This window comes from Loxodonta africana, chromosome 18 (genome assembly GCF_030014295.1).
Source record: "Loxodonta africana isolate mLoxAfr1 chromosome 18, mLoxAfr1.hap2, whole genome shotgun sequence".
NCBI classification, from domain to species: domain Eukaryota; kingdom Metazoa; phylum Chordata; class Mammalia; order Proboscidea; family Elephantidae; genus Loxodonta; species Loxodonta africana.
In genome coordinates this window covers 63,381,120-63,503,015 of record NC_087359.1, presented here as the reverse complement: position 1 = coordinate 63,503,015, position 121,896 = coordinate 63,381,120, and the positions used below count along the sequence as shown (strand labels likewise).

Sequence of the window (121,896 nt, the reverse complement as noted above, 5' to 3'; positions counted from 1 at the left end):
CCTTATCATTCTGGGTTGGTTGTACCTTGCTGCTGGTTTCCCTTGGATGGTCATGGATCTAGAGGGGAGGGACATCTGGTCTTAGGCCCATGCTTCCTGGGTGGCCTTTACCTGCTTGCCACCCTCCACTCTCTGGCCTTTTTGCCATAGTTCTTGCTTCACTTTCCTCAAAGTCTTCTCAGTTCTTCCCTCTCCTCTCCTTGTCCTTCCTCCCTCCCTGCCTCCTGAGTCATCCCCCTCACCTCCTTCCCTGTCTAGGTGACCCCTTTCATCTCCCTGGTCCCCTCAGTTTCCTCACTTCAGTTCTGTGTCATACCGTTCTCACTCTAAAACTTCCTTCTCTAGTACCCATGGCAGGAACCTAACAAAGCTTTCTTCTCTCAGTCCTTCCTTCCTAGGCCCCTGTGCTCTGAGAAACTTCCATACTTGTGCAGCCCAGCCTGAGGGTAGGGTGGGCCAGTGCCAGGGAGGAGCATTGCCTAGCCTGAAGTTTTCACCTCTTCTCTTGTCTTAGCCCTCAGCTTTCCTGAAGGACTGACACAGGGCCCTTTGGCCTTTGAGTTTTTAGCTGGCACCCATGTTCAGAGTCTCACTGGGGAGGCTTTCCACTGCTAATGAGTTCTTCCAATCCAGGCCAGGGATAAAGGGGTTTTAAGGAGGAGCCAGGAGGAAGCCTTGATGGAGCCAGTTGGGGAATCCCCCAGAGCCTGGGAGCAAGGTGTGCCCTCCTGGAGGCCCAAGATTATGCCAGAAGGAGCAGGACTGTTCAGGAAGGCCAAAGCCAACAGTTTGGGGGTACAAGTCCCCCAGGGCCTCAGAAGACTGGGCTCTTTGGGGTACCTGCCTCTCCTTTGAGATCTTCTCCCCTGGATGAAGGCCGATGATGGGGTGGGTGGGAGACCCATTTCTCTTTTCTGTCCTGTTTGCAGCACTGGTTTTGTTTCCTTAATAAATTTTTAGTTATGAAACATACCTGACCTCTTGCTGATCTGTCTCTGGGACTGGGGAGTGGAGGAAGGGCCAAGACTCTGCACCTGTGTGAGGGCAGCCCTTTCCAGGCCCCTCCACCCACCCTGGTGCCACCCAACCAGGGCCTTGTGCACAGGCAGAAGAGAGCTGCAGGGTCGGTGCTCCTTGGTTACTGCTTTATTGCTGTTTGGTTCGAGTATAGAAAATGGAAGCGGCTCTAGGAGAGCCTGTGTACAAGGTAGAAAATATACAAACCCGAGGGAGGGAGAGAAGGGAGCTAAAGAGACCGCGTTCCAGCCCAGCCCAGCCTGGACTCGGGATGGGGGGCCGCCCGGGGTGCATGCAATAAATATGGTCCGGGGCCCCAGGGAAAGAGGGTACCGCGGGAGTGGGAGCCCGGGCACACCAGGGCTGTCTCAGCCCTTCGACTCCGGAACTCCCTGTCTTTGGTGGTCGGGGAGGGAAGGTTTGGCCCTGGGGCTAGTGCCACTTGTGCAAAATGAGGAACTTCACATTATCAGTCCCGGGGCAGGTGGGGGCGGGGGCGGGGGGCCCTCCGGCCGGCTCAGTCCCCTCCCCCGCTCCCCAACTCTGCCTGACGCTCCGACCCCGGCGGGGAGATTCACAGTGAGAATGGGTGTGGTCGCAAGGGCCGGAGGTAGGGCTGGGAGCGGCCCAACGGTGACACCCCTCCCCCAAGAGCAGCACGGAGCCGGGAAGGGGGCCAACGAGCCACAGGAAGAGGCGATGAGGGGCCGGGGGTCTCCTTTGGTCAAAGCTGATATCAAAAATATAAATCTCCCTCCCCCCCAATCCCACTCCCGTCCCGGGGTCTTTCCCCCACCCCCACCCCCGGGCTAAGGCACAAAGCAGTGAGGCCAGGTGAGGCCGCAGAGAGGTGGGGCCGCCGCCTCTGCGGGCGACGCTGCCGCTGCTACTACAGCTGTTTGGGGCGCGGTGTGCCTGCTCGCTGCCGCCGCCGCCTCCGCCGCAGCTCCCTGGGGGCGCGAACCGGGCCCAGCGGCGGAGGAACAAAGGCGGTTCGGCGCAGGGCGCCCTAGGTGGGAGAGAAACGGTCGATGGTCCGGCCGTCGGGTCCGGCGGCCAGGTGCGCGCCCTGGCTCAGCACCTCCGCCGCCTTGTCCGGGCTGAGGCCCAGCTCGGCAGTGAACTTGGCCAGCGGGTACAGGCTCTCGAGCGCCACCTTGGGGTCGTGCAGGAAGTGCGTAGTCTGCGCCAGCAGCTCGGCCGCGGCCGCCTTGTCCTGCTGCTTCAGGCTCAGCTGTTCAGCGGTGAGGCGAGCCACAGCAAAGACGCCCTCAGGAAAATCCAGCTTGCCCTTGCCATCGGGGCCTGGGACTCCGGGCAGCCCCCCCAGGCCTGCCAGCGCCCCCGCTGCTCCCGCCGCGCCACCTACGGCGTGCATCTTCATGTGGCTGATGAGGTTGCGTTGCTGTGCGAACTTGCCGCCGCACACCTGGCACTCGTAGGGCTTCTCGCCCGAATGAATGCGCATGTGCTCGGTGAGGCGGTACTGGCGCGTGAAGCGCATGCCGCACGCGTCGCACGCGAAAGGCTTGAGGCCCAGATGGCTGCGCATGTGGCGCGTCATGGTCCCGCGCTGCGTGAACTTCTTCCCGCAGATAGTGCACGGATATGGCCGGGTCAGCCAGTGCGTCTTCTCGTGCTGCCGCAGCGTAGCCGGATCCTTATAACTCTTGTCGCACGACGCGCAGCGGTACGGCCGCAGCAGCTCGCCCAGACCGCCCGGAGTCCCAGCGACTTTGTCCCCGCTGCCTCCAAAAGGGGGCCCGAGGCCGGCGGCCCCGGCAGCCACCTCAGCCGCCTCGGCCCGGCCATACAGCGCCTCCTCCTCCTCCACGTGCGCCTCCACGTGCGCATTAAGCTGCTCCGAGCTGGGGAAGCCCTTGCCGCATGGGATGCACACGTACAGGTTGTCACCGAAGCTCTCCGGCTCGCCATACGCCAAGTGCGGGCATGGGTAGCCCTCGAGGTGGCCGCCGGGAGGGCTGGGGTCCTCACTGCTGCCCGTCTCTTCGCTGCTGCTCTTGTAATCGTCGCCGTCGCCGCCTGCGCCTGGCCCGTCCAGGCTTCCCGGATAGCGCGGCGGCGGCGCTAGGCCGAGCGGGGGCCCCCCGGGCGAGACGGCAGCATCCCCACCGCGGTCCTCACAGCGCTCTCCCGGCGAGCCCCGTCCCCGGACCAGCTCGTCGCCGTAACTGCCCAGGCCCGGCTCGTGCTTCATCCAGCGATAGAGGAGGCTGGGCCCGTCGGGGCGGCCGGGGGGAGGCTCGGGTCCCGGGCTGCCGCTGCTGCTACGGAACGGGTCCGGAGGGGGTGCAGCCTCCTCCAGCTTCTGGAAGGGCAGCGGTGGCAGCGGCGGCAGGGCAAGAGGTGGCTCCTTGTAGGCGGCGGGGCCGGCACCAGGAGGGCTGTCTGGGCGCGGGGGCAGCTCGCGCTCGCCCGACGGCCTCTCGGGGATCGCGGAGCCCGGCGGACTCTTCTTGGACAGGTCCAGGCCGCAGAGCGGGGAGCAACGACGCTCGGGGGCGCAGAGCGCGGCGGCCGGGCCGGGGCCTGAAGCGTACAACTCTGCGCAGTGCGTGTTCACCGCAGCCTCAGGGCCTGACGGCGGCTCGGCGGCGGGGGGCGGCGGAGGCCCGGCTGGGGACGAGTAGCAGGCCTGGATGACTGGCGTGGCGGCGCGCAGGCCCCGGCCCGGCCGTCCGTAAGGCGCGTAGCCGCCGCCGCCGCCGCCGCCGCCCCGCAGGTGGCAGTACTTGCCGTGACGCTTGAGGCGCTTCTTGCACAGCGCCACGAGGTCGGGGATCTGCAGGTAGCTGGCTGCAGCCAGCACGGCACCCAGGCTCGGCTCAGTCCCTGGGGCCACGGCCGCGGCCGCCGCTGCCTCAGCGCCATCCGTCAGGCGGCCGGTGTAGATGAAGTCCAGCACCAGGCGGAACACGGCTGGGCTCACCATGTCGTGGTCCAGGTTGAGCAGGTTGTCATGCACCACCAGGGACTTGAGGTAGGCGCTGCTGGCCGCCAGCACGTTCTTGTGCGCGCGGAAGAGGGCGTTCTGCACCACGATGATCACGTCGCACAAGAAGCCCTTGGTGCGCTGGTTGTTGAGCTGCAGTAGCAGCTGCCTCGAGTGGCCCGGCGCCTCCATCGTGTCCAGCATCGTCTGCCCAGCACAATCTCCTGCAGGGACACACACCAGCCGGGTCAGAGCCGTGCTGCGCCCTGGCCGCCTCTACCCAGACCTGCGATACTCCCCTCCACTTCCCCTTCCCCTCAGTTGGGCTGGGGCATCGAGCACCGCAGCCTGGGCACTGGCGGAGGATCAGCGGCCTCTGGGAGTGGGAGCCTGGGCCGACAGGCCGAGCCAAAAGACGGAGCTGCCACAGGTTGAGAAAGGCCAGGCTGGCCAGCGCGCCCCAGGCCCAGACGCCACAGGGCACGAGCTGGGTGCTGGGTGCTTCCGAGGAGAAGACTGTTGGGAACGAAGTGACCCTTTCAGAGACAGTTACCCGATTTGAGGAAAATGTCCGCTTCAGGAAAAGTCATTCAGGGCCGAGAAGTTTGCCCAAGTGGGGAGAAAGGGAGCTGAGTAGGAAGCGCCTCCCGCCTCGGGAGAAGTTGCCCCATTTGGGGGAAGTGATCCAGAGCAGGGGAGTGCGGTGCCCGCCGTGGCGCCACCCTGACCCGGGGCTGTCAGGCCTTGGATGGGCCCGGGCAGCGGCCGGGCGCGGGGAGCGGAGGCAGCGGCTGCCGTGGCGGGCAGAGCGCGAAGGCCGGGCCCCGGCGCGGGGAGGGCGTTATATCGGGGCAGGAGGCTGAGGCAGGAAGCAGGTGGGGGGGAGGGGGGAGCCACGCAGCTCCCAAGGGAGGGAGGGGGCAGCGCCCCGGGCGGGCACGGCGCGCAGCCGGCTGCGGCCCTGACCCCGGCCTGCGCCCCACCCGCATCACGGCCCTGGCCTCGTCCTCTGCTCTGCATTCGCGGGCCCGGCGCCTCCCTCCCCAACTCCCCTCGGCCCCTTCTCCCCGGGAACTCCACCGCCCCAAACTTGGGGAAAAGTTTCCCAACTTCAAACACGGCGGGAGTAGCCCGCCAGCCCCAGTCCCTCGGCTCCCGGCTTTTCTTTTCGGCCCCCAATTCCGGCGGCCGCCCTAGCCGCGCGGCTCGACCGAGCCCTGAGCTCCCCTACCCGTTCGCCCGCCGGCCCACCCCTGTTCCCCGCCTGCCCCGCAGGGCCTGGCGGCCCGTTACCTGCGCCCGCAGCCTGGCCGGGCTTCCCTCCCCGCGGTGGTGGCAGCTCCTCGCTGGCGCCCCACCCGCCCCACTGCCAGGCGCCGAGCTGTGCCAGGGCAGCGCCCCTGCCAGCCCCGCCCGCCAGCTCCCCTTCCCTTCCCCTAGCCTCTCCAGCCCATGTGCGGGCAGAGCCGGCCCCGGGCCGCTGACCCCGCCGTGAACCCGGAGCGGAGGAGCGACTGGTGGTCCTGAGTCCTCTAGGGGCGACATCCGGAGCCCAGAACGCCAGCCGCGATGGGGCTCCTGCGGAGGATGCGCCCCGAGGCGGCCAGCGCGTGGGGACCGGGCTGTCCCCGGTTCCCCGTCCCGCCCGGACCCCAGCCCAGGGACCCACCTGGGGGGCATGTCTGAAGCCCCGGGCCCGGCTGCCGGCGGATCCAGGGGGGACGTGGCTGCGCTGCGCTGCGCTCCGCCCGCCGGGCCCCCGGTCGGTTTGTCCTGCTGGTCCGTCCTCCCCGCGTCCTGGTCGCGTCTCAGCCCCGCTGCGCTTTCCGCACACTCTTATCTGGAGCGGCCCGGGCCGGTAGGCGCTGCTGCGGCCATGGCGCCACCTGGCGGCCTCTTGAGGATCTGCCGAGCACAACCTCTACCTCCCTGCGGCTCACCTGGGCTGTAGGCTCTCGGATACCGAGCTGGGCGGGGGAGGGACAGAGGCTTAGCGAAGCGGGGTTAGAGGGATGTATTTGCCCCCGGGCGCAAGTCCTAGGGGGCGCCAGACGAGGCCTGCCGGCGAATCACCCCCGACCCCGGAGGAGGAAGCCGGCGCGGGGTGGGGGTGGGGGGCGCAAGCTTAGAGACTGCTCCTGGCTACTGGTTACCCTCGCTACGCCTCTGGGGAGGGGGGGCCTACCTGCAAGTCCACGCTCCCAGCCCACCTAGGGACACAGACCCGACCCTAGGAGGCCCACAGATCCCGGGGTTTTGAACTCAGAAGGACTAGGGTACATCGCTCCCGTGTACATAGTTCTGTATTACCATACGGCACCAATTTGGAAAACTCCCGCCCGCAAGGAGGGGACTCTGATGACATTGGGTGGTGGGAGAGGAGTTACGGAAATCCTAAGGGGGTCTGATCCTAAGGACGCTCCTTAGACATTGCTGGATGAGACTGTCCACTTGGACACCCCAAAACGCCCACACTCAGCCACAGTATAAACCCTTTCGCACCCAGAACCTCTTCAGACATTGACACCCGCGGGCCGTTTATCTATGCACAGACACACCCGCCCCCTCCCAGAGTCTGGATTCCTGCTTGAGATACTCCAGGGGTTGCTGCATAGGGCCTTCCGTGAATCTGGGCAGAGGTGTTACCCAAACAGCCCGCGGGTCTCCAGGGGAGCCCCAGGATACTCAGCTGGGACTGGCGGGACAGCGTCTCTTGGGGTCCTTCAGGAGTGGCCCCCGCCCCCAGATTCTCGCGTGAGCCATTCTGAGGGACCCTGCTTGGACGACCTCTTTTCCAACCCACGGAGCCGGGAGAAAAGTGACAGGAGGGCCTGAGGTCCTGCACTACGCATGGAGGTCCCGTTCGTGCAAGTGACGCCCCTTCTGGGACGGAGGGGACACCGCAGTGGCCTGCGGGCGCTAGCTCGACTACTCCGGAAGTGTCCCCGAGCGGCCCGGCAGCTGCACCCGGCTTATTGCGAGCGCCGAATCTCCCCGGCCCACGCTCCGCCCCCTCCCTGCACCTCCTGACCCCCGCCCACACGCGGGGGGAGGGGGGGTCCCCGAGAACGCCCGCCGCTTTTGATTGGCTGCGCCTCCCCCAGCGGCCGAGCTTGAGAGGCTGGGGCGCAGCGTTACCATAGTAACCGATGAGATTCGCCCAGATCGCGTCTCTCCGAGGCCTCGAAGAGCTTAGCAACAGCGCTCGGCCGCTAGGCTGGCGGGGTCCGCATTTGCCGCCCCCCGCATAGTCCTCGGCTGCGGCCCCCAGGCCCCCGCCACAAGTAGTGGCTGAGTCACCTAGCTAGGGGCCACTGGCGCTGCCACTCGAAATTCCAAACAGACACCAAGGTCTCGGGCGCCCCCCAGAGTCTCCATTCCTTCCACAGGCGGCTTCACGGCTTTAGTGCCTGCCAATCGGGCAGCTCTTGGTCCTCGCAGGTCCACCTGACGCCCGCCGAGTCCTGAGGCCACCCTTCACCCTGTTTCCGACCAGCTGGACTCATCCCTGTCCTCTCCTCCATCTCCTCACAATGTCCTCACTTGGGAAATAGACCCCAAGGATGAAAACAGTAGGTTCCAGAGCTCCCAGCCTCTGCGGGAGATGAACCCAGATACCTCATCCAGGGAACGTGCTGTGGACTGAGATGGAACTGTTTGGAGTGTTGGAGGGAGGCGGGAAGGCTCTTCAGAATAAGTGCTCTTAGAGCTAGGCTTTGAAGGATGAATAGGAGTTCTCCCAGCAGGTGGAAAGGCGTTCCTGGAGAAGAGAGCTGCTGGGACAAAAGCTAGCGGCAACAAATGGGGACTCTAGGAGGCCAGATCCCAAGGCTATGCAGGGACTCTCCGACCCCCTCTCTGTTTTAATCTTTTCTTGGCAAGGAGCCCTTCATCCTCCTATGTCTTTTTGTGCAGTGGAGTCCACTGGGACCTACCCCAGGGTCCGCTGTCCCTACATCTTTGTCTTTCAGCACTTTCTTGGTTGAACGTGCTTCGGTTCACCCCAAGTAAATTCACTACCTCAAGCTGTCATTGCATCTGTATGGGAGGGTCTCACAGCCCTGCCCCCAGGGCAGCTGCAGCGTCAGGGCCCCCTCTGGGTCCTGTGGACTTTGCTCTTCCTGTGCTTAGGCCATTCCTTCCCGTCCCAGATCCACCTGCTCTGGCCTGACCAGTATCTGCTGCCTCTCCCCACCCTAGTCCAGTTCCTCTCTCTCTGAACACACTCCTCTTCCTTCTTTTAGAGCCTTCCTTTAGCGATGGAGCTAGGCTGGACCAGGACCATTCACCACCACCATCCCTCCAGAGGAACTCTGCCCCACATGGCATGGGCCCTTCTCCCAATAATGACCTCCAAGAACCCTAACTCCTACAGGAAGAGGTCACTGCCTCTCCACCCCCTGAGACCCCTCTGAACCAAAGCTCCTCAACTTCTCTGCTTTCTTTAGGTCGCCAGCTCCTAAGTGGTACCTAGAACCCCGTTGGGCATCCCCTCCCAGGCCCAGCCTTCTCCACCAAAGCTCTTCAAGACTACTGGGTTCCCCTATTCTTCTACCCCCTGCCACTCCCCACGCACAGCCCCAACTGCGCCCTGGGCCCCTCCCCGGGTCCAGCTCCCAAGGATGCGAGGGTGACAGCACCGCAGTGGTCTCGCGGGGTGTGACGCCACCGTGGGCCATCATGTGACGTCACAGAGCCGTCGGGTCCAGGAATGGAGGAGTGGGGGTGGGGACTACCGGTGAGGACCCCGGAAGGCCAGGCAGCGTCGGTGGGCTGCGCCCCAGAGCTCCAGGAGCAGAGAGTGAATAAACAAGTAGCGTACCCGCGTGCCCTCCTGGCCCTGTCCTCCCCCAGACCCCCAGTCCGCAGTTCCGGAAAGTTAACCCCTTGCAGGCCCGGGCAGGGGGCGTGAGCTTCCCTTCCCTGTTCCTGCTTCCACGCGCCCTCCTCCCCTCCCAGCTCTCGGTCGCCTCGGTCCCCACCCCACCCCCCCGCCTCGCCACTATAAATAGCCCCTCTTCCAGTTTCCTAAATTCCCTGCTGACGTCGGCAGCGCGTCAGTGTGTAGGAGCCGCGGCCGCATGAATGAGCCGCCGCACGAGTACTACGCGCTCCTATAAAAGCTGCCGCGTCGGCCGGGCTGCGGGAGGCAAGCGGGCGCCGGCGCCGCGCGGCCGCCAGGTAAGCAGGACTGACGGACCGACGGACGACAGATGGACTGACGCGCAGACACGGATGGGTGGGCAAGGAGGAAACCGGCGGGCTGCGGGTTGGAGGGCCCCCTCCGGGGTGGGGACGGGATGGGGGAGTAGGGTCCGCTTGCAGCCGGTGGAGCGGGGGCCGGATGCGGCCTGACAGGAGGACCCCCTCCACATGGGGCCGGAGGCGGACACTGGACCCTGTCAGCACCTGCCCGCGCCAGGAGGGAAACTCAGCCACTTCGGAGGAGCATTGAGCAGAAGACGGACCCCAGAGTCCCCGCAGCTTTTCCTGGGCTCCTGCGCCATTCTCCCAAGAAAGTGGGGCGAGGGTGCTGGAGCCCCAGGAGACGCGCCCCCCTCCCGGCAGCGCGGTGACTCAGCCTCACCGTTCCCCAGGAGGCTGAGGGGGGGGTGTCAGCGAAACGCCACCGCCCACCTGCCCTCCGCCCCGGCCGCGGCTCTCTCGGGACCCCCACCCACATTCAGCTAGGGCACCCCCTCCCCAGCCGGTGCCGTCGGGCTCGTCCCGCTGCGCCCCCGACTTCCCGCCTCCGCGCGCGGAGCTGTCCTCTCAGGACCAGGCGGGGCCTCTGCCGGACCGCCCCGCCCCGCCCCGCCCCCACTCTCACCACCCTCCCCCCGCCGCCGGAAGTGACCCCCTGCAGGGACGGCTTTGACGTCACAGGACTCTGACGTCAGGGGCCATGTGCCTGTCCACGAGCTCTGGGACCGGGAGGGGCGAGAGAAGCGGGGGAGGAGGAGCAGCAGCGCCCCCAGCCGCGGGTGACGGGAGAGCCCCGGCCCGGGCAGTGCGCCGGCACCTTGGCTCTAGACTGCTTACTGCCCGGGCCGCCCTCAGTAACAGTCTCCAGTCACGGCCACCGACGCCTGGCCCCGCCCCAGGACCACAGACTCGGCCGTCCGCCGCGCCTCGGGCCCCTCTGTCCCCAGAGATCCCGCAACCCTGAACTCGCTGCAGGCGCCGCCGCTGTCCTTGGTGCTGATCCAGAGCGGCGGCGCCACGCGCCAGGAAGCGCCCCCGCTCCCCACCCGCTGCGAGGGGCGGCGGGACCACACGCACACTCGCACGGCCCCCGCGGCCCCTCCGCGCGCCTCCCCCGCCCGCGCCCCCTCCCGCCCACGCCCGCGGCCGTGACGTCAGCCTGTCCGGAGCCGCCACGGTGTCGTCAGCGGCGCGCGCCCCGCCCCCGCGTCTCCAGGGCAACCGTGGCTTTCGATTGTTACTGTGGGAACCGGAGGTAACAGTCTACAGCCATGGTCGCCCCGCAGCACGCGCCGCGCCACGCTGCGCCCCGCCAGCCGAGAGTGGCAAGACCGCGAACAGGAGAAGGCGGGGGTGGAAGTCAAGATCGAACGAGTCTGCGGGGGTGGTGGGAGGTGCGGGACAGGGAGGTGGGCCCTCTGGGGTCTGACTGCTATGCATCCACCAAGGCAGAGAAGCGTGGTGTGACTGTCCTGTTCTCCCAGCCGAAGTATCACAGCCGGGGGATGGCGAGAGAAGGGGTAGTTCTGGGACTTTGGCTCTTTTCATCTTCTCTGTGGGAGGCAGGCTGCTGGGGCCAAGAGGCATCAGAGAATGTTCTGAAGGCGGTAAACGGGAGGCAAGTTTTCCTAAATACGCCACAGCACCACTCTTCCAAGAACCCCTAGCTGAGTAAACTGAGGGCAAAGAGTAAACCTTAAGTTCATTTCCGGATGGAATCACAGCCTTCCACAGCTCCCCCCACTCCCAATTTCTCTTTCGGAAGCACAGAAGATGATAAGTAGGGTCCCCAGACCTGTCCCCAACCCTCAGGAGGCCAATGAGCTTTTAAAGTTAACCGGGTTCCTAAAGCTCTGTTAGAACAAATCAGCATCTTTAGTCTGTCCCTAGGCGCTGTGTCCCAATTTGAGACAGTTTCTCAAATTAGCCCTAAATAAGGGAAGTGAATATTGGAGGGGCTGAAGTCCTATCCTCCCAGTGAAGTGTGGACCATGACCTCTTTAAAAACATTGTGTGTGTCACCTGCCACAGCCAACATCACCCACTGCAGGGGATAGCTGTTGAATATTGGGTTTTCAACCTCCTTATGGATAGTGGTGAGAATGTTTCATGCAACTCAGCCCTCTCTCGCATTGGTTTAACTTTACCCCTCCATGCCCTCTCCTTTTCTAAACTACCCCGAAGACCGCTGGTGCTGATTTCGTGGTTAACCAATGCCCACATCACCTCTCCCAGGTACCGTGAGGTCTTCACTAGAGTAAGATGCACTTAATTCTGGCCTCCAGTGGACGTCTGTGGATGTAGTGTGTGCAGGTGGGAGTAGTGCACCTGGGAAGCAGGAGGTCCAACCTGGCTCTATCATCAACTGTCATTTAAAGGGTCATATTCTGTTTTGGAGCTTTCCGTAGAACAGGAGGGTGTGTTGTGAAGATCAAATAAGATCGTGTAAGTAAAAACCTTTGTAAACTGAAAAATGCTATTCCCATCTTAAGTAGTCTATCAGCCTGCTATGTTTGTTAGGGGGTGGTGGTGTTGGGTGGAGACCCCAGCTCTAGGCACTTATGCAGAACAAACAGGGTAAGGGAAGCACACCTCCCTGAGCAGACACTCTGGGATCCTTTCCCAAGGAAGAGTCAATGGGTGGTGCCTGGCTGCTAACCAAAAGGTTGGTAGTTTGAGTACACCCAGGAGCACCTTGGAAGAAAGGCCTGGTGATCTACTTCTGAAAAATCAACCACTGAAAACCCTATGGAGCACAGTTCTACTCTGACACACAGTGGGGGTCACTGGTTTGGTTTTTACCAAGGGACCCACTCTCCCAAGAGCTTGAGGAATCCAAGATAGAGTGCATGGTGGAAATGAGAAATGGTAAGGATGTTTTGAAAAGAAGAGGCCAAATCTTTTGCAGTTTGAACCCATCTGGAGGTGGCACCCAGAGAGGAAAGTATCAGAGGACTATACAATGTTAGAGTTGTTTAGTATCTCGGAAATCATTTAGTATGCTCCTCTAACCCATTTTATGAATTAGGAGGGTGAGGACCAGACAGAACATGGGCTCAACAAGTGATGAGTGGTGTTCTCTCTGCTCATCTTCTACAGTGCAGGGGAGAAAGCAACGTGAGCCCTTGGGTGTGAATTCAACCTTGGGCAAATTATGTAGCCTCTTTGTGCCCATCTTCTCAGTTGTTAACGAAAGTTAATAATAGTACCTACCACATGGAGTTGTGAGATTAAATTAGGCAACACCAAAGTTGCTATTTATCACAACGTCTAACATACTGTTATTATACGTTATACATGTTATTACTATTTCTATCCTCCAGGCCTCATTCTCCTTATCTATAAAATTTTAGATCAATGATTCTTAACTGGGGCTTCCTCCCCTGCCAGAGGAGTGCGTGAGAACCACATGGGGGCCTTTTTTTTTTTTTTTTTTTAAATAACACATACCAGAAACTTTTATTCTAAGGCAGTGCTTTTCAAATACTACCTTGGTTGGGAATGACTACGGACATTTTGTCAAAATGCAGATTCCTGGGTCTTAGTGATTCTGGCTCAGTAGGTCTGGAATTGGCCCCAGGAATCCCAGTTTTAACAGATGACCCTGATGCACGTGGTCCATACAATCTGTGTGTGTGTGGTGGGGCTGGGGGGCAGGCACAACCCTCTGGTTCTCTTTTGTTCTTGGAGGACGTGATGAAAACCCATTGCCGTCAAATCATGATAGGAGGTGACATTTCCACTTGTTGGGAATAAGACCCCCACGATCTTTTCCTTCCAGCTTGGACATCTGATGATTCTTAGGGGGAATTCTCCTTCACCTGCTTTCTCAACTCAAGCATGAGCACTTTTGCTCTAATTTTGGCTTCCTCTCCCCTTCTGATTTTAAGGCACCACTTAAAATTCATTCCTCCATACAATTTCCCTCTCTCCTTTAATTCTCATGATAATCCCAAGTAGCAGCCGCTGGGGAGTGCAAGTCACTTCCTCTCTGGGGACCTTGCTAAAGAGGGCAGCCAATGATAGCCACGAGGGTATGTAGTCCCTGAGCTATAGATCCATTATTTCCAGAGGAACCAAAACCTGAATTTTTGTAAGGGTTTTCTAGAAATTTTAATACTGGCAGCTAATCCAATTTTTCTTCTAAAATCTCATGGGTCAAATCCAACAGGTCTGTAGGAGTAATTCAGTCCATTTCAGAGTCCCCTACTTTTGCCAGGGGATCTCTCTAAAACACGAAGAGCACTGCAGGGGCAGACTAGCAAGGGAGAACTCTCCCACTTCCTGCTGTAAAAGTCCTAAACTCAGTGAACTGGGCCTCTTGTCTGGGTAGATGAAGTCCCTGGCATCCAGGAACGTAACCCTAGCTTTTTATCTTGGACAGCTGCTATCTATAGTCAGGAACTCAGAACCTTGTGTAACTTAAGGGCTATCAATCAGTGTGGTTGTCTCCAGATGGTCTGGAGTATTTGTGCTGCAGCTCCTAACCCCTAATTCCTGTGGGGCAACCAAGCCCAAGGGCTGGAGAGGGCCAGAAAAGGAACAGGCTAATGAAGGGCCCTGTAGAGACAGGGGGTGTTATGAATCGCATCCCCCAGAAACATGTGTTGTAATTCCTAACCTCTATTTTTTATGCCTATGGTTATAATCCCATTTGGGAATGGGCTCTTTGTTATGTTAATGAGGCAGGATTAGTGTAGGATGTGTCTTCAGTGAATCTCTTTTGAGAGAGAAAAGATTAAACCAGCCAGCCAGCTAGCAGAGGTGGGGTTAGATAGATACCAAGACACGTGAAGATCTACAAGGAACCAGGAAGCAAAAGCTGAAGAGAGAAGGCCCTTCTTCCAGAGCTGACAGAGAAAGCCTTTCCTAGAGCCAGTGCTCTGAATTCATTTCTAGTCTCTTAAACTAAGAAGATACATTTCTGTTTGTTAAAGCAGTATTTCTGTTACAGCAGCACTAGATAACTAAGATAGGGTGAAAGATAGCAGTGTGCACGGCGGGGGCAGGAGGGGGTGCAGGGGTAGGCACTTGAAGTGAGGGGAAAATGACTGGGGTGAGCAATTGTTACAGTGCCTAGCAAAGACTAACTACACTCCCAAGGGCAAACCAGCTGGGCTGCTTAGGCTCTGGCTGTGGTCGCTACAGAGTAGCATCAATCTCAGAAACCCTCCAGATGGGTCAGGTCATATAGTTCAGAGGAGCTAGAGCAGTTATGGAGAATGCAGAGAACACAAGAAGCCAGGCTCTGAAAAAGGCCAGCACACAACTCCCAGGGAGCAGGCTAAAGGAAACCTAAAGTTGTGTGCCCCACATGCAGCCTTGTGAGGTGCTCTCTTCCCAAAACATCCAACATGAATTCTTTCCTAATTTAGCTGAGGTCTCCTTTCCTTCAGTTTGTGCCTTAAGAGTTCCACCAAAAACGTGTGAGTATATACGTGCACACATGCCTGAGTCCTGGGGGCTCACAACTGGAACACCTTCTTGCTTGGTGCTGCCCCATGGGCTGTGTGAATGGCCAGGGATCCAAGACTTCCATTATAAAATGGCTTTTTTTGTTGTGTACCAGGAAAGAGATGCTCAAAGCCCAAATCACCACTTTATTATGTGGCAGTCACAGTGGTGCCAGGCCCTGCATTTCCCATGTCGCCCTCCTCTGATCCAGGGTTCCGCTGACCTTTTCCATGTTTGAGTATCAGAAGTCAAAGCGTCCACCCAAGGCCTCTGCCCCTCTTTTCTCAAATCTAGAGCAGGGCTCTAAGAATTGACATTTGTCTCTTAATTGGTCATAATGAGGGGCAATAACAGCAATAGGGGTTCCAGGTGAGGAGCAGAAGGGGAGGGCAGGGATTATAGGTCATACAGAGGGTGCACTAAGGTCTCATGCCGCAGGGGCTGGGAGGGAGAATAAGCGGACAGAGGCATTTGTTGATCTTTCACTCTGCAAACTGGTCCAAGAACTTGATGTAGGCCTGGCGCTGTGGTGCAGCAGCTGGAATGAAGTGGCCACCAGAGTGGCTGAGGGTGACGGCTCCAGGGAAGTGGCTAGCCAGCTGCAGACTCTCCTGAGAGGGGATGACACGGTCAGTATCCCCAAAAACATGGAGCGAAGGGAGTGACAAGGGAGCCTTCACGATGGGTTCTTTGAGTCCAAGGCCCCGGGGACAGAAGCCAGACACCAGGATGGTGAACCGTAGCAAGGGGAATCGGGGATCACCTGCCTGGCCCAGGGCACACACAAAGGCTGCTAACGCTGCCCCCTGGCTGAAACCAAGGAGCCCGTCAAAAGGCCCGAGCTTGTTCAGTGCCTGTGCCACCGCTTCCAGGGCTTCCTCCAGTCCCCTGCACACCGTGGGCTCTTCCAGCGCAGAGAAAACGGCTGCCTCCTCAGAGAACCACCAGCCTCGGGGCTGCTCCTCCGGAGGGCATGGCCCTACAACGATATGGGGGAGAAGATGGGGTTAGGCTAAGGGGAATCTGGGGAGGTAGGGGAACGACTTGGGAGGGAGGGCTTGGGAATGACAGAGCGAGAAAGACAGGCGGCTGAAAAGGGAGACAGTGGGAGAACAGATGGGCATGAACTGGAGGAGAGAAAGGGAAGACAGGAAGCTGGAAGTCTGGGAGTGCAGAGTGAGGTACAGCGAGAGGCACTGGGATAGGAGAAATGACGGGAAGGGGCAGAATGAAGGGCGGAATAAGAGGTGGACACAGGCTCGGGGGTACGCTGTAGGGTGCTAAGGGGACGAGGAAACATGGCGAAGACCGAGTGCATTTCCGGAGCACGGCTCGTCTCACCGGAGTCTAGCCCCGTACCTCCGGGGCCCGCTGCCTCCGGGACCGGGTGCGGGCCGCTGAGGCACACGAGCTCGGCGCGGCCCCGCAGCGCCTTCCTCAGAGCTCCGGTCTTCTCGCGGAAGCCCCGCTCGCTCTGCCGGAAGCCCGCCAGGCACAACACGCGCAGAGGCTGCCGCGCCGCCATAACGCTCGGCAGCCCGCGAGAGCCACCGGAAGCGGCCTTTCCCCGAGCGGAAAAGGAATAAAGGGGCGGAACCAAGTGCCGGCACCACCCTGAAGGCGGGCCAGTAGGCTAATGGGCGTTTCCATGAATCGCGGAGGGGCGGGGCGCGGCCGGGGCGTGGGTGAGAAATACCTGCGCCCCTGAAGGGTCTCAAGAAGCGAGCGGCGCTACCTTCTCGTCTCTGCAACTGCAACCTTCACAACCTGTGGCTGGAGAGGGACCCGTGGACCTCTCTTGCACCTGAAGACGTAGACTTTGGTTAGGGTCTCCCTCCGCTGCATTTCTCATCACGGCCGCAGGGCGGCGGCTTCGGCTCATGCGGGCCAGGGAGGCGACCAGAGCGAAGACCTCGCCCAGGGCCGGGCTCTCCGCCCTCCTTGGAGTCCCCGCCCACCTTCCCCAGGGCGGGCCGGCCCAGAGTCTTGGGGGGCCGGTCCTGCCCGTGGTTCACCGTCCACGGCCCCAGGGAGCTGCCAGCGTAGAAGTCCATGGGGTAGGGCTGCTGCCAGGAAATGTCCCTCAGGGCCACGGCCGCCTAGGGGAGGAGAACCGGAAAATAATGCTAACATTTTCTGCACGTTAATTATTTAGTCCAATCCTCATACCGGCTCTATGAGGGTCTCCTTATCCCCATATTACAGAAAGGAAGTGTGAGACCCAGAGAGGTTAAAGGCCTTGCTTCAGGCCACACAAGCCAGGAAGTGGCCTAGCTGGGATACAAGGCAGTCAGACTTCAGATCCTATGAATTTAACCAAGTGCTGCCCACCTACCCCACTCTGGGCCCCTGCCTTCACAGACTCAGGTACGAGGCCCGCTCTCCCAGGAATTTTCAAAATTTAACATTACCTCATAGGGTGTCAGCAGCGGCTTGGGGAAGGCTGTGCCCCAGTCAATGGAAAGCCGTGGACATGCCACTTGCACCCACCTGGGAAGGGAAGCAGGTCAGACTCTCTAGGTGGGGGCCTTACCTTCTCCTGGGCAGGAGGACATACTGAAGGAAATGACTGTGTCCTCAACACACCCCTAAATGTTTACTATTCTAAAGTAAAGACTGTCACTTACTACTGTTTAGAATAACGATCCAACTATACTGTTGCTGCTTGTTTTGTTTCCTCGACTGTGAGCTTTCTGAGGGCAGGGCCTGGGCAGCTCCTTCATGGTAGTATCCCCAGAACCAAATTTAGTGCCTGGTACAGTGCAGGTGCCAATCACCACTCAACCTCACACAGAACAACTGTGATGCTGCCACCACCTCTGAGCCCTAGAGCCAGAGGAGATAGTGACACACAGTTAAGGGTAACCCCTGCTGAGCGAGCACTCAGTAAACACTCAAATTTCATGACCATGGAAGCAATTCACATTGACTCCAGCCTTCCATGTGTGGTCGTGTGGTCGGCAGGACTCAGCTTCTAAGCTTCCTTTAGCCAGGCTCACAGCTAGGTAGGGTAAGGTGGGAAAACTTACACATCCACCTCAGGAAGTAGGCTAAGCTTGCTGGGGAAGATCTCCGAAAGCAGCAGTCTCAGGAAGGGAAGTCCCAAGGCTCGGAGCCGAGATTCCAGGTGCTATTGGGAGAGGGGGCAGAGCTGGGGTCACCACGATCAACCAGAGCCCCCTTGGCCTACTGATTTTCCCAACTGGGTTTTCAGTCAGTCCCCTCCTCCAGAGGCCACGCAGAGCCCTCTGACCTCCAGGATCTTAGGGCTGCCCTGGCGGCCCAAGGTGCCTAGGATGAGGCCCCAGGATTTAGCAGAGCGGGCAGTAGCTATGGCTTCTTGGCGGGTGGCCTGCATATGCTGGTGGTCATAGTGCTCTCTGGACAGGACTTTGCTGTATGGGTCATACCTGGAAAAGAAGAACCTGGCGGGGTCACTTGACAGCCACTCATGGGACTCCCACTGTATACACGAGTCACTGACTCAGCCCCCCAGGCTCCTGACCCTTCAGGCACCATTCATCCTCTGACTCTGCAGCTGCAGGTAACTTGAGAACAGAGGCAAAGCAGGGATTATCATTGGGAAGCTCAGTCCCACAGCTGGGGCAGGCAAGAGTTGGGGTGGGCTTTAGAATCTCAGTGTGAATCCCAAGGGCTGGATGGGCTGCTCCTGGTGGTCTGATGCCCAGAACTAGGGCCTAAGGGCCTCAGACCCTCAGGGGTAGGGGCTGTTGAGGGGCTGGGGCATAAGGAAGTTTCTTCCAATTGAGGGCACCGGTGGCAGGGGATCCCACCCTCGCCCAGCTGGTGAGTCCAGCCTAGCCCATACCGGTAAGCAGGGATACTGGGGTTAGCAATCATGACAGACTCCAGATGGAAGCGGCCATCTCCCAGATACCTGCAGATGATAGAAAGGAGGCCATAAATGTAGTGTGGGGCAGCAGAAGAGGTGCTCATCACCCTAGAGGTCCAGAGGACTGAGTTCTAGGCTGCCTGTGCTGCTGAGTGTAGTGTGAATCGGGACAAGTCATCATTTCACCTCTTGGGGCTTTAACTTCTCTCACACGTAAAATAAGGAGTTTGAACTGGATGACCGTAAGGTCCCTCTAGTTATGTAATGCAGAATCTAAGAATTGCCAACCGTCCAGGGGAAGAGTAAAAGGGCAGTCAAGGCCATAGTAAAGCCCCCTGGGGCTGTAGAGATCCTAATTTGGAGGTAGGGGGCAGATTCTCCCCTATCTAGCTCAATACAGATGTGGGAAATAGTGTTCAGGTTGTGTCGTAAATGAGGTTTCAGGGTACACACTGGCTACTCTGCCCAGATGAGTTCTCGGGTTAAGTCGTTACTGAGTCAGAACAACAGCTACTGTTTACTGGACTTGTGCCTTCTGGGCACCAGGCCCGGACAAGTATCTGACATGTATGACTTCACTCAGTCCTATCAAAAAATTCTCCAGGATACCCATACTTGCTCTCATTTTACAAAAGATAATTCTGAGGTTCAGGAAAGTCAAGAAATTTGCCCAAAGTTATACAGCTATTAAGCAGTGTATCTGGGACTTGATGTTCTGCTGCTATTCATAAGGTTTTCACTGGCTAATGCTTTTCAGAAGTAGACTGCCAGGTCCTTCTTCATAGTCTGTCTTAGTCTGGAAGCTCAGTGAAACCCATCCTCCAACGGTGACCCTGCTGGTATCTGAATACCGGTGGCATAGCTTCCAGCATCACAGCAACACGCAAGCCCCCACACCTAGACAAACTGACAGATGTAGCCCTAGAGGTGCTCACTCGTCTGTGCCAAGAAATATGGAAGACAGCTTCCTGGCCAACTGACAGGAAGAGATCCATATTTATGCCTATTCCCAAGAAAGGTGATTCAACCGAATATGGAAATTATAGAACAATATCATTAATATCACACGCAAGCAAAATCTTGCTGAAGATCATTCAAAAATGGCTGCAGCAGTATATCGACAGGGAACTGCCAGACATTCAGGTCAGTTTCAGAAGAGGACGTGGAACCAGGGATATCATTGCTGATGTCAGATGGATCCTGGCTGAAAGCAGAGAATACCAGAAGGATGTTTACCTGTGTTTTCTTAACTATGCAAAGGGATTCGACTGTGTGGATCGTAACAAATTATGGATAACATTGTGAAAAACGGGAATTCCAGAACACTTAATTGTGCTCATGAGGAACCTGTATGCAGATCAAGAGGCAGTTGTTTGGACAGAACAAGGGGATACGGATTGGTTTAAAGTCAGGAAAGGTGTGTGTCGGGGTTGTATTCTTTCACCATACCTATTCAATCTGTATGCTGAGCAAATAATACAAGAAGCTGGACTATATGAAGAAGAACGGGGCATCAGGATTGGAGTGAGACTCAACAACCTGCGTTATGCAGATGACACAACCTTGCTTGCTGAAAGTGAAGAGGACTTGAAGCACTTACTAATGAAGATCAAAGACCACAGCCTTCAGTATGGATTGCACCTCAACATAAAGAAAACAAAAATCCTCACAACTGGACCAGTGAGCAACATCATGATAAATGGAGAAAAGACTGAAGTTGTCAAGGATTTCATTTTACTTGGTTCCACAATCATAGCCATGGAAGCAGCAGTCAAGAAATCAAAAGACGCATTGCATTGGGTAAGTCTGCTGTAAAGGACCTCTTCAAAGTGTTGAAGAGCAAAGATGTCACCTTGAAGACTAAGGTGCGCCTGACCCAAGCCATGGTATTTTCAATCGCATCATATGCATGTGAAAGCTGTACAATGAACAAGGAAGACCGAAGAATCGATGCCTTTGAATTGTGGTGTTGGTGAAGAATATTGAATATACCATGGACCGCCAAAAGAACGAAAAAATCTGTCTTGGAAGAAGTACAACCAGAATGCTCCTTAGAAGCGAGGATGGTGAGACTGTGTCTTACATACTTTGGACATGTTGTCAGCAGGGATCAGTCCCTGGAGATGGACATCATGCTTGGCAAAGTACAGGGTCAGCGGAAAAGAAGAAGACCCTCAACGTGGTGGATTGACACAGTGGCTGCAACAATGAGTTCAAGCATAGCAGCGATTGTAAGGATGGCCAGGACCAGGCAGTGTTTTGCTCTGTTGTGCATAGGGTCGCTATGAGTCAGAGCTGACTCAACAGCACCTAACAACGGGGACTTGAGTTCAGGTCTGACTCCAGGCTCAATCACCATGTTGTACCAAGCATGTTCTGGGAGATATTGTCCCTAACAGTACCTCCCCAAGCCATGAAGAGTCCAGGGCATGGAGAATAGTCTGCCTCGAGCAGCTCTTTTCTTCCTTCTTGGAGACCTCACCTCATTTTGATGAACGGCCAACCCTCAGGGTGGCCCTCCCTCCAATACACATTTTGAAGCCCCCAAGGATAGACATCTAAGAGCTTAGAGTCATGCAGGCACAGGCACAGGGGGAATGTCCCTTAGGGGGCAGGCTGCCAGGGCTGGGCTGGGGAAGTCCATGATGTGGGCCTGTCTAGGGGCAGGGGTGTCCTGTGTGGGTGCAGCCAGGCCTGTGGGACCAGCCTCTGCAGATCTGGAGGTGGGGCTAAGTCAGGGAGTGCCCTGCCTTCCTTCCCTGCCATTAGCTGGGAACAGGTCTCTCCTCCCCAGTCCCAGCTGGGGGAGCTGTCATCTCTGAGGCTGGCTGCATTCACACAACATTAAGCATTTCCATTACCTAAAATAATTAGGTGGCAGGAGACACGCTGCTCCTGCTTGTTAGCTGTCCGGATGCTAAATTAATGGGGCTGCAGCCTGGTCGTGCCCATCCATCTTCTCCAATTATATTCCCACCATATCTAGCCCACCCTCATCCCCTCACTGAGCCCTCCAGTTCCTGCCCCACCCTGAGCACAGCCTTCTGGGTGGTAGACAGAGCACAGAACAGGGAGGGAGGAAACCTAAATTCTTGTCCCTATTTCATCCTTAACTTGCAGTGTGGCAAATGGTTAAAAAGCATGAGACTCAGTTTCCTTTCCTGTAAGATGAACCTCAGGCTCCCTCCCAGCGTTTGTTTCTTATGCTTCCATGAGTGCCCCCATTTCTAACTTACACAATAGCCTCCACCTCTTCGGGCAGTCGGGGGGATGTGCAGCCCAGAATCTCCCCAGGGGACAGGGGCTTGCACTGTGGTACGCTCACACGGTACTCAGCTTTCAGCTCTTGGGCAGCTGCCTGTAGGGATAATGAGGTGAGGGAAGGGAAGGGAAGCAAGTGGCTGAGGGAAGGGAAGCAAGCTGAGCAGCAGCCTGGAGGGATAAGGGAAGGGAAGCAAGCTGAGGAGCAGACTGGAGCTTCTGGCATGGGGATCCAGAAACAGCCGGAGACTGGCCATTTTCTGCCCTCAGGATGCTGAGCATCCTCATGTCCACTCACCTGCAAGGTGGACACAAACTGAATGGTGCTGACAAGGGCAAGGGCACTGGCTGGGGGAAAGGTGAGACGGATGGAGTCCAGCAGGTGGGTGGTATCTATCCGGATGTCCACAAACACATACAGCACCCGGAAGTCTTGGGCTGAGGTGTCCATGGGAACTGGGAAGAGAGAAGAATTGAGGAGACTGTTTCAGAAGGCGGGGGAGCAGAGGGTCTGGCCTGGGCCAAGCTCTCTGAGAAGCCCAGACCAGTGACTTCAGCCACAGTGACAATCTTTCACAACCTTGGGGTTGAAGGAGGGCAGGGAGGAGGGGGCACAGGTCCCCTAGGAGCTCCTCCTAGGTCAGGCTTCTCTGTCACTCAGCCAGGGGCCCAGCCTGCTCTACCACCAACAGCCTTTCAAACACCCGCATCTGGGACAGCAGCATGGTTTCCAAGGCAACCGAATCCAAAGGAAAGATCCACCTGCAGAGCTGGAAGGCTGAGGCTATCCCAGAAACCAGGGGGGACCTCATGCCTGCAAGTATGGCAGGCCGGCGTGGTGATGGGGATTAGTGTGCAGCCCTGCCCCCCTTTGAGCCCTGCCAGGTCCAGTGCCTGGCTCGCCATACCCAGGCAGCTGTGGCCGTAGTGCACCAGGAAGTCCGCTCCCAGAGCCCTCGCAGTAAAGTCATCCACACAGCAAGCCCCATAGGTCACGTCACCCATCACCATCACTTCGGCCTCTGTGAACCTGGGGCAGGCGGGGAATGGGACAGTGACATAAGGTGGGAGAGAGATCTAGCCCTGTGGAGGGGTCTCAGGGCCCAGCTCCTTTCTCCCTACCTCTCTCGATTCCTTAGGTTGGCAGCCACCACTTCTGCCAGCAAAGAGTAGGAGGGGACCAGCTGCCACCTCCCTCAGCCCAGCAGCAGCTCCTGGAACTGTAGCTGCACAAGCATGGTCTCTACAACACCCTGATTCCTCTGCCCAGGCTCAGACTGGAAGAGGGACCCAACACTGGGAGCGGCACACACAGGGTCAAACACAGACCACCTGGGCCTGCAGCTACCTGAACCCACCCCACCCAGAGCAATGAGCCCACACATGGACACACAGGCAAAGACACCCACTCCCACACCTGGGTGCACAGGCAAAGGCACCCACTCCCACACTTTTGCGCTGTGGCCTGTGGGGGCATGGATGTATGGATACATACAACCTCCCCTTTCGCCCTGGCCCCCTGCCCCCTCCCCACCATTAGGCAGGGCCCTCGGTGCCCAGGATAGGGGGGCCCAAGCCCAGCTCCCCCACAGCACATGGCACCGCCCACCTGACTCATGCTTCAGGAAGAGTGGGCTCTGGCCAGCACATTGCCATAGGATCTGTTGCCAGGCCTGAATCACTGGGGGAGCGGGGGTGGGGTGGGGGGCAGGGGAGACCTGGCACCCCTTGACTCGCCACAGGAGTGGAACAGGAGGACCAGCTCTTCCCAGGGATAGACTCGCCCCTGGGCCTAGGGCCTGGCTCAGTGACTGGGGTCCTCCTATTCCTCTTTTAGGGGTGTGGTGGGGGAAGCAGAGCTACTGCCAGCCAACCCCCCTCCCTTCCCCCAAATCAGGCTGTGCACAGAAGCAGATTATTCAGCTCCTTAGAATGCAGCCCAGGCGGCTGAGTCAGCTGGAGCACTTAATTTTTTATAGATTAAAATGTATGCAAATTGGCCCAAGCCCCAGAGAGCATCCCCAAGGGGCAAGAGGGTGGGAGCAGGGAAGTGAGTCTGTGGCAGCAGAGGGATGGGAGCAGGATGGGGGGAGGGCAGCAGCAGGGAAGTGGGAGGTTCCTATCACGAGATAACCTCCCCTCTCTTCATTCCCCATCCCTGTTCCAGTGAGGTTCCAGATGGCTGAGAACTGACTCCCCCCTCCCCAAGGATGGCTCATTGTACAGAAGAAACTTAGAATAGGGGGAGTAGAGGAACTCAATACCTTCTCCTAGGCACACTTCTCCTCCTCGCAAACCCACCCTTGCCAGAATGTGCCAAAGAAAAAGGGGTCCCTAGCCAGACTCTCTGCTGATCAATCAGCCCATGCCAGGGTCAGCTCTGAGGATTCTTAGGTGCCTCCCCAGGCCCCATCAACTGCTCTGGGCCAGACTTTGAAGACACTGGAATTAATTGACCAATTTTTGAGGGGGGAGGAGTGATTTATAAGGAAAAACAGGGATCTCAGCAGGGCTGAGTGTATGGTTTGGGTTTTTTCCTTTGTGTGTATGTGTGTGGTTGGGGGGGTGGTGAGGGGGAATACACAGAGGTCTAGAAGGAAAGAAGATGCCAAAAGACAGCTGTGATGGCACCGGGAGGGTCTTGGCCCAGTTTCCTCTCCAGCACCAGCAACTGCCTCACCTTTCCAAGATATCCACAATGGTGCAGGCGAAGAGGAGGAGGCCTTCTGGCATTTGCAAGGCCACTGCAAGACAGAGCAGAGACAGGAGAGGCAGAGGGCTGGGAGGAAGCTGGGATGGGGTCACTGTTCCCTGGCTGGACAAAGCAACCTCCCCATACTCAGCCAAGCTCAAAGCTTGGGGGCTCACCCTTCTTGGCCTGGGCCTGTTGGATCCTCCAGATGGTCTTGGGGATCTCAAAGTTGTAGTTGGAAGGCAGTACCTGGATGGCTGCCTGCAGCTGGGGGTTGTTCAGGATCTCAGGGGGGATCTGATTGGCTAAGCGGCTCCGAAGAACTCGACCTAGGATGAATGCAAGGCCTGAGTCAGCACCTTGCCTAGACCACAGCCAGACCCAACTAAGCTGTTAACTCCATCAAAGTTTAAGGCCCAGATCCCAGATGCCAAGGGGGTTCACCCTGACTTCTTCCTCATCGAGTCTTCTTGAAGCTAGAGACAACACATTAAGCCAGGAGGAAATCTGTATAATCAATTTCCATGGAGTTGAGGCTATGAGTGGAGTATGGCTCACCCCTTTGCTCAGAAGAGTAGAAGTGACACCAGGGAACTGGACTGAAGGACAAAGAGTCTGGGTCCACACAACTGCTACTTGATAAAGAACAACCCAGTGGAAAATTCAAGAGCTTAGCCAGCTCAACTAGTCTGGGAAAAAGCTCCTCCTACCCAACCCCTGGAGAACATCTTGAAGCTCTGAGGTCCCAGTTGTGAGATCTATATGCAAACTGTTATGAGTACTTGTTTTAAAAACTGCCCCCCTTACTCTGAAAGCCACTGACCATGCCCACACTGGTTAATTCTTGCACTCTTCCCTCTCCTCATTTAAAGTGGAAACAAACAACATATTTAACTGAGTTAACCAGTTTCCTAGTCCCATTGCCTACCCCCACCTCCCAAGGATGGAAAAAACATACTCTAGTCAGGACTGTGGGCAAACAGGTAAGGACAGAAAAGTGAACTTATCATTTAGGGGTTACAGACTAGTGGGGCCAAAGACAGGTATAAAAAATAATTACAACCCTTTAACTAAAGGAGAAAACGTTGTAGCTCTCTTTAGCAAGGCTGCAACCCTTAAGCTGGACTCATTCTACTCCCCACAATTCAGCTCAGCTCAACCCCCCCAAAAAACCAAACCAAACCTAGTGCCGTCGATTCAATTCCGACTCATAGCGACCCTACAGGACAGAGTAGAACTGACCCCTAGAGTTTCCAAGGAGCGCCTGGCGGATTCGAACTGCCGACACTTTGGTTAGCAGCTGTAGCACTTAACCACTACACCACCAGGGTTTCCGCTCAACCCCCAGTTATCTGTTAACAGCCAGAGAGTTTGTGAATGTGAAAAGGCAAGAAACTAATCTATTCGATGAATATTTATTGAGCCCGTGCTATGTGCCAGAATCTGTGCTAGGGCCCCTCACTATGATAGGAGACCCTGGAAGACCTAAGCCTTTATCCACTGTGAATGGGGGTGAGGTGGGGGTGGGGTAGGGGATCGGTGGAAAGCTAGCAGGGCAGACTGGGAGCCTGAGACCAGGTTTGAATATCACCACTGCTGTGGTTTTTGTCCAGTTGTTTCAAAGGCCTGGGGGCAACTAGCTCAGCCTCCCTGAGCTCCTCACAGAATCTCCTTCTGACAGGTCAAAGCCCTTTGATGATCTGGGGTGCAGAATCTGCTAGCATTAGCAGCTCAACAAATCCCCTGGGCTCAGTGGGACTTGGATTGGCGACTCCTCTTTTATCATGTGGCTGTGATCATCTGTTTGCATCTGTATTCCCCCGTACACTGTGAGATCCCTGAGGACAGCGGCAGTATTCTAGTCGCTGCACTTAGCGCAGGCCTGGCATTCAACTGGCGCTCAGTTAATGCCTGGTGAGTGTGACTATGTGCGTCTTCCCTGAAAGCATTCCCTAAGGGCCCACTGTGAAGTGACCGCTTCAACAGGCCTGGTCCCGTCGAGTCACTTATCCGTGACTCTCACGGGGCATCGTTTCCAGCTTGAAGACTACAAGCTCCCAGGAGGTGTTGCTCCCGGTCCAGTCCTAGGACTGCAAAATGAGACCAGGCCCCCTGGGCTCCGGTGACAGCAGCCGAGAGCGAGTGACTGCGGGGACTTCCGGGTCTTGCGGAGAAGGCGCCGCCGCCGTTAAAGAAGGCTGATCCTGCCCATGATTTGAGGGCCCCACCCCGAGATGGGAGATTTGGAGGCCGCAGCGCTGCAGCACCCACCTCTGCCAGGGCCGCTTCGGCCGCCGGGCTCCGCCGCCTCAGACACAGCCAGCGCCGCCATCACTAACCTGCCCACGTGGGGACAAAAAAGACAGCGCTAGAGGAACGCGGAGAGCATAGGCATTGCAATCAATCGCCGATTGAGCAGCGAGGGGCGGAGACTCTCTGGGTGGGGACCAAGAAGGGGAAGATAGGGGCGGGGCTATAGTGGGCTCTGTCTCGGCCCAGAAGGTCAGGACTCTCGGGAGCCCCTAGTGGTCCCTGACCACGCGGTTGCGCTCTCTCGGCCACCCAGTCTCCTCTCGTTTCCCCAGCTAGTCCGAACCTGGCATTCTAGGACTAGTACTCCCTTCTTGCCGACTGCCCGCCGGATCGTGCGGGCCTGAGTTCCGTGAATGGGAACACCCGCCAGGTCTTCTCCAAGTTGATAGTCTCGGCGCGGATTCTCGGAGCGCCAGAGTGCCCTTGTCGCCGTTAGAACCCACAGTGTGGAAGGTTCACGTGCAAGGAGCCGCTGCGCAGAAGGCGCCGAGCTTGAGGGTGCTTTTTTGGGAGGATGAGGCAGTCTGAGGACACGGACTGTCTAAACCTGATTCCTGACCAACGTTTGCCCTGCCAACGCTGCCCCTCAGACCAGCGTTGGCAGATTGCCAGATTGCTGCCCCTTTCTCCTGATCAGCAGCCTGGGCTCCTGGTACACCAAGGAGAAGGCAGTGAGGGAGGCAGCTTTGACCTTTTCGAGAGCAAAGTACCTGTAGGGCTGGCCCGCAGCTAGGTCGGCTCTACAGAGCAATAGAGCAAAGGTTCTCCAGGGCCAGTTGCCCACCCTGCCCCCTGGCACCGTCCTCTCCTCTCTGCGGTAGTGCTGTGAGCACAGCTGGCTCTTTAAGGCAGCGCTGTGGCCTCGGGCTGCCCCGGAGGCCCTCCTTGCTTGGAAACTCCTAATTAAAGCTCAGGGAGAAGTGAAAACAAGCAGCCAGAGAGGCTGCCCAGAGAGGAGCCACAGCTGGGCAGGCTGGGAGTGAGTAGAGGAGGGGTGGACCAGAAGGGGTCCACTCGGGTCGCTAGGACTGTTAAGACAGTTAGCTTTGGACAGGACTGTGGCCAACATGGATCCAGGAAAATCCTTTTTCATCTTGATAAAAGTCCAGCGTGAACTTTCCCAGCTCTCCCAGGTTCTGTGGATGCTCAGTATGCAGTATCTTAATTCCTGAAATTGCCTGAGCCCAGTTCTCCCCCTTCAGGAGCCCAAGGCTCAACCTGTACTCAGCTTTAGCTCTGGCAGCAACTCAGAGCTTCAAAACGGAAAGACTGGGCCTCCTCGCCCCTTAGGACCTTACCCTTGGCAGAGGTGGGGCCTATTTGCAGAAGGTCCCCACCTCCTGTGACATTGCTCCACAGCCTCTGTGCTGAATGAACCGCCCTGGCCCCCATTAAGAAACCAGGTGATGTCTAGGAGAACTGGGCATTAAGGCCGATGTGAGCCTTTTCCCCAAGGCCCTACAAGGAGGAGTATCGAGGCCTGTCATTCACCTCGGGGCCGAGGACACCATCATCTGTCCATGGGGGTCTCTCTGCCTGAGTTACTCAGCAGCCTGAGTAATTACTGCCTGACAAGAAGGCGGGCACAGTGCTCCCCCACACTACACCACGACACCCGCCTACAGTCACCCCCACCCCCTGGCTGGACTCCAAGGCAGTACCCAGCCGTCCTGAGGCCTGAAATAACTCTGCTTCTCACACTCACGCCCAGCCCCAGCCAACTTTGCCTAAGATGTTGGAGTCTGTGGGACAGGGGGTCATGAAGAGGCAGCTTGGGGAGGTGGAAGGAGGATGAGTGTACCGATTCAGGCCCACACTTTGTCGCTGATCTGCTATGTGACATTGAACGAGTTGTTCAACCTCTCTGGGCCTCAGTTTACTAATAGAGGGCCTCGGTAGCACTGAGTGTCATGGAGTTCAGCTTTAGTGTCTACCTGGCAGAGCTCAGGCAGGGGGTAGGGTCAGTGCAGTCCTATGGCTGCTCAAGGCTGAGAGAAGGAATGCCTCACCTTCTGCTCCCACCCCAAGAGGGACCCATCTTTTTTTTTTTAATATATATAATTTTTATTGTACTTTAAGTGAAAGTTTACAAATCAAGTCAGTCTCTCACACAAAAACTTATATACACCTTGCTACATACTCCCGATTACTCTCCCCCTAATGAGACAGCCCATTCTCTCCCTCCACTCTCTCTTTTTCTGTCCATTTCTCCAGCTTCTAACTCCCTCTACCCTCTCATCTACCCTCCAGGTAGGAGATGCCAACATAGTTTCAAGCGTCCACCTGATCCAAGAAGTTCACTCCTCACCAGCATCCCTCTCCAACCCATCGTCCAGTCCAATCCATGTCTGAAGAGTTGGCTTCGGGAATGGTTCCTGTCCTGAGCCAACAGAAGGTCTGGGGGCCATGACCACTGGGGTCCCTCCAGTCTCAGTCAGACCATTAAGTCTGGTCTTTTTATGAGAATTTGGGGTCTGCATCCCACTGTTCTGCTCCCTCAGGGGTTCTCTGTTGTGTTCCCTGTCAGGGAGGTCATCAGTTATAGCTGGGAACCATCTAGTTCTTCTGGTCTCAGGCTAATGTAGTCTCTGGTTTATGTGGCCCTTTCTGTCTCTTGGGCTCGTAATTACCTTGTGTCCTTGATGTTCTTCATTCTCCTTTGATCCAGGTGGGTTGAGACTCATTGATGCATCTCAGATGGCCGCTTGCTAGCGTTTAAGACCCCAGACGCCACTTTTCAAAGTGGGATGCAGAATGTTTTCTTAATAGATTTTATTATGCCAATTGACTTAGAAGAAAGACCCATCTTTTTAACCTTCAGAACACACCAGGTTGCTTTTCCACCTCCAAGCGTTTGCACAGTCTTTCGTGCCTGGAATGCCCTTTTCCCAACTTGACCTGATGGACAGCCCACAAAATGACTTCTGTGAAGCCTTCCTTGATCATCCCTTACCCCATCAGGGAGCCAGCAGAGCCCCCTCCCACCCTTTGTACCTCCTCCTGTCACATTCTGTGATGCCTTGTTGGTCCTTCTTGCTTCACTACACCATAAGTTTCTGGAAGTCCAAGCTGGTATTGTTAGCTCAAACCCAGAGCCTCAGTGGCATTGAATGCATGTATGAGTGAATGAATAATACCAGCCTTCTCTCTGACCTTCCTATCATGCCAAGTTTGTGCCAGTTTCAAGACTTTCTCCATGGAATCATGTGACTCCTTCTCTCACTTCAATTAGATGTCTACTAAGATGTCACCTCCTCAGAGAAGCTTTCTCTGACCACCCTCATGTCAGCTCCAGCAGAACAAACACCCTGCTTTCTTTGCTTTGAAGCACACATCTCATCTGGACTTTCCTCATTTGCTCCCTGTTAGAATGTAAGGAAGAAAGCCCTCATGGTGCAGTAGTTAAGCACAGGGCTGGTCACTGAAAGGTCGACGGTTCAAATGCCCCAGCTGCTCCTTGGGATAAAGATGTGGCAATGTGCTGCTGTAAAGATTACAGCTTAGAAAACCCTGTGAGACAGTTCTGCTCTGTCAGCTGGGGTGGCTATGAGTCTAAACTGGCAACAGAATTTAAGGAGTCCCTGGGTGATGCAAAAGGTTAAGTGTTCTACGACTAACCACAAGGTTGTGAACCAGTGCAGAGGCATCTAGGAACAAAGGCCTGGCAATCTGGCCAGGAGGCCACTGCCTTGAAAACCATATAGAGTGCAGTTCTACTCTGCACACAAGGGGTCACTATGAGCAGGAATTGGCTGGAAGGCAATTGGTTTGGTTTTTTTGTTTGTTTATTATAATGTAAACTCCATGCGGGCAGGGGCTTTGTCTTTTTCATTGGCCTAGTTTCCAGGACCAGTAATGTGTGTTGAATGAGTGACTTGGCCCACTCTTCCCTTCCCCAGCACCCCCTTTATCCTAGGCCGGGAGGGGGTGCCTGCCTCTATTCAGAATCTCCCAGCACCATGTCTACACTCAGACCACCGACCCCCTGCGGGATCTGCTTTCTAGGCGGTGCCTCCTCCATTATCCGCGACTCCCCGCGCGGGGTCTGCGAGGACTGAAGAAGATCAGCGCCCCCCAGGCCGAGACAGCCGACCTGAGCCCCACATTTGCTCTCCGCTCTCTGCGATTTGCATCTGAGCCTCCCCGAGCGCTTGCAGCGAGGTCCAGATCTTCCCGGGGCACGCCTCACCTCCCCCCAAAAAGATCACAGTGTCCTGGGGCGCGGAATGCGGGACGACTGGGTCTGCCGTAGCTGTCCTGGGCGGGGAAGAGCCGTCGAGCCTCCGAGGAGGAAGGGGCACTGGCCAGGGCGGAGATTGACAGGGGTTCGGACTTGTGATCCCAGTTATGGGCGGCAGTCCTTCCGACCTAGCGGGTCGGCGGGGCTCACGCTTGCAGCCGCTTCTCCCGGTGACCTCCAGCAGGGAAGGGCGAGCAGGAGGGGGCTGGGCTGCGGGCGCGGGCTCCAGGAGGCCGGTGCGGCCGAAGAGGGATATTAAAATGTCTCAAGGACCTGCCCGGGGGCTGGGGCAGCTACTTGGAGGGACACGGGCCAAGGATCGTCCCCGGGGGCGGGCGCAGCGAAAACACCTTGGGAGGCGGCGCCGCGCGGTTTAGCGCCGCTGCCCTGGGAATAGGACGGCGCTCGGCTTCCCGAGCTGAGAGCACTTTCATAAATTTTGTATGGGAGGCGCTCCGTGAGCGGGGGCGGGGAGCTGGAGGGAGGGAGCTTGCGAGCGAGCTAGCAAGCGAGGGAGGGAGAAGGAGGAGAGGTGGGGGAAGCCGGGGGGAGGAAGGGAGGCGCCCCGCTCCGCCGATCTCTCGGTCCTGCAAACGGGCGCCGGGCGCTTTCCCGGGAGCTCGGCGGTGAGTGCGAGCGCCCTTTTGCAGCAGCCGCGGCGGCTGCAGGCCGAGGGGGCGGAGAGGAGGGGGCCGCTCGGCCCGCCGGCTGGGGGGCGGTTTCCCCCCTCAAAACCGCTGGCAAAGTGCTCCGGGCAGCAGAAGCAGACAGCCAGCTCCGCGAAGCAAGCCGCTAGCCCCGGCGCTGAGCGAGAGCGCGGAGCTGCTGCGGGGCAGCGCCGCGGTTGCTGGCGGGCGCCGGTGCCCTGGGCGCGGGGCTTGGGCTCACCATGCCCCTGCAGGGCCGGGGCGCCGGGCATAAGCGGATCCTCGGCTTGCCCCCGCCTCAGCGCGCTCGGATTAGCTGCAGCCGGCGCCCAGGGATTTGAATCTGGACCCCGGGAGGGAGCGCGCCTACTCCGACCTCGGAGCGGCGGCCCCGCGGCCAACATGCTTCGCAAAGGTGAGTTGGAGCCGGAGGGGCAAGTTGGAGTTGAGTGCGCGCGGGGTAGAGCCGCGAGCCTGGGAGCCGCCCGGCGCTGGGGATCCGGGCCCGGGAAGCAGTCTTCGGCCGGCTGGCGGGCTTTGCGGGGACTCATTCGCGGAGGGGTTGCTGTTGGAGCTCGGTTCTTGTCGATGGTCAATTGTGAGACACACGGGTTGCTCTTTGGATCAAGTGGCCAGGCCTAGGTTTCTGGCTCGATGGGGTCAGCCCGAAACCAGAGTGAGCGGCCCTCGAGCCAGGATGGCGCCGCGGCCGTGGTGGAAGGGGAGCCGGCCTCCTGGGACCTTTGCTTTGCCATTATAAAGTTTTGCACTTGAAGGCTCCATCCCCTGAGCGGGCACGCTGCCAGCTTCCGCCGCTTCGGCGGAGCGGGTCTAGCCTGCGCTCCAGTCCAGTCAGTGGTCAGTCACCCCGCAAGCAGCCCGGGCGCTTCCCGCGCGCCCTAGCTTCCCAGGAGGGGTCTGGACGAGGGCACCTTCCCTGCCGCCCTGCTTTGGTCCCCAGAGATCTGCTCTGGGCACCTAGCATCCGAGGGGCTGGGGGTGGGGGGGCGGGGCGGCAAGTGCCTGATGTTCGGTTCCTCAAACTTTCCTTATGTCTAGAGCGGAGGGACGCGAAGGCCGCGCCGGCAGCGTGCGCCGCCCGGGCCAGGCTCAACTTGGGGAGAGCTGGATACGCTACCACCTCACTCCGACTCCCCGGCAGCCCGGCCGGGTATTTCGCACGGCAAAGTTGGCACGGGCGCCGGGGAAGTCCCGCCGCGCCCCCACGTGGCTGCAGCGCAGGGCGCAGTCCCCCGGGCCCAGGGAGGGCAGGTGACCACGCTGTGCGTCCGCGGGCCCCGCCATCCGCTGCTCCGGCCTCTATGTCTACCTCTCTTCCCTCCCAGGTCCGGGCGGGCTGCAGCGCCGCGCCGGGACCCTGTTGTCCCTGGCCTGTCCGGGCAGCTGGCGAGCCACGGCGCCTGAGGCTGGCTACCCGAGCCCTGCAGGAGCCTACTGAGGCTGGGGCTCAGGTAGCGGAGGAGCCTGATCCCTGCGCTCTGCGCTCCAGCCTTAATCCGCCCCTGTTTCCATGGCAACAGATCGAGGTGTCGTAAGCACCGGATTCTGACCTCACAGCAGGATGGGGAAGGAGAAAACCGGCCAGGGGAACCGGGGGAGTGGGGGGCGGGGAGCGAGGCCCAGGATGGACCGGGAGCAGCAGATGTAGGGTGATGAAAAGAGACCCATAAGGAGGTCAGACAGGTGGGTGAAGAAACCACGCCTCAGGCGAGGGCAGTTAAAACTGTGTGGTGGTCCAGACTGGGACCCATCGAGGAGGCTTGGTTGCCCCATCGTGTCTAAATAGTCACAAACTTGTGTGTGACTTGTGCCCTCCACGTGTGTCTGTGCAGTGCGGGAAGGGGTGGGTGTGAGAGGGGGGACACGTTGGCTGTCTTTCACTGTGGCTGGTTGGAGAAAGCTCTTCACAGATACACCCCAGTTGCCTTTTCTCTGCAGAAAGGGTTGAAAAATCATTTCAGCAATCTAGTGATGCTGGTCGAAGAGTCTCTACACAGAGAAGGTGCTCTTTACAGAGCTGAGTACAGGCCCAGATCTAAATAGCCTGGGCCTGGGGCATGAAACTTTCCCCAGTGGGGAAGGCTTTCCTAGCAGTTTTAAAAGGCCACCATGTCTGGGTTGCAGGTCTGTGATGGAGACAATAGAGAGGAACTGACATCTCATTTCACTCTTGGTCTTTTGTCTTTTGGCAGTTTACAGTTACAAACGAGCCACGAAGCAGGCCACGTACTTTATTTATATGGCTTAGGTGCCCAGGGAGGCTTTAGCCGCCTCCAGGAGCCTTCCTTTCGCATCCCTGCCAGCTAGAGGCCCAGCTCGGGGTGAGCCCAGTGCATTCTGGGGGCCGCCCCCCCCCCCGCCCCCGGGAGGAGGCTCACTTACCCTGCTCAAGAAGTGGCCACTGGAGGCTTGGCAGTCACGTGTGTTTGCCTCGGGGGCTGTTTTTCCCTTCCTGCACTGCCTGGTTGGCGGGAGAGATTCCACCGACAAAGAGGTTTCCACCTGGATTGGCCCGAGGGAAACAGAGCAGAGAAGCCCTTGGCTGTGCTGGGACTTTGTGTGGGGAAACAACTTTTGTTTTGGGCCTTTTCTGGCAAATTTTTCTCCTTCTGCCCCTGATCCTGAGGACTCGTCCCTTCTGCACAAGACATACAGGCCACTCCAATTCTGTGGATTCTAGGTGTGCACCCAAAGACCAAAGTATACCTGAGGCTAATGCCAGTGGAGATGGCTCTTGAAGTTTCTGCTTCTAGAAGTGTTCCCAAAGGCTCCAAGCAAGAACAGTCCTAGGTTGGGCTGAGTTAGTTGTTGCTATTTCCCTGCTATTAGGTGAAGAGTCCTGCGTGCGGTTCTGGACCTGATGGAGCTTAATTATGATTTAGAACAGAGTTTAGAGGATGAAGAAAGAGTAGCCCCTTCCATTCTGTGTGGGGAGGGGAGGGAAGAAGCCCTTCACTTTTTTGCACAAGAGGATAGAGCTTACTGTGGAATTAGGGGTCTAAGTGGTAAGTGACTCCCAGGAGGAGCAGGACAGTGGGAGTAGGCCTTGGGCCATGGGGTTCCTGTCTGATTTCTGGTTGTCCTCTTGTGTCTGCTGGTGAATGGACCCTACTGGCCACAGCCCCCTCTGCTGTGAACCAGAACAGCCCCAAGCCCCTAGTGGACTCAAGCTGCTGACAGTGCCAATAGCTGGAGGCTTTAGCAGCTGCCTTGCCTGCTTCTCCATCTCCTGGCCTACCCTGGCAGAACCAGGGATATAAAAAGCAAGACTCTGATCAGCAATGAGAAGCAGGCAGGGCAAGTGAGGCCCTGAGCCACTCAGCAACATCCAGGAAGGAAGGGTGGCCTGCTGGGGGTTCTGCTTTGCCAGAGTGGCCTGCTTATGGTCAGGATTTATGGTTTTCATTTTTAGAGCTGTAAAAACAGAATGCAAATCAACAGCCTCTGGGCTAATACTGAACTTTTCCTTAAAGTTTTTGTCTTGTTAAGCAAGGAAATAGAGTGCCAAATAGGTTTTGTTAAGTGGCAGTCTAATTAATAATTTAAAATCTTGTAGCTGTCTTTCATTAGAATTTATCTGTACATCAACCACAAAATCAGTCAAACACACTCATTTATAAGTTAATGCCATTCCTGAATAATTCAGCAAGTGCTAGATTAAGGCCTGAAACTCCATAAGATGCGTTTTGTTCTCTTGGTTTCCATAGCCAGAGGGGCTGGACTGGTGGCTGGATTGGGTCTTCTCCTTTGTGGGAAAGGAAGACAGAAGGAGGGAGGGAGGGACCTTGGGGTTGTCAAGTGGCTGGCTGATTTGGTGTTCCAAGAGTCTTCATGCAGCCAGGTGTGAGCAGGCTCCATTTCTGCCCTTCTCTGGGGCAGCCTGGACTCGGAGCTGTTGGAACGTGAGCCCTTCTTGAGAGGGCTGAGATTGGAGGCGTTGTAGCCCAAATCCAAGCGGAATTTCAGTCTTCCCAGTCTACTTCTGTACCACCCAAGGAATGCAGTCTGTTGGACCCAATCTCACAAAAATAGCCTCTTTATTTAGGAGCTTCTAGGTTTCTTTCTTGGTGGTGTAGTGGTTAAGAGCTATGGCTACTAACCAAAAGGTCGACAGTTCGAGTCCACCAGGTGCTCCTTGGAAACCCTGTGGGGCAGTTCTACTCTGTCCTAAAGGGTCACTATGAGTCGGAATCAACTCGACGGCAACAGGTTTGTTTTTTTTTGTTTCTTCCAATAGGTCCCTGGGTGGTGTAAATTGTTTGCTGTTGGCTACTAACCTAAAGGTTGGCAGTTTGAACCCATCCAATTGTGCTGCAGAAGAAAGGCCTGGTGATCTCCATCCATAAAGATACAGGCAAGGAAACCCCATAGGGCAGCTCTACTACTTAACACACAGGGTCACCATGAGTTGGAATCGACTTGACCGGGGCGGGTTTGGTTTTGGTTTTTGGATTTCTTCCATCCTCAAAGGTCCCAGTACTTAGGCCAGAAAAGAGATGCCGAGAGGAATTTTTTTGTGCATTTTCTTGTCCGCAGCCAGAATAAATGCAAGGAAAGCAGGGTGGTGTTTCCCTTGTGAGCTCAGACAGTGTAGAAAATGGGTTTTGGTTCGTTTCCTGTCATGCCAATATAGGGCTACTTCCTCAGTGCAGTTTTCAGATTTGTGCTCTACAGGGAAACTGTTCAGGACCCAAACTCCCGGCATGGGCATGCTGGTCCCTCCACCGCGGGAATGAATCTGGGTTTGGTGTCTACCTGAGCATGCCAACTCCAAGCCCTCTGGAGAGTTAAAGACACTGTTTATGGAGATTTGGAATCCCTGGGTGGTACAAACAGTTATAGTGCTCACTGTTAACTGAAAGGTTGGAGGTTTGAGTCCACCAAGAAGCACCTCGGAAGAAAGGCCTGGCAATCTACTTCTGAGAAATCAACCACTGAAAACCCTACAGAACACAGTTCTACTCTGACACACATGAGGTCACCCTAAGTTGGAATGGACTTGATAGCAATTGGTTTTTTTGTTTGTTTTATGGTGATCCAGGTATATAACCAGAGCAGGCGGTAGGCTTAAGATGAGATGCCAGGAGATGTTCTTGGCCACGTTTGAAAAAAGGAAGTCTTATTAGGAAAAGGCACAGCAGGGGGGAGGGGCAGGTGGTATTTACCCTCTGCCCTGTGGCTGAGTTGTCAGCAGATGGGACCCAGAAGGGAGGCTTGTGGGGGTAAATCTAATTCCAAGCTTCGGCCCTGTCTCTAGGTCGGGCTGCAAAAGGACAGAGCAGAAGTTCACTTGCTGGCAAGGGGAAGGAGGGGGCAGGCATCATGAAGGATGTCAAGAACGGATTTGTTTGGTACCATCTGCAGTGAAGTAGTGGTTAAGGTTAAAGCAGAGAGGAGATGACAGGGAGGGAACAGATGGCCAAGGAAGCAAAATAGCTGGCAAACGGGAACAGAGTCACCAGAGACAGCAGAAGGCAGGACCTCCGTGCAGAGTACCAGAAGCTGCCCGTTCCTCAGGGTGCACTGGCCAGGCCACTGTGGCTGGAACTGAGTTAGAGAAAGGAGTGGGACAGGCACCCCAAGGTGAGGGCTCCCCCAAAGCTTGAGAGAAGGCTCAGGGAGCCATCAGCACTGAGGCTGTGGGTCCCAGGAACCAGGGACCTCCGAGGAGAAGAGGCATGGCTGACTTGGTGTCCATCACTACAGTGAGGGAAAGCCACCTCAGGTCTCAGTTCCAGAGTATACCTGCCTGAGCCTGCTGGGAGGAAATATGGAAACAGGGGCAGTAGGGGACAGACAATCCTTCCCAACCTGCTTTGCATCTGCTTATGCCAGTCCCTGTCCATATGCTGGCAATAGCTGTTTATATTTTCTGAGCACTTGCTACGTGCCTCTGGTTACTGTACGCCGTGCCTCACCAAATGTAATCTCCACAACCATCCTGTGAGATCCAACTTGTGTCTATCCCTACTTTCCAGTTAAGAAAACTGAGGCACAGACAGATGAAGTCCCTGGCCCTGGATCACCCAGCTGGCACATGGTTGAGTTGGAATGCCGTCCCAGGCCTGTGTGCCAAGCCTTGCTCTCTTAACCTCTATTCTCTAACATCTTACATGCCCATCTGTCTTGATTTAGGTGACATTTGTTTTGTGGGGTTCTGGGCATTGCTGAATCATTTGTGCCCTCTTACAGAGCTTCCTGGTATTTCCCTCCCAATCCCTTTCTGGTGTGCCTCCAGGAGGATCTCTGACTGGGACCTGGGCTCCTGGGGTCCCCTTCTATCCCGTGCCCCCCTGTGTCTGGGCAGACACACCCCTCATCTTCTGTTTCCTGCTCTGGTTTTCTCATTGGACACAGGGACAGGACAGTGGTCAGGTACCACCCTGTCTGCTCTCATGTCCCTGAGTAAGGCCCAGGGCCAGGTTTATTTTGGGGCCAGGCCAGCTTGAGTCACTCTACCTGGCTCCGCTTGCAGGCTGGTCTGGTGGACTTGCTAGCACAGCCACACTTTAGATTGGTCAGGGGGTTGTCTGGGCAGCAGCAGCCCCAGAGCACGTTGGCCCGGGTGAGGCAGGCCCCCCATCTGCTCCTGCCTATCCTCCCCGGGAGCACTCCCTCGCTCCTGGGAGCCTGTGAGCTGGGCTGGTCACTGCAGGACTCAAAGTCACCTCCCACTGTCCTTCTAAGGGGGGCTTTTCCTGCCCCCTTCTGGCTGCAGTTAAGGTGCAGAGAGGCCAGTTCTTTCTACGGTTTGCAAAAGAGAGAAGGAAGTAAGTCAAGCTGATGGCGGAGTGGAAAAGCAGATTCCCACTTCCGAGTTGAGCAGCTCACCGCCACCACGACGGTCAGGCAGAGCATCTGATCCACCAGATATGGCGGGTGCTTCTGAGCCCGTGATTACTGTCTAATCAGGCAGTGAAGTTTGGATGCTAAACTGCAAACAGGTCTGCTATCTGATTCAGAAGAGTTGCTCTGGAGGCCTCCGTGTTGGCACAGCTAGAGGTTGGCACAACATAGTGTGCGTGTGTGTGTGTGTGCACGCAAGCACGTGGAAACACACCTGGCAGGCATGCAACAGGGTTCCTAGATGTGTGTGCCAGAGGTCGGGTTTTAGGCACACCCCGTGTGCACGTGGCTTGCCCACTGGCCTTGGGGTGGACCTTGGCACCCACACCTTTGATCCATCAGCATGGCATTGGTGCCACGAGTGGGCTGGTGAGACACTCTGTGGGGGGGCCTCCAGGAGGGGGTGGGCCAGTGGGACATGTGCCACATAGCAGGAACAAAGCTTGCTGAGTGGGTGTGTGGGTCCCCCGCACAGGGGGTGGATGGGCACGATTTATCACTTGGGTGCCAGGGGACAGACCACTGCAGTCCCTGAAGATGGAGCCTCTTGTCAGTGAACTGGGCTGATTCCAGAGGGCAGTGGCACTGCCGTGACAACTGCGTCAGGCAGGATGGGTCCGCAGGTAATCCAGTGAGTACTTTTCCAGAGTCCGGAGAGAAGCTGGGCTCCCGAGGCTCAGCCCACTGAGTGGGAGGAAAGTTTGCTTCTGCCTTCAAAATCCTTCTAGCAGAGTTTGCTGTCCTCTCTGGGCCCCTGAGCCAGCACAGAGTGAAGGGGGCCTTTATATATGGTTATATAGAGAGATTCATGAGACCCTGGGGGGAAAATTGGCATTCCTCTCGAGATGATTTATTTACAGGGCGATTGGATGATGGGGGTATGGAGGCTAAGGTGCCTCCATTAGTGAGCAGCACACTAGGCAGGAAGCCTGGCTCTGCGTTTGACATTTAGTGGGTCCGCTCCTACTGGGGAGCTGCTGCTGCTTTTATAAGGGGTTGCCTTTAATGTACTATTCATGGGCTTGTCTGAGCGGACTGCGGGAAGGAGGCAGCATGTGTTGAGGTGGGCTGGGGGGCAAGGTCACTGGCCTGGGTGGAGGCAGGGTCATTCCTGTGGCCAGCGTGGGCAGCTGGGGTGGGGGGCGCGCTAGGGACAGGCTGAGTCGCTCCAGCATTGCGGGCAGTCCACTCCCCGCCACCACCGCCTCTGGTTGACATGTGCTGCATGCGACACGCTGTGTGGTGTTTACCTTCCTGTCTGTTACTGTCTTTGCTGCCGCCAGGCTCTGCCTCTGACAGCAGCCCCGTGGCCACCCTGGCTTTGGACTTCTCACGGCCCTTTGCTTTCTGGGGACTGTGGGATTGGGGTTATTGTTATTAGTTGCTGTTGAGTCGATTCCAACTCACAGCAACCTCATGTGTATGGAGTAGAACTGTGCTCCGTATGGTTTTCAAGGCTGTGACCTTTTGGAAGCAGATCACCAGGCTTGGCTTCTGAGGCGCCTCTGGGTGGGTTCAAATCGCCAAGCTTTCAGCAAGTAGTCGAGCGCTTAACCGTTTGTGCCACCCAGGGCTTCCTGGGGTTGCGGAAAGAACACCAAAGCTGGAGTCGGGAAACAGGTTCAATTTCATCTCTATGGTTGACTCACTAGTACCCTGGTCAAGCCGTTTCCTCCTCTCTGGGCCTCGGTTTCCCCATCTGTAATGAGAGTGATGTGGCCCTGTTTAGAGCTGGGATGAGAGGCCTCTTCTTCTGTCCTGCTACCCTGATGGCCCCTCCAGCTTGGAGACTCTGGAGTCCACTTTGGTGCCTCCTATCCAGACAGGACCCAAAGGAGTGTTATGTGTTGTGTGCCGACAAAGAGGAACTTCTGTCCTGTGTTACAGGGTGTAGGATTGGGGCTCTCTGTCCTGCTAAGGGGGTGGGTTATTTTCTCCTCTCATTTCAGACCCCTTGCCACCACTTAGCTCTCTCCTGGAAAGAGTTGTTTATACTTGTAGTCCCCTTGTCCTCATCTCTCTTTCACTCCTCAACCCACAGACTTTGGGCTTTCGCCCCTCCACCATGGCTGCTCTGGCCATGAGGCTAAACCTAACAGACATTTCCTCATCTCATGTCACCTCCTGGTGGCACTTGGCTCTGTGGGCCCCACTGATTCCTCTTGGCCTCCTAGGTTTTCCTACTTCTGTGGCTTTTCCTTCTTAGCCTCTTTTGCCAGCTTCACTGCCTCTTGCCATGTTTTGTGGGCTGAATTGTGTCCTCCATAAAGATATGTCCAAATCTTAACCCAAATGTGACCATATTTGGAAATAGGGTCCTTGCAGATGTAATTAGTTAATTTACATGAGATCATACCAGAGTAGGATAGGTCCTAATCCAGTATGAATGGTGTCATCATCAAAAAAGGAGACACAGACACAGAGGGAAGAGGCCATGTGAAGATGGAGACAGAGCCTGGGTATGCCTGGGGCTACCAGAAGCTGGAAAAAACAAGGGAGGCTCTTCCTTAGAGCCTTCAGAGAGAGCAGGCCCTGCTGACACCCTGAATTTGGAATTCGAGCCCCCAGGACTGTGAGAGAATAAATTTCGGTTCCTTTTAGCCACGTAGTTTGTGACACTTTGTTAGGCAGCCCTAAGAAACTAATACACGGTCCCTCAAGTGTGGCGACTCCTCAGGAGTTGCCCTGGGCCCTCTTCTCCACAGTGCTCCGCTCCTGCATTATTTCACCACTCCCGGGGTGTCTGTGGCCACCTGCTGATGACTCTCAAATCCTGTCTCCAGCCAAGGTGTCATTCCTGATGTCCAAGCCACCCTGGAGCAGCCACTGAAACCCTTATAGGTCCTTCCCCCAAATCTGGCGTGTCTGAAACTCAGCTCATCGCCTCCACAGCAAACCTACTCCTCCCTGATTGCCTGCATCTCCCAGGGACCCAGCCCAAGAACTGGGGGTCCTGATGACTCTCCCCCTCCCCACCCTTCCCCACCCAGTCCATCATAAAGCCCCGCTGTTCTCCCTGGCACCCATCATACCTCCATTTCTGTACCCATTCTGCCTCACCCTAGCCCAGGCTACCATCTTCTCCCCGACTACCCGGCAGCCTCCTGACTCCATTCTTGCCTCTACCCAGCCCAGATTTTATGCTGTAGCCAGATTCTAACATGCTACGTGATCTGGTCATTCCCTTCTTAAAAGTCTCCAGTGATCCCCATTTCCTTCAGGTGGGGGTCCAGACTTCCTAGCTTGGCTGTAAGTCCTTCCACCTTGCCCCACCCACAGCCCCACCTCCAGACTCCTCTCTCTCCATCCACTCTGATCTCCAGGTCTACTGAATTTCTTTTAATTCCTCCCCTGAATCACACTCCCTCTTATCTCCAAAGATTTGCACAAGCAAATCATTCTGTCTAGAACATCCTTCACTGCCTCTTCCCCTTCATTCTTTTCCTTCAGGCCCCAGTTTACAGGTCACCTCCTCTGGGAGCCTTCTTTCTCCCCCTTGGACTAGGGCATGGGTCCTGGGAGTCCAATAGCACCCTCTGCTTCCCCATCATGGTACTTGCCCCACTTTATTGAAATTACTTTTGTATTATATAAATATATCATTTAAACCAAACCAAAAACCAAACCCAGTGCCATCGAGTCGATTCTGACTCATAGCGACCCTATAGGACAGAGTAGAACTGCCCCATATAGTTTCCAAGGAGCGCCTGGCAGATTCTAACTGCCAACCCTTTGGTTAGCAGCCATAGCATTTAACCACTACACCACCAGGGTTTCCATAATATATCATTTATCTTATATTAATTATTTGAATGGTAAGTTCTGTGAGGAAACTGGTTGCTGCTCTACAGAGGGCCCCTCCAGATCCTCTCTCCACTCTTCTCCGCCTCTCTGTGCCCCAGAAGCTGGCCTGTCCAACTTCAACAATGGGCTTCCATGCCCTCTCACTTCCAGTTGGGTCCAACCAGGGGTGAGTCACGAGGGCCTTCTGTGTTCCGCCACCAAAGGTCACTCAAAGGTTTTCCCAGGAGCACAACCTGAGACAAGGATTCAGTGCAAGTCATGTATTTGGGAGATGATCACAGGAAATGCCAGTAGGAGAGTGGGGAATGGAGGCAGGGAAGGGAAGAAACCAACCAAGGATGCATTATCAAGTTACCAGTGTGGGCAACCAGAGCTTAATCCCATTGGGGGAACTTTGAAATATGAATAGAGCACCTCAACGTTATCTCACCCAAAGTGTAAGGGAACTGGAGTATTTATACACTAGCTTCTATCAGCCACTGGTTGAATGTTGCTCTTGTGAAGGTATTCCTTTCCCTGACATTTTAGCCTACTCTGTAGATGAGCAAAGCTGACTCCACTGCTAGAGAAAGCCCTCAGGCAAAGAAGTGCAGGTTCTGGCAGTTGGAAGTCAGGAGGGTATGTGCTGAAATGGTAAAAGCCAGGGATATGGGCAGGTCTTCACAGCATCTGCCACACAGCTGCTGCCAGAGGCCCTCTCCACAGCTTTCTGCCTCCCGGTTCAGCAAGAGCCCCCGAGGTTCCTCCTCTCATTTACCTCAGCCCAGGGGAGTGGATAATGGCATTATCTCTTAGGGTTTCTCTACCCCCATCTCACCTTTATTATAGACATCAATTTACTCAATCTGAGGTGCTCTCTGTTGTCTGCTAGGACCTGACTTAACCAGTATCATAAAACCTAGCAGATAGTAACATTCGATAACTAGTGTTGAATCGATAAACTAATGTCTTTATGAGCTGATTGGCTAATAAATGTTGATTGAATGATGGCACACTTAGGTTGGAACACGAGAAACCTAATACCGAAACCTAATTTTTTTCCCAAAGCCTAATTTTTAAATTGGTCTGTAACCATAAGAAAAAGTAATCCTAGGATTTAAAAAAGAAAAAAGAAACGGTATCAGGAACCAGGAGGAAATGAGGACTTTTTTTTTTAGTGAGGAGGATGTAGAAAGACACCATCCCACACAGATGTCCCTGGCCAATACTTCATTAAAACCAGAAAAGGCAGGCTTTATTAGCCCCCAAAACCAGTTGCTTGTGGAGTTGACCCTGACTCACGGTGACCCTATGTGTGTCAGAAAAGTGTGCTCCACAGGGTTTTCAATGGCTTATTTTTTAGAAGTAGATTACCCACCCTTTCTTCCGAGACACCCCTGGGTAGATTCAAACCTCCAACCTTTTGGTTAGTAGCTGAGTGCATTAACTGTTTCGTGCAAACCGTTCAGCACTCAGCTACTAACTGAAAAGTTGGCAGTTCGAATCCACCTGGAGGCACCTGGGAAGAAAGGCCTGGCGATCTACTTCCTAAAGGTCATAGCCATTGAAAACTCTGTGGAGCATAGTTCTACTCTGAAACACATGGGGTTGCCATGAGTGGGAACCGACAGCAACCGGTATTAGCCCCAAGTTAAAGATGAGGACACTCACTGGGGCTTGGAGAGGCTGAATAGCTCATCCAGGGTCCAGGGCTGCCACTGCCTCACCCTTGCCCAGCTCTGTTCCTCTATGGCCTCCGTGGCCCTTGGAAGGCAGCGGGGCCCAGGTAAACTGGCTGCCTGAACCACAGAAGATAACCGAGCAGGCCAGAAACTGTGTTGGGAAAAGAAACGGCACGGGGTTGCACTTGGCAGATTTTTATGGAATGAAACTTGCGCTATTGATTCCGTGGCAAATGAAAACCTCTTGTGGACACTCTGGGCTTCAGAGATCTGAAATGTTTAAATGAGGCTGGACTGAACTTGAGATAAAATTGCCAGACGAAGCTGAGCTCAGGTGGTGCCTAGGGTGAGAAGATTCTGCCTCTTTTGTCTTCTCTCCCATCTGTGAAAATGACTTGTTACTTTGAACTGCTTTCTCTCCTGAAGGGAGGACTCCCGGGTTGTTGCCCAGGCCTGCAGTTTAAATAGAATCTCTGAGCAGAGGGTGAGAGAGGTCAGGGCAGTTCACAGGGTCACACTCAGGAGAATGGCGTCAGCCCCAGGCCCGCCTCAAGGAAGTCCACGTTATCATCTTCCTCTAATTGGCCCACTGGTGGGCTGGTATTTCTGTCTTCAGTGGACAAATTTGATTGCAGGGATTCAAGGTAGCTCATTGGAAATGGAGAATTCTTGCAAGGGTATGTGTGGCCTGGATTCTGGTAGCTTCCGGAAAGGGGGTAGCTCTAGGAACTAGCCAGCATCTCTGTGGTCCCTCCTGTGGCCTCTCTGGCCTGCTCTCTCCTCTACCTAACCCAGCTCCTCCTGTATTTTCACCTCATGTAATGCTCAGCATGGCCACCCAGGGATTGCTTTTCAAGATGGCCTTGCACCTTCCCCTCCCACTGCTAAGTGCCTCAGATTCTTGGTGCTCCCAGCTTTATTCCCCAGAAGGAAGACCTTGATTGACCCAGCCGTGGTTTTCCATGTCAGACCACGTTGTAGATCATGATTGCCTACAGACTCTCTCCATGAATGAGGTGGCTGCCCTTTATCCTGTCGGCTAAGAGAGTTATGGGAGGAGTCTCCATTTGACAAACATTTATTTAACAACCATTGATTTGAGTGCCTGCCCATTGCTTGCTTGGTCCTGAGGTGAAGCAATGAATAAAAACCAAGTCCCTTGTTCTCATGAAGCTTACATTCTAGTGAGGGGAAGTAACAATAAACTACTAACTATATTCTGTCAGGTAGAGGTAAGTGCTTAGAAGAAAATACAAGGTAAGGAACAAAGAGGACAAGAGAGGTGTACTTTAGACGGGCCAAGGGAGCCCCTGATAAAGTGATATTTGAACAGAGGCTTAAGTGAAGTGAAGGAGTGAGTAAGCTCTCCAGGCAGAGAGAAAGGCCCTGTGGCCCGAGTATGCTTGCAGGTAGTGTGCTTGATACAATACCAGGGGGCCTCCGTGGCTGGGGCTCTGGGCAGGACATGCCTCTTCAAAAGGGCCATTCCGAGGTATGGCCTGGGGAGTAGCTTCAGATTCCTTTGGGGAGGACCAATACTTGGGGTCAGCCCCAAGTGCATCAGTCACTGCTTGGCCAAGGGTCCAGAGAGCAAGGCGGCAGCTTCATGGGACACCTCTCCTTCATGGCTCTCAATGTGGTCCAGGCTGCAGCCTCAGTCAAAGTCCAGAGATCTGTTCCCAAGGGCCTTCCCTTTTACTCTCCAGGGAGTAACACATAGAACTTACTTCTGTGTATGACCTTGTCTTTTTTACTTGCTGCCTCAGTTAGACCAGCAGTTCCATCCAGGCCTGAGCCACCTGGGCCTTGCAGTCATTTTGTCAATAACTGAACCCTTGCTGTGGGCCAGGTACCATGGAGAACGAGCAGAGGGCTGAGTCCTGGTCCTCACACTCAGGAAATGGTCAATCTGATGGAAGAGAAGCCACACACACGGGAGGCATGAGAGGACGGTGCAGGGTGATTAGGAAGGGGGGTTAAAGTCAGTGGGGCAGGTGGTAAGGTCCCTGCTCACCAGGCAGGCTTAGCGGGGAAGGCTTTGTGAGAGGAGGAGAGCCATGAAGGAAAACCACAAAAAAAAAAAAAAAAAAACCCGTTGCCGTCAAGTCGATTCTGACTCATAGCAACCCTATAGGACAGAGTAGAACTGCCCCATAGAGTTTCCAAGGAGCGCCTGGTGGATTCGAACCGCTGACCTTTTGGTTAGCACCCATAGCACTAAACTGCTCCACCGCCAGGGTTTCCCCATTGAAGGAAAGGGCAGTTGGAAAGGCTGGAAAGGAAGGAGACCAGGAGCCAGTGGGCCATGCACAGTTCGTGGCCTAGAGTGGTGGCATGCCAGTTGGAGGGGCGGGTTGGTGGGGGCCTGATTGTTGCAGAGCCTTAAGTACAGGGAGGTGGAGGAGGAAGGCTGGTCGACTCGACAGCCACAGAGAAAATTTTTTTGAACTTCCCGATTTATGTGTACACGTGGCAGAAATTTTGGAAAGCACAGATTGGCAAAAAGAAGAAAATCGCTATCACCCCACAACCCAGAGCAAAGCGTGAGGAAGCTCACCCCTCCCAGAGCCCTGGAGCATTGGGTACCTCCTTCTGCTCTTCTTTCCTGTGTTCTTGTGAACCTCCCTGTTTTGTTGAATTAACAGTTTATTTAGAATATCCTTCTGTGTTAGTGATTTTAAACCTCAGTTTCAGTGTCTGCAAAACATCCCATTGTATGTATGACTTGCCAGGCCCCTCGAGTTATGTCCAGGGGTAGTTCCCAGCTTTTTGCTATGAAGATTACCTGCAGCCAACACCTGTGCACACCTTGGCCCACGGGCTTTGTGGGGTTTCTGATCAGGAGATGGAGAGAAGGTAGAGGCCAAGGCCTCCACAGGGAGCCAGGTGGGTGGAAGCCATTGTGGGCTGTCAGTGATACCTGTCGAGTAGGCAGGTTTGACACTAATCCAAGCAGCAGCCAGACAGCCTCCTGGTATTTGTGGAGGAGGAGGTGTGTGTGTGTGTGCTGAGGCTGTGAACATGGCACAGGTCTCCAGTGAGCCAGGCGGTGCCCAAACCAGGCAGAGAGGATACACTGAGGTACCTGGTACGGTGGCCTGGACACCGGAAAACTCCTGAGGATGGACCTTGAGAGACCATGCTTCCTGCTTTTCACTTGGACCAGGAATTTGTGTAATTTTCACAGAATTGCAGACTCAGATTTGGTGCTCAAAGGAACCTTTTTGCCCAGCTGAGGAAACTTGAAGCCCAGAGAACTGCTCTGGCTTGTCCAGCATCATACAGAGTTAGGTGTTGGTCTGCCGCTGTATTCTTTTTTAATTTTTAAAAAAATTTGTGGTGAAATATATATAACTAAACGTTTGCCATTTTAACCATTTTTATATGTTCAGTTCAGTGGTATTAATTACGTTCACCATGTTACAACCATCACCAGTATCCATTTTCAAATGTTTTTCATCCCCCTAAACAGAACTCAGGGGGTCTTGGTGGTTCAGTGGCTGGATTCTCATTCTCTATGTAGGAGACCTGGGTTTGATTTCCAGCCAATGTACCTCGTTTGTCATTGGAAGCTTGCGTGTTGCTATGATGCTGAACAGGTTTCATTGGAGCTTCCAGACTAAGGCAGACTAGGAAGAAAGGTCTGATGATCTACTTCTAAAAATCAGCCAATAGATCACAATGGTCTGATCCACACCTTGTCATGGGGATGGTTCAGGACTGGGCAGTGTTTTGTTCTGTTGTGCCTAGGGTCACTATGAGTCAGGGGCCAACTCAATGACCACTTTCAACAATAACAAATAAACTCAGTACCCACTAAGCATTAACTTCCATTCCCTCCTCCGCCTAGCCCCGATAACTACTGATAAACGTGTTTCTATGCATTTGGCTCTACTAGATATAAGTGACATCATACAGTGTTTGTCCTTTTGTGTCTGACTGATTTTACTCAGCATAGTGTTTTCAAGGTTCATCTATGTTGTAGCATGTATCAGAACTTCATTCTCTTTATGGCTGAATAATATTCCATTGTGGGGATATACCACATTTTGTTTATCCATTCATCTGTTGAGGGGCAGTTTGGTTGTTTCCACCATTCAGCTATTGTGAATAGTGCTGCTATGAACACTGGTATACCTGATGTGTTCTTTCCAGCAACTAGCCTGTGTTCCATAGACTGTCCAAGGCACACTGGCAGGTAACACACTCCACATGTGGCCAGGAGCCACCCCCAGTCTCTCTTCGCAGCTCTAGCCAGTCGGAGCCCACATTTGTGGCCTCTTTGACAACCCCTTGTTCAGTGGAGGATTCCTCCCTGTGAGAGGAGAGGCCTTGGCAAGGACGGGTCATCCCAGAGATCAGCGGCCAAGCCCTTCACCTCTGAGTGTGGTGGTTAAGTATACAGGATCTGGCCAGACCCAGGTTCTAATCCTGGGAATTACCTTATTTCTCTGAATTTGTATTTCTCCATCTGTAAAGTGGGATTAACAATAGTACCTATCTCAGAAAAAAAGGTTATGAAAATTCAATGAGACGATGCTCATAAATTTCTTGGCACTTCCCTGTTGCCAGACCCAGAATAGAAACTCAACAAATGCTGACATTAATATTAGTAGTAGTGCTGGTAACTTCTCAGAGCAGAATTCATAGGCTACTCTTCCTACCGGCTGGATCTGACTACCCATTGCGTTTTTGTCTCTCTATGTCCAGGGATGAGTCTGGGTGAGCGGTCAGGACTGATACGTGGCAGCCCTGGCTGGGTGGCCAGCAGGGACAGGACATCTAGGGCCAAGGGGTCACCCTGTTTGAACTCCCTGCCTCCTCTGCACAAGGCCAGGGAGAAGCCCCCGAGGCAATGCAGGGGGAATCTGTGAAAAGCACTCTCAAGTGATTTTCTTTGGCTTAGAAAAGTGAGATGGGGCTAAAGACCTCTCCGGAAAATAGTCCATTATCCATCGTCCACTGGCCAATAACTCTGACCCTTTCCTTCTCTCCCTGATCAGAAAAGAAAACCCAGCCCAGCTCAGGGCCTGTGCTTTTGGCCTGTGAAATGGACAAGCTTCTTGCCTGGTCCCTCTCAAACTTATTTCTGCTCTGCTTGGGTTTTCCTGCTGCCTCTGTGTATTGAACCAAGAAGACAAGAACAAGGGCCTTGGAGCCAGACAGGCAGGAATCAGGTCTCCCTGCTGTGCCACTTACCAGCTGCCTGTCCTTGGGCAAATGCTTTTACTTCTCTGGGCCTCAGTTTCATCATCTGAAAAGTGGGGTTAATGACACCTGTTTCTTGGGGTTCTGCGAATTCATGACGAAAACGTGCATGAAGTGCCTTCTTGGCACACAACAAACCCTCAGAGGTCGCTGCTGTTCTAGGTTCATTATTGTCTGTATTGAATAATGTCTGTGTTGACTAAAGATTCAACAGCTGTGTGGAGAGTCCTACTGTGTGCTGGGATCCGTGGGGGTTCTGAGTACCAAATGAATGCCACCATTCTCTTCTTGGTGGCCTTGCCTCTCTGTCCCTCCTTGCCTTTTTCCTCATTATAGGACCCCTTTCTTCTTTGCTCCAGGCTCCACTTTGCCCTGTTATAGAATCCATGACCGAAAGGGCTGGGGCTGTCACCTGCCTGTCTGCAGGATCAGGTGTCAGCAGGCTTCAGGGCCCTTGCAGGATGACTTGGCATCTTTGCACCAAGCTGATGACCTGCCCTTTTCAATAGGCAGAGACAATCCTGGAAGGAGAAAGGTATGTCCCAGGAGCTGGCAGTGCCCATGGGTGAAGCCCTCAGAAGCCCAGGGCGAGAGCTGTTGCCTCCCCCACAAGAGAAAGCCGGAATCGATTTCTCTCTCGCCACTCCCTTGAAAAGAGCAGCAGCACCGGGAAGGCCTGTTATTGGTGGAGGGTTGTCCTGAGAGAGCAGTGGGGAGATAAAGAAACAGTTTGGGATGTGTGCCATGGGGCCAGAAATGGGGGGCAGACCCCTCTCGCTCCCCCACTCTTCTCCACTGAGATGAGGTCCTGGGCTCCCCCTCTACCTGGGGTGTGGAGGTTCCCCTACTGCAGGCCTGGCTTGCAGTGAGATACTCTACCCTTCCACCCTGCTGGGAACTGGCCAGGGTGTTTTTACTAAGAAGCTAGCCACAGTGCAGTCTCAACAGAATAAAACACACACACACACAAAGAAAAGGAAAGAAAGAAAGAAAAGAAGATAGTCCTCACACAAATGCCGCTGCAGTGTCTGCCAGGACCTAAGATCTGGTACTATCTATTTTTTAATAATTGAGGGTAATAAATATGTATTTCTTTCTCCTCACCACCCCCCCATCCTCCGCAGCTTGTCAGCTCTCTGCGTCTCTCCTCTGATCAGACCAAGTCTTCCCCAAGCAAAAAAAAAAAAAATCCTTTAAGCAAAAGGGATTAAAGCATTGAAAGTAGGTCTGCCTGAGCTCTCCCCGCCATCCCTCCCCGCCCCCCACCCCAGGTTGGACTGGAAAGGGGGCCCTCAGGGGAGCCAGGGACCAGGGGGTGGGTGGGGGTGGGCTGAAGCAGCGAATCCTGGGTGGGGGCCTCTGGATGGGAGGATCACACTATCCTTTCTCCCTGCAGCCCTTCCATCCCCAGGGCTAGCACAGCCTGGGTCTCCACTGGCCCCTGACAAGGGCTAATCTGAGAACCAGGACCTCCAGCCCCCAACAGTGCAGGATGCAGGAAGGAGGGATTTGCTCTCAGACAGTCCTGGCTTGGCCTTGCAACCTGGCTTCATGCTTTAGGAGCCGGCCTGACCTTGGAGCCTCAGTTTCTCCACCTATAAGATGGGAATACCTCACCAAAGATCAAATGAGCTCAAGATAGCCCATTGCCTGGCACGTGGTAAATATGAACTAAATTATTATTGTTCTTTTTATAGAATTCCTCCCAGACAAAGAGGGCAGTCTGTAATCTCTCCCATCCATGGCCTTCCACAGTTCACAGGGACCTGCCACACACATGTTTTTCATGCTGTGAAGAGGGTGTTGAACCCAAGCCTGGGGTGGTGGTGGTGGTTAGAATGTTGCCCAAGGTCGTTGGACCAGTAGGGTTAAAACTGGAACCCAAAGCAGGACTTGTATCCTCTCCTCACCTCCTGCCTGACACCCTTTCCTGTGTGGCCTCCTGACAGGGCACCTAATGTCGACTCTGGGCCCCAGGAGCCAACCCAGGCACCAACCCAGGAAAGGCCTGGCCTGGCAGGGAAGGGAGTGCCTGGGACAGCGGTGGTTACTGCTTGGCAGGCTGGCCTTCCCTCCCCACCAAGCAGCCAGCCTCTGCAGTTCTGCTGAAGCAGCAGCCTGGCCCAAGCGGGCCTCCCTCTGAGCTGTGCACATGCACACAGGGCTAGCTGCAGGTGGCTGGCCTGCACTTCTGCACCCACCTAGGCCCAGAGACCCCAGCCTGCCCCAGTGGTGGGTACCTGGCCACATGGCCTCCAAGGCCCCAGTGCTGCCCCCGTGACAGGCCTGCCCTGGCTGTTCTGGGCCCTAGGCGGGAGAGGAGAGGCCGGAGGGCAGGAAAAGCAGGGAGGGAGGTGGCTATTTATAGCCGGCTTTGCTTTTGTTCCTTTTCCAGCAATACTTCTCTTTAAATAGGAGCAGGGCTGGAGGCTGCAGCTCTTCCCCAGCCGCCTGGCGTCGGTGCGCATGCGTGTGTGCCTGTGGGGTATATGTGTGTGTAGGGGGATGTGTGGAGCAATACCGGCTGGGGACCGGACACTTCAGTGCATGTGTGTGCATGTGTGCAGGGATAGGGTGAGAGGGCTGGGCAGTTTTGTGTGCGTGTGTGTATACCAGCATGCACAGGGGTGGAGGCAGGCAAGCTGTCCTTTGTGTGTGAATGTGTGTGCCAGCATGTGCAATACATGTATAGGGCTGAGCAGTTCTTCGTGCGTGTGTGTGTGTGTCCGTGTTATGTTAGTGGGAGTGGGTGGAGTGCCAGTCCTTAGTTTATGTGTGCATGTGTGTGAGCATATGCATGCTCACATACATGTAGAGATGGGATGAGGGGTGGGCAATGTGTGTACGTGTGTGCGCATGTGCATGTGTAGGACAGAATGTGAGCTGCTCTTTAGGGTGATTGTGCATCCACATAATGGGGTTGCTGCTGCTGTGTGTGTGTGTCATAGTGTATATACGTGTACAGGGACCTGAGGGGATGGCAGCTCTCATTTTGTGTATACCAGGCCTTACACTCCATGGGAGCAAAAGGCCTTATCTGTGGTGCACACTGCCCAGCAGGGAGTGTTGATAAATGGATAACTAAACCAGTTGCCATCCAACCAGTGGATTCCAACTCTTAGGGACCCTATAGAACACAGTAATACTGTCCCATAGGATTTCCAAGGAGGGGCTGGTGGATTCGAACTGCTGACCTTTCGGTTAGCAGCCCAGATCTTAACCACTGTGCCACCAGGGCACCAAAATGATTGACTAGGAGGTGTGTATATGTGTGTTTAAGGGGCTCCGGGGTCCTGTCTAGCTGCTGGGGAGTATGCGCCAAACCTTTCCACCCAGGAGGCGTTTTTAGAGCCCTCAACTAGGCCTCCACTCTTGGGGATCCCTGTGAGGATTAGACCCGCTAAACTCGAGAGGCCAGTGGGTGGCCATGGAAGTGCTGGGATAGGAAGGCGCTGGGAACAGCCCCAGTGATCAGATATAGGGCAAGCCTAGCGAGGAAGTGCCCCGGCTTTGGAGGACAGCCCTGGTTTCCCCATCTGGCCCGCACATCTACCATTCTCCGCGCCTCGGACTTCACATCTATCAAATGGGGAGAATAAAGACCTCTCTCCGTGTTGCTTTTAGGCTTACAGGGATCCGGCTGGCGGTGCCGCTTAGCACACCCTGAGTCCTCGGGACGGGCACCTGGGCTGGTGTGGCATCGCGTGGCTTCAGGATGGGGCAGCCTTTCCTGGGTCTGCTGGGCGCGCAGGCCGAGAGCATCCCCGGGCGAGAGGGAGCCCAGTTAGCAAACAGCGCGGTAGCCCCAGCCGGCCGCGTCCCCTCCCCGCCGGGCCCGCCGCTTCCTCGAGCTGGGAATTGTTTCTAAGGCCCCAGTGGCTCCCCGCGCGGAAGCAACGCAGTAACCCAGATATGTCAGCGCTGCAAAGCGGCTCGAGGAGATAAATCCCCGCCCCGGGGGGAGACGGCGGACGGGGGGCGCTCGCGGGCTCGGGGTCCGCCTGGGGAGGCTTGGTCTGCTCCTTGCGTGTGCACTGCCCACACCCCTCGAGCTGGTCCCGCCGGTTGCGCCCCGCAGCCCTGGGTCGATGCGACAGCCCCCCGCCCCTCCCCCAAAGGCCAAACAAAACATAGTAAATATTTAATCCGGGCCAAGAGGCCTTCCCCCCGGCCCCCTCGCAGCCGTCTGGCTCCTCTGCCAGCCCCGGCAAGCTCTCCTCGGTAATGAGGCCGGGAGCATCAGGGATCGATCGCGGCTCGGGACGGGCTAGGGCCGGGCGGGGGCTGGGGCTGGGGCTGGCGCTGGGGCTGGGGCCGAGCTCCGGGCCGGCCGACCCTTCCCGGCCTGCGTACTCGGGGTAGCATCGCTGTCCGCCCCCAAACCGCAGCCCCGGGAAACCACCTTGCACCTGCTTTTCCAAGAAGGCTTGCAAGGAGCCGGCTCCGGCTCTCCACCACCGCCCTACCCTTGCCCACCCCCTTCTTGGAGACCGTGTGCGAACGTGTGAACTGGGGTCCAGGAGAGGAGGAGGCGGAGAGAGGAGGAGGCAGGTCTGGGAGCGGAAGGGGTACTTTCGAGCCGCCCGCAGGTGCCTGAACTCCAAGGCCTCGTGCAGCAAAGTCAGCAGGGGCCTGGGGGCGACATGGGCGGCAGGGAGGTCCACTGAGAGAGGCTGGCAGGCATTTCTATTGCTGCACTCCAGGCCTCCAGGGCGTTGCCTTGGAGGATGCCTACAGGGCTGGTGGCATCCTTGCTGCTCATTCTCATTCATGCAGTAGTTGAGCACCTACTGTGTGCCAGTCGCCAGGCGTTGAGGATACAGGAGACATAGAAGTCCGCCGCCTGCAGAGAGATTACTTTCCAAAGGAGGGAACAGTTAAGTACACAAATTAGACGATTTCAGAGAGTGGCTATGAATTTGGTGTAGAGAATAAAACAGCAGTGTGTCCTTGTGCTTGGCTGGGGACAGGGAGGAACATGAGCTAGGGTGGTCAGGGAGCTGAAGGATGACAAGAGGCTGGGGCAAGAGCATCCTAGGCAAGGGCCAAGGCCTGGAGGCAGGAAAAAGATTGGTGTGTTCTAGGATTAGGATGAAGGCCAGGAAGGTGGGAGCCTAGAGAGTGGGGGAGAAGCAGGCCATGGCAGATCCCATAGGGTCTTGTAGGCCATGGGAAGAAGTTTGGATTTTATTCTAAGTGCATTGGAAGGCATTAGAGGTTTTAAGCAAAGGAATGACAGGATCTGATTTACATTTTTAAAAGCTTCCGCTGTCTGCAGTGTAGAGAACGAAAGGTAGCGAGTTAAGGTTGGAGGTAGAGAAGCCCGGTGGGGGGGTGGGGGTGCAATGGTGTAGGTAGGGAAGGCTGGTGCCCTTCCTGGTCTGGGCAAGGGCTGTGAAGTAGCCATTTACGTTTCTCCTGCAGCTGGAGACATGCTCCTCACCCAACTATCAGCCAAGAACAGGCTGCTGGGCCCCGAGGCTCCCAGCACACAAAGTCCCATGGGACAGGAGGAGAGGCTGAGACCTCGATTGCCCCTATCCTATCTCCCTGACCCAGATGCCACAGTGGGCAGCCTAGAAGGTGCATTAGAAAATGTGGACTTTTTTTTTCCTAAATTTTATGTATTTTTTGTTGTTATGGAGAATATACACAGCAGAACATAAATCAGTTCAACAGTTTCTACATGTACCATTTAGTGACATTGGTTATATCTGAGTTGCGCAACTGTTCTCACACTGTTCTTCTGATTGTTCCTCTGCCATTAACATAAACTCGCTGCCCAAGGATCCTATCTAATCTTTGCAGTTGCTGTTGTCAATCTGATCCCATATAGATAGATCTTAAAGGAGCATAATGCTCAAGGCAGACCTTTTTTACTAGTTAAGCTATTGTTTGGTTTTAAGATGACTTCTGGGGATTTTCCTTTGCTTGTTTAAGGTTTAAAGATTATCTCAAGACAATAGTTTCAGGGGTTCATCCAGGCTCCATGTATTCAGAAAGTTTGGAGTCTATGAGCATTTGAAATTCTGTTCTGCATTTTCCCCCTTTTGATCAGGATTCTGCTATGGAATCTTTGATCAAAATGTTCAGTACCAGTAGGCAGATACTATCCAATTCTGGTCTAGTGGCAAAGGAGGCAGTTGTTCATGGAGGCTATTAGCCACACATTCCATATCGTCTTCCTATTCCTGACTGTTCTTCCTCTGTTGATGTAGGTGAATAGAGACCAATTATTGTGCCTTGGATAGCCGTTTGCAAGCTTTAAAGACCCCAGGCACTACATCACGAACTAGGAGGTAGAACAAAAGCACTAAACATATTAGGTCGATTAACTAGAATGTCCCATGAAACCATGACCCTAACCCTTCAAACCAAGGAACCAGATCCCATGAGGTGTTTGGGTTATACATAAACAGCCTCAGCAGGTACTCTTTTTTTTTTTTTTTTTGTCATTGTAAATGTATCACACAGCTTTTTCCAGTTCAAATTTTTATAGATGTACAACTTGTTGATCACAATCGCATTAATTGGCTGGGCAACCCTATCCTTAATCAATGTGATTTTTCAATCACCTTTAAACCCTCCTTTTCTCCCTCTCTCCTGCCCCTGGTAACCACTAATAAACTTTGGCCCCTATACATTTGCGTTTTCTTGTTTTTTTCTGCAAGTGAGGTCATGCAATATTTGTCTTTTTGTGATTGGCTTATTTCACTCAACATGTTTTCAAGCTCCATCCATACCATAGCACATATCAAGACTTCATTTCTCCTACTGTCTGAGAGTATTGCAATATATGTATGTACGCACCACATTTTGTTTTTCCATTCATCCATTCATGGACATTTAGGTTGTTTCCACCCTTTGGCTGTTGGGAATAGTGCTGCAATGAACATTGGTGTCCAAATGTTTTTTTGAGTCTCTGCTTTCAAGTCTTTAAGTATATACCTAGGAGTGGAACTGCTGGGTCATAGGATAGTTCTAGTTTTAATTTTTTAAGGAACAACCACACTGTTTTCCACAACAGCTGTACCATTTTGCATTCCCACCAGCAATGGATAAGGTTTCCAATTTCCCAATATCCTTGCCAACATTTGTTGTTTTCGGTGTTTCTATTTTTTAGTAGGAATGAAATGGTATCTCATTGTGGTTTTGATTTGCATTTCTCTGATGGCTAATGATGCTGAGTATCTTTTCATGTGTTGGTGGCCATTTGAATGTCCTCTTTGGTGAAATGTGTGTTCAAGTCCTTTGCCCATTTTATGATTGGGTTGTCTTTTTGTTGTAAAGTTGTCAGAGTTTTATATATATCTTGGTTATTAGATTCTTGTTGGATATTCTCCCAGTTGGTAGTTTGTCTTTTCACTTTTTGGGTAGTCTTCTTTTTTTTTTTTTTTCAATTTTTATTGTGCTTTAAGTGAAAGTTTACAAATCAAGTCAGTCTTTCATACAAAAATTTTTATACACCTTGCCATATACTCCTGATTGCCCTCCCCCTAATGAGACAGTACTTTTTGGGTTGTCTTTTGATGAACAAAAGCTTTTCATTTTTATGAGGTCCTATTCATTTATTTTGTCTTTTGCTGTTTGTGCTTTTGTTGAAAGCTAGGCCTGACAGTGTTGCCCCTGCTTTTTCTTCGAAGAATTTTATGGTTTTAGTTTGCATATTTAGGTCCTTAATCCATTTTGAATTAATTTGTTTTTGTGTATGGTATACAGCATGAATCCTGTTTCATTTTTCTGCATGGGGAAATCCCATTTTCCCAGCACCGTTTATTGAAGAGACTCTTCTTCCCCCCATCAAATGGACTTAGCACCCTTGTCAAAAATAAATTGACCATAGATGTGTGGGTTTATTTCTGGACTCTTGATTTTATTCCATTGGTCTGTTTCTATTCTTATGCCAGTACCAGGCTGTTTTGATTACTGTAACTATATAGTATGTTTTAAAAACAGAAAGTGTGAGTCCTTCTACTTTGTTCTTCTCTTTCAACATTGCTTTAGCTATTTGGGGCCTCTTGCCATTCCATATAAAGTTGAGGATTGGTTTTTCTATTTCTGTAAAGAAGCCTGTTTTTTTTTTTTTTTTTTTAATTGTGCTTCAGGTGAAAGTTGGCAGAGCAAATTCGTTTCTCATTAAACAATACACATTTTTTTTGTGACCCAACCAAAACCAAACCCACTGCCGTCGAGTCAATTCCGACTCATAGCGACCCTATAGGACAGAGTAGAACTGCCCCACAGAGTTTCCAAGGAGCACCTGGCGGATTTGAACTGCCCACCTCTTGGTTAGCAGCTGTAGCACTTAAGCACTATGCCACCAGGGTTTCCTGTTTTGTGACATTGGTTGCCAAACCTGTGGTGTGTCCACACTCTCCCCTTCTCGAACTCGGGTTCCCCATTTCCATTTGTCCAGCTTTCCTACCCCCTCCTGCCTTCTCGTCCTTGCCCCTGGGCTGGTGTGCCCATTTAGTCTAGTATACATGGTTGAACTACGCATGTTACTGTTTGTTTTATAGGCCTATCTAACCTTTGGCTGGAGGGTGAACCTCAGGAGTGAATTCAGTACTGAGATATAAGGGTGTCTGGGGCCTGTACTCTTGGGGTTTCTCCAGTCTCTGTCAGAACAGTAAGCCTGGTCTTTTTTTGTGAGTTAGAATTTTGTTCTACATTTTTCTCCAGCTCTGTCCGGGTCCCTCTATTGTGATCCCTGTCAGAGCAGTCGGTGGTGATACTCGGATACCAGCTAGTTGTGGTGATAGTCAGGTACCAGCTAGCCGTGCTGGATGGAAGCTGTGGTAGTTGTGGTCCATTAGTCCTTTGGACTAATCTTTCCCTTGTGTCTTTGGTTTTCTTCATTCTCCCTAGCTCCAGATTGTGGGGTGGGGGGGCGGGGGGGGACCAGAAGATGTATTTTAGATGGCTGCTTACAAGCTTTGAAGATCCCAGATGCTACTCACCGAAGTAGGATGTAGAACATTTTCTTTATAAACTGTGTTATGCCAGTTGAGTTAGATGTCCCCTGAAACCATGGTCCCCAGCCCCTCAGCCCAGTAACTCGGTCCCTCAGGGATTTGGGATGTGTTTATGAATCTTCGAGGACTAAGGCTGTTGGAATTTTGATTTGGATTGCTTTCAGTCTGTAGGTCACTTTGGGTAGTATTGACATCTTAACAATATTAAGTCTTCCGATCCATGAACATGGTTGACTTTTTGTTTTTTAATTTTGTTGAGTTTTTGGTGAAAGTTTATACAGCAAGTTAGGTTCCCATTTAACAATTTTTGGCACAAATTTTTCTGTGTCAACATTCTCTTTGTGTTCTGTTTATTTCATTTCCAGTACTCTGTTTCCCTGCCCCCTTATCTTCTCATCTTTGCTTTTGAGTAATTATTGACCTTTGGTCTCATACTGATGGTTTTTTAAGTAGAGCACTGATCTTAGGGGTAATATCCTTAATTTTGTGTGTCACTCTGCTATTTTGCTAAAGGGTGACCTCATGGGATAGGCTGGGTTCTAGGTTTAAAGAGTGTCTCAGGGCGATAGTCTCAGGGAGTCCTCTGTTCTTTATTATCCCAGTTTGTCGGGATTTTTTTTTTTAATAAGAATTTGTGTTCTGCTGCACATTTTTTTCCCATTCTGTCCCAAAACATCTATTGTTGGTTGACATGTTTTTTGAAACAATTTCAGATCTGATATCTCCACCAGATTGAGTTTCTAACCAGCTTTATTGTTTAAGCCTGCTGGGATTTTATCAAAGGCGTCTGCTGTTTACCCAGAACCATTTCATTGGAGAAAACAGCAAACAGACCTGCATTTCTATCTGATTTCACTTTTCTCATGAATTTAAGTGCTTGTGAAAAGCAAGGCTGATAAGGCAAAGCAGGGAGGATCAAACCCTGAGGAGGGGGCTCGGAAGGATCTCTGCTGACGTATATTAATAGAGTGAAGGAAAGTTGGGGGTGGCTGGAAGCCTCTCTGGGGGTGCTAGGAGGCACTCCTGGCCAGTAGCCAGCCCTCCCCAGTGGGCATTGGGCAGGAGTAAGGGGGCTGAGGAGAGCTGGTGCCCAGCCCCACCCTGCCAAGATTTCTAGGCCATCTGCTGGTGTTTTTTGTCTTTACCAGTTTCCAGACCATTTCAAACACTGGCAGCAATAGAAGACTGAACATCAGTTCCCACCTGGAAAGCAGCGATGACCCAGCCTTAGAGGTGGGTTCAGTGAGACAAACCCGAGCTCTCCTGGAAAAAGGCTGAGCGAGGAAGCAGATCAAAAGGCAAGTGGAAGCCAGGTCGTGGGAGCGCCAGGAAGATCACCTCCTTCTCCTCTGCCAGCACTTGGGATTCAGCTCCTTCTCCTGCCAGGCAGCCTGGGCCAGGGCAGGGCAGGACCCAGGGACCCTTGTCACAGGCTCAGCGCTCCCCCTCTCCCCAAGGAATCTATACTGGTGTTAGCACCACCTGCATAATAGGACCTGGGGCCTTTAAGCAGGCCTGTTGACCCAGCAGATATTTCAGCCCAATGGGGGAAACGCCTGCTCTGCAGCCTATCTGGAGAAGGGGTTCGGAGAAATGTGGGTTAATGTGCCTTGTTCAGTTGCTCGATCGACACTAGTTAAGTGCATGGGTTGCCTAGCATACAGGCCGTCTTTTACCAGTTGACCATTAGACGCATTTATAAGGTCAATCGATTTGAACCAATTAGTAAGAAGATAAGGACTTGCTTATCCTTAACTGACTGTAGATCTTGCAGTAAGCCTTCTAAGAGGGAAGGGAAAGATACAGAGGTCTTTTTTCAGTGCCGGGTGCCAGGCACGTGTGACAGAGTCCCTGGGTGGTGCAAGTGGTTAAGCTCTTGTCTTAGTTGTCTAGTTATCCAGTAACAGCACTTGACTACTAACCTAAAGGTTGGTGGGTTCGACCTGAACCCACGCAGAGGTGCCTTGGGAGAAGGCTTGGTGATCTGCTTCTGAAAGGTCGCAGCCTTGAAAACCCTATGGAACTCAGTTCTACTCTGAAACACATGGGGTCGCCACAAGTCGGAATTGAATCTATGGCAACTGGTTTGGTTGTTTTTGGTTTTTTGCCTTCTGGAAAGTGGGACTTCCAGCAGCAGCAGGAGTCAACCACAGTATCTTTGGGATGAGGCTAGGAGAGAGAGAGAGAGAGCAAAGACCCAAGATCTTGACCTCACAGAGCCAATTCTAGGCCCTCCTGGCTGTGGAATCTCGCCTCCCCCTGCATACCTTTCACAGATACACAGAGAGGACTCAGTGGGCTGCTGGGCCTCAGTGGCTCCTTTGGTTCCTGTGGGCTCAGGGCATGGTCCCAGGCTTTCTGTGAGAGCAAGGGAACCACAACCTCCAGATACGGGGCCTTAGGGTTATTTGTTGCCATGTGTTGAGGGCCTTCATCATTTCATTTAATCTTTACAAACCTGCTTCCTGAGGAATGGGCTGTGGGGAACTATCCTCTTATTCCAACTGTCTTGTGCTAGCTCCAAACTGTTGACAAGTTCTTTTTGGGAAATTGCTTCAGATCTCACAGCATTTTCCTCTTAATAGCCTTGGCAGTGGTAAATCCTTGACTTTTGAGGGTAGGTTTGATTTTCTGGAAAAGGCCAAAAGTAATTTGAAGCTGTGTGTTGTGAATAAAGCAGATAAGCACTTTGTGGAATGTAGTTTGTTTTTGTTGTTGGGGAAATTATTTTAGATTCAAAACAAGATGGGACTCTATAAAATCGAGCCAGCTTTCCTACAAGGCTAGCACACTTCTGAAGGAAGTTCCAGAAGTGTTTCAAGTGAAGACAGTATCTTGAAATGGGGGCTCAGGTTGCAAAAGTGACGACTCTGACAGAGAGGAATTGATGCTTTATTGAGCGGCTACTATGTGCCAGGCACTTTACATACATTATCTCAACCTCCTAAAATCATTTTTGGAATAAGGCCGGTCTATTAAAAAAAAAAAAAAAAACGCGTAAATAATCCATGATCTTGCATAATCCTCACAGTGATCTTGTTGAGAACAAATTCTTTGCCCATTTCACAGGTGAGAAAATTAAGGCTCAAAGAAGTTAAATGACTTTCCATATTACTTTCCTAGGCTACCATAATAACGTATCACAAAATGGGTAACATGTAGAAACATGTTATCTCACAGCTCTAGAGGCCAGAAGTTTGAAATCAGGGTGTTAGCTGTGTTGATGCTTTCTAAGAACTCTGAGGAAGGATCTGTTCCATGCCTCTCTCTTAGCTTCTGGTGATGGCCAGCAGTCCTTGGCTTTCCTTGGCTTGTAGATGTATCACTTCAATTCTTCACACGGCCATCTTCCCTCTGTGTCTATCTGTCTCTTCTTTTTTATAGGACACCACTCACATTGGATTAGGGCCCACCTTACTCCGGTAGGACCTGTTAACTAATAACATCTTCAAAGATACCTAGGGTTAGGACTTCAGCATATATTTTGGGGGGGGGAAACAATTCAATCCATAACACTTCCCAAAGCCACAGAGCTTATAAGTGTCAGGGCTGGAATTCGAACCCAGGTCTGATTGGCCCCCAAACTCAAGGCTAATTCTGTTTTAGATGTGCAAGTTCTGACATTCTTAACTGTCCCCAGTAAACACACAAACAGCTACATCACGTCACAGTGACATCATTCAGGCTGTGTTGACCATTTAAAAAAGAAAGCAGGTCATAAAGGAGTCATGTACCCGTGCGAAATGCTGATTATGCGCGGTGGCAGCCATTATCAGCAGGCATCAGGGGATGCTTGGGTGACAATGGCAAAGCATGAAGTATGGTGTTTATTAGGTACTGGCAAAGGCCTGGGAGTTCCGGATGCCAGGTGGTGATAAGTGGGAACTGGCTGTCTCAGCTCTCCTTCAGCGCCTATAGCTGAGGAGGTTCAGTGCCATTGACTCAACTGGACTCCTGGGTAGACTAGCTGTGGGTGCTCTCCCGGCCACAGGCAAGACAGGGCTCCCTCTGGACTGAAGTAATAATAACAATAATATCAACAATAGCTCACACCGATGGAGCACTCATTTTGTGCCAGACATTGTGCTAAATGCCTTACAGTTAAGCTCTGGTCCACCTACATACTCTTAGCCCCCAAATGGGTTTCTCAGAATCACAGCTGCCTGCATATAGCATATCCATGTCTAGGACCTTACCTTCCTGATACCCTAGGGCCTGTGGGCAAGCATGCAAAAAATACAGAAGCACGCGTGTTATCATTGCTGGTCGGAACAACAAATGGAAACAACCTGAATGCCCATCGGTAGGGGATCGATTGGCTAGATGACAATACCCCCATCGTATGGGTTACCTTGCTGCTGCTCCAAGGAACGGGGAACTCTGCATGCGTTGATATGGGACAGATGCCAAGATACACTGTTCAGTGAGAAAGCCGTGGTAATATGCCACACTGCCATTTGGGCTTTTCCAAAGAGAGACAGTTTGGTACATGATACAAATTTTCTGGAAAGACACAAAAGAAACTGTTAACAGTGGGGTGCCTCTGAAGAAAGCTACTGGAGACTGGAGGTCTGAGAGAGGAAACGAGGCTTAATTTTCATTGTATACCCTTTTGTGTTTTTGAGTTTGTTTGTTTGTTTCACTCTGTGCATGCATTATCTTCATGATTAAAAAGAGAGTGGGGAGAGGTTTAAAGAACAAGTTCCCAGGCTTTATCTAGTTCTTCAGTCCATCTTTTGTTCTTTGTCTATAGCCAGGCCTGTTGCTATGACTCACAGGCCATATTTCAGCCCTTCTCCCTTGGCCCCAGCCCATGCCTACCCCTCCCAAGGCATCCATTACCACCTCTTAAGGTACTTAAAGCCTACTTTTTTGCCTTGAAATACAAATAACCCCAATTGGGAGAGAAGGCTGAGAGCTTCATCGCATTTATAGAACAGACAGAAATCGCTGGCACTGAGATGCCTGATAAATGTTTGCTGAATTGAATTGAACCTGTGACTCGGTTGGTTACGCTGAATAAGGTACTAATTGGCCGAGGTCAGACATTCAGTCCCGCACAGGCTGGTTCTCTGAAGCCAGAGAGGGGCTCTGTTTCTTTGCGTGCAGTCAAAGCCTTGCTCTGTTGTGGCTGTGTGTCACGAGGGAGTCAGGGCCTGTGTGTACAAGGAAGGGGGAGGGTGCTAGGCTCACTACACACCATCTCCTGAAGACACAGCTCAAAGTGGGCCACTGCCATGACTTTTGGAAGCAGGACAGAACAATGGTGTGATAACAGAAAGGCTCAGATTTGAAAAGATTCTGACTCCGAAGGGTATCTGTAATGGGCCTCAAAAGTCCACCATGCCCACTTTTAATTGTATCACCAGCATGGTTATCAAAAAGTAGAGAAAGCAAAACCCATAGAATTGTACAATACAAATTGGGAAGCCTAAAGTAAACTATAGATCTCTTGCTGGTGCAAAGGATTTGTACTTGACCGTTAACCTAAAGAAGGAGCCCTGGTGGCATGGTGGTTAAGCGCTCGGCGGCTAACCAAAAGGTAGGTAGTTTGAACCCACCAGCAGCTCCTTGGGAGACAAATGTGGCAGTCTGCTTTGGTAAAGATTACAGCCTTGGAAACTCTATGGGGCAGTTATACTCTGTCCTACAGGGTTGCTATAAGTCAGAATCAACTAGATGGCAACAAGTATTAACCTAAAGGTGGCAGTTTGAACCCACTCAGCAGTAAAAAAAAAAAAGTACCACAGAAGAAAGGCCTGGTGATCTGCTCCCATAAAGATTGTTGTTGTTAGGTGCCACTGAATTGATTCTGACTTATCGCAACCCTGTGCAACAGGGTAGAACTGCCCCATAGGGTTTTCTGGGCTGTAATCTTTATGGGAGCAGATTACCAGGTCTTTTTCTCACAGAGTCGCTGGTTGGGTTCTAACCGCCAAGCTTTTGGTTTGCAGCCGAGCACTTAACAGTTGCACTACCGGGGCTCATTCCATAAAGATTACAGCCAAGAAAACCCTGTGAAGCAGCTCTACTCTGTAACACACAGGGGTAGCCATAATGGATTCGATGGCAACAATTAATGTAAACTGTAGACTTTAGTTAATAATAACATATCAGTATTGGTTCATCAATTGTAACAAATGGACCACAGGAACAAGAGATGTTAACAATAGGAGAAACTGTGCAAGGGGGGAGGGGTTCCACACGATTTTTCTGTAAACCTGAAACTGCTCTAAAAAATAAAATGTATATATAAAAAAAAAAACTTAACAAAGAGGCAAAAAGGAAAGGTAGAGAAAGCCTGAGAAACGCCTCTCCCTGGGCCCTTGATTCATGCTGAAGGAGGGTGTCCTTGGTATCCTTACTTGGACACGGCCTATGGTCTGCTCATGTCGTCCAGATGCCAGCTTCTGGAGTTCCAACGTAGCTGAATTTCCTCTCTGGTCTCTGAAGTCATCCACAGGCAGTGATAGACTAATAGAACATGGAAGGTGGTCATGGAAATCTCTAGTAACAGAGATGAAGGTAGTATAGTGTGATATGGCATTTCTTCTACATTTTCTTTTTTCTTGTCCCCAGACTTCATTAACCTGCAGAAAGGAGAGTATCCCTTGTCCGTGACCATGTTCTTGTTCTTGAAATGGAATTCCTCCAGTGATTCTCTGGTCTCAGCCATATGATATACCCTGACACCTTTCTGGAGGCTGTGACCCAGCCGCTCACCATGGGTCCCAGGACTCCTCTAGCCTGCTCACAGTAGAAACTTCTTGTCCCAGTAAGGATTATTATGATGAGGAAGCGTTTGCCTGCAAGTACGGTGAGTCAGAAAGCTTGATGTGCCTTTCAAAAAAAGAGAAAAAACATCTATAATCTTTGGCCATATTAATAGAAGTGCCCAGATCTAGGGCGATCTTTGCTCTATGCTGAGCATCCAGTGAGTCATCCTCGCCTGCGCCATCTTCCACCATGCGAGTCCGTCTCCTGCACAGGCTTAAATCCCCTCCAAGTCCTTCTCTTCATTTCCGCTGCCACTACCATCATATACCAGGTCCTTCATCCCTTGCTTGGACCATTGCAGTGGTCTTCTGACTAGTGTTCTAGCTTCTTCTCTTGTCTTCAGTCTCCACACTGCAGCCAGAGTGATGTTAGGGAACATGATCTGACCATATCTCTTCGATTGCTTAAAATCCTTCAGTGGCTTCCCATAGCTCTTGGAATAGAAAACCAAAAAACCCAACCAGTAGTTGATCCTGACTCATGGCAACCCCATGAGGCTAGGAGAGGGAGAGAGAGCAAAGACCCAAGATCTTGACCTCACAGAGCCAATTCTAGGCCCTCCTGATTGTAGAGTCCATAGGGCTTTCAATGGCTGTGATCTTTTGGAAGTAGATGAACAGGCCTTTCTTCTGAGGCACCTCTGGGTGATTCAAACCACCAACCTTTCGGTTAGTATATTTGCGCCACCCAGGTGGCCTCTTGGAATAGAGGTCCCCATTTTTAACATGGCATTCAAGGCGTATGTGTGGTCTAGCCGCTGCCTAACTCTCTAACCTCACCTCACACCACTTTCCCCTCATGCGGATTGATTGTCTGTTCTCCAATGGGCCAGTCTCCTCCACAGTCTTGCAGATTTCCCTCCCCCACCACGTGGATTCTGTTGCTGGAATGTTGTCCAACTCCCCCCCTCCCCGCCCCGCTAGCTTACTCACCTGGAAAATTCTTTCTCTTCCTTTAGGGCTCAGCTCAAATGATACTCCTTCAGGAAGTTGTCGCTGAGCACGTGCCCCTTCCCTGACCTGGATCAGGTGCCCCAGTTACACGCCCACAGCATCCATCGCCCATTTGTTCAGCAAACATTTAGTGACACCAGCTGGGTGCCAGGAGCTCTCCTGGGTGCTGGGGAAATAGTGGTGAGCTTTTTCAGAAAGGCACAGCCCTGCCCTCATGGACCTTACACTTCAGTTGGGGTGAATGACAATAAAGTAATACTAGGGCTGCTGAGGACTAGGAAGGAGAGGGCAAAGGGAGGGGGGGCACTGGTTTTGGATGGGGTGTTCAGAGAAGCTTTGCTGCAAGGAGGTGATATTGATGAAAGACTTGGATGAGGTGAGGGAAGGAGTATGCGGATGCCAGGGGAAGAGAGAGGAAGGGGAGCTGAGAGGGAGTGTGCTTGGTACAGTCAGGGACCAGCAAGACCGCCACCAGTGGGCTGGAGCGCAGTGACAGAGGGCAAGGGAGGCTGGAAGTGGAGTTGGACCACGCAAGACCTTGTAGTCTATGTTGAGGTTGCTGGATTATTTTTTCATAATTGTACTTTAGATGAAGGTTTACAGAACAAACTAGCTTCTCACTAAACAATTAGTACACATATTGTTTTGTGATATTGGTTACCAACCCCATGACATGTCAACACGCTCCCTTCTCAGCCTGGCGTTCCCTATTACCAAGAGGTTGCTGAATTTTATTCTAAGTCAATGTGGAGTCATTGGAGGGTTCATTTACCTTGGTTTACATTTTACATTGGTTTTCCTTTTTAAAAATGGTTTGACATCCATTTTTAAAGGATTTATATTTTTCTAAGGTCAGCCTGACTGCCATGTGGAGGAGAAACTTTGGGATGTAAGTGTGGAAGCAGAGAGGGAAGTTAGGAGGCACTGCTGGGCCCCAGAGGAGAGATGGCTGCTTGGGCTAGGGTGGTAGCTGTACATGAAATGGCTGTGTCCGTTAGTCATTTAATGCTGTAACTAGTCATGTAAGACTCTGGACTGTGATTATATCCACTTACCTTATGTCCCTGTGTTCTTACCCTGTTCCTGAACATATTAGACAGATAGCTGCTTTTGAGTCAACTTGACTGACGTACAACAGAAACATCTGGTCCTGTGTCATCCTTACGATTGCCAACGTATTTTAGTTCATCGTTGTGGCTGTTGTGCCAACGCATCTCACTGAGGGTCTCCTCGCCCTCACTGGTTCTCAACTTCCCCAAACGTGATGTCTTCCTCTAGCAATTCATACCTCCTGATGACGTGTCCAAAGCAAGCGACTTGGACAGTGTTCTGTTGTGATCCATAAGGTTTTCATTGGCTAATTTTCAGAAGCAGATTGCCAGGTCTTTGTTTCTAGTCTGTCTTAGTCTGGAAGCTCCACTGAAACCTGTCTATTCTGGGTGACCCTGCTGGTATCTGAAATACTGATGGCATAGCTTCCAGCCTCACAGCAACACATAAGCCACCAGAGGATGACAAAGTGACAGATGGGTGGTGGAACACATATTAAGTGCTCAGTAAATATCAATTGATGTGAACTATGACTTGGGTAGTGTTATGGACTGAATTATCCCCCCCAAAATATCTGTTGAAATCCTAGCCCCTGTACCTGTATAGTCAACCCTGTTTGGTAATAGGGGTTTATATTTTATTATGTCAATGAGGTCATACTAGTTAGGGTGGATCCTAAATCTAATCACTTCCGAGTTATAAAAAGACCAGGATAGATACAGAGACACACATAAGGGAAGACAGGCTCCATGCAAGGATCGTCTGCAAGCCAAGGAATGCCAAGAACAACCAGCAGAAACTAGGAGAGAGACTCACAGAAGGAATTGACACAGCTGAGAACCCTGATTTGGACTTTTAGCCTCTAGAACTGTGAGAAAATAAGTTTCTGTGCTTTAAAGCCACCCACTTGTGGTATTTTTGTTATAGCAGCACTAGAAACTAAGACAGGTAGTGAAGATACTAAAAAACCAGGTCATGTTAAGAACTGCCAAAGGAACCATGTGATTGATTGCCCTGAAGAACAGATTTGGGGAAACTGTCTTGCACTCACTGCTAACCGAAAAGTCGGTAGTTCAAACCCACCAGCACCTCCTCAGGAGAAAGAAGTGACAGTCTACTTCCATAAAGATTTATAGCCTTGGAAACACTATGGGGCAGCTCTACTCGGTCCTATATGGATGCTATGAATCAGAATCGACTCCAAGGCAACTGGTTTTTGTTTTGGTCTTCAGATGCATGAAGGAATTAGATTCAGTGGCTTCAGGGTGGGTGGAAGCTACCTGGAAGAATGCAGGAAGAGTTTGATGAGACTTGGCCTGGACCTGCAATGGACCAGCTGCCTCCAGGTGGACCAGCTGCCTCTGGGAGGAGGCGTTCAAGCATGGGGGGCTTAATGATCTCCTGTCAGAGATGTTGGGGGGGTCCTGCGAGGAAAGTGTGCGTGTGCAAGCCTGAGCAGCACAGCCATATGCATTACAGGCAAACCCAAGCACTGTTTAGAGCTAGAAAGATTCTTAGAAATGGTCATGACTGGTGGACTGAGGGTTACAAATGACCCAAACCCAAATTGTTAGAACAAAAAAGGGTTCTCACTGGCTCATGAAGCTAAAAGACTCAGCTTCAGGAGCAACTTGATCACACAGTCACTGGGACTTGGTTTCTTGATGTTGATTTCCCTGAGTTGGTATCATTTTCAGAAGGCTCTCCAGCAGCTCCAGCGTCACATCTTCCCCAGGAAAGAGAAGACTTCTCTTTCCCCAACACTTTGAGCAAAAGATGTAGGCCTGCTATCATTGACCCAAAATTGGCCTGGGCGGATGTGCTGATTGGGTACAAGTCCAGCACGAGGGTTGAGAGGGCTCCCAGGGGGCAGTTCTCCCAAAGGAAAATTAAAGTACCAACACGTTGCCATCCAGTCGACTGCAACTCATGCAGATCCCATGTGTGTCAGAGTAGAACTGTGCTCCATAGGGTTTTCAATGGCTGATTTTTAGGAAGTAGATCACCAGGCCTTTCTTCTGAGGTGTCTCTGGGTGGACTTAAACTGTCAACTTTTTGATTAGCAGCCAAATATGTTAACCATTTGCACCACCCAGGGACTCCAGAAAATCAGAGTACTATGTCCAAGAGAAGAGTAACATATCATGGGTGGTCAAACACCTACACAAATTGTAGCCTATGAATGGTCTGCTAAGCCTTTCTTCTTTCTTTCTAGCACCTGACTGTGTTTATCAAATGAACTCTTGCACAGAACCCCATTTGTCCCTCTTGCTGGCTGTGGCAGCCCCTGAGGCCCATCACTTGTCTTGTCTAGCCCCCTCGATTTGCAGGTAAGAAAGCTGAGGCTCAAGGTCACACAGCTCAATTGCAGCAGAGCCAGGACTGGGGCCCAGGCTTTTGGGCCTGGCAATGTCACGTGGAGGGCAGAAGCCTGGGGCTAGGGTTCACTTGCCAGGTTTGAATCCCAGCTCTGCCATTTGTTAGCTGGGGGACTGGATTAATTTCCTGTGGTTGCTGTAACAAGTTACAATAAACTCAGTGGCTTAAAACAACATAAATTTGTTTTCTCACAGTTCTGGAGGACAGAAGTCAGAAATCAAGGTGTTGGCTTTGGTGAGTAGCGCCTGGGATCCTAAAAGCTTGTGAGCAGCCATCTAAGATACTCCAATGGCCCCACCCTCTCTGGAGCAAGGGAGAATGAAGAAAATCAAAGGCACAAAGGAAAGATCAGTCCAAAGGACTAATGGACCACAACTACCACAGCCTCCACCAGACTGAGTCCAGCACAACTAGATGGTGCCTGGCTACCCCCCCCGACTGCTCTGACAGGGATCACAAAAGAAGGTCCCAGATAGAGCTGGAGAAAAATGTAGAACAAAATTCTAACTCACAAAAAAAAATGACCAGACTTACTGGTCTGACAGAGACTGAAGAAACTCCAAGAGTATGGCCCCGAGACATCCTTTTAACTCAGTACTGAATTCACTCCTGAGGTTTGCCCTTCAGCCAAAGATCAGACAGGTCCATAAAACAAAATGAGTCTAAAGGGGCACACCAACCCAGGGGCAAGGACGAGAAGGCAGGAGGGGACAGGAAAGCTAGTAATGGGGAACCCAAGGTCAAGAAGGGGAGAGTGTTGACATGTTGTATAGTTATCAACCAATGTCACAAAACAATGTGTATTCATTGTTTAATGAGAAACTAATTTACTCTGTAAACCTTCATCTAAAGTACAATAAAAAAGAAAGAAAGAAATCAAGGTGTTGGCAAAGCTGTGCTCCCTCCAAAGGCTCTAGGGGAGAACCCATTCCTTGCTCTTCCAGCTTCTGGTGACTTCCACATTCCTTGTGGCTGCACTATTCCAACCTCTGCCTCATCTTCACAAGGCTCCTCCTCTTCTCCGCCTTTTCTTTTGTCTTTTATAAAAACACTTGTCATTAGATTTAGGGCCTACCAGGGTCATCAGGGGACCCTGATGGCTCAGTGGTTAAGAGCTTGGCTGCTAACCAAAAGCTCAGCAGTTTGAATCCACCAGCTGATCCTTGGAAACTCCTATGGGGCAGTTCTGCTCTGTCCTATACAGTCGCTATGAGTTGGAATTGACTTGACGGCAACAGGTTTGGTTTTGGTTTAGGGCAATCCAGGATGATCTCATCTCAAGATCCTTCAGGTAGTGACAATCTGCAAAGGCACTTTTTCCATATAAGGTTACATTCACCAGCTCTCAGGATTTGGCCACGGACATGTCTTTTGGGGGGATTACCAGTCAACCTACTACAGGGAACTTAGGCCTGTCACTTAATCTCTTTGAACCAGAATTTCATCATATGTGAAGTGGGGATAATAATATCTACTTCATAGGGTTGTCATGAGGGTTATTACGAGATCATCTTTGTTGAGCTCTTCACAGAGTGCTGAGTACTTAAAAAGTGCTCAATAAATTTAGCGATTATTATTACTAGGTCCCTGGGTGGCGCAAAGTGCTCAGCTGCTAACCAAAAGGTTGGGGTTTGAGTCCACTGAGAGGTGCCTCAGAAGAAAGGCCTGGAGATCTATGTCCAAACATCAGTCATTGAAAACCCTATGGGGCACAGTTCTTCCCTGACACACATGGACTTGACTCAATGGCAACTGATGGTTTTGTTATAATAATAACAATGGTTATTATTCTGACCCTAGATCCAACCTGGTCTTCCTGTGGCTTTCTTCCATTACAGCAAAGACAAGTAGTTCTTGTGTTGGTAGAGATGGAGCTGCCAAGGTTATAACTGAGTATCTTCCCACCTGCGTCTCAGCTGGGACCCTCTGATTGCCCCAGCAGGCCTGAGTTCCCGAGGCCCGCAGCTGAGAGGTGGGCGGCCTGAGGAGGTGTCCTACCAATCACCCTCTCACCCTGGCTCCGGAGGCTGGCGTGGGAACCCTATGATTTAGAGTGATGAAATGTAAATTGCAGAGATTCCAGCTTCCCGTTCAGCTGAGATCCCATCAGCATCTCATTCCCCGTACCTGGGGCTCCTCCAGGTCTCATTTGGTGGATTCTGCCGGCAAAGCACCTCGTCGGCGACCACGATGCCTTGCTTCTTACATCTATCACACCTGCACTGTGACAATGTAATTTTTATCTCTGGTTGTTTATTTCTCAGATGGAACTACTTGTAAATTCCAAGAAGAAAATATATCCCCTTGTGTGACAGAACCAGCCCAGGGCGATTAATCTGGGCTTTTAAGCTGGGAATGCAAACCTGGACGCTACAGCTTCGTGCTTAAGTGTCCAGTAATCAACCACAGCCATTAATTGTCCCCCAGTGAAGCAGTGGCCCCAGGAGGGGTTGGACTCAGTAGGATTCCATCCAGATGGATGAGAATGAGAACCTGGTTGCCCACCCGCCAGGTGGCTAGTAGGCCCTGGGGACAGAGAGTGGGTGGCTTGAGGCCAAGAGGTGTAAGAAGTGGAGGCAAAGACCCATATTTTAAGGCAAAGTTGACAGGGGGTGTGAGAAGAAGGAGGGGACCAAAGGCGACCATGCAGGCGAGATGTGGAATGAACACCTTGGTGCTAAGGGCACAGGCTGTGTAGTCAATAGATCTGAGTTCAAATCCAAGCCCTACCATTTACCATGCAACTTTGGGGAAGTCCTTTACCATCTAATCCTGACACGAGCATTCTTTTCTTTTTTTTATTGTTGTAAAAACATATGTAAACATTCACTTAAAGCTCAATAAAAATTATTTAAAAAAAAGAATAAAAATACATATGTAACACATTTACCAATTAAGTGTTTTTCACTTAAACAATTTAGTGACACCATTGACATTAATCATGTTATGCAACCATCACCAGTATCTGTTGCCAAATTTTCCATCATAAGAGAAACCCAATGCTCCCCAAACAATGACTCCTGACACTAGGGTTTCTTGATCGTAAAACAGAGCAAAGAATATCTGACCCATAGGATTGTCAAGAGGAATAAATGAGCAATGTATGAAAAATGCCTGAGACACGTAATGGGTGTTGGGTATAAGAGAGCTCCCTTTCTGTCCATTTCCTGAAGGCCCCAGGGGACTGCTCAGGCCTGGAGAAGATGAAAATCACAGAAATAATCGGCCCTTAAATTCTAGAGTTGCAAAGAACTTCGAGGATGTCCAACCAAACTCAATCGCGGTTTGGGAACGTGAAGAGCCTTATGGGAGCCCATGCGGCTGGGGAGCAGAGAGGCTGGGACCCAGCCCAGGGTCCTCATTCTCATCCCTTTTACATTCCCCCATCTTGCTGCCCCCACAGCAGGGACGTTGGCCTGGTCTTTCTGGATTCCTACAGGGCTGTCAATAGGCCTTGGACATCCATATACCCTAAAACAATATACATAGAACAGGTGCATTTTAGGGAAGAGAGCATTCAGGGCTTTCACGAAATTCTCAAAAGGGTCCCATATTCAAAAAAGTTAAGAACATTTTTGGACTTATAATATTCAACTAGCCGAAAGGTTGGCTGTTCGAACTCACCCAACAACTCCGTGGAAGAAAGGCCTGGCAATCTGCTTCCATAAAGATTACAGCCAAGAAAACCCTATGGAGAAGTTCTACTCTGTAATACATGGGTTCTCCATGAGTTGGAATCGACTCGATGGTAACAGGTTTGATTTTTTAATATTATGACTAGATGGAGAGGGGGAAGAGGGTGTTATCTACCCCTCTGGCCTGCATTTTGTGTTTCCTGGCCTTGATGCATGATCTGGGGGTTTCCTTGGCCTCAGGGGCCCCCACCAGCCCTTCTAATTCTAGCCTAGTTCTCACTTTTCTGCTTGGAGAAACCCAGCTTACATATGCCAGCTGGGAGCAGGGTATGGGCCTCATCACAGGCAGAGGGAGTTTCTAGGTTTGCCATTTCTGGAGCTGATCCAGATTTTGGGAAACTTCAAGCTTATAGATGAGGGCAATCGTGGCTCAGTGGTAGAAATCTTACCTTCCATGAGGGAGAGCTGGGTTGGATTTCCAGCCAAGCATCTCATGCGGAGCCCCCGCCTGTTTTTGTCAGTGGAGGCTTGTGTGTTGCTCTGATGCTGAACAGGTTTCAGCAGAGCTCCCAAACTAAGGTGAACTAGGAAGAAAGGCCTGGAGATCTATTTCCAAAAATTAGCCCATGAAAATCCTAGGAATTATAATGGTTCACAGGACTGGGCAGCATTTCATTCTGTTGTGAATGGGTTCGCCATGAGTCGAGGGCCAACTCGACAACAGCTAACAACACACAACTTATACAATTTCGTGGTTTCTCTTTATGAAAAAGTGTACAAAGTCATGAATAGAAGGTTAGGCGCAGGGCCTTCAGAGTGTCCTGAAGCTCACACTTTGTTAGCGTCACTATAAATTGGCCACCACTGGTGTCCTTACGGAACAAGAGTTCTTAGGAGAATGTAGGGTGTCAGACTAGCTTACCCGGCAGTTGGAAAGCCTTCCCTGCATCCCATTTGGCTCTTCTGGCTCCCCCGAATGCCCCCCAGGTCCTGTTGCCCCAGAGACAGTTGCCCACTCTTCTGGTTGCTGCCCTTTAGCTGAGGGGCAGAGCTGTTAGCCTGGCCGTGTGCAGGCACTGCGGGTTGCTTGCAATAGAAATGTGAGACCAGCTGTCTTCTCAAAGCGAAGGGAGACCACGCCCCCCAACAACCTGAAAACAACGAGCGATTGTTTTGCCTCCTGCCGATGCCCCACCCACCTTCACTCACCCAGCTCAGCAAGTTGTTGGAATTCCCTTACAGCACTTGCCCACTGACCCAGCAGGATGGGGACATAGGGGAGCCCTGTGTGGGATGACAGGTTTTTTTGTAACCGTGTGGGAAGAGGAGAGCGCCCCCAGTGTTTGTGACTCTGCCCCTTCCCATAGTTCCTCTTGAGATGAGCAGATTTGTCCAGGGCCCAGGTTTGGGTAAGTCCATTGGAACATGGAAGGTTGGAGGGTATAGAAGCTGTGGTCTACCACCATCTCTGCCTTATTCATTTAACTGCTGCTGTGTGCCAGGCACAGACTTTCCTGGGGATTTGATGGCGAGGAGGATGCTGTCATGGGCAAGAGGCTGGCTCTGATGAAAGAGGACCTGGATTTGGCTCTAGTTTCTGCCACTTCCTGCCTGTGGGTGCTTCTGGCAGCCTCTGAACCTCTTTGAGCTTCAGGTTCATCATCTAGAAAATAGATACTAACACCTGTCTTGCTAGGTTGTGGTGAAGGTTAGAGATTTTACATTGGCAGTATTGAGCAAGGCCCTGTTGTCAGCACCCACAAATGCCCACGCACTGTTATTCTGGAAGAGCCATCCCTGCCTCTTGGAGTTTTCACCTTTGCTCTGTAACCTCCTGGTGCATCTCCTTTGCTGGTGTGTTCTAGAGCCTCCTGGGGGGTAGTGTGGTCAAGGCTGAGTCCTGGCCAGAGCTCCAGGGCAGTGCTGCCCACAGCTCAGGCTGGAGGCAGGCTGGGCAGGAAGGAGGCCATGACAGGTGCAAGGCTGGGTCAGGATGGGCGTTAATTAATCAGACAAACTGAAGATGAGGCAGCTGCAGGGGATGAAGGAGGGAGGGACCCCCATTTTCCCAAAGTCTGTAAGTCTGTGGAGAGACAGAGCTAAGCAAAGAAAATACTAAGATGGAATCAGCTTCGTGCCTGGGGCTCATAAGAGGGCGGTGTCTGGCTGGAACCCTGGGCAGCTGACTCCCAGGAAGCTGCTGACCCCTTGCTGCCCACTGTGACCACAGCTACTCTGTGGGGTGTTACAGGGCTTCAACTGGGAGCACCTTATCCCATCAGTGCCTCCCTACTCTGTACAACTTCAGGAAGCAGCCAGGATCCAGGGAAAGGGGCCAGCCTCGGTCTGGTGGGAGACCCTGCTACACCTCTGATGAGGATTTAAACAGGTTGCTGAGTGGGCCCACTAGTTAATCTTTTACTTTTATTTATTATTTATTTTGCTATAAAGTAATATATACCATCCATGGAAAATTTGGGAAATATTAGAAGACCATAAGGAAGCAGGAGGAAAAAGCCCAAACACCCAAGCCAGAGTCAGGCACCGCTGTTAACATGTTCACATGTTGGCTTTACAGACAGAAGCAGCAGCCTTTAAAAACCCTATGTAGCAGTGGGATGCAGACCCCAAATTCTCATAAAATTATAAGACCAGACTTAATGGTCTGACTGAGACTAGAAGGACCCCGGTGGACATGGCCCCCAGACCTTCTGTTGGCTCAGGACAGGAACCATTCCTGAAGCCAACTCTTCAGATGTGGATTGGACTGGACAATGGGTTGGAGAGGGATGCTGGTGAGGAGTGAGCTTCTTGGATCAGGTGGACACTTGAGACTATGTTGGCATCTCCTGCCTGGAGGGGAGATGAGGGGGTGGAAGGGGTTAGAAGCTGGAGAAAGGGACACGAAAAGAGAGAGTGGAGGGAGAGAGCGGGCTAGTAATTGGGAGTGTGTAGCAAGGTGTATATGGGTTTTTGTGTGAGAGACTGACTTGATTTGTAAACTTTCACTTAAAGCACAATAAAAATTATTAAAAAAAAAAAAACCTATGTAAATGTCTGTGTCAAAGGCTGCCTGGTAGTCCATGGAATTAAGCTTTTTAAGAGAACACATTTGGGCCAAGTGGATTTGGAGTGCAGGGATTTTGAGGCAGCCCTGGGCCAGGGTGTGTGGAATGAAGAGCCTGGACCTTTGGCCCCTGGGGTACAGAGTGGCTTTCAGGGAGCCTCCCAGAAGAGCAGGGTGGGGATTTGTCTCAGCACAGATATTTGCTTCTCCACAGACTTCCCAGCATGAGTCCCTTTCACACGTGGCCTGCCTGCCTGCCTCCCTCCCTCCCTGCCTGGTGAAAGGTGGAAGACAGTGAAGGGTGGAAGGCTGAGGGAAGGGGCAGAGGCGCTCTCCAAAGAGAAGGGCTGCCTTACTTGGGCAAAGAGTTGGAGCTGATCGCCTGTCCCCGCTTTTCTTTCTTGGGGTGGGTGTCCAGCCCCGCTGAATTGCAAATGAGTGGCGATTCCTCTGGAAGGGAGAGTCCTTACTGCAGGCTGATGAGACCCCACAGGGAATGCTACATTAGAGGAAGCGAAAAGGCAGGGCCAGAAGAAGGTGGAATACATCAGTCAGAAACCTGGAGTGCCACCAACGCCCGCCCCTTCGCTCAGTGTTTCTTTGGAGTGGTTGCAAATGGTGCCAGGGTTGAAAGGAGGCAGCAAATGAAGAACTACACCTTCTGGTGGCTGGGTTGGCCACCACGTGGGGAATCCAAGACAGCGCACAGCTCATCACTGGGGCCCCACTTCTGAGAGGCCACTGCACAGGTTACTGGAACGGGGTCTGGAATGCCACAGTGCTCTGGGTAGGAGTCTCCCAGCAACTTTGTGACTTGTATCTCGTGGCCAGCAGCTTCCAGACCCCCAATGGAACAAGGTCCTGAGACTATTCTTTTTCTGAGATTAATGGAGGGCAGAGTATTTGTCAGAAACCCTGGTGACGTAGTGGTTAAGAGCTACGGCTGCTGACCTTAAGGTCGGCAGTTCAAATCCACCAGGTGCTCCTTGGAAACTCTGTGGGACAGTTCTACCCTGTCCTATAGAGTTGCTATGAGTCAGAATCAACCTGACGGCAACGGGTTTGGTTTTGGTTTTTGAGTCTTTGTCAAACACCACCCTAAGTGCTCCAGGTGCATTGTTGCTGTTGTTAGCTGTTGTTGAGTCAGCCCTGGACTCGTGGCGATCCCATGTGTTACAGAGTAGAACTAACTGCTCCATAAGGTTTCCTTGGCTGTAATCCTTATGGAAGCAGATCACTAAGCCTTTCTTCCATGGTGCCACTGGGTGGGTTTGAACTGCCATCTTTAGGTTTGTAGCCAAAAACAAACAGCTTGCACCACCCAGGGACCTTACTCCGCTTACAACAGCCCTATAAGGGGGGTATTGGTTTCCCCCGTTTTACAGATGAGCAAACTGAGAGGTTAAGTGACTTGCTCGAGGTTACACACAGTCCATCAACAGCTGAAATCCAAAAAAATAAAAAATAAAAAATTTTTTTAACCCAGGTCTAATTCCAAGCCAGCTCTCTTAGTCTCTTAGTCACTATTCTTGGCTGCTGTTGTGGGCAGCCAACTGCAGAACACACCTAGAAGCCTCGGCCTGGATGACCATTGTGGGAACCCACACTCAGTGGTGGAGAAACCTTCACCCCTGAACATCTCTCCATTAGCGCCTTCTCTGGGGGAGGGAACAAAGTGTATTTATGTGTCAAAGAAGAGCCTGATCCCAGACAGGGAGGTGCCATCCCTCCCCTGCTCTTGAGTTTTTCTGGAATGCTGGATTTGGGCCCCAGTGGGGCGGGCGTCCTGGAGGCGGGCGGGCACACTCTCAGGACTCCGCCACTGATTTGGAAGCAGGTGAACCAACGCGTGGGAGCAGGGGCTCAGTGGGATTAAATGCAGCCCAGCAGGGCCTGGCAGTCGCCCAAACCTCGACCTCCCCCCACCCCCGACCCAGGCCAAGGGGGGCTCCTTATCCTCGGAAGGGGCAGGGGAAGGGCAACGAAGGGGTGAGGGGTGCGGCTGCAGATTGCAGGCCCGCGCCCCAGCGCCAGGTCCCACTTGGGCGGCCCCGCAGGCGCTGGTTGGCTCCCCGGGAGCGCCGCTCGCCCTATCACACACCTGCACGGTTGCCAGGCAACTGGGACTGAGTTGTAACACCTTGGTGATAGCCAGGACGGTGTTTTTATTTCCTGGCTGCTCCAAGTCTCTCCTTAGAAGTTGTAGAAGAATGGCATTTGGTTTCCCTCATCAAAGAGATCAGCCACCCACACACTCCCTCTCCCCCAGTCCCGCCTCAGGCTTCCCCGAGCCCACTGCAGCGCAGCTTCCACTCCCGGGTCCCAGAGTAGCAAGCAGGCAGGGGAGGGGAGGGGCCTTGGGCAGCTCTTCCCGGGCTCTCTCATTTTGGGAAAGTCATTCTCAGGGGAGCTGGGCACTTCCACGTGAGACAAAATGGTGGATCCTGGGAACCCACCCGCTAGGTGGGGAAGCGCAGGCTCCAAGGTCATCAGGGTCACAATGTAGCTGCTGGCCTGAGAAACACCTTGGGTGGCCAGGAGAAGGGTGAAGGGGAACCTCCTGGGTCTGGCTTCTGGCTTTACACACAGGTGTTTCCCAAACTTCAGTTTCTGCCTCAGACCTTCCTGTGTCTCCCCCAGCTGTGAGCCACCTGTACTATTTTTTCCACTTCTTTTTTTCCCTGTGTATTGACCCACTTTAGCTTAAATAAATGTATTAAAAGGAAACTTGATAACACTTCTGTAAATGGAGACTCAGTATCGCTTGCCATAAATAGAAAGTAACTGTAAAATTAAATACAAAGAAACAAACTTATTTAAATTTTAGCATGAGTTTGAGCTGGAAGAACCATAATGATAATAAAATAACTGCTTATTAAGCACTTACTCTGTGCCAGGCACTAGCTAGCACTTTACATGGATTAGCTCATTTAATCTAGTATTATAGATGTTCCCATTTCACAGATGGAGAAACTGAGAAGCTAAGGAATTTGGCCAAAAGCACACAGTTACTAAAAGATGAGCTAAGATTCAAAGCTGAGTCCCAACCCAAGGCCTGTGCTTTTTCTCTGCGTGGTGTCATCTCTGACTCCCTGGCCTGGGAGTTGGGTGGTGACCATTTCTGGGACTGGAACAATGATTTGAGCCCCAACAGCGTTTTTGCCTGGCCTCAGGGACTATAGCCTGCTAGATGCTTTCACAGACAAACTGCATGTCCTTCCAATAGCCCTGTGAAGCATCGCATGTTATCCTCATTTTATAGCTCTGGGAACCGAGGCTCTGGCAGGCCAAGCCACCTGCCCAAGGTCACACTGTTGCTCAGTGGCAGAGCTGGGATATGAGTTCTATCTCACTCTGAAGTACTGAATCTCTACACCTCCTTTGTAGCTCACTCAACCACTTACAGAAAGAGGAACCTTTAATTCTTAGCGAACCTTACAGCGGAACGGAGCCTTTTCCCTCTCACAGGGTATTAAATCTCCACCTGGGGAAAGTGGGCATTTGTTGAGCCCAGCCAAGGCTGTGGGCAGACACTTCCTCCAAGCTGGGTCTGGTCTCTGCAACTGTGATCTTCTAAGGGTGGATGAAGACCCCTGGAGCCAGCCCACAGTCCCTAGACCTCCACACACCTCAGCCAGACTCCTGCACTGCCTAGCAGGGAGGTTTGTTTGGCTTTATTATCTGCCCTTCTGGAAACATAGTCCATCATCCCCTATCAAAACGAGCAACTACATTTCTCACTCTTGAGCTGGCTCGTTCTTACCTGGAAGAGAAAGAACAAGGGCGCATTTGGGGAGGGAGGAAAATCATATGTTATTTTTAAAAGACATTTGAGTGAGTGCTGAATGGAGTTCAAGAAAATTGCCTTAAAGACCTGCTCTCTGCAGGGATGGTGTTTCTTATGGCTCCCAAGTATTCGGAAACTTAATTGCACATTTGTACGGGCTACTGTTTTTATTTCTTTCTGGTCTCTGAGGTGAGCTTTGAAGATTGTGCTCTCTCTGTAATGGTTTTCTTTATCTCAAATAAATTTCGCACACCTGCAAGGTAGAGCTGTTTGAAAGAACGGCGTCAGGGTTGGCTCTCGATTTAATAAATCTGCAAATGGAGTGGGGTTCGGCGAGATGATGTGGTGTTAGCGCCCCTTGAGCTTCCTGTCACAGGGGTGCAGCTTAATTCGCTCGTCTTCCCCCCAAAATGGGCTGTGTACTCTGCCGATCCTCTGAGCTGCAGAGCCTCAGCCCACATCTTTGCTGAAACCCTTTCTCTAACCCAAGCTGGAAGCCAGTTGGGGTGGGGGAGGCCCATTTCTATATGAGCTTTTGGGGCCTTTTAGGCCAACATGCTAATAAGAGGCTATTAGGTTAACTATATGGAGTCCCTGCATGGGAAAAATTGTTAAACTCTTGGCTACTAACGAAAGGTTGGGTGTTTGAATCCACCCAGAGGTGCCTGAGAAGAAAGGCCTGGTGATCTAATTCAGAAAAACCAGCCAATGAAAACCCTCTGGAGCACAGTTCTACTCTGAAACATATGGGGTTGCCATGAGTCAGAACCTACCTGAGGGCAACCAGAAGGTTTAATTATAGAACCATAGCTCCCCTCTGCTGGGGACGTCCATGATCTTCGCCCTTCCCGTGCTGTATCTTCTCAAAGAATGAGAAGGTCCATTTTGGGATCAGAATTGTGTGGTGAGCAGGGCAGGGGTTAGACTGCAATGTTTGTGATTGACCTGGGGTGCCAGCATGTCACTGGCATGTCAGAGTAGTGGGGGATCCCAGCCTCGTGCTCAGCCCCCTCTGGGCCTCTCTGGCTTCTACCCTACAGAAATACCATAGTGGAAAGGCTAAGCGCTCGGCCTTTGGAGGTAGGCAGGCCTGCTTTTGAATCCAGGCTGTAGCACTTCCCAGGTGGTGGAGATGCTGGGGAATTCCATTAGCCCCCCGTGCCCGGCACCTTGCCCTGCATTGATACCACAGTGGGCTCCTGCCCTCCTGCTTCAGATTCAGGGAATGCAAGGCACTGGCAGGCCATCAGAGGGAGGAAGGAGCGTGGGCATGGGGTGTATATTCCCCCTCCTACTGGCTGGCCCCAACTCTGACCAAAGGCCTCAGCTCTTGTCAGGGGGCTCTCCACACAGCCTGTCTGCTCTGGGCTGTGGTTCCAGCCCTTTCCCTTGCCCATTCAGGCTTAGAGGTAGAAGCCTGGTGGTTACTTGCCTGGTTACTACTTCTGTGGATCCCTATGCCCGGCCCACACCTTTGCCACCGTCCCTTTATGAAACTCTTCTCAGATTACCCGACATGAATGTCCTGCCAGGACCCAATTCACACAGCTGGTTCTTGGCAAGTCACTTACCTCTCCAAGGTTTCATTCCCTCACCTGTAAAATGGCATTTTACTATTAAACACTTTCTTCGCTGGTGATTGTGAGAACTAAATGTTACATTGTGTGCAAAGTGCTTGACTCAGGGCCTGGCACATCCTCAGCTCAGGTGGAGTCTCACCTGTGAAGGATAGTAACCTTTACCCTCAGGCTGGCCAAGAGGGGCTGAGGTCACCCCCAGGACAGAAATGGTGGGGGGCAGTCAGTCTCCTCAGTCCTTGGGCCTTGGGCAGTTTACATCCTGCTGTCTGCTTCCATCTGTGAGCAGGTGCTGCTGACCTGTGGCCTGGTTTGAGTGGAGAGCACCACGAAGACAGAACCCTGTGGGACTCAAAAGTTGGTATTTCTTTTGTCCTGTGTCCTCCCGTAGAAGCTGTCCATCCAGCTGATATGTGCACCTTCTTTCTAGTCTTTATTTATTATTATCGAGAAACAAAACAGCTGCAAAATTCATGCAATCCTGATGTCCTCTGAGGATGCAAAAGAAACCGATGATATCAGACATCCCCGTTGGAGCAGCCAGGTGGGGCGGGACCCTGGGCTTGGTTCTGAAACTGCTTTTCAGCCACTGTTTCTCATTGTAGAGGAGACGTGTCTGGCTCCAGGTAGCGCCTCTCTAGCTCAGTCCACACTGTAGCCTAATGCAATCCTAGGGTTTGAGGATCTGGGAATCAAAAATAGAAAATGGGCCTGGGGAGGAGGGAGCTGCTGAGTGAGAAAGATGGGAGAATTGGTCTCTTTTCTCAAGGGGCTTGATGCTAAGTTGGGAGGCTAACACTGGGTTAGAAAATAATGAGGGCCCCATGCAGGATAGGGGATAAGCAGACAGTAGCCTGAGGCAGAGCCCTGGTGGCATAGGAGTTAAGAGCTATGGCTGTTAGCCAAAAGGTCAGCAGTTCGAATCACCAGCCACTCCTTGGAAACACTATGGGGCAGTTCTATTCTGTCCTATAAGGTTGCCATCAGTCAGAATGGACTCAACGGCACCTAACAACAACTACAACCTGGGACAGGAGCCCTGGTGGTACAGTGGTTAAGTGTTCAGCTGATAACCAAAAGGTTGGCAGTTCTAATCCACTCCTTGGAAACCCTATGGGGCAATTGTACTCATAGGGTTGCTATGAGTCAGAATCAACTCAACAGCAGTGGGTTTCATTTGTTTAGTATGGGGCAAGGAACCCTGCCGGTGCAGTGGTTAAGTGCTTAGCTGCTAACCAAAAGGTCAGCAGCTCAAACCCACCAGCCGAACTGAGGGAAAAAAATGTAGCAGTCTGTTTCCTTAAGGATTATAGCCTTGCAAACCCTGTGGGGCAGTTCTGCTCTGTCCTATAGGATCGCTGTGAGTCAACTCGACTGCAGTGGATTGGCTTTTTTAGTCTGGGGTAGGAGCCCCTGGGTGGTGTGAACAGTTAACACGCTCGGCTGCTAACCAAAAGATTGGAGGTTTGAGCCCACCCAGAGGTGCCTCGGAAAGAAGACCTGATGATCTACTTCTGAAAAATCAGCTATTGAAAATCCTAGGGAGTGCAATTCCACTCTGACACACGTGGGGCCGCCACGAGTTAGAATGGATATGACAGCAGCTGGTTTAGGCTAGGGCTGACTAGAGCCAAAGAGAAGTCCAAGGAGAAGGGAGCCTTGACCTTCGGGCAGAGACAGGGGAGGAGAGAGGGCATTTCAGGGGAGGGATCACCAGGTGAGAAGGTCAGGGTTGGCCAGTCTGAAGAAGTCCAGGGGGAAGCATAATGTGGGCCCAGCTTATTCACGGCCTTGAAGCCAGGTAGTAGGGTATCTAGACCAATCAGGAGGGAGGACTTTGGGAGCCCTTAGAGCAGGAATTCTTAAGTTGGCAGTTACAGGTGGAATTCAGAGCACCTCCAAACCTCCCGGAATTGTGCAGTGCATGCAGTAGCTGGGAGTGTGTGGGCTTTGTGGTCAGATTGTTTTCTAATTATTCCTTAACCCCTTTGAATCTCAGCTTTCTCATCTATAAAATGGAACTAAATGGTAGTAGCCACCTCACAGTATGTTTGGGGTAATAAGCCAGATGACGTATGGGATGTGCGTCGCGCAGTGCCTGGCACACCGAAGATCTCATTGTAGGGCGGCTGTCATTAATGTGATGCAAAATTGTGAGTGATTATGTAGAGGTGCACTTCTCTAGGGAGAGGGTCTCCTACAGCTTTCATGCAATTCCCTAAGGGGTCCCTGATTTAAAAAATGTTAAGCATCACTCAGCTGTTTGAGAGGTTTAAAAATAGAGAGGCGTGTTAAGCAGCAGAGAGCAGCGTCTATGTGAACTGAATGGGGTGGCGTGGGCCTGGGGGAAGGGAAGCCAGTAGGGAGCCTTTCTGTCCATCTGTTGATTCACTGTCCTTCCATCCATTCATTCAGCTAGCAAGCATTGCCGAGCACTGACTCAGTCAGGCCCCCTGCTAGATGCCCTGGGCCCAGAGACAAAGAACATGGTGTTCTGGCCTCAAGAACACAAAGCCAACGGGGAAGGAAGACGGGTGGTAGCCAATCAATCTCCCAAGATGGTCCCCAAGCTTCCTGCTATTCATGTCCTTGGGAAGGTTAATTTCCACATGGAATCAGGGCCAGGCCTGTGACTGGATTTCACTAGTAGGAAGCCATGGAAGTGATGCTGTGCCAGTTCTGGGTCAGAGCCTTAAAGTCTGGAAGCTTTCACTTTACTGGTTTTGGAAGCCCTAAACCCTGGTGGTGTAGTGGTTAAGAGCTACGGTCAGCAGTTCGAATCCACCAGGCGCTCCTTGGAAACTCTATGGGGCAGTTCTACTCTGTTCTACAGGGTTGCTATGAGTTGGAATAGACTTGACGGCAATAGGTTTTTCTTTTTTTAATCCACCATGTAGGAGTCCCTGGGTGGCTCAAATGGTTAAGCACTCAGCTGTTAACCAAAAGCTTGACAGTTCAAATCTACCCAGAGGAACCTTGGAAGAAAGGGCTAGTAATCTATTTCTGAAAATCAGCCGTTAAAAACCCTGCGGAACTTAATTCTATTCTGACACGCAGTAGGTGGCCAAGAAATGGAGCTGAATCGATGGCAACTAGTTTGGTTTTGGTTTTTGAGCCACCATGTAAAGAGCCTGGCTACCCTGTTAGAGAGATCCTGTGCAGAGACTACATTGAGAGGAGAAACCCTGAATCTACACGGAGAGAGAGAGAAAGAGGCTCAGTTGTCCCAGAGTCTTAGTTGAGCTTCCAGATGACTTCAGTCCCTACCACCATCTGACTGCAACCACATGAGAACCCCAAGTGAGAACAGAAGAACCACCTTGCGGAGCCTATTCAACCCACAGAATCATGAGATCATAAAATGGTTTTGTTTGAAGCTCCTATGTTTGGGGTGGTTTGTTACATAGCAATAGATACCTACATGCAAACTGACAGTGAGGAGGCCATATTGAAGGAACAGTGTTCTGGGTAAGCCCAAAGGGGTAAGAATTGCACCCAGCCTATGCCAAGTCTTGAAGAACAGGTGGGAATTAGCCAAGCAGATGAGGGGAGAAGGGGCACCCCAGGTGGAAGGGGCAGCATGAACAAAGGCCTGGAGATATGAGAAAACATGGCATGTGCAAGGGCCTGCAACAGGCTGGTATGGTGGCCTTGTGGCTGGAGGTGAATGTTGGCTTAGGGCCCAGGGCACTAAACATCCTCCCAAAAGAAAGATGAGAGAATTTTGGAGTGATATCATCAGAGTTGGGTTGAAGAAAAACACTTCAGATTAGAAGGTAGAGTGAGCCAAGAGTGAAGGCAGGAGGTTTCCAAGGTGGAAGCTATAGAACTTGTGAGTTAGACTCAAGAGAAGACTACAGAATCCAGGAGAACGTAAACTCCCAGCTTCTCAGGGTGGTGGTGGTCATGGAGAAGGTGACTTAAGAAAAGGCTTGGAAAAGGGTGATTTTTGTTTTGGGAATACACAGTGGGAAGTGTCTGGAAGATCCCAGTAGGCATGTCCATAAAACCATTGGTGATTGGTATTTGGAGCTAGGAGAGGACAAAGATGAAGATGAATTTGGAGTCATCAGCATATGTGTGGATCATGGTTGCCTTCCAGAGCCTGTGGGGCAAAATAAGATGAGGAAGAGGAACTGCTATGGATTAAATTGTGTCTCCCCTAAATGTGTGTTGGCATTCTAACCCTTTATCAGTAGATATGGTCCTGTTTGGAAATAGGGTGTTTTCTTTGTTATGTTAACGAGCCCATACCAGTGTAGGGTGTGTCCTAAACCTAATGACTCCTGAGTTATAAAAAGAGTTGATGACACACAGAAGCAAAGCAAATGGGGGAAGACAGATGCCATGTGAGGATCACCAAGTCACCTAGGGCTACTGACAAGGAAAAAAGAAGCCAAGATCCTGATTTAGACTTTTAGCCTCCCATAAAATTTTTGTTCTTTAAAGCCACCCACTTATATTTCTGTTACAGCAGCACTAGGTAACTAAGGCAGTGCCTCATTGACAGGGCTGAGAAGGAATGTTCAGAAAAGTTGGAGAAGACCCCGGAGAGAGTTGTGTCAAGGAAACCAGGGGAAGAGATTTCAAGCGAGGCTTTGCCCCAGCCTCTCCCAGCAGTTGCGGCAAGATTGAGACCACAGACCGCCGTTTTGGGTACATGGAGCGTTTATGTATGAGAAACCCAAAAAATTACGTATGAGAAGGAGGTGGAATCCCAGCAGCAGGGTTTGAAGAAAAAGAGGCAGGAGAGGAAGCGGGCACTCTGCAGAGAGACAGAGCTTTCAAGAAGTTTGCCTGGCAAAGGGGAGGAGAGGCAGTAGCTGCAGGGTTAATGTCGGTTAGGCAGGGTTTTGTTGTTCAGTGGGAGAGACTTGAGGGAGTCTAAAGGAGGAGAGAGAGCAGTTGATCGCGGGGGCAGGGAACTGGGGATGCAGAGGGAGGGGGCATACTAGACGGGAAGGCAGCTGTCAGCAGCCAGGGCCTCAGGTGGAAACCAGGCTGCAGGTGGAGTTTTGTTGGCCCACACAGTGTTCTGTTTTTGTTTTTTGTTGAAGTTGTTGCCAACCAGTTGCATATAAAAATCCAGATTCCCAGCCTCCAGCAAAGTCGAAAGATCTGATAATCCAGGGCCCCCCACCTTCCAGCAGGGCAGTAGTGGTGGGAGCCTGGGGGCCCCTCTGGATGAGCCTGGCTTCCAGCTTGCCACCAGCCCCATCCTACCTGTTTTTGTTGTTTCCTGCTTGGCCCCTTTAGGCGTTGGAACTGAAACCTTGAGCTGAGGAGTGGTGAGAAAGAGGGACCAGAGCCAGCGAGCTGAAGGCCTGGGGCCTCTAGCTCAGAGAAGCTGTGTGAGGATGCTGAGAAAGTGAGGGGTCAGGTCAGAAGGTGAAGGGTAGGGATTTAAGGAGAAGAGGAGAAGGTCTGGCACGGCAACTAAGGGGAATGGGAGAGGCAGCTGTGAAGGCTACATAGAACAATGCTGGGGTAGGAGCAGTGTTAGGTCCCTGGAGGGTACAAAAGTTTTACACTCATCTACACATAGAAAGATTGGCAGTTCAAACCCACCCAGCAGCACCACGGAAGAAAGGCCTGGCAATCTGCTTCTGTAAAGATTCCAGCCAGGGAAACCCTATGGGACACAGTGTTACTCTGTAACACACGGGGTTGCCATGATTCAGAATCGACTTGATGGCAATCGGTTTTGGTTTGGCTTAGTGGCAGTGCCGGGACCAGCTATGGGACCAGGGACCTGCAGTGGATCCAGTTCAATCACTCGGTGACCCTAAGCAGCAAGGAGAGGGGTAGAGCAGGAGGCTGGAGGGAGGGGATGAGGGGTGGACCCAGCTCTGTCCTCCAGGAACTTCCACACCCAACATAAGGGTCTTTTGGCTCTGTTAGTGGGCATGGGCAGTCCCTGGGACTCGGGGCCTCACCAATAAGGCCCCAGGAGACACAGCCTGGCTTTCCCCCATCTCAAGGACTTTCCCAGGCTGGGAACACACAGAGAAGCCCCACTTACCACAGGGAAGGAATCAAGTCCAGGGGAGGCCCTGCACTAAATGTGCCTTAAATTTCCAATCAGAACCCTCTCCCGTCCCTGTGGCAGACCCTCAGGAAACAGACCCCCAACCCCTCATCAACCATATTTCCTTTGAAGCATCTTCTGTCTGCCCCTTTGTGGCCTCATGTCTCCATCTATCAGTGACCAGGCCCCAGATGACAGGGCTTACTCTTGACAGGAGAGGAGGTCTCACCTGGGGTCTCCCCAGGTAACAGCTCTCAACACGCACTTCAAGATGAAAAACATCCCCATTTGCACCCTCTGAGGGAATATTCTCTTCTCTGTCTTACTGGGAATCATGTGTGGCTTGGACACATGTCACTGTATCACGTAGAGCTGGAATGTAATTAGGCGATGTTGGGCAAAGTTCCGTCTGTCTCCTGGGAATACTGGAATAATGAGCCATCACAGAGGACTGAGGAGGTTGGTGGGGGGCTGCTGACCTGAGCCGAAAGCTCTGATCATTCATTAGCTCTGGACATACTCATGATTTGTTCCTCATCACGGCTGTGTGAGCAAGCTGGCCCCTATCCTTGAGCAGGAAGGGAGAGCGTTAGCAGAGAGCCTAAAAGGGTGTTCTGGACTTTGAAGCAGGAAAAGCGAGCAAATCATCCCTTTCCCAGGGGGTGGGGAGAGGCAGATGCCACAGTTCTCCATGGTAGGTATGTGGCCATATGGTAAATAGAGCCCAGAAGAAGATGGAAAATTATCAGAAATGGGGCCAGCCTTTCCTGAAGAGTGGGGACAGGTCTGTGAAGGACAGGGCTAAGGACTTGGCTATGGGTGCGAGGGCCGGCCTAGGAGGCTTGGGGGTTGGGGGCCGAGAGTGGCCCGGGGTTTTCACCACAGCAAATTGGAGGTCAACTCCCTGTGCTGACTCTCTTCTGTACAATCTGTGGATCGCCTACACACACTCTGAAATGCTCCCAACCCTCCCAAATCCTCCACTGTAAACTGCGCTGGGTATCATCCATTCCTTTAAAGGGCTCCTGGGATGTATCAAAAAAGAGGCAACAGAGAAATCAGTTGTGACCCACCCTCCTCCATCGCTTCCTGGCCTCTTCCAACATGGAGGCTTGTTCCAACACGGCGCCACCCATGGCTCTCAGCTGCAGGGAGGACGTTACCTGGAACCTCCGATCGGCTTCTTCATTCCCACGCTGGGCATGGTTTTACCAATGGCTCGGACCCTTCTCCTGGGAGAAACGCATCTGTTCTTGGCACAAGAGCCCACACTCCCTATAGGCATCTTCCTTTTTTTCTTCCTCTCTCAACACTCTCCTTTCTTCTACCTTTATTTCTTCTTCCTCATTTATCTTTTTCCCTCTCCCCTTTCCCTTCTCCTCAGGTCAGTGGCATTCCTAGATGGGAATCTGCTACCCCGACTTTCCTGGAGAGCTCATTACCTGAGCTGCCTCATTAGAGCTCTCAAATCCCTGCTTCACCCCGATCACTGCCTCTCCTCCCGCAGGTGACAGGGCGTTGTCTGTGGGCCTGCCGCCCTCCTAAGAGAGTGTGAGCCACTCAGGCAGCCACTGGGCCTGTCCTGCCCAGGGCTGTCACCCCTGCGTGGAGCTGCACCTGGTTTAGGGGGGCGTAAGGAGTGACTGGCAGTGAAGCCCCGCCCCTGCATCCCGTTTCAGGCCATGCCCCCTCTTGGGGAGCTTCTCCCTGGCTTTTCAGGCCATGCCCTTCTAGGGGAGGAGGAGCTGCCTGCTTCCCTGTTGTGCTCATTTCCGGTGCAGTGGTTAAGCACAGGGCTGCTAACTGAAAGGAGCAGGGATTCCAAACCACAAGCGTTCTGTGGGAGAAAGATGTGGCAGTCTATTTCCATAAATATTTACAGCCTTGGAAATGCTATGGGGCAATGGGTAGTTCTACCCAGTCCTATAGGGTCGTATAGGGTTGCTATGAGTTGGAATTAACTCCAGGGCAATGGTTTTGTTTGAGTGGATGTTGGTTCCTCTAAGGAACGCCACTCTTTGAAGACCCCATTCTGGCTCTCTTCCTACTACTCCCTTCCGGGGCAAGGAGCCACTCACTCAAGACCAGCTTTGTTCAACAGACATATAATGCCAACCACATGTAATTTGAAATGTTCCAGTAGCCACATTTTAAAAAAGAAGGGACTGATGAAATTAGTTTTAAAATATTTTTATTTAACTCAGTACACTGAAATTATTTCAACATGTAATCAATATAAAAATTATTTATGAGATATTTTGCATTCTGGTTTTTGAAATCTTACAGCACTTCTCAGTTTGGACTAGTGACATTTCCAGTGCTCAATAGCCACGTGTGGGTAGTGGCTACTGTACTGGACAGCACAGCCCTAGACCATGATCTGGGTACTTGCCACCCCAGAATTCCCTGGTGTAATGGCCATAGCCTGCTTCCAGAGTGTCTTGCCCATTAGAACTCCTCCAGACAGCTTGAGGGGTGGCAATGGTTAGAGTCAGGGTTGCCTTGGAGGATGGGGCGAAATCCCAATGGCTTTGTTTTCCTTCCTAGGTCAAAATCCATGCTGATCTGAGAGGGGTGGGAATGGGAGCTATGGGAAGTGGAGGCGGAAAAGAGGGTGGACATAGCCCAGGGGCAGCAGGGTCTCCCGTCCCGCCCCCGGAGGTGGTGGGAGGCTTGGTCCCAGCAGAGGCAGCTTGGACGGGCCAGGCTGACAGAGGGGAGGGCGGTGGAGGCACTGCAGTCCACAGACAGGTTAATGGCTGCTGCCTTACACACAATTGAATTTGCCCTCCTGAGCCTCCCGGCCTTGGGGAAGGGCCTCTCATTGTGGGAGCTCAGCTGGACTCCCAAAGCCACAGGGCCTGGATCAGTGGGTCCTGATTCAATCAGGAGAAATGAAGGACACAAGACTCAGACAGCCCAGTGCCCAGAGGGAACAGTGGTTCAGCCAGAAAGATAAGGCTGGGGAGGGCCAGTGTGGGGGGGCCCAGGTCCATCCTAGCTCTGCTGCCCTCTGAGCAGCTCAAGGGGCTGTGATCCTCCCCAGACTCTCAAAATACACTTGACAATTGTCTGTAATAGACATTATCACCAGGGCCCCACCTTCTCATCTCTCGTCTCTCTTGCATGATGACTTCAAATCATAACACTGGAACCAGTCTGTGCCTGTTGGCTGTCCAGGCCTGGGAAAGTGGAGGAAGAAACAAAACAAATAAAACACTCTGTCTTCGATTTCCTCTAAGTATCTTAGAGGTTGTATCAAACCCAACCCCTGGACGTATACTGACTGTGTCTCCTCTCTGGGAGGCTAGTGAAACAATAGCAAATTGCAAACAAGACAAGACATCATATGACTCCGAACTAGGCATGCTCTCTCATGCTTCCAGGCCTTCTACCAGGCAGCTCCTTCTACGCAGAATGCCCTCCTGTCACCCTCCTGAATGGCAACTGAGCATCTGCTTATCTTTCAAGGCTTGCCTTTTCTCTGGAACCTTTCCTGATGACTCGTTCACTCCCCAGCACCATTGCTTTCCTCCTCATCTGTGTTACTATAACACTGTAGATGGCTCCATCATGGCACTTGATCATGTATATGCTCATTTAATCCACAGATAGTGGTTGAGTGCCTCCTAGGTGCTGGACACTGCGCTGGGGGCTGGGGGTACTGCAGAGAACAGCAGACACAGGAAAGGCTATAAACACGTAAACATGTAATTACACAAGATAACCTTAGAGAGTGGTAAGTGCTAAAAGGGAAATAAAGCAGGGTGCTTATGTAATGAAGAGTGAGTAGGGTGGGGGCACCTACTTTAGGTAGGGAGGTGGTACTTGAGCTGAAGCCTGAATGCTAAGAAGGAGATGGTCCTGCAAAAGCTTGAGAGCAGAGTGCCCTGTATAGAACATGTAAGTCCTAAGACTCCTAGGCAAACATATTGTAGGATTCCATTTACATGAAACGTCCAGGATAGGCAAATCCATAGAGACAGAAAGCAGATTCGTGGTTGCCAGGGATTGGGGTGAGTAGGAAATGAGGAGCGACTACTAATGGGTATAGTGTTTCCCTTTGGGGCGATGAAAGAATTCTGGAACTAGATAGTGGTGAGGGTGGTACAACATTGTGAATGTGTTAAATGCCACTCACTTGTACACTTTAAAATGGTAAATTTTATGTTATGTGTATTTTATCACAACTGAAAGAAAAAAAAACTCCAAGGCAAGTATGAGCATCCTGTGGTCTAGGAACAGAAGGGCCAGTGTGGTCAGTGAAGGGGAAAGTGGTGCAGGATGCTATGACGATGCTGGAGAAGAAGTCGGAGGCTGATTCTGAAGACTTTGTGGGCTGGTAAGGAGTTTGCATTTTATTCTGGGTGCAGTGGGAAGCTGCTAGAAGATTTTAAGCAGGAACATAGCATGACAGCACTTACTGTTTTTGGAGATCCTTCTGTGATGTGGGGCATGGTTTGTGATGGGACTGAAATAAAACCAGGGAAACTAGTAAGGAGGCCGTTGCAGTGGTCCAGGGAGAGAGAATGAAGGGAAGGGGGGAAATGGAGGATGACACTTATATTTTTAGCTTGAGCAGCCAAAAGGACGGCGTTGTCATTTACTGAGATGGGGAAGCTGGTGTGAGGAACAAATTGAGGACATGTTGAGCCTGTGCTGCTTATTAGACACCCGCATGGGGCAGTTGAGATGGGCTGTTGGATGCACTGGTCTGGAGATCAGGACCAAGACACGTATCTGGTCTGCATCCCAGTGTATATATTTAAACTTGGGTCTGGTTGTGCCTGCCTGGGGATAGGTGTGACTGCAGAAGAGAGAAGATCCAAGGGCTGAATCCTGGAGGATTAGGATATTTAGAGATCAGGTAGAGAAGGGAGGTGGTACTTGAGCTGACGCCTCAAGCACAGGAGACAAAGCAGTAGCAGCCAGGCGGCAGGAGACAAGCAAGAGAGCTATGTCTCTAAAGGGAAGAGAAGAAAGTGTTTCTAGAAGGGAGAGTCAGCTGTGTCCATGGTGCTAAGAAGGTGTCATGATTAAATTGTGTCCCCCAAACAGATATGGTGAAGTCCTAATTCCTGTACATGTGAGAGCGACCTTATTTGAAAATAGAGTCTTTGAAGAGTCTATCAGTTGACATGAGGTCATACTGGAGTAGGATGAGTCCAATCCTATAATGAGTGATGTCCTTGTAAAAGAGGAGAAGAAACACAGGGGGAAGATGACCATGTGAAGACAATGGCAGAGACTGATGGTCAGCGATTACCAGAAGCTTGGAGAGAGGCATGAAACAGATTCTCCCTCAGTGCCCTCAGGAGGGATCCTGATTTTGGACTCCTGGCCTCCAGCACTGTAAGACAATAAATTTCTGTTCTTATAAGCCACCCAGTTTATGGTACTTTGTTATGGCAGTCCCGGGAAATGAATACAGAGTGTGCGTAGATGAGAACAAAGATATTCTTATCCACTTTAGCAAGATATTTGTATGTCTTCCTCTTGGTGAATCTGAGCCTCATTGGGGTCAAGTCGATTCTGACTCATAGTCATAGCGACCCTATAGGACAGAGTAGAACTGCCCCACAGGGTTTCCAAGAAGCGGCTGGTGGATTCGAACTAACGACCTTGTGATTAGCAGCCGAGCTCTTAACTCATTGTGCCACCAGGGTTCCTGTTAAAGGTTTGTGGACTTGAAATGATTACGCACTGTATGCATAACTGGTCAGAGCATAGGAGCTTGAGCTAGAACTCTGGTATCAAGGCCAGGAAAAGTGGCTGGGGTGCCTGGACCACGCAGAAAATAAAAGGAGCCAGTGTCAGGAGGAAGCTGGGGGAGCCTAGAGGAGCCAGGATTCCAGCTCACTCACCAGCATGTTTTGAGAGGGCTTTACCCTCTGCTGCTTTTCCCTTTTACCTCTCAGGAGGTGATTCACATTTCAATACATTCCAGCTGAAAAGGGATCAGGTTTTGAGCAGGTGGTAAGTCAGTACATGGAAATTTGATATATTTTGACTAATGCAGTTTGAAATTTGAAAACTGCAGACAATTTTATTCAAGATCCGTTTTTATACCAACTCATTATTGGGGGAAAAAGGGGAGATTTCAGGTTTCCAGGGGAGGACGTGCGAATCCAGGCCTGTCACCACCAAGCCCTGCTAGGCAGGCTTGACCTGGCTAGCTGGCCTGTCCCGCTGCCCACCTCAGCTGCCTTGCCCTCCTCCCAGAAACTCTTTCTTTAGCAACCTCTTTCAAGTATCCCCCTGGGGTTACTAGTCCAATTTAATCTGACCTTTGGCCCCACCTCTGTCGCGCCAACTCCAGAAAATCCCTAGGGCTGGCACTTAAGGCAAGTTTTGTGATACAGACAACGGTATTACACAGAATTTCCACTTCCTTCCCCATCTGCCTTGTTCATTTCCCCAGCCTCATGAGTCTGAGCCACAAGGAGAGGAAGTAAATAATGAAGACAGGGAAGGATTGGAGTTATTGGCAAGGGAACAAGGACATGGCTCCTGGGGGGAAGGGGGAAGCCTGTTGACTGCTGGAGGAGGGAGATGCTCGGAGAAATTATTGGATGTCTGATCAGCCTTGATTTGAATCCTGTTTCTCCTACCTTGAGCAAATCATTTTGTTGAACCTTATTTTTCTCAGCTGTAAAATGGGGATGTTAATGCCTTCATCATGATATTTGGGGAAGATTCGAGAGTTTATGTGGAAGCCCTTAGTACAGGTAGGTCTGGCACAAAAGAGTTGCTTAATACATGTCAGCTGTCTTTGGTTCTCCACCATCTCCCACTCATACAAGGCACAAAGATCTTGTCTTTTTTGTGTGTGTGTTGTGTGTGTTTTAGGTGAAAGTTTACAGTGCAAATTAGTTTCTCATTCAAAAATTTATACACAAATTGTTTTGTGACGTTGGTTGCAATCGCTGCAATGTGTCAGCTCTCTCCCTCTTTCCCTTTGCACCCTGGGTTCTCTGTGTCTATTCCTTCAGCTTCCTGCCTGTTCCTGCCTTCCTGTCTTTGCTTTGGGGCAGGAGTTGCCCATTAGGTCTCCTATACTTGATTGAACTAAGGAGCATGTTTCTCACATGTGTTATTGTTTGTTTTATAGGCCTATCTAATCTTTGGCTGAAAGGTGGACTTCTGGGGTGGCTTCAGTTCTGAGTTAGCATAGTGTCCCGGGGCCATAGTCTTGGGGGGTCCCTCCAGTCTCTGTCAGGCCAGTAAGTGTGGTCTTTTTTTGTGAATTGAATTTTATTTTACATTTTTCTTTGTCTGGAACCCTCTATTGTGATCAGCGCTGGAGTGGTTGGTGGTGGTCAGTGGAGTGGTCGGTAGTAGCTAGTTGTGTTGGACTCAGTCTGGTGAAGGCTGTGGTAGTTGTGGTCTGTTAGTCCTTTGGACTAATCTTTCCCTTGTGTCTTTGGTTTTCTTCATCCTCCATTGTTCCAGGTGGGGCAGGACCAGTAGATGTATCTTTTTTTTTTTTTTAGACTAACCGTTATATCTTTTTTTTAAATTATTGTACTTTAGATGAAGGTTTACAGAACAAACTAGCCTTCTCGATTAAACGATTAGTAGACATATTGTTTTGTAACGTTGGTTACCAACCCCCGACATGTCAGCACTCTCCCTTCTCAACCTTGGATTTCCTATTACTAGCTTTCCTGTCCCTTCCTGCCTTCTAGTCCTTGCCCCTTGGCTGCTATGCCCCGTTAGCCTTGCTTTGTTTTATGGGCCTGTCTGATCTTTGGCTGAAGGGCGAACCTCAGGAATGATTTCATAACTGAGCTAAGGGGTGTCCGGGGCTATACTATCAGGGTTTCTCCAGTCTCTGTCAGGCCAGTAAGTCTGGTCTTTTTTTGTGAGTTAGAATTTTGTTCTACATTTTTCTCCAGCTGTGTCTGGGGCCCGCCATTGTGATCCCTGTCAGAGAAGTCAGTGGTGGTAGCCAGGCACCATCTAGCTGTGCTGGACTCAGTCTGGTACAGGCTGTGGTAGCTGAGGTCCATTACATTAGTCCTTTGGACTAATCTTTGCCTTATATCTTTGGTTTTCATCATTCTCCCTTGCTCCCTACTGGGTGGAACCAGTAGAGGTATTTTAGATGGCTACTTACAAGCTTTTAAGACTCCAGATGCTACTCACCAAAGTAGGATGTAGAACATTTTCTTTATGAACTACGTTATGCAGATTGACCTCAGAGTCCCCCGAGACCATGGACCCCAGCCCTTAGCCCCAGTAACTCGATCCCTCAAGGTGTTTGGATGTGTCTAGAAAGCTTCTATGGGTTTGCCTTGGTCAAGTTGTGCTGATTTTCCCTGTATTGTGTGTTGTCTTTCCTTTCACCAAAGTTAACACTCGTCTACCAGTGATTTCCCTCCCGTCATCCCCCGCTTCTCTCATAACCATCAAAGATTGTTTTTTTTCCTGTGTGTGAATCTTTTCTTGAGTTTTTGTAATAGTGATCTCATGCAATATTTGTCCTTTTGTGATTGACTTTTTTCACTCAGCATAATGCCCTCCAGATTCATCCATGTTGTGAAATGTTTTGTGGATTCATCGTTGCTTTTTTTATCGTTCGGTACTATTCCATTGTGTGTATGTACCATAATTTGTTTATCCATTTATCTGTTGATGATTACTTAGGTTGTTTCCATCTTTTTGCCTTTGTGAATAATGCCGTAATGAACATGGGTGTGTATATGTCTAGTTGTGTGACAGCTTTTATTTCTCTAGGATATATTCCTAGGAGTGGGATTGCTGGATCTATGGTATTTCTATTTCTAGCTTTTTAAGGAGGCACCATGTATTTTTCATAGTGGTTATACCATTTTACATTTCTAGCAGCAGTGCATAAGGGTTCCAATATCCCCACAACCTCTCCAACATTTGTTATTTTCTGGTTCTTGTTTTATTAATGCCAGTAATGTCGGGGTGAGATGGTATCTCTTTGTAGTTTTGATTTGCATTTCTCTAATGTCTTCATATGTCTGTTAGTTGCCTGAATGTCTTCTTTGGTGAAGTGCTTGTTCAAATCCTTTGCTCATTTTTTAATTGGATTATTTGTCTTTTTGTTATTGAGGTGTTGAAGTATTCTATAGATTTTAGAGATTAGACCCTTGTCGGATATGTTGTAGCCAAAATTTTTTTCCCTTCTGTAGGCTCTCTTTTTACTCTTTTGGTGAAGTCTTTTGATGAGCATAAGTGTTTAATTTTCAGGAGCTCCCAGTTACCTAGTTCATCTTCTGGTGTTTGTGCATTGCTATAATTTGTACTGAATTTATGCCATGTATTAGGGCCCCTAGCATTGTCCCTAATTTTTCTCCCATAATCTTTATCATTTTAGGTTTTATATTTAGGTGTTTGATCCATTTTGAGTTAGTTTTGTGTGTGGTGTGAGATATGGGTCTTGTTTCATTTTTTTACTGATAGACATCTAGTTTTTCCAGCACCATTTGTTAAAAAGACTGTCTTTTCCCCATTTAATGGACTTTGGTCCTTTGTCAAAGATCAGCTGACCATACATGGATGGATTTACACCTGGGTTCTCAATTTTGTTCCATTGGTCTATGTGTCTGTCATTGTTCCATCTTGTCTCTTTTAAAGAGCTCCGAATCTACTTGGAAAGGCAAACAGGGAAAAGGATTGAATCCCTGAAAGCCCCTAAGGTTGCCAATTTTCTGGGTGAACAATTTAAGGCTTTATGGGCTAAACTTTCTGGAAGGTGACTTGTCAACATTCATGAAGAAGACTTTGACTCAATGAATCAGACCTAAGGAAAGGATTAGAAATTTGGACAAAGTTTTATGCACAAAGATGTTCGTCATAACATTCTTTAATTTTAATTTAACTGACTTTTAAAAGAATCAGTTGGTACCTTCACGTGGTAATAAGTCAGAAGTTCATGATAGGTGTACAGTGAATTTCTCCTTGTCCCAGCCCCTGAGCTCTTCAGTAGCCCACTGTAAAAACGGCTTGGGGGCCACATCTGACCTCCTCTAACTTCACCAGGAGGAAGGAGAATCAAGATCAACAGCCCAAGGCTGATTCATGTGAGGCGGAGGTCAGACATGCCTCCTCTCTCCACCATCTTTACCAAATTCCTACACTAGCCGTCCCTCCCAAGTCACTCTCTTCTTCTCTGCTGAGTTCAATAATTCATTGCAATGGGCACATGGAACTCATAGATCATACTCACAGTTATGAGGTTTATTAAGGAAGCAACAGTTACAATTCATGTTCAGGAACGCTCAGGATACAGTTCTTCTATCAGGACATCCTCTTCTCAACCATGACAGCAGGCATGCCTTTCTTTCGCCCTTTGGCCTCTGTCCTGCTGAGCAAGTATCAAAAAAGCCAAAACCAAACCCATTGCTGTTGAGTCAATTCCAACTCATAGTGCCCCTATAATATAAGACAGAGTAGAACTGCCCCATAGGGTTTCCAAGGAGCACCTGGTGGATTCGAAGTCCTGACCTTTAGGTTGGCAGCCATAGCTGTTAACCACTATGCCACCAGGGTTTCCCAAGTAAACATTACAAAGCTCTTTTAGCTCTGCTGATAAGTGCCCTGAGGCACGCCGCCACTCTGCCTATAAGCCTCAGTCTGAAGGAGCTCAGCTTTAGCTCTGTGAGTCAGCAAACCGAGCTCCACCAAGTGCCCGGAGGCACCCTACTCCACCACCAAGGCTCCTGCTCGAAAGCGCTGAGCTTTCTCTCTCTGTGGGCCAGGAAGCCCATTGCGCCATCTCCTGCCAGCCTCCTGCCTCTGCTGCAGCTGTTTCTCTTCTGCCACTTCTCGCCATCTTCAGCGTTACAGCTCTCTTTCTCTCTGTCTGTTTCCTGGTTCCAGGAGCGTCTCAGCACATGGATCCTAGGTCCAAAGGACTCGCTCCACTCCCAGCTCTTCTTTCTTTGTGGTGGTGAAACTCTGTCCTCCCACCTCTGGGATCACTCATTTTAAGCCTAGCAGGATGGCAAAACTGACAAATCCCTTTTTTAGGGTTCCATATACCTTATTTGCATAGTCCCACTCAACCATGTGTGAATCACAAAGATTATGGCTAAAAGGGCCATATTAAGTAATTCACTGCACTGCACCCTCCCAGGAGGGAACTAATATTAACAGTTTCTTTTTATTAGGACAATTGAGCTTATTGTTTATTCGGATAGTATATCAGACTTTTAAAAATAGCTTTATTAAGATATAATTTACATGCTATATAATTCGCCCATTTAAAGAGTACAATTCAATGGTTTTTGATATATGTATAGACATGTGCAATCATCATTATAGTCAATTATAGAACATCTTCATCATTTCTAAAAGAAAACTCATACCCTTTAGCAATTACCTCTCACCCCATGCACGTCTCCCCAGTCCTAAGCAACCACTAATCCACTTTCTGTCTCTATAGATTTCCCTATTGTGGACACATGAGTAAAATCATATAGCATGTGGTCTCTTGTTACTGACTTCTTTCACTCAGCATCACGTTTTCAAGGTTCATCTATGTCGTAGCATGTATTAGAACATCATTCCTTTCTATGGCCAAATAATATTTCATTGTATGAATGTACCACATTTGTTTATCCATTTGTCCACTGATGAACATTTGGGTTATTTCCGCTATTTTGCTATTATGGATAATGCTGCAATAAACATTCATGTGTAAGTTTCTGTGTGGACATTTATTTTCATTTCTCTTGGGTATATATCTAGGAGTGGAATTGCTGGATCATATGGTAACTCTATGATTAATTGTTGGAGACTGCCAGACTTTTTTCTAGAGTGGCTGCACCATTTAACATTCCCACTAGCGGTGTCTGAGGCTTCTGATTTCTCCTCATTCTCGCCAACACTTGTTACGACTTTTTTTTTTAGTTGCTGATAATCACATTTTAATAATTTCAGTATAATAAGCTTTGCAAAGATACTCAAAGTAAAAAAATGGCTCTTTTCTGGGAATTTATAAATACCCATTCTGGTACAGATCTGAATTTGGGCCATTTATGATAAAAAGTCAGGAAAGATTTCACAGATTTTATCAAAATCTGAGATCCAGCTTACCTCTGGCTGTCTTTGTATATATGAGCACGCTGTTTTAGACATGTAAGAGAATGAAATAAGAAAGGCAGAACTTCTGCTCGAGGGAAAAAAGTTGGCCCAGCTTGGCAAACACATATGTTATCTGACTTCGTGATTCTAGCTATCCTAGTGGGCGTGAGGTGGTATCTCACTGTGATTTGTTGGATTTCTTTTTTTTTTTATCGTGGTAGATATATATGTAACAAAACATTTGCCATTTCAACATTTCTTACATGTACAATCCAGTTACATTAATCATGTCCATCTTATTCAACCACCATCATTATCTATTTTCAAACTTTTCTCACACCCTTAACAGAAGTCTACTAAGCAATGAGCTCCCCTTTCCCTCTCCCTCTCGCCTGCTCCTGGTAACCACTAATAAACTTAGATCTCCATACACTTGCCTGGTCTAGACCTTTCATTTAAGTAGGTTCATACAATGTTTGTACTTTGGTGACTGACTTACTCAGCACGATGTTTTCAAGGTTCATCCATGTTTTAGCATGTACCAGGACTTCATTTCTCTTTATGGCTGAGTAATATTTCATTGTAGATATATGTACCACATTTTGTTGATCCATTCATCTGTTGATGGACATTTAGGTTGTTTCCACCTTTTGGCTATTATGAACAGTGCTGTAAAGAACACTGGTATCCAAATATCTGTGTGCATTCCTACTTTCAAATTTTTTTGGATGTATACCTAGGAATGGAATAGCTGGATCCTTTGTTAATTCTATATTTAATTTTTTGAGGACTTGGCAAATTGTTTTCCACAGTGACTGTACTATTTTACAATCCCACCAGTATTGGGTGAGAGTTTCTCATTGTGGTTTTGATTAGCATTTCCCTGAAGACTAATGAGGTTGAACATTTTTTCATGTGCTTATCAGCCATTTGTATATCTTCTTTGAGGAAATATATTCAGATCCTTTGCCATTTCCTAATTATTTGTCTTTTTATTACTGGGTTGTAAGTGTTCCTTATATTTTCTGGATATGAATCCCTTATTAGACAGATTTGCAAGTATTTTCTCCTGTTCTCCGGGTTGTCTTTTAATATTAGCAATTTCTGCCATGATAATTTATAACAGTGAAAAATGAAAACCATCCTAAATATTTCACGGATAAATAAATGATGGTCTGTCCATACAGTATGAAACTCTGAGGTCTCTAAAAATCTTGCCACCTCCCAAAAAAAAAAGTCTTGCCCACTACCACACTACACTGTTCTTCCTTCTGTTACTGAACTGGGTTTTGCCTCTGGCCTCAGACCCTCAGCATATGCTCTTCCCCTTACCTGGAACCCTCCTCCCAAGTTCCTCTCATCCTTCAAGCTCGCCCTGGTCATCCTTGGAGCCCCCACAATTCTCATAGCCACTTGGATCTCTCTCTACACCCCCTCTCACAGGGGGCAATTATGTATGAATGTGGCCACTTGAGAAGTGTCTGTTTCCCCATTAGACTCTGTTCTCCATGAAGGTGGGGCCACTCTACCTGCTGGGCTCCCCACTGCTTCCTAGTGGAGACCCTCATGGATGGGGCTGCCTAGAGAACTGCTGAATCAATGGAAGAATACATGATCTAAGTAGAAAACACAGAATACAGAGCTGCATTTACAACATGATCCCTGTTTTATTCCTTTAAACAAAATTATTTAAATTTTATATACCCCCCAAAAAAATAGCCCTATGTAAATGAAAGAAATATTGAAAGAAGAAGGTATAGGAAGACACTGTCAATGACTGTCAAGGGTGATGGGATTGGAGTAATTTGCCTTCCTTTTTACTTCTCTATACTTTTCATGTATTCCTTGGAAACTCTATGGGGCAGTTCTACTCTGTCCTGTAGGGTCGCTATGAGTCGGAATCGACTCGATGGCACTGGGTGGGTTTATACTTTTCATGCTTTCTATAGTTGACTGGTATTATTTTTAATTAAAATAAATAATAAAGAGTGACTTTAAAGAAAAACCTTATGCGGAACGTAGGATCTGGGGACCACACCAGGAAGCCCATGCTGCGTGCTAGCTGGGCCAAAGCTCCTAGGCTCACCTGGGTCAGAGGCTGGCACGTGCTGGTGGCCAGCCTGAGGTGGGCCTTGGGAGAAAGTGCAAAACTCAGGCCATGAGGCAAGAGGAGACAGTTCAAGGCCTGGGACCTGGGATTCTCTGCGTAGGGTTGCAGGGTGTCTCAAGGAGTGGTGAGCATATTTAGTCAGTTGGGTGAGTTGCTACAGCAGGCCCAGGAAACTAATACGGCTTGGCTGTTCAGGTTCTCCTTTGGGTCTGTGAGTCCTTCATTTTCTTTCGGCAGAGGTCCACCCAATGCCCCTCTTCTTTGCTATCAGAATCCAAATTTTGTTCAGATATTAGGTGGCCATACACTGTAGAGAAGCTGGGCTCCTCCCCAGTCCAGGGAGTGAGTCTTTATTAGTCTATTCCATTGCCAGTGATTGGTTTAGGCATGAGCATGTGACTCACTGCTGACCAATGAGACACAAAGGAAAGTCTGTGAGGGATTTCTGGGAAAATTTGTCTCTTTTCCTGCCTTTGGAAGGCATTGGCTAAGGATGAAATGTGTGGTCCTAAGATACCTAAGACTTCTGTAACAAAGTACCACAATATGGGTGGCTTAAAGCAACAGAAATGTATTTCTGTTCTCACAGAACTGGAGACGAGACATCTAAAACCAAGGTGTTGACTTAGGTGGTCTTTCTGGAGGCTCTGAGGGAGAATCTGTTCTATGCCTCTCTTGTAGCTTCTAGTGGTTGCTGACAATCATTGTATTCCTTGGCTTGTAGATGCATCACTCCAATCCCTACCTCCATTGTCACATGGTATTCTCCCTGTGTGTCAGTGTGTCATTGGATTCGGGTGGGCCCTAATCCAGTATGACCTCATTTTAACTTGATTACACCTAAAAACCTGTTGCTGTCAAAAAGATGGAAGCAACCAAGATGCCCATCAGCGAATGAATGGATAGATAAATTATGGTATGTTCACACAATGGAATAATACATATCGATAAAGAACAGTGATGAATCTGTGAAACATTTCATAACCTGGAGGAATCTGGAAGGCATTAAGCTGAGTGAAATTAGTCAGTTGCAAATGGACAAATATTGTATAAGACCACTGTTATAAGAATTTGAGAAATAGTTTAAACAGAAAAGAAAATATTCTTTGATGGTTACGAGAGCGGGGAGAGAGGGAGGGAGGGAGGGAGAGAGGTATTCACTAGTTAGATAGTAGATAAGAACTACTTTAGGTGAAGGGAAAGACAACACACAATACAGGTGAGGTCAGCTCAACTGAACTAAACCAAAAGCAAAGAAGTTTCCTGAATAAACTGAATGCTTCGAAGGCCAGAGTAACAGGGGCAGGGGTTTGGGGACCATGGTTTCAGGGGACATCTAAGTCAATTGGCATAATAAAATCTATTAAGAAAACATTCTGGATCCCACTTTGGAGAGTGGTGTCTGGAGTCTTAAACGCTAGCAAGTGGCCTTCTAAGATCCATCAGTTGGTCTCAGCTCACCTGGACCAAAGAAGAATGAAGAACACCAAGGACACAAGGTAATTACAAGCCCAAAAGACAGAAAGGGCCACATAAACCAGAGACTACATCAGCCTGAGACCAGAAGAACTAGATGGTGTCCGGCTACAACCGATGACTTCCCTGACAGGGAACACAATAGAGAACTCCTGAGGGGGCAGGAGAACAGTGGGATGCAGACCCCAGATTCTCATAAAAAGACCAGACTTAATGGGTGAGACTGGAAGGACCCTGGTGGTCATGGCCCCCAGACCTTCTGTTAGCCCAGGACAGGAACCATTCCCAAAGCCAACTCTTCAGACAGTGATTGGACTGGACAATGGGTTAGAAAAAGATGCTGGTGAAGAATGAGCTTCTTGGATCAAGTAGACACTTGAGACTATGTTGGCATCTCCTATCTGAAGGGGAGATGAGAAGGCAGAGGGGGTTAGAAGCTGGCAGAAGGGACATGAAAAGAGAGAGTGGAGGGAAGGAGCATGCTGTCTCATTAGGGGGAGAGCAGTTAGGAGTGTATAGCAAGGCGTATATAAATTTTTGTATGAGAGACTGACTTGATTTGTCAACTTTCACTTAAAGCACAATAAAGAAAAAAAAAAACAAGCCTGTTGCTGTCAAGTTGACTCTAACTCACAGTGAATCTATAGGACAGAGTAGAACTCCCCCCTGGGGTTTCTAGGAAGGGGCTGGGGTGGATTTGAACTGCCAGCTTTTTTGTTAGCAGCTGAGCTCTTGACCGCTGCACCACCAGGGCTCTGATTGCACCTATAAAGACCCTATTTCCAAAGAAGTTAACCTTTACAGATACTGGGGGTTAAGACTTGAACATATCTTTTTGAGGCACACCATAGAACACAAGCTCTGGGGAGGGCAAGAACCAGGGTAGCTCAGGGGATCTTGGTAGGGGGAACATTTAGGACAGCCCCCTCTAGGATGAAATGGCTCCAGCTGGGCCACTCTGCTATAGGTTCAAATTCCTGGGGGAGAGAGATAGTCTAATTGGTTGAGCCTGGGCCAATCGATTGATAACCTTGCCTCCCGAATCACCTGCAGTGGGAGAGGGGTGTTCCTCAAATGGAACTGGAGAACTGCTCCCAAAAGAAAGCAGAGAGAGAGAGGAGCCCCTTAGCTGAGATGGGTGGAGCAAATTAGCAAGGAGGGAAGGAGGGCCAGATCAGATCGTGGGTGAGCTCACAAGTCATATTAAACTGCAGGGACTTTCATCCACGAAGATTCTTACTGGTAAGCAACAAACACCAACCCTGACTAATTTAAGCAAAAAAGGGACTTATTAAGAGGACATTGGGTAACTTGCAGAATCTCCCAGAGGTTTGGGCAACAGGCTTAGGGGCTCCACAGGCAGGAGCAATGCCCAAAATGAAGACAAAGACACTGCAGTTCACACTGTCAACACTCCCACCACAACCGTGGCCCCTATTGGGTTTGGGTGGGGAGGTGCCCCCACCACTGCTGCCACCCTTGGAAGCATGGATTTTGCTGAATCCCTGCTCATTTGCATCACAAATGCCTTGTTCATAGTGGAGTGTGTATGTGTGTGTGCGCGAGCGCACCGAGTGGCAGAACCTAGGTCACAGGCCTTGCGCAAGCTGCAAGGGAGGCTGGGAAGGTGAATGCTTGACCTTTTCAGCTTCTATAGGTAGAGAAGGGCTCAGTTACGTATCTGGGTGATTCCTCAAATGCAGGAAGAGGGATTAGATGCTAGATGGCCAAAAAGAGGGACGGATGCCCACAACAAATTATCCTGAGGGTACTGGGGGAAGACTTTTGGCTCGTGAAGGCCAGGGACTGAGTCTTTTATCTCAAGATCCCTCCTGGCATCGTGCTTGGTCCCGAGAAGGGATAGGGTAAATACCTGAATATGAGCGCGTTGGTGGTTCAGTGGTAGAACTCCGACCTTCCATGCGGGAGACCCAGTTTCAATTCCCAGCCAGTGTGCCTCACACGCAGCCACCACCTGTCTGTCAGTGGAGGTTTTGTGTTGCTGTGACGCTGAGCAGGCTTCAGCAGAGTTTCTAGACTAAGATGCACTGGGAAGAAAAGGCCTGGTGATCAACTTCTTAAAATCAGCCAGTGATACCCCTAGGGATCACAATGGTCTGCTCCGCAACCAATCATAGTGCTGGCACAGGACTGCGCAGCATTTTACTCCAGTGTACATAGGGTCGTCGTGAGTTGGGGGTCGGACTCAATGACAGCTAATAACAACAAATACCTGAACGCATTGTCAGCAGAAGAGTGACCTGGTCAGACCTACTTGGAGGGAGCTGAACTGCTCCGATAGTCCGGCAAGAGGTAATGTGAATTTAGGCAGAGTCAGGGGGCAGTTGAACTCCTTTGCGCTTCCCTGTCTTTGTGATACTGACCTGGAAAAACCCCAGCCTTGGGTAAACCTTTCCCCGCCTCTGACTACACCGGAGCAGCTGAATGTTGTCGGAGAAAACCACAGCCAGGCTGATTGGTTTGACTTGGAAAGCACCCTCAGTTGGGCCATTGGAGAGGCCACAGCCTCCCACGTGACTAGGGTAGGCCTGCTGTCCCCTACATGGAGGCCTGTTCCATCCTGGCTTCTTTCTCCCTGGACGTTTTCCCCTCTTCCCTATCTTCATGCTCAGCTGATGACTCCCTCTGACTTCATGGAGAAAATAGAAGCCATCAGAGGCTCACTCCACCCTCTTGTATGAATATCCTGTATTCCCTCCCATTACAGCTCCAGAGGTGTTCTTTCTGAGCTCAGGGCCTCATTTGTTTCTGGCCTTCTCACTCCTGCTGCATCAGTTTATCTCTCTGTTCTGAATCATGCCTCTCAGCATGCAGACAGGCCCTAGATTATTCCATGTAAAAAAACAACCTCCCTTCATTCCACCCCCCTCCAAGTCCTGCTCCATTTCTCTGTCCTTTTCACAACAAAACTTCCTGAAGGAGTGGATGTTAGGTGCTCACAAACATTCACTGCTCCTCTACCCCCTCCACCCCCGCCCCGGTATACTTTCCTATCCCATTGGTGGTAGTCTGGGTCATGTGACTTACTTTGACCAATGAAACATAAGCAAGAGTGACAAGTGTCTCTTAAAACAAAGTTAGTAAGAGCCAGTAGTTGGCCATGTCCTCCTTCCCTCTGCCCTAGCAACAGCAGTGTTCTGGGAAGATGCTGTCTGGGTCTGGGTCTTCTTGCTGTCCCCCATGGACATGACTGTGCAGGAGAAACAAGACTTTGTTGCTGTGAACCATTGAGATTCTGGGCTCATTTGTTATGTCAGCAGACCCTCGCCTCTCTTGACTGATACGGTGCTGTCTCCCCTTCCTCACCTCCCATTCATCCTTTTTTTTTAAGCTTTAAAAACAAACTTTTATATTGAAATTTAACAAAGTGCATAAATGAATGAATCCTAAGTGTACAGCTCCAAACATTTAAAAAAAATTTTATTGTAGTGAAAATGTATATAACAAAATGTTTGCCAATTCAACAATTTTTACATGCACAGTTCAGGGACATTGATTACATTCATCATGTTGTACAATCATCACCGCTACCCTTTTCCAAAGTGTTCCGCAACCATTAACAGAATCTAAGTCCCCCCCTTTCCTCCTCCTCCAACCCTGATAACCATTAATAAGGTTTGGTCTCTATATACATTTGCCCATTTCATATAAGTGGAATCACACAATATTTGTCCTTTTGTGTCTGACTTATTTCACTGAGCGTAATGTCGTCAAGGCTCATCCATGTTGCATCAGGATTTATTTCTCTTTATGGCGGAGTGATAGTCCGTTGTAGGTATGTACCACATTTTGTTTATCCATTCATCTGTTGAGGGGCATTTAAAGTGTTTCCACATTTTGGCCATTGTGGGTAGTGCTGCTGTAAACATTGGTGGCCAGGCCTCCCGTTCACTCTTCATCCCACTTCAGTATGTCTTCTGTCCCCACCTTTCAACCGGAAATAAAGTTTCCAGAGTCACCAATTACCTCTATGTTGCCAAATCAAATGGATACTTTTTTTGTCAGCAGTAAACGCTCAGCAGTCCTCATCACAGTTGATTCCTCCCTCCTTGAGACACGCTCGGGTTCTGAAACACCATACTTTCCCGGTTTTTGTCCTACTTCACTGGCCATTCCTTCTCATTTGCTGGCTCCTTCTCCTTTACCTCCCTACAAAGTTGTACTGCCATAGGCCTCCATTCTATACCCTCTTCTCTCTGGACTCTCATTGGTGACCTCATTCATGCCCACGGATTTAAATGCCATCTCCATGCCAAGCTCCCGGGTATACTTCTCACCTCAGGGCTCCAGTCTGGTACATCCAGCTGCCAAACTAATCACCTCTATAAGGCTACCCTAAGCTTTTCCCCCGAAGCCTGTTTCCCTGGCCTTCTCCAGTCTCGGTTATTCAGACCAGAACCTGGAAGCCAGTCCGGGGTAATCCCATTCACTCTCCCTCACACCCAGTCCATCTGCATGTCCCCTCACTTCTACATCCTACCCATTTCTCCAGTCTGTCCACTGTTCTCCATCTCTATGGCCTCACCTTTTCCAGGCCCCATCTTAGTTTCCTGGAGCCCTGGTGGCACAGTGGTTAAGAGCTTAGCTGCTAACCAAAAGGTCAGCCGTTCGAATCCACCAGCCGTTCCTTGGAAACCCCATGCAGCAGTTCTACCCTGTCCTATAGAATCACTATAAGACGGAACTGACTCAAAGGCAAAGGGTTTGGTTTTGGGTTTTTTAAATCTTAGTTTCCTAGTGCTGCCATATCAAAAAATACCACAAGTGGGTGGGTTTAAAGAACAGGGATTAATTTTTTCATGGTTCTGGAGGCTAAAAATCCAAATCAGGGACTCAGCCATGTGGATTCCTTTTGTGGGCCTCTCTCCTAGTTTCCGGTGTTGCTGGAGATACTTGGGGTTCCTTTGCTTGTAGACAGGTCCTCCTCCATGGTATGTGTCTTCCCCCACGTGTGTGTCTGTTTATTCTCTGCATTTCATAAGTCACCATGGAGCAGGGATTAAGTTTAGGATCCATACTACTGTGGTGTGGCCTCATTAACACTACAAATGGAAACCTCTGTTTACAAACAGCGTCGTGTTCACAGACACAAAGGTTAAAACTTCCACAGATCTTTTTGGAGGACATGATTCAATCCGTGACAGCTCTCAGTATCTCTCCCTGATGACAGCCAGTCTCTGGCCTCCCTGTCTCCCCTCTTGCTCCAATACAACAACAACCAGTTGCCACTGAGTCGATTCTAACTCAGGGCAACTCCGTGTGTCCCAGAGTAGAACTGTTCTTCGCAGGGTTTTCAGTGGCTGATTTTTCAGAAGTAGATCACCAGGCCTTTCTTCTGAGGTGCCTTTGGATGGACTCTAGCTCCAATAACAGCCCCAAATCTAATTACGTCGCTCCTGCCTCCCCAGGCACAACAGGCAGGGAAGGGGCCTGACCCTCTCTCCCAGCCCATGCGTCCCCGGCAGGAACCCGAAGTCTTTGGGTTAAGCCCCATAAGATTTGTCAGGTCCATCAGCCAACGCTCTGGAGTCAGATGAGAGTATCAGAGTGGGTGGGCAAAAGCCAGGGTCCCCTAGGGGTTGGAAGAGAGCCCTAAGGGGAATGTGGGGAGCAGTGACATGATCATTACCACTTAGGAAGCGCCTTCTGTGCAGCTGGCCTTGGACTGAGCAGTTCAGGCATACAATCTCATTTAGCATTTACAGCGCCCAACAAGGTAGGTGCTCAGACTCCCGGTTTCCAGACCAAGAACTGAGGCCTCAGGAGGTTTAGTGACTCACCCAGGTTGCCCAGCTGAAATGTGCTTCCACAGGGACTGGTCCCAAGCCCGGGAAGGACCCACAGCACAGAACTGCCAGCATCCCAGCCTCCAGCCTCCAGCCTCCAGCCTCCAGCCCCGCCCCCATGCAAAGACCCCCCCCCCCCAGTGAGGAGGCAGTAGAAAGGGCGGCGAGGGCAGGGGAACCCCGGGTTGGTCGCTCCCCTGAGAACTCACCAGCCCAATTAACAAGGTATCCCTGGCTCAGTCTGCTCTGGGGGATGAAAGCGGAAAGGTTATTCCAACAAGGGGCCGCCCACTTCTCAGCTGAGAGTGATCCCAGCGTGCTGGAGGGACCTGAGTGGGTACATAATTCCGCGTGTCAGGAAGAGAGCAGGAGCTAAAGGCAAAGCCAGAGTAAGCAATGAGATAAGATGGGACATCACACGACCTGGGATGCGTGCTTCCCCTCAGAAGGCGGTCCCTGTCCCCTCTTGGTGATAGAGTGCTGGGGATGCTGCCAGATGAAAGGGGCCTGGGCTGTCAGGCCTGTTGACAGTCTCCAGATACAGTGTGCATGTATGTGAGCACACATGAGCATTCAGATACATGTGTACACACACGGTCATGCACACACACATAGAAACACACAGAGACATCCATGCACATGTGCAAACACACACAACGATGCACACACATAGATACACACAGACACCTATGCACATTTGCAAACACACACACAGTCATATACACACCCATAGATACACGTGGACATGCACACATAGATGTACACATATACACAGGCACATCCATACACGTGTGCACATAAGTATGCACACACAGACACACATTCACGTACATGGGTGCACACAGACACACACACTAGTGTGCCTACACATCGCACATAGACACACGTGTATGCCTGCACACACACAGGCTCAGTTTGGACCCAAGGCCACCTCCTGGCCGTAGGCGTTAGGCCCAATGTGTGGGTGGGGGAGAACACACATGCCTCACACCTGCCTGTCTGTCCCCTCTCCCTCCTGTACCCAGAGAATTTTTCTGTTTTAGCACAGTCCTGGTTCCCAGGTAGGGTGATCAACTTGTTCCAGTTTTCCTGGGACTTTCCTTATTTTAGCACTGAAGATCTCACAGCCTGGGAAACCCCTCAGTCCCAGGCAAACTGGAACATTGGTCACCCTGCCCCCAGACAGACCTCAGGAAGATCTGGCACTGTGTCCCCCTTCTCACCATCTGGTCACCCCTGTGACGGACCCGGGGGGCCCTCAGAATAGAGCCACAGCTGAGTATCTGCTTTTACCCGGGGCCCTGTGTCTCCTCAGTATTAAGAACCCCTATGTTATATGTTTATGTTTATTGGGGGCCCTGGTAGCACCATGGTTAAGAGTCTGACTGCTAATGAAAAGGTCAGGCAGTTTGAATCCACCAGCTACTCCTTGGAAACACTATGGGGCTGTTCTCTGTCCTGTAGAATCGCTGTGAGCTGGAATCCACCCGACAGCAACGGGTTTGGTTTTTTGGTCTTTATGTTTACTGAGCACCTACTGTGAGCCAGGCCCTGGGCATAGGGCCTTCCGAGCATCATCTCTCAATCTTCCCAGCAACCCAGAAGGACACCTCATTCATCCAGCCATTTGTTATTGAACAACCACCGTTCTAGGCCCTGGGATACAACAGGGAACACACCAGACAAAGTCACTGCCCTTGTGGAATTGATATAACTAGTGAGAGGAGGCAGAAAATAAACAAGATAAATAACTGGATTATATGATATATTAGAACACGATGAATGTTAAACAGGGAAGGTAGTGCCTGCCGAGAGGGAGGGTTGGCCATTTAAATGGGATGTCAGGGAAAGTCCTGCGGGGAAGGTGACCTGGGGACAGAGATCTGAAGGAGGCGAGGACAGGAGCCAGGCAGATACACCTGAAAAAGAATTCCAGGCAGAGGGAACAGCATGTGCAAAGTCCTGGAGGCAAGAAGACGCCCAGCATGTAAAAGGAAAAGTCAGGAGATCAGCGTAGAGGGGAAGAGAGTGATCGAGAAGGAGAAAGGAGATGAAGGAGGGTCATATCAGTGGGGCTTCTGGGCCCGGTTAAGGATGTGGAGGATTTGACTCTGAGTCTGTGGGAGTCACAGAGAGTTTTGAGCAGAGGCATGACACGTTCTGACTTAGACTTAGCTGCACCTGACACTATGTTAGAATGAAGTGTAGGGGCAATGGCAGGAGCAGGGGGACCGCTTAGGAGGCTATTACCATAGTCCAGGCAAGGGTTGACAGGCTGGACCAGGGTGATGGTGGTGAGAAGTGATTGGGTTCTGGACAAGTTCTGAAGGCAGAGCCGATGGGATTCCGATGGATCGGGGGTGGGGTGTGAGAGGGGAGCCTGACTCCAAGGTTCTTGGCCTGAGCAGCTGACGTGAAGGAGCCGCCTCCACCTGAGACAGAAGACGTGAGCTGGGAGGCTTGCGTGGAGAGAAGAGAAGCTTGGTTTTGGGCACACTACTCTTGGCAAACAGATGGGGGTGTGGAGGAGGCAGGGGGATTCTGGCATCTGCAGATGGAAAGGGCCAGGCTGATACATTAAGTATTGTCCCCATTTTACCGGTGAGGAAAATGAAGCTCACATAAGCGAGGTGACATGCTTGCTAACTTGGGGGGCCAGGATTTGCACCCACCTCTCTGGTCCCAAAGCCTGTGCTGTTTCCCGCTACTTTGGGCTGTGCCATGGACCAGAAGCCCACTGGCCACCCTGCCCACCACCTGAAGTGTCAACAGTGGGGGCCAAGGAGGGAAGTCCTGGCTGGCTTCCTTATCTCGAGGGCTGGGCCAGGCTGGGGGTGGGGGGCACTCACCAGGAAGTGGCCAGTGCTTGGGTGCGGCCCTGAGGGTCAGTGCTAAGTGACCTGAGGCGCCAGCAGCCCTGTGAGTACAGCCGGCCTGGCCTGAGGCCGTTATCTGACCTCTTTCTGCAAGAGAGCACTTCCCCAGCAGAGCCATTTGGTTAGCATCGATTGGCTGAAACAGAAGCGTCTGGCAAGCCTGGGGGTCAGGGGGAGCTCAGACCCTGGGGGAGGGCAGCTGGTGGGTGGCAGATTGACCACATGGCTGATTGGTCACTCAGCCTCAGAGAGCCCCATGGACCTGCCCAGTGGGCCACAGGGATGCCAGCCCATCGGCCTGAGACTTCAGGGCCTGGCTGGGGCGGCCCTGCTGGCCCATGCAGTGTGGAGCTGGGGGCAGAGCCCTGGGTTCAGGGTCAGCTGAGTGAGGCCTGCTTCCGCTGCCCTGCTCACAACTGTGACCTCTGTGAGCTGCTTCACCTCTGTGTGCCTCAGTTTCCTCTTCTGTGAAATGGTGCTGCTTGCACAGGGTCATTGTGAAGATTCTCTGTAGAGAACCGGGTGCACAGACAATGCCAAGTCCCCCTTGGTTAGTGCCCTTCCCTTCCAGGGTGGGGAAGTTGCAAGACCCCTGCCACACTGGCCTTCTAGCCTGGGACTGGAGCAGGGGCCCTGCCAGCTGGGCTAAACGTATAGTCTCCTTGGAAGTTTTGGCCACCAGAGCCGGAGCAAGAGGGACTGAGATAAGGTGGGGGCCACCACCTGCTATCCCACCACAGTGCCTTTGCACACACTTCCACTCATTCCACCAGTCCCGGCCCCCATGGAACCATCAATAAGCACATCTGGGGGCTGCTGAGGAGCCCTGGTGGTGCAGTGATTAAACACTCGGCTGCTAACTGAAAGATCGGCGGTTTGAACTCACCAGCTGCTCCACGGGAGAAAGATGTGGCAGTCTGCTTCCGTAAAGACTACAGCCTTGGAGATCCTATGAGGCAATTCTACTCTGTCCTATAGGGTTGTTACGAGTTGGAATCAACTCACTGGCAATGGGTTTGGTTTCTTTTGGCAGGGGAGAGGCTGCTGGATGTACTGGATGAGGTGCTTGTCCATGCTCAGGCCACTTGCTTTCTTATGGGGGGGTCCACAGGGCCCTGCCCAGCAGTCAGCAGTTTTGGGATTTGCAGGAAGGCGACATGAAAGCAATACCAGCTCTCCCTTTCTGAGCATTGTCTGTGCCGGCCACTGTGCTGAGCACTGAGCTCACATCACCTCACTGGGCCTGTAAGGCCACCCCAGGAGGCAAGGGCCCTTCCTATCCCACTTCAAAGTTGAAAAACTCCAGGAGATGGGGAATTGCTCTCATCACACAGCTGATGGAGGAGCAGGGAGCAGAACAATCCGGGCAGGGGAGCAGAGGATTCATGGAGGAGGCAGCATGGAGCAGAGCAGCAGGGAGGGCAGGGCCTTCCCTGAGCCCCACCACCCACCCTGGCACTTACTCTGAGCCCCAGCCTCTGGTCTGACAGCCTGGTGTTGTGAGATCTCCCCCATCTGCTAGTGAGCAGTGAGGGCTCCTCCTGGCTCATGCCTGGCACCTCAGACACCCAGGACTCGGGTGCAGGTGCTGAATGGAAGAAGGAGTGAATGAGGCTGTGGAGATGCAGGTAAGCTCAGACGTGTGGGAGGCCAGGAGGTTTGGGAATAGCCCAGTTGTCAGTGTGCGTACCCCCGAGAAGGAGGAGAACCCCCAGGAAGGCTGAGGCGCAGCCTTCTTTTCTTCAGTCTGTCAAGCAGATCAGCCCCCACCCCTACCCAGGAGGGGGCTGAGGAGGCTGGTGGGAGGGGATGTGAGGCTCCACCATGGAGACTTGGATCCCTGCTAATTTGCAATCTTAAAATGCACAGCAAAAACAGCCGCCACATTGTTAGTGCATTAATCAGGCAATCAGCGGGCTTGGGGCTCCCATGGGCCCGCACAGCGTGGGTGTGGGAGGAGCCCGGCAACACAGGGCCAGCCTCGCTGGGAAGGAACCTGGCAGGGCAGCGATCCAGGGCTGGGGCACCCACTAGCTTGGGCTGGGGGTGCCAGAGGCGGCCAGGGTTGGCTGGGATACCTGGTCCAGGACCTTAGAGATGGGACCAGCTTCCAGGATGGAGGCGTCATTGGTTAACGAGCTCAGCTGTTAACCAAAAGGTTGGAGATTTGAGGTGCCTTGAAAGCCTTGTTGATCTACTTCTGAAAAATCAGCTATTGAAAACCCTATGGAGCACAGTTCTACTCTGGCACGCATGGGGTCGCCATGAGTCAGAGTTGCCCTGAGTCAGAGTGGGAGGGGGCAGGGGTATTTCGAGGGCAGCTTCTCTGGCATGGGTCCTTTGGCATCTGGGCAGGACTGAGAATGCAGAGCGGCTTCTCTGGGACTCAACCCCAGCAGCCTACATTCCAAGATGGGCAGTGGAGGGAAGTGACTGGCCCACGCCATGCCCTGTGGTCTTGCTCCACCCCAACCCCTAGACCCTGATATAACAAACAGCATGCTCTTTCTTGGCATGACAAGGAAGGTAGGCCAATCCCTTTGCCGAGTGTTGCCAGGGACCCCTGCCTCCTTCTGCACCCCTCTCAGAGCAGGGGTCCCGCTATCACCCTGTCCCTGCTATCTGACCCCTGCCACCTGCCACCGTTCACGTGTCGGCTTCCAAGCCCACACGTAGATTGTGGGGCAGTCTGGCTTTTTCGCCTAAACCAGGGTCTGTGCCTGGTTTCTCCTGTGCACCACACCCTCAGGGGCACCCACTATCTGTCTGAGGGGTATGGCTTCTTGTGGGGCCTTTTCAGAGAACCCCATTCCTGGGGCCTTACAGAGACAGAGCCACATAGGAGTGGGAAGAGGACTATCTGTCCCACCCTGGGTTGGGGGCAGGACAACTCCACACACCTACCACTCAGGGTGGCTCTGAGAATCTGAGGCTTGAGAGCAAAAGCACTTTGTAAACTCCAATAAGCTGTACAAATGTCAGGTGGCATTAGTGCTGAGCCTGCCACGGCTCACCCACACCCCCTCAACAACAAGTGTCTCTCCCACTGCTGGACTTCAGGAAAGGAAATGCCTTTGTCCTTGCAGGGCCCCCAGGGGTGGGGGGGTCTGGTGTGGCACCCACTGCGTGTCTGTGAGCCAAGGTTGTGTGGCTGAGTCCCTGCCCCCTTCAGTCTGAGCTGTGGGGTGGAGCACAGTGAACACTGAAGCCCCTTGTCCTGGGTGACCTCCTGGGCTCTCAAGAGTGGCAGGAAGGGAAGGCCCTCTTGGGAGAGAGTCCTGCAGGTGTGGCCTTCCTGGAAGATAGCAGCCTGGGCAGAGGTGAGGAGTAGGGACAGAAATGAGTGTCGAGCTGTATGGAGGATGTAGCCAGTGTGGGCTGGGCCCTCCTCCAGGCCCTGTGTTGGAGGCTGGTAGCTGAAGGCAGTGGGCAGGTTTCCAGACAGTCCGCTGGGTTTGGGGCCCAGGCTCTTACCCCCTCACATTCCTGCCTCCCCCTGCCAGCCTGAGGTGGGCAGCGGGGGGCTGGAGGAGAGGCCCAAGCTTCCACCTGGGGAGGGCTGGCATAGACATCATCTACTCAAGTAACAGAAGAGGAAACTGAGGCTGAGGGAGGCATCAGCCTTAGGCCCGGCCTGCAAGCTGCCCAGTGGCTGGGGTGACTAAAGCCACTATTGAGGCCACACAGAGCCTGGCCTGGCCCAGAAAGGATCCTTGAAGCTGCGCTGCCACTGACACCGCCACCACCAAGGTCATAATTGCTCTGAAATCGCAACCAAACCCAATTATGCAAAAACCAAATTATATGCGATGATTTTTATGTGTTGCAAACGTTCGGTCGGAGCTGGGTGATTACAGGGGGACTGGGAGCAGCTGCCACTCTCTGGGAGCCTATAACTCCCAACAGCTGGGAGCTGTCACTTATTTACGACGCCGTTGCTGGCAGGAACGAGGGGGTGGCAGTGGTGACAAAGTCTGCTCAGCTGGGAGCCTGGGCTGGTGGCTGGGGCAGTGGCAGGCCTGGAAGCCTGGCTGTACGGACTGGAGTCTGCTGCGAGGCTGAGCATGGGGCTGGCCCCAGAGTGACCTGACGGCCTTGCTTCTCTCATCCTACGTGCTCTGTCCTGTGTGCTCCGAGTATAGCTGGCAGCAGGAAGGATCAGGTGAGCTGCCCCAGGCGCCCTGGCTCTCCCAAGAGGCCCACTGGCCAGGCTGGAAGAGAAGGCGTGGTGGGGGGGTCTGCAGGCCTGGAGCCAGCCCCCCCGCCACTGTCGCGCCTGCTGGGCTGCCTGGGGCAGCTGCAACCCTGGAAAAAGGCAGGTAATGACGATTGTCCATAATGAGGCTGCTCCGTTAATGAGCGCGTGGCTATTATCCGACCACAGGCTGGACACATCCGAAAATAAATTATTTTAAGGATCCATTAACGAATGGCTAATTAATGCTCAATTAGAGGGAAGCTACAGAGGAAATGCTCTGGACTGTTGCAAGGCAAGGCCTGGTTTGCAGGCACAGCCTGGGAGCTCCAGCAAGGCGGGTAGAGAGGAGGGGGCAGAAGGTGGGCTGGAAAGGGGGGTAACCCTGGTGCCACCCGTAGTCTTTTGTGGTCAAGTGTCCTCTCATTTTATTCTCAGGACAGCTCTGTGAGGGGGAGCTGTATTCTATCTGTATTTTAGAAATGAGGAAACTGAGGCACGGGGGGATGTTGCTTATTTGAAGACATGGAAGACACTATCAATGAGACTTCTCTCTAGAGAATTTTGGTCTCGTGCATGCTTCGCTTGTTGATTGGGAATAATTTAAATAAAAACGCTGCTCAGGACTCCATATGACATTGACTTTCTTAGACCAAGAGTCTACACCACTGTCTCTTAACGCAGATAATAGCAAGTAAGTGGCAGAGCTGGGACATGAAACGGAGCCTGCCTGGCTGACTGTCCATGGGTTGGGACCTGCCACCCTGGACAGGCTGATAAGGTCTGAGGGAGTGGAGCTCAGCAGGTGTGGGGCAGAGCTAAGGGATTTGGGGGCAGGGCTAAGGAGGTATGGGTGTGCTCAGGACCTTCGCCCACACTCTCTTTGCACTCAACTACTAATCTAAAGGTTCCGATTTGAACCATTGGCAATGTGGAAGAAAGTCCTGAAGATCTTCCTTAAAGATTCTTGTTGTTGGGTGTTGTTGAGTCGATTCCAATTCTGACTCAGAGTGACCCCATGTGACAGAGTAGAACTGCCCACATGGTTGTTTTTCTTTTTTTTTTTTAAACACTTTTTTATTGTGTTTTAAGTGAAAGATTACACAGCAAATTAGGTTTCTATTTGATAATCTCTACACAAGTTGTCCAGTGACATTAGTTACATTTTTTACAATGAGTCAGCATTCTCTTTAATTCCATTCGGGTTGTTCTGTTTCTAGTGCTCTAGTTTCCCTGCCCCCTTTTCTTCTCATTTTTGCTTTAGAGTAATTGTTGACCTTTTGGTCTCATACAGGTACGTTTTTAATGGAGCACCATACTCATGAGTAATACCCACACTCATTGCCTTCGAGTCGATTCCGACTCATAGTGACCCTATAGGACAGAGTAGAACTGCCCCATAGAGTTTCCAAGGAGCACCTGGCGAATTCAAACTGCCGACCCTTTGGTTAGCAGCTATAGCACTTAACCACTACGCCACCAGGGTTTCCTCATGAGTAATAGCCTTTATTTTGTGTGCCAATCTGTTATTTCGCTAAAAGGTGACCTCAGGGGATAGTTTTGGTTCAAAGTTCAAAGAGTATCTCAGGGCAATCGTCTCAGGAAGTCCTCTAGTCTCGACTGTTCTAGTAAGTCTGGACTTTTTAAGAATTTGAGTTCTGTTCCACATTTTTTTCCTATTCTTTCATTGTCCATGATCAGAATGGTCCTGATCAGAATGGTTGGTAGTGGTAGCTGGGCACTATCTAGTTCTTCTGGTCTCAGGGTAGATGAGGCCGTGGCTCATGTAGGCTATTAGCCCTGTAGACTAGTTTCTTCTCTGAGACTTTGGTTTCCTTCTCTTTTGCTCCTGATGAGTAGGGACCAATAGTTGTATCTTAGATGGCTGCTTACAAGCTTTTAAGACCCCATACGCTACTTACCTCTCTAGAATGCAGAACCCATAGGGTTTTCTTGGTTGTAATCTTTATGGAAGCAGATTGCTGGGTCTTTCTTCATGGAGCTGCTGGGTGGGTTCAAACTGCCAGCCTTTCAGTTTGCAGCCAAGTGTTTAACCATTGGGGCCACCAGGGCTCCTTTTCATAAAAATTGCAGCCAAGAAAACCCTATGGAGCAGTTCTAGTCTGACACACATGGGGGTCGCCATGAGTTGGAATCAACTTTACAGCAATGGGTTTTTTTTTTTTTTTTTTTCTTTTTAAGAGCTGGGTACCAGGGAATGGAGGGAGGTATCTAGTCCCAGATTGGGTGCTGGCCTGGGCCTGGACACCTCCCTTCTTCTAATCAGGGCCCCAGCACTCAGGGCACCTCTGAGAGCAACAAAGACAAGGACAAAGCCCCAGTTGGCCCAGGAGGGTCATGTACCAGTCTCTATTCCACACTTCGTCTGACCCCTGACTTCCCCAAGCAGCCCCTGACCTGGCTGTGTTCTCTCTTTCCACCAGGATGCTGTGTGGAGCTGCTGCTGCTGCTGCTGGCCGGGGAGTTGCCCTTGGGCGGTGGCTGCCCACGGGACTGCGTGTGTTACCCGTCACCCATGACAGTCAGCTGTCAGGCGCACAACTTTGCTGCCATCCCCGAGGGCATCCCGGAAGACAGTGAGCGCGTCTTCCTGCAGAACAACCGCATCACCCTTCTCCAGCAGGGCCACTTCAGCCCCGCCATGGTCACCCTGTGGATCTACTCCAACAACATCACCTTCATCGACCCCAACACCTTTGAGGGCTTCGTGCACCTGGAGGAGCTGGACCTTGGTGATAACCGTCAGCTGCGGATGCTGGCGCCTGAGACCTTCCAGGGCCTGGTGAAGCTTCACGCCCTCTACCTCTACAAGTGTGGGCTCAGTGCCCTGCCGGCGGGCATCTTTGGTGGCCTGCACAGTCTGCAGTACCTCTATCTGCAGGACAACCACATTGAGTACCTCCAGGATGACATCTTTGTGGACCTGGTCAACCTCAGCCACCTGTTCCTCCACGGCAACAAGCTGTGGAGCCTGGGCCAGGACACCTTCCGGGGCCTGGTGAACCTGGACCGCCTGCTGCTGCATGAGAACCAGCTGCAGTGGGTGCACCACAAGGCTTTCCATGACCTCCGCAGGCTGACCACCCTCTTTCTCTTCAACAATAGCCTCTCCGAGCTGCAGGGCGACTGCCTGGCACCCCTGGAGGCCCTGGAATTCCTCCGCCTCAACGGGAACCCCTGGGACTGCGGCTGCCGGGCGAGATCCCTGTGGGAATGGCTGCGGAGGTTCCGAGGTTCCAGCTCCGCTGTCCCCTGCATGTCCCCCGAGGTGTGGCACGGCCAGGACCTGAAGCTGCTGAGGGCCGAGGACTTCCGGAACTGCACGAGGCCAGCGTCCCCACACCAGATCAAGTCGCACACGCGCACCACCACCGACAGGGCTGCCCGCAAGGAGCACCACCTGCCGCACGGCCCCGGCAGGGACAAGGGGCACCCACACGGCCATCTGCCTGGCTCCCGGCCGGGCTACAGGAAGCCAGGAAAGAACTGCACCAGCCACAGGAATCGCAACCAGATCTCGAAGGTGGACACCGGGAAGCAGGCCCATGAGCTGCAGGACTACGCCCCGGACTACCAGCACAAGTTCAGCTTTGACACGATGCCCACCACACGGCCGAAGAGGAAGGGCAAGTGTGCCCGCAGGACCCCCATCCGTGCCCCCAGTGGGGTGCAGCAGGCCTCCTCAGCCACGTCCCTGGGAGCCTCGCTCCTGGCCTGGATACTGGGGCTGGCGGTCACTCTTCGCTGAGGACCCAGGGCACTAGCACCTGTCCACCAAGGAACAGAAATCCTTTTCTTCTTTTTTTTTAAAAAAATGGAGGATCTGATGGGTTTCAGGAAAAGGCTGGTGGAGGCTTTGGCTGCTGCCTGGGCTCTGCTCGGTGGATTATAAACCCAAAGTGTACTGTCCCAGGTGGGAGGGGATTAGCATACATCACTCAGCTATCCCAGCCAGCCCCCACCAAGCACCCATGGACAGTGTCCACTCTAGCAAGGCAGTAAAAGGCACGAAAAGTTAATCCTTCGTTTGCTACGATGGGACCATTGCCCCCCATGAGAGCTGGGCTCTGTGGACTCCTGATCCTTTGGGGAGCCCTGAAGGGCCCCCACTGTTCCTGGAGGAAGCAGGACTCAGAAAAATGACGGAGGTTCACTCAAGAGGCTGGGCAACCAGCAGTCTAGGAGCATGTGAGTGGGTGGCATCTTGGCTCTGACCTGGGGCCATTTAGCCAACCTGCCCGGGGTCTAACCATATGCCACCTTCCGTGTCTCCCTCTGGGGTAACGCCTCTCATTCCTGATGTCTCAGGCAACCCTGGCAGCTCCAGGCCCAACGGCTGGGGTCCAAGAACGAATTACCAAAGGAAAGGTCATCAGAGGCTGAAATTTAGAACGTCATTAGGTGCAGGGAGGTTCCCACAGAAGGTGCAGTTTATACTTATGTCCACTTATATATACACACACTCTCTCTACATATATATATACACAAATGCACAAGTTCCCTCGCCCCCACTCCGTTACCAAACTGTATGTCTTATATGTTTATAAACTATATGGAAAACTATATCTGCTGAACTAAGGATTGTATTGGTGATTTCTAGCAAGAAAAAAGAGTTATAGAATTTTCGTCTAGAGTCCTAACCTGGTGACTATAGCCCCCACGGGCCCTGGTCTTGCCAGGGGCCTGGAGAAGCTGTCAGTGGGGAGGGCCAGGGAGAAGGGAAGGCAGCAGGAGTCACATCAGGGGACCAATATTCTTAGACATTTAGAGCATCACCTTGTTTTTTTATATGCAACACAGGCTTGTCTGTCACCCTGGCGCGCCCCATCACCCTGACTGTAGTGACTATTGGCGTCAGGGTGAGAAGCAAGAAGCAGCTTGGTGGATATTAGGGAGCCAGAGCCCTGGGGATGGGCTGGACTGAGAAGGGGAAGGAAGGGGCTTTTGGTGTTTTAAGCCGGCAGGCGAGGCAGCGTTCCACAGTGTTAGTCCAAAGGGATGGACCATGTCGTCAGCGTAGCATTTCGCCAGCCACGGTCCGGGGAGTCCAGAAAGACTCTGGATAGGAGCCCAGGTTTCCAGCATGGCTCAGCTGCTGGATTTTTCCTTGAGGCTCTTTGATGGGCGTCCCATCGAGGGCCCTGTGTAGGGTGGCAGGAAGAAAAGCACCAGGCGGCCTTGGCAGAAAAGGACCGAAGAGGGCACTTCAAGAACCATCTCAGGCACTTCCGCATGACAGAGACCCCAGCCCACCAGCCCTTCTGGAAATGCCTGGGGAGGGGCAGAGCTTAGGGGGCCAGACTCAGGGGCCAGGAGTGGGTCAGGGAGTGGAGCAGGCAAACCCGGCCAAGGGAGGAGGGGCTCCAGTCAAAATCAGCCCTGCTGTACCCTGTGGGCACAGTCTCCGCACTTTGCACAAACCCAAATTCCCCACCAGAGAGCATTTGTGTGAGGAGCGAGAAACGCTGAATCCAATTAAGAGAGAAAAATAATAATAATAAAAAAAAATTCTCTTGGACACGAACACTGTTTTTCATTTCCTAACCCCGCATTCCTGAAGGGGTGGCAGATCCTGGGCGTTTGGCAGAGTGGGCGGGACTGGCCGGGCACAGCTTCGAGAACACAGCACGTTTGTTGGCGGGAGGAGCCGTATGGGGCAGGGGCCCGCTGACTCACAGGGACACACGCACGCGAACACACACGCGCCACACTTGTTCTCTGTTCATGGCTCTCCCTCGCCCGCACGGGACATGATTCACTTCCCACACTAGCTGCGCTGGGTCGGCACCACCTCTGAGCCTCTCCCTGGAGCAGGCTGGTTCTGGATTGTTCCTGGCCTGTTCCCAGAAGCTCGGCAGCAGCTGCTGAGCCAGTGATCCTCAGGGGGCTGGGGAGTGGCTGGAAGGGAGCAGCCAGCTCCTGGAAACCCCTGGGAAACCCCAGCAGGG

At 51.6% G+C, this 121,896-nt stretch overlaps 5 protein-coding genes across 9 annotated transcripts; 1 reads left to right on the top strand and 4 right to left on the bottom strand.

Moving 5' to 3' along the window:
• Positions 1 to 1,131: 1,131 nt before the first annotated feature.
• Positions 1,132 to 5,774, bottom strand: HIC1 (HIC ZBTB transcriptional repressor 1). 3 transcript variants are annotated; one of them, XM_064271547.1, is made up of 2 exons: positions 5,640 to 5,774; positions 1,132 to 4,194 (listed from the first exon to the last, which is right to left on the bottom strand). In XM_064271547.1, the coding sequence occupies exon 2, from the start codon at positions 4,172 to 4,174 to the stop codon at positions 2,027 to 2,029; it is 2,148 nt and encodes a 715-aa protein (XP_064127617.1). In that variant the 5' UTR covers positions 4,175 to 4,194; positions 5,640 to 5,774; the 3' UTR covers positions 1,132 to 2,026. The 3 variants fall into 3 exon arrangements, with proteins under 3 accessions (XP_064127617.1, XP_064127616.1, XP_064127615.1); XM_064271546.1 differs by lacking the exon at positions 5,640 to 5,774 and adding an exon at positions 5,264 to 5,322; XM_064271545.1 differs by lacking the exon at positions 5,640 to 5,774 and adding an exon at positions 4,524 to 4,789.
• Positions 4,708 to 11,330, bottom strand: LOC135228019 (collagen alpha-1(I) chain-like). The gene is made up of 7 exons (XM_064270338.1): positions 11,323 to 11,330; positions 9,855 to 10,415; positions 9,608 to 9,734; positions 9,016 to 9,379; positions 6,617 to 7,228; positions 5,090 to 5,875; positions 4,708 to 4,829 (listed from the first exon to the last, which is right to left on the bottom strand). The coding sequence occupies exons 1-7, from the start codon at positions 11,328 to 11,330 to the stop codon at positions 4,708 to 4,710; spliced, it is 2,580 nt and encodes an 859-aa protein (XP_064126408.1).
• Positions 11,331 to 12,649: 1,319 nt separating this feature from the next.
• On the bottom strand, positions 12,650 to 16,297 carry OVCA2 (OVCA2 serine hydrolase domain containing). Its single transcript, XM_064271527.1, has 2 exons — positions 15,971 to 16,297; positions 12,650 to 15,608 (listed from the first exon to the last, which is right to left on the bottom strand). The coding sequence occupies exons 1-2, from the start codon at positions 16,152 to 16,154 to the stop codon at positions 15,112 to 15,114; spliced, it is 681 nt and encodes a 226-aa protein (XP_064127597.1). The 5' UTR covers positions 16,155 to 16,297; the 3' UTR covers positions 12,650 to 15,111.
• DPH1 (diphthamide biosynthesis 1) lies at positions 15,495 to 26,836 on the bottom strand. Of its 3 annotated transcripts, XM_064271524.1 has the most exons (13): positions 26,707 to 26,836; positions 24,612 to 24,764; positions 24,424 to 24,487; positions 22,652 to 22,773; positions 22,042 to 22,199; positions 21,719 to 21,840; positions 18,459 to 18,527; positions 17,883 to 18,039; positions 17,659 to 17,759; positions 17,041 to 17,119; positions 16,588 to 16,728; positions 16,326 to 16,433; positions 15,495 to 15,608 (listed from the first exon to the last, which is right to left on the bottom strand). In XM_064271524.1, the coding sequence occupies exons 1-12, from the start codon at positions 26,765 to 26,767 to the stop codon at positions 16,344 to 16,346; spliced, it is 1,317 nt and encodes a 438-aa protein (XP_064127594.1). In that variant the 5' UTR covers positions 26,768 to 26,836; the 3' UTR covers positions 15,495 to 15,608; positions 16,326 to 16,343. The 3 variants fall into 3 exon arrangements, with proteins under 3 accessions (XP_064127594.1, XP_064127596.1, XP_064127595.1); XM_064271526.1 differs by lacking the exon at positions 26,707 to 26,836 and having other exon boundaries at positions 22,866 to 24,487; positions 24,612 to 24,671; XM_064271525.1 differs by lacking the exons at positions 24,424 to 24,487; positions 26,707 to 26,836 and having other exon boundaries at positions 24,612 to 24,725.
• Positions 26,837 to 31,594: 4,758 nt separating this feature from the next.
• On the top strand, positions 31,595 to 121,466 carry RTN4RL1 (reticulon 4 receptor like 1). The gene is made up of 2 exons (XM_064271523.1): positions 31,595 to 32,050; positions 118,372 to 121,466. The coding sequence occupies exons 1-2, from the start codon at positions 32,038 to 32,040 to the stop codon at positions 119,694 to 119,696; spliced, it is 1,338 nt and encodes a 445-aa protein (XP_064127593.1). The 5' UTR covers positions 31,595 to 32,037; the 3' UTR covers positions 119,697 to 121,466.
• Positions 121,467 to 121,896: the final 430 nt, after the last annotated feature.

Coding starts and splice junctions, on each gene's coding strand:
- DPH1 (XM_064271524.1), bottom strand. CDS start 26,767: ATGGCGGCGCTGGCTGTGTCTGAGGCGGCGGAGCCCGGCGGCCGAAGC. Junction 24,765..26,706: donor CCGAAGCGGCCCTGGCAGAG/GTGGGTGCTGCA, acceptor CATTCATCCTAG/GTCGAGTTCTTCGGAGCCGC. Junction 17,760..17,882: donor GCAGCCCTAAGATCCTGGAG/GTCAGAGGGCTC, acceptor CTCTCCCAATAG/CACCTGGAATCTCGGCTCCG.
- LOC135228019 (XM_064270338.1), bottom strand. Junction 5,876..6,616: donor GAGACCCGCGGGCTGTTTGG/GTAACACCTCTG, acceptor TGTGCTCGGCAG/ATCCTCAAGAGGCCGCCAGG. Junction 4,830..5,089: donor GCTGGCGGGCTACTCCCGCC/GTGTTTGAAGTT, acceptor TTCCTGCCTCAG/CCTCCTGCCCCGATATAACG.
- HIC1 (XM_064271545.1), bottom strand. CDS start 4,560: ATGACTTTTCCTGAAGCGGACATTTTCCTCAAATCGG. Junction 4,195..4,523: donor GGACATTTTCCTCAAATCGG/GTAACTGTCTCT, acceptor GTGTCCCTGCAG/GAGATTGTGCTGGGCAGACG.
- OVCA2 (XM_064271527.1), bottom strand. CDS start 16,154: ATGGCGGCGCGGCAGCCTCTGCGCGTGTTGTGCCTGGCGGGCTTCCGG. Junction 15,609..15,970: donor AGGTACGGGGCTAGACTCCG/GTGAGACGAGCC, acceptor ATATCGTTGTAG/GGCCATGCCCTCCGGAGGAG.